Here is a 144,179-nt window from a genome sequence, read left to right as displayed (position 1 = left end):
TGAAGATTTCTGCTTTGCTGCTTTAGCTTACCCAGGAGTCCTTGTCCCAGGCAATGCACTTACATTATTTTTAGCATACACAGTAAAATTTCATTTTGTTTCTGAAACATCCAGTTCTCCCAGCCTTTGCTGCTGAGCTTTTGCTGAGGCCACACTGTTTCACAGGATTATAACTTCTGCAGTTTAGCAGAGTCAGATTCATCAAGTACCATGATGGGCAAAATTTCAGAGTCCAAAGGGAATTATGAAAATCTCAACTGAAAAAAGAAACTACAGTCAACATAGAGGTTCTTTTTTTCCCAGCATAAGCAAGCAAGATTTGAACTCAAACATTTAGGTTTTAGGGGCTGTAGAAGCCAGATTTACCACTAAGTCTGACAGTACATCACTATGACTATGGGAATAACTGAGTTACTATAAATCACACCTTGTACATATGTTATACTTCATGTATCATCTCATATATAAGAAGTTTTCTGTAGAAATCATGGGATTATGTGGTTAATAAGCCCTAGGAACAAAACACTTTTTTTTTTTTTCTGTCTAGTTTTAAAAGCCTGAAAATCACAGAACCTTGTGTATGTTAAATTAATGAAGGATTGAAGTATTAGAACAGTTACCAGGGCAATATATTTAGGTATAATTGTAAGAAATTAAAAAGCATGGATATTCAGCATATAATGAGGAAGAAAAACACACACAAAAAAGCTGAAGGAAATGCTGACTGTGCAAACTTCAATTAGTAGAATGGTGGAAGAAAAGTATAAAACCCACTGAAAACTGGTACTTTCATGGATATATACTCCCCCAAGGGTACTACTTCTGAGACAGAAGCTAGAATGTACCATCCAAGGTCAGCTTAATGAAGGTGAGAGTATATGAATAGCTAACCAGACCTATAACTTCTGTAGCTTTATACTTTTATATGACTTTTTCTCAATAGTTGAATTTTATTAAAATTAAAATCATACTTTATCTTCATAAGTTTGAGAATTTGTTCCAGTTTTCTTTTTTCTTTTTATGCCCATAGGTTTTACACTTCAAGCAGTTTTTCTAGCTAACCAAGTGAATGCAAAACCTAGATAACTTTTAAAAGCATTTAAATACTGCTAATTTATTGTACGGGGTGTTTCAAAAAGATAGAACCAATATGTTACAATTACACAAAAATTTAGAAACAGTTTAATGAGTTACCAAGTTTTAGCAACCTTTTTATAAATGGTCTGTGTTCCCTCTACCTGCTGTATGGACAACATCAAGACAATAGTTGATAGTTTGTGGTTGCAAAGATACGGTGATTTCAAACTGGGTCCATCTTTTTGAAACACCCTATAGTTACATTAGTAGCACCATAAGGGATGGGGTACCAGGTTTGGTTTTTTCCTTCCTTTGAAAAAACAGCCCATCTCTCACTTCTGAATCCCCCTGGGACAGTCCCTCCTGGGCAGTGGTGTCAAGGAAGGGATTCCTCTCTCCACACCCTTTGCTTTCCTAGCAAAGATTCGACTTCATGTCCTAGTGGCTAGACACTTACCTTGGACAGGAAAGTCACAAGCCTGCTCCAGAGCTATATATATTTTTTCAATAATCATTCTTAAAATGCATAAAATTCATGAAAATAAAGGGAGCAGAAGACCCTTGCCATACATGCAATCCCTTGCCCTAGGCTGTGGAGCCAGATTTGGTTTATGGTGTATGTTTGAGGTATGGAGGACCCCCCCAACCTTGCGGCACTCAGGTAAGGACGCAATGAAGCACAGGTCCCCACTGTGAGGGCAAAGCCACCAACCAGCTCTGCCCTTAGCTGAGCCAAGCACCTGGACATCTGTTTTTTGCCAGCAGAGCTGAACCAATCCACCTTCCACCACCGAGTGGTGATGGATGCCAGCACCTCTGGCTCCCCTCTCTGGAGCAATACCCTCCTGTGGGATCAGGTCCTGCAGCACAGCCCCTGCAGCCGTGGTCTGGATGCAGGGCACCTGTTATCTCATCCCGTTTAGGAATTTTGATAAATCTCAAAAGCCATCTGGTGGTATCTTTAGATGTCTAAATAGCCTATTAATCTGATCAGTGAATAAGGACAGCTTACTCTCTGTATGAGTAATGTAAAAGAATGGTGTCTATTAGCATATTAAGCATTATTGAGTGTTTCTTGTCCTAACATATGAAATGCCCAAAAGAAATACCTGTCGGGCACAGGTTCACCCACCCAACTCCAGCTACTTCTGGCCTTCTCCTGGAAAGACACAAGGAAAAGACCAGCCTTTCGATGTCAAACACAAATTCTGCTGGAGCGGGAAAATTTTCAGGTAAGTCACTGAGGTTCTGTGAAAACTGAGTAAAGAAATGTAACAGCAAATCCTACAATAATATGTTTAATGATCTTGTTTCTCAGGCTATTCATAGACAACGTCATTAAAAACTCCAGCTCTAGGCTCTGTTCCCTCAGCCCTCTCCTGGAGGCTCTCCCCTGCTTTCTGATTCCTGTGTGAGGAGCACATATTTTGTTTGAGGATAGTGCTGACACAGTGGCACCTACCAGCTGTCCAAATGCTGGCATGGGCAGCTGGGCAAGCCAACAGCCCTCGAGCTCTGCAGCTCCAGCTGGGGGTCTGGCACGGATGGAGATGCAGGGTGACTAACATCAGTTTAAAGGAGAAAAAGTTCTTCTGAATTGATTCCGTGTTGTTTTCAATCACGAGCAGCATTTGCCTTGTTTTTTCCTTTCTCTTCCCTATCTCTTTTAAGGCACATCCTACTCTCACTGTCATCATGGCCCCTACTCAGGTCCAGCATAGTTTACAGGAAGACTTAAACTTTCAGTTCATCAGTAGTTAAAAATCTTAAACACCCAATCAGAAAATCACACAAAGGCTGGAAGCTTTGGAAGTTGTTGGCAGAATGTTGTGCTGATAAAATGGCAGATGCCCACACAGCTGCTCTCTTACTCCCCCTCCTCAGCAGGACACAGAGAGAAATAAGATGGAAAAGTTCATGGTTTGAGATAAAGACAGTTTAATAAGAAAATTGAAAGCCGTATGTGGAAGAAAAACAAAAAAGAGGAATTTGTTCCCTGCTTCCCATTAGCAGACAAGTGTCCAGCCACTCCCTGGGAAGCAGGGCCTCGGTATGTATAGCAATTGATTGGGAAGACAAAGATCATAACCATGATGTCTGGCTGTTCTATAAACCACGAACCCTGGTTCTATAACCATGAATCCTAGCTGTTCTATAAACAAGGCTACTATAGACAAACATATTCCTACAACTAATCCAGTTTCACAAGTGGCTGCTCTTCCAGCACCAGTTAATTCCTTTGTAATTTAGGCAATAAAGAAGAGCTAGCTCCATAGCTGAGATTTACATATCCTGTGTCATGGACACACAGAAGTTGAAAAAGATCTTTTATTAGTCTGTGGGATAGTGGTTCTTCCTGGCTCATGCAGTACAGTCACAGAATCACACAGAATCACAGAATCGACTGGGTTGGAAAAGACCTCAGAGATCATCGAGTCCAACCCTTGGTCCAACTCTAGTCCATTTATTAGATCATGGCACTAAGTGCCATGTCCAATCTGAGTTTAAAGACCTCCGTGGACGGCGAGTCCACCACCTCCCTGGGCAGGCCATTCCAATGCCTGACCACTCTCTCTGTAAAGAATTTCTTTCTAATATCCAGCCTAAATTTCCCCTGGCAGAGTTTAAGCCCATGCCCCCTTGTCCTATTGCTGACTGCCTGGGAGAAGTAAACCGTAAATTGTAAACTATACTGGACCTGAGTAGGGGCCATGATGACAGTGAGAGTAGGATGTGCCTTAAAAGAGATAGGGAAGAGAAAGGAAAAAACAAGGCAAATGCTGCTCGTGATTGAAAACAACATGGAATCAATTCAGAAGAACTTTTTCTCCTTTAAACTGATGTTAGTCACTCTGCATCTCCAAAATATAGATGGATTGTTTTGACCATCATTTCTTTATGCAGAAACTATTAAGAGACGATAATACCTTCAGTTTGAAAAGGATTTCCGATTGGAGAAATGATACTGAATGTCTTTTAAACTCTACAGACCATCACTGATTCATTTTTGTGCTCTGGAAGGATGAACACCTGCAGAGCTGGATGAGCTGTAAAGGCAACCAGATGCTGTGCTTTGGTCATAGCCACCTTGCTGGCCAAGGACTCGGGAGCACTACCTCTGCTCTGCGTGCTGACAGGTGGCTTTACACTGGAAAGCTACAGACACAACAAAATCCAGCACCTTTCCCTGGAAAGGGGGTGAGAAAAATTCTCCCCTCAGGTGTAGTAAGCACTCAAGGCTTTGGTCTAAATATAAATTTAGCAAAGAGTGGATGCATTTTCTAAATAGAAAAGCCTGGCTGATGCCAGATAGAATACCAGCAACAAGGAAAAAAGGCTGAACAGGGAGCAGGCCTGAAAACCTTGGCAAGCAAGGCATGTTTTCACCTCAGCACAGCATGCCCAGGTCCCACTGTAGCCACCAGAGAGGCACTTCTGAAAGCCATTCAGACCTTACGTGGGCTGATTTCCCTTCTGGGTTTGCCATCACCCTTCATCAATGGCAGAAAAGATCTGGCAGGGCTGCAGCACTGCCCATGGAGTCTGTCTCACTCCAGCACCTAATTTTAAGGTGTGACGAGTCAGAGCCAGTCCTCTGAGCAATTTTTTTCTTATGCTTAAATTATAGCTGCTCTCCTTTGAACTTGGTTAATACTGGGCTCTGCAATGAGCAAAGACATTACATGTAGATGGACAGAGGAAAAGCAGTAGCTCAAATTGAGGGCACTGCACTGAGGGCACGCTACATTGCTACGACATTCGCACACTGGAAGCTATTCATTGAAAGTCTTCTTAATCATTTATCTTTTGTGGCCCTCTCAAAGCTTAATAAATGTTCATTCACTGCCTGGTAATAACTGACAAAGTCCTGGATACTGGAACAAAGCATTCAGTCCTATTTAGTCATATTCTAGAAAGCTATTTATGTCTAATTTTCTTTTTTTATTAGTATTATTAGCACTGCCCGATTAAGAAGCATGATAATAATTTAAAAACTAAAGAAGCAGTAAATATGTCTGGGTGCAAAATTTATTAGTGAGAGGCTGCTGCCTGATGTGACAGAGATTGGTGTAATTCCTAATTTTTCACACAAAACCTTGGTTCCAATAGGGAATTGTTGAAAGTGTTGATAAATCTTTCCTATGATATATTTAAAGGCTCCTGGAGAACACTGCAAGACATAAATCACAGAAGGTGGCATCTTTAACTAGGAAATAAAAAGTATATGAAAATATCACATAGATTTAGAGGGTGTTTGACAACAAGGACCTATGAGTGATCTTTTTTACTGATAAGAGCTCTGAACAGGGAACAACAAATACTAGAAGTCCATATTGTGACCCTGCATCACTAAGGAAACACCCTGTAACCAAAACTTGAATTATGACTACCTCCAACTGAGAAAAATGACAGAATTTTGCCCACAGTGTATATCAACATCCACTTTGCTCAATCGTAAAAGAATCTGGAGGACAAAGCAAAAAGTGGTTTGGAGGAATGGGATCAGACTGACCCATTCAGAGAGCTTATTCTGTTCTAAGCAAGGGAGAAATCTTACACTTCTGTGAACAGAAGAAAACAAAGCAAATGAAAACAAAGCCAGGGATGTGATGGCTAGTAAGCTCCAAGCTCAAGCTGTATAAATAAATAATAAGAAGCTGCAGTTTGCCACTACTGGCGAGTAGTGCCCATACTAATTTTGGATGTGCAGGGTGCGAATTACCTAATCTAGAATTTCCTGTCCTGCCAGTAAAACGCAGATTTGACTTAGCGCTCATTAACTCTCAGAATGAGCAGTGCTCATGTTGTAAATTGGGATGTAGCAGCACAGGATTAAGGCATCTAAAGGTGAATATCTAAAGCGTCCCTGGCTTTTCAGGTCCTGTTGTTAAATGCTGAAGCTCTGCAGGTCTTCCCTGACATAGCTCCTCCCGGGGCACGGGGCTGTTTGGAGAGGAAGACACAGGACAGCATCTTCCCACCATCGCTCAGTCTGCATGCGTGGCCAGGACTGGTGTGGTTACAGTCGGTGAGCAGGCAAAACCTATCAAGCAAGACAGTCATTTTTACTCCTTAAAGAGATGCAGGGCAGCTTTCTCTGGCTTGGATCATGCACAGCTGAATTTCCAGTTTCTTAAAGTTCACTGAGTTCTGCTGGAGTGTTTCCATACTAGAGGAGTAATTTCATGAACGCTTTTGCTATATGGGCTATTCAAGAAGTTTAGAAATTCATTTGAAACATTAAGCTTTTGGTTCTTAAAGTTTGTTTTCAGGTCTGATACTTCCTATGTTAAGGAAGATATTCCATACTGGCAGGAACATCAGAAAGCATTTTCTGGAAGAAGAGTTGTCTGGAAGAACTTACTCTTTTCGTTCAATGGTCCCATGTTGTTGCTTAACGCCAGCCAGCAGGTCAGCCCCTTGTAGCCACTCACTTACCTCCCCCCATGCCCTGCTCCCTGTTGGATGGGGGAGAGAATTGGAAGGGTAAAGTGAGAAAACAGTTTAATAGGTAAAGCAAAAGCTGTGTGCACAAGCAGTGCAAAATAAGGAATGAATTCACCACTTCCCATGGGCAGGCAGGTGTTCAGCCATCTCCAGGAAAGTCGGGCTCCATCACACGTAACAGTTACTTGGGAAGACAAATGCCACCACTCCAAATGTCCCCCGCTTCATTCTTCTTCCCCCAGGTTTATATACTGAGTATGATGTGGAATATCCCTTTGGTCAGTTGGGGCCAGCTGTCCCAGCTGTATCCCCTCCCAACTCTTCATGTGCCTCCAGTCTCCTCACTGGTGGGGTGGTGTGAGGAGCAGAAAAGGCCTTGATGCTGTGCAAGCCCTGCTCAGCAACAGCTAAAACATCCCTGTGTTATCCACACTGATTTGGTCACAAATCCAAAACACAGCATCATATGAGCTTTTATGAAGAAAATTAACTCTACCCCAGCCAACCCAGCACATCCCATAAGCATTAGACTAAGCCTAAATTTTCTGTCAGGAAAGTTCTTATCTGAGAAATATGTGTATCCTGATACATATATTACATTCCAGATCCTACAATAAAGGGTGAAGTTTGCCCTTGTCTGTGAACAAAGCTGTATTCCAGGCAAATTTCACATTATTGCAGTTTTGAAAGGGTCAAATCCCTGCTTTTCTACTGCCATGCATTCAATTAACTGGCTTTTGTGGTTTGAAATCAAATTCTTGACATGGACTGGTGAAAAACTGTGTGAGTGTGGATTCCCCTGGATGGGAAAAGCTAATAAATCCCATATTTTTAGCAAGGCAGTCCAGATTTTTACCACATAGTCCTTTAATAATGCCAGGGAAGGTTATTGGTCCATTAAGTCAGTGGAGCTGTATCTTCAGTTCTGTTTTCTTTGTTTGGTTTAAATGGTGTAACCAACACTTCTTCTTTTTAAAATAAACACAGACCTTTTTATTAGCACCAAGTTTCTAGCTGGGGGAGAGGATGAGGGAAAGTTAAACTGAGTTTGCTTCATTAGAATGTTGTATGCATAATTACTGAGATTATACAGCTGTTACTATCTGCAGGTGTTAAATGCTGGGCAAGATTTTTGTGTCACTACTAGGGAAATTTTAGAAAGAAAAATGTTGGTAGGAACACTGTGCACTTCTAATTAGTTTAGGTAAGCTTCCATTTCTGATTATTTTGGTCTATGTATGGGTTCACATGTTTGTAAAACTGAGTGTCACACAACCAAAATACTTCTTGTACTGTGATGCAGTGATCACAGTAGGAGAGCAAGGGATATTAATTCCCTCAATCTGCCCCTGAACAATGCATGACCTTTCTCTGCTGCTCTACACCCTTTGTAAAAAAGACTTCTAAACTATCACCTCAAGAGACTGTGACCTGGTTTGACTTCTCAGCATCCACAAGGCAGGGCACACTCCAGCAGAAGGCTCAGCGGGGGCCTTCTATTCACATTTGCTATTAGCCTCTGCGATGCAGAAACCGAGCCCGACACGATCGGATGGTCTGCCTGTACGTCCATTTTTCCTTAGCAACTTCTGAACAAGCTGGGCAATTTCCACCAGACCGAGGAAGTAGTAGTCACAGGTGTATTTTGCAGGTATTTCATCAGACAGGTGGTAAAGAAAATGAGAGAAATCCTATTAATGATCCCACAGTGGAATGGCAAGAAGAGTTCAGCCATTATTTTTTTTACATTTGGTAGCTTTGCCTTGATTTTCTCGGTCTCTTTCACACCCGTAGCTTTAAAAAACCATATTGTGCATATTCTTGCACAAAGCTGCTTCATGAACACTGTCATTCACTTTTCCAAGCCTCTCAAAGGCCATTTGTCTACCTATCCATTCATTTTGGTTCTGCTAAAAGCCACTCATTAAATTATGCTGTATGGCCTCCCCTGCGAGGCCAATCTCGGGATTTCCCTCTCTGCCTGGTGTTTGTAAGCCCCCCTGTAACTCCAGGTCGGATGCTGATGACCACTGCTGTCTGAGGAACACCATCACTCCTGCCTTCTGCCCTTTGCCAAACACCCCTGAGATGGAGCCCTTGCCTTCCCCAGGATGGTTCTCCTTAATGCTGGCCAGAAAACAAACTCTTTTCTTAATCAAAATGTAAATAAATGAAAAGGGGTTATGGGTATTTCCATGGATATGTTTGACTTCCAGACAAAACATGAGATTTTCCATGAAAGCTTGGCTGCGAGTATTGCTGTGTTTCATGGCAGCGCTGATCCAGATGTTTCTGCTTCTGCTATGGTTTGAGCACAAGCTAAGATCCATCCGACAAGGCAGCCCAGAGCCCCATGTGAAGAAGTCTTCACACCCTGGCTGTGTGGTCATTTTTTAGAACCTGCCTTTTGATAGCAAGAAGCTGCATTTTGCTGTGAGAATGAGGCATTTTTCATGAAATAGTATGATTTAGCACAGCACAAGCTTTCCATCAATAACAGCTTAGAGATATATATATATATATTTTTTTTTTTTACACCAATTTCTTAGTTCCAAAACGTGTCCCTTGAGTCATTTTGATGGAAAGGCATGAGGATGCACAGAAGCCCCAGGCAAACATTGACAGCTTCCAGCCTAACCCACTAACAGACCCCCACTAAACGCAGCACTTCAGAACAGTTTGACCCAGCACCTCATGCTTTATCAAGTAGCTTGAAAGGGTTTTTTTAAGAGGCAGTAGTGGCCTCATTTGACTGTAATTTGATTACACTGTGGGTGAGATTCCTCCATCCGGCACTTAAAAGTGAGTTAGCGGTGCGGGTAGTGCCACTGCCAGCCAGGGCCACTTGAGGTGCCTTCAGGTGCCACTCTCGAAGGACCTGGGTGTTCTACTGGTGTCCTGTCTGCCAGTGAAGGTATCTCAGATACCTGTACTGAGAGGCCTGAATGAAGTCCTTGATCTTTACTGAGTGGAAGAGGGTTTGGACACCTGGTTCACAGCCAGGTGTCCACTTGTACACAGCTAACTAGAGACTGCTAAACTTTGGAACTGAAGTCCATGCTATGCCTTTAGTCAAATGCTATTTAGACATGATCTGATGACATTGCTAATGCCTGTGTTTGCGTTGCTTGATTTTGGGTGATGCTGGGGCCACAGTGCCCCATAGCAAATCACAGGCTGGCTGCTCTGGGGAGACGAACTTTTCCCAGCACTGCTGGAGGAGCACACACCGCACCGCACCAGTGTGATGTGCAGATGCTGAGCTTCCCCTCTCCTCTTACTCCTGCTCTGTATCATGCCTAACTTACACCCCCTGACACTGATAAATTCCTCTCAAAAACAGGGTGATCGTTCTGGGGGCTGATCTATTCGCTCTGGTGTATTTTAGTCACAGCAAAAGCTGAGGAATAGAATATGTCTTCTCTAATGCTGCCAGACAAGCATTTTGCATTTGATGAGGGGGAATTTATAATGGCTCTGGGCTGAGTCGAGAGCCAGCAAGTGTGGCAATCTGATTTCAGGCAGGGGAAGACTCAGGTAATGAAAGAGTGCCTTGTCGCTCCAGAGCTTCATGAAAATACCTATATACTTTCCAACAAGAAGACCTTTGAGGTGGCTCATGCAGGATGCTGATGGTTACCCTGACTCCAGCTCTTCACTCCCACACGCAGCTGGCAGTGGTCCCGCTATCACAAGAGGCATTTGAGGGGGGAGTCACTCCAGATCCCGAGCCCACCTGGGACATCACCCTGATCCTCCTTCCAACACCTCAACAAGAGATGGCCCCAGCCTGCCATTCAGCTTTGCTTCCTTCCCCTTCGGCAGTACCTCACAGGCATCTCCTCCCTGGCCCCAAAATGATCCACCTCGAATATTTTCTTTTACAAACTCTTCTCGCTCCCATTGAAGTTAATGGGCTCACTGAATGAGTTAGAGGGAAGTAGCTCCTATAGCAGGAGCCCAGCCCCGCAGGTGAACATGGGCTCTACGGGGTTTGGGTACCTGACCACTCTTTTGCTTAAACCAATTGTTTTTATATTGAGGCTTCAGGAACAACAGAAAAAATAGCAATGCGTTAAGCCCACCCCTTGTGTGTTTTGCATATCTCCATCTTCCTCACAGGTTCTTCTCTCATTGCTGTTTCACAGTGTCAGAAATCAGGTTTATTGTCAGGACATGCCGAGTGGATGAGGCCCAATTTGAAGAGGAGACTGTAGTGGCTCCATAAGGGTTAAGAGGAAATCACCCATGAGGTTCCTTAAGGCAGTCTCAGGGCTATCTTAGCAATGGCCTTCAGTCTGAATACACTTGCTTTTGGACATGAGCAACACTCAGACTTTCCCATCATGAGCTCTTTAGAGGAATAAAAAAGCGCCTAGTGAATGCACAGGGTGCTGGTGAGACCTCATACAGCACAGCACCCCACTTCTGATCACCCCCTTCACAATGAGGAACAGGAAAAGCCCAGACCCTGTGTGGGGCTGCCAGGAGGGCCAGTGATGGGGAGCATCCTGACAAGCAGAGAGCCTGGGTTGTTTATCCTGCAGAGGAGAGATGGAGGGGGATGCGATTGCTTTCTTAGAAACGTCTGCCGGAGGGCAGAAGAGCTCCTCACCCTAAAAGACAATGCTGGCACAAAGCTAAATGTCTATGAATAATTCAGTCTGGAAAGTCAATCGGATCAAGAGGGGGATTTGGCAACAGATTTCCCATAGGACAATAGGGGAAATAGTATAGGCTTCTTCTCAGCCAGAGCCAGCTGTGGTTATGAAAGCACAAGTGTGTCAGTGGGGTGAGCAGACGAGTGAGGTTAGGCCAGCAGGAAAAGCCAGGATTATGGAATGGAAAAAAATAAACAAGTTTTCAGGTGGAGAAGCCCTTCTTCGGCGGATTTTGTAGCTCCAGGAGTGCTCTGCACACCAAGGGGCTGAGATAAGCAGGATAGTGCGCAGCTTTGCCCTTTCCCACTCTGTGCTGCGTGCCCCTACCAGTCTCAGCATGTTACAGGCTAATGATACCCTAGCAGTAAAGTGATTATAATACTCTTCTCTTCACACATGCTCTCTCACCTGGTTTAAAATGTAAAATCACCAAGGATTAAATTTGCAGCTATACAATTGTGGACGTTTCTGATGTCCCACGTTGAACACACACTTTACCCCGTTTATATCTCCACCACTAGGCCAGCAAGACCCTTGACTACCCATTGTCTCCTGTGTGCAGTGCAGCATTTCTGCTCGCTTGTCACTCTGGTGTCTCCGCTTCTTTATCGTAGTATCTGCATATCTCTGCAGTGATATTCGGCTGCATGCCAGGCACAGCTCTCACTAAGTACAGAAGCTCTGTTATACCGCATGGAAAACAAAGCCCCTCTATAGCCTTTCTCCAAACTGAAAAGTATCCCTGAAAATCTCTGAAAGAGAATAAGGATGTAACTTGCTTCTAGTCTCAAATTGCTCACAGCTAATCTATGCACAGAGAGAAAAAGCGTTCAGCTCCTCTGATATTTAATGTGAATTTCATATCTATATAAACACAAAACAAACCTATGTATTGAATAAATAAAGTGTGGGCAGGACTAGTCATGATTTAATCCCACAAAATTATGTCATGATTAAATCACTAAATTATTAGTCATGATTGAATCCTACTAAACTCTGTAGCGCAGGAACACTACTGAGACCAGCTAAAGCTTACCTTCTCCACCCTCAGATGTGCCTGTCCATTCCTGTTGCCCACCTAAAGCTGCGTGCCGGGTATGGTGGTGCAGGGCCAAGGGGCTGCTACAGGCACAGCTCCTGCAGTAACGTGCTCCTCCAGGTTTACAGCAAACTTCTGTCTCCTGACACCCTTATAAAAATAAACCGCTCTCACTCTTACTCTCAAACGGAATTGTTCTTCTAAGGTGGTATATTTCATTTTTAAGTAATAGCCTGCGGTGGCTTTTTCCAAGGGCCCTTTACTGCCTGGGACTGGTTTTATTTGGTGGGTGAACAGTGACATCTGCTGGGAAAGTCCCCAGAAGGAGGACTGCGCACTCAGGGTGCCCTGCACCCTTGCACCCCTGTACCCCTGCATCCTTCCCTCCCCTCCTCTCTCCTGCCAGCAGGGGCAGATCAGGCTCTTCCATCGCCCCCAGGGCTCATTACCTCCATGTCATTCATCCTGGATAGGTACAATTAAGCCTATATAATAATTACTTGTCGGACTGTGTCAACGAGCAATTGATAAAACTCACAAGAACTGTACTTATTTTTTTAATTTTTTTTTTTTCAAGTGCCAAAGGTTGCATGTGTGTGTGGAGCATGGGATTGTGACACACAGTGACTGAGCGATTGGAGCTGCCATCTGTGTGTCTCACTGAATATTTCAGTTCTTCATCTCTCTCTCCCAAACAGTGCTCCTCTGATGTCCCCGGTGGCTTTCCTTTTATTATCTTATATTTACAATAGGTCTTATTTGAAAGTGAAACGCCCTGGCAGAATTGCCAGCAGTGACTGGTGGCAAGGGCTGTGTTACTCCAGGCATTGGGATGCCTCTTCAATTGGAGTGCAGCACATGTCTGATGTCCCACATAAATAGCACAAAGTTACTCTGATCAGCCTCTCTTTAAAATTCCCACCGGCACCACCCTCCTCCCTGCCCCCCCCCAAAAAAAAAGAGCTTTATGTTAGGAAAAATACAATCTATTACTTCAAGAGAAGCACTGGGCCTGCAATGTGGCAAACAGTGCACTTTCTTGCTTTCTTTGAGGCATTAGCGATACACTTCTCCAAAATATTATTATGAAGTTAAAATGTGTAAGTGAAGGATGCAGACACCATATAGGACCTTCATTATGCTCAGTGGCCCTCTGACTGTATGGTGGTGGTTAGGTGATTTTGCAAGTGCTCTGTCTCCCCAGCACCAGGCACCAGAGGTATGCCTTGAACGTATCATTTCACTCTCTGGCTCGGTTTTCCCATGTTATTGATAACACAAGAGCTATTGTAACTTAAGCATACCAGCTCATGCTAATAAATACGTACCTTTGAAAAAGAAAATGCTTATGGCCTGAGCCTAAGCCCAATGCACAGAAATACGATGGTGCAAGAAGCACTCACGTTCAATGACAAGAAAAGGAAAATGCAGCACACCTGAACACATTGGGTACCAGTGGCTAAGCCTGAATTTGCCCTTGGCTCAAGCTGTCTTGGTCCTACCACAGAGCCCACATTGCCCAGCCCTTCCTCTCCAGAGGTCCCCCCACTCCCTGTACTCGCACCTCAGGGCTCAGATTCCCCCATCACAACCCCAGCAGGGATTTCCAGTCTGGAGCACCAACACCTCTGTCTCTCCTCCCTGAGAGCCCTGCTAAAATCACCCTGCTAAAATACTTCCAGGAATCATGTTTCTTTCCCTCTTCTGCTTGTGCCTGCTGCCCAAAGAAACACTGTCCAAAATAAATACACTGTTAAGAGAAGAGAAGGCCTTACCAAGTCCATAACTCAGCAAGTAATTTATATACTTCCCTCTGCAAAATCAAATAATGCCTTACAAAACTCAGGGTGTGAAGCTGGAGCTGTTCGCCAGACCATAAATCATGAGAGCAGAAGAGGAAATAATGGCACATTGTGTGCATGTACCACACGGGCCATTGCCACCCTGCAGCTCCCTCCCACACCTGAGCACGCTTATCCTCAGCACCCAGGACAAAGATGGATGGCATTCCCTGGTCCCCAGGGGTTGAAGTGAGTGGCAGATGATTCCTGATACCAAGGAGGAAGAAGCAGGCAATCCCCCATGGGCTTCCCACCACAGGACTCAGGCAGCATGCCGCTACCTCACCTGGAGGAACACAGCCTTTCCCAGAATGCATATAGGTAATGTATCTCAAATTACACTCTATCCCAGTGCTGCTGTCCATCTCCTTCCCACGCTGTTTGGGTTCATTGCATATGGTGTTGCTCATGAGGTGCAGGCTCTCGTCTTGCGGAGGATACAGGCACAAATATAATTAAGAGTTTTCTGGGGGTGATAGCTCTGATTGACTCTTCCCATTGTAGCCCCCAAGTCTTGTGACTTGAAGATATGATAACATAAGGCAACCTACCTTCTTGGTCTGTTTATGAAAATCCAAGCTAAAGAAAGACCCAGAGATGTCTCAAGAAGCTGAGAAATATCCTCAGAGAAGCTACTGAAAAAGGTCTGCAGCAAGGTAAACACCACAAGGTGGGGTGAAATGTTCAAACCTAGCAAAAAGCAGATGGGAAGCAAGTGAGGAACCTTGGGAGAGGCAGAGAGATGGAGGGGAGAGGAAGACCTTGAATGCATTGGGGAAGAGAAAGACTGTGAAGAAATACTGAAATAGGGGACAGTCTAAAGGATCATTTTTTATTTTCTTAACTTGACAGGTGGCTTTTCACCTGAAATTACATGTGAAACTATAATTTTTAGCTGCTAAAAAATAATTTTAAAAGATCTGGCTTTCTGTTTGTGATTTGGAGAAGGAAATCAAAGATTCCAAATGAATCAAAGTAAAATGTTGCAAAAGATTTTTTGTAAAAAGACTTGATTTTCATATTACTCCTCTGTGACTCTTCCCACATAGCTGAGCACATCCATATGAATCACCAGTTTACTGAGAAGAGTAAACACGCAGCTCACTGAGAGGGAAAGCTGAGGCAGCCGGAGCCACAGCCTTGCTTGTTCTACACCACAGAGCTCAAGCTGCCATGGAGGGTATCAAGAAACCCTTCCACACCCATGCGGGAGGAGAAAATCTGATCAGGACTCACAAGCAAAAGACACCTGAATGAAGTGGTTAAGAAAGAACCTGTAAATATATGTTTTTGCACAGGCAGGCTAACTTCTCTTGCTGTGAAGCAATCACCATGCCTCTGCTAGGCAAAAGCTGCAGTGTAAAGCGAGCAAAATGATTACTAAAGAGCCCTGCACCAAGGAAGCTGAGTAGCTGAGCCCCAAAGAACTGTGTATGCATGAGTTTGGGTATGCGTTCAAATTTAGCATACTGGTGATAGCACTACTGCCAAGCAATCAAAATCTTGAAGTTAGCACCAAAAAAATGAGGTTCAAAAAACAGCCCAGGGAGTCTTTTTGCTCTTTGTGTCATTACTATATATACCTTCTTCGTGCTTTCAAGTTTTTCCCACCAGCTAGGCAGGGTCAACTCTCTTTTACACTGGAATGAGAGATATTCTGGTGTTTCCTTTCATTCTAGTGGCTTTATAAAGATTAAGCACTGTAAGCTGGTGACCAGAGAGTAAGAAATGGTGGGCTTTAGTTCTTTTTAGAGCAGGAATAACTTCACCAAAGGACTGAAGAGAAACAGAAGCAATGAACATTCTTTGCTGATTGCAGGCAAGAAGAAAACCCAAAGAAACATCATGAGGAAAGCAAAGTGGAACGGTAAAGTGCTGCTTTTCTGAAACATGATGTGAAATAAGGACTAAATGTTTCTCCTGTCATAATTAGCAGCTCTTGAAGAGAAACCTCTGGCCAGCCTCTCCAGGCTGTGGTGTGAAAGGAGTGAACTCTAAGGATTTACATGAGGCAGCTGTGCTATCTGTAGAATCCCTATTATGTCTACCTTTCAATACAGCTTGGTCATGTTCTATTTTATGTTCTGCTTCAGCATGTTTGAAGTCCAGAAACTGGGAACAGAAGTATATATGCTGGGATTGTAACAGGCTCACTCTTTACTGTAAATTTCAGAGCTACTCTATTGCTGATAAGCACTCAGGAGACTGCCTGGTTGAAGTGAAAGCTCAAAGCTTTTTTTCAAATTTGTGAGCATTATCTCTACTCACACTGAGACTCCTTACCCATCGTTCACCATACTAATACCTTGTCCCTTGAGTATTGTCCCTAATAGTAGTTTGACGTGAGTCCCGCCAGTGACACCTTCATTGCTCCCAAGGGGTTGCATTCTCCCAGATCACCATGATAAATAATGCAAAACAAGCCTTGAAAGTACTAAAAGAAAGGCTTCCCAGCACACCCAGCTACCACAGACACAGCACAGGCATGGTGCTTCTGCGATCTTCACAGCTACCAGCACCTTAGCATTGCCTCTCTCCATGTACTACACTCAGCACTACGGCCTTCTGAAATACAGGGATTTTATCTTTCCCACCAGGAGAGGTTTGGTAATGAGCTGCAGTCTTACAGTGACTTACTCCCACGGCAACAACTGCTGTTAGAAATGGTAACCCTCACCTGAGCAGACTGGATAAATGGAAACAAGGTAGGTAATGGCAAGGCACAGAGTCAAGCCTGGCTTGTGCACTAACAAGCTCATTTTCTCCCTCTCCTCTCTCCTGCAGCCTCCTTTCATAAGGGAACAGTCTGGCAGGGATGGCTTTCTTCTCTTCTTCAAAGTCAAGTTCTTCTGTTGTTGACATCCAAGCTGCTTTTTTTCCCCCTTAAACTATGAGGCCAATGTGCACAGAAAGTACTAAAGGAGGTGGCAAACACTCTGTTTTCTTCACCTAACTTCAGAAGAAACAGCAGGCACAAAGAGCTCTGTTGGTGTCAGCATCTAAGAGCTGATAACCTTCTGGGAGGGGAAAGGAAGGGAAAAAAACTCATTAAGGGTCATTCTGTTTGAATTTGACAGGTACAGGAAAGTGTCATTGATCTCTCCGCTACTATCAAGCACACACTCCAAACTCTCCCCAATGAACTGTGTAGATTCTTTCTTGAAATGAAATAATAAATACTTATGCATTTGTTTTGATTCTAGGAACTTCTAAGAAGACCAAATATTTTTATTTTAAAAAAACAACCAGGAGTAGGCAGGCTTTCATTTTCCTTAGGCCAGTAGGATGGCATGGGTTCACCAAAGGACCAGAAAGAAGCAGGAGCATCAAGCAGTCCCCTCTGATCATATTTCTGCATCTTGTTTCTTCTGTCTCCAAGTAGTTCAGCTGGTGGATTCAACTTCCAGCGCTCACAAGCAGATGGTACTTAGGTGGGGAAACATTCCTGTTGTAACAGCCTCTATGCTTTTCAACAGCTTTCATAATATGTGATACAGAGTGACACAGAGCTGCATGAGGAAAAAGACTACCAAGCTAAAGGCAAAAGCATATGTGTAAGTGTGAGTTGTGGCTATCTGTACATAATGAAACAACATGGGGGTGTTATCTTTTCTTCCACTCCCACTCAGGTGTCCAAGCGCAGCTTTATATGATATGTCTGGAGGTTCCCATGGCTTTCTGACCCTGGAACCATAGCTAGGTATAATTAATACATATCCTTGCCACAGGCGGGACAGGAGAGAGAATCAACTGGCAGGTATTCTTAAAAAATAAGATATTTGAAGTGCTTTTGCACTCAAGTAATGAAATTTAAACTCACAATAACTAGAAATAAATAGGTTAAGAGTTTGCCTCTTATTAGTAGTGAGTGATCCCTTCTACAGTGAAATGTAAAAAAATCAAAATGCAAGAAGATTACATTTTGAGTTCACTATCAATGTGATAGAAATGAAAAATTCAGTCTATTAATTATATCATGCTTCTGGTGGACAAGGCAATTACTTCATCTTAATTAAGCAATTTCTGTGTCTTTGACTAGAGCTATTTTTGGGATAAGTCCTTTTTAAAACTGTTAACCATTCACTGACAGTAGAAAGATGGTTTCTATTTCAGTAACAATCTCTCATCAGCAAAACAATGAGGAGGAATTGAATTATATTTGCTCATTTCAATGCCATAAAATAAATGCAGAAGAAAACATTTTAACAAAATTAACAACTTGGAATAAATTATGGTAAGTTTTCCTTCAGGAAATCCCATGAAGTCCAAAGTGAGTGTTAGATTACATGCTTGCGTAACACCATCTATTGATTCAAGACTTGAAAGAGACTCCTATAGATCTTACATCTTGTGATGGGAATAAAGGTCAACTTTGAGTAGTATGTAACCAAAATATGTCACCTCTCTTTCTATTTTTCACCAACAGTCCAGTAACAAGAGTTAGCTTGTTACGTTTATTCTTGTTTGGGTGTATAACTCACTGCAAGATCCATGACTTATCAGTTTTGCAACTAATGCAACTAATATGTCTCTTTTAATGACTGCACAGATACTTTTACAGTGTACTTCAAGATATATTGCTTTTGTCAATCACAAAAGTGTTGCTTTAAAAATCTAAAAAAAAAATCCCTTAAGATCTTTTAAAAATATATTTGCATTGCTATAGTTAGAGCCTGGTCTTTCCTTGAAGGTGTATTTTTAACACCAGAAACCATGTCAACCAACTAATGACACAAGGTTCAGCTATCCCTGCTGGGTCTAAATGCTAAAACTTCTTGACTAACACAAGCAGCATGTTTTTAAAACATTTTTTATATGCATTTAGACAATCCTGAAGAAAAAGCATATCACTAAAGCAACAAATAGTACTAGGAAATTCAGCAATGTTATAAATCATAATTTGTTCTGGAGTCATGCTCCCCTAAGCTCCAGTTCTTCAAATGTGGGAATCAAGCTAAGCACGAAACGGGTTCATGGGTTTAGCTCCAGTAAAAACATGAGGCTGAGGAGCATTACTAATAAATGTACAAATTGCTAGCTCCTTCCATGCTAAGATGATGCATTACCACAAGTATAAAACAGAGAATATATATGAGATCACAATGGCAAGGAAAGTGCAACTGTTCTACTTGTGCTTTGTCATTCTAAATGATAATAATATCAGAGTGACAACAATATGTTAGAAAGCAGTGCAGCTTTTTCAGGCCTGAATTCCTTTTTCCACTTCAAGGTCTAGTCATTCAGCATATTACCTACCAGAAAGTGCTAATGAGAACTGTATTTGCCATCAATTAAAAGAAGATGAAAAAGGATATTGCATTTAAGATTCACAGTGCAAAGATTTACCCCTCTCTTGACTTCATACAGCAGTGGATCACTTATTTAAGGATAACTAGTTTCGATCTAGTTTTGCAAACTCCTAGAATAGTTGTTATTCAAGATGCATGTAACATGTTCTGAAAATTGTTCTGTTTTAATTAAAAGAAGAAATTCCACCAAGGCTATAAAACTAGTCATCCTGAAAAACCGTATCTCCGAAGCTTTGGCTCACTGAACCAAAATGACTCTGTTATATTCACAAACTTCGTTTCCTCATCCGTTAAGGTAAGAGAAATAATTTATTTAAATTGTCAAATTATTTGAAAACACTAAAGTTCTGTTGGGAAAAAGGAATTTTCACATATCTCTTGCACACTGAATTGAGCTAATTGGAATGATAAAATGGTTGCATTCAAGTGGGAAGGACCCACTGTGAGCTCTCATAAGTGCTGCTGGGGTGCAGCTGTGACATTTTGGACATCCCACAAGAAGAGACAATACTCAGATCCACAGCACCCATCAGTTTTGGGGAGGAAACTGAGAAATACCTTCTTGCTGCTGTCCCTGTTTACTGGTATTCACAGCCTTGTGACTCCCAAGGAGCCACTGAAATGTAGGTCAGGGCAGTTGTCAGTCCTTGGGGAAGTCTCCAGCACACATGGGAGAAACCCTGTGGACAGACAGCACTGTGCTGCACCCCTGAGCAGCAGCCCTGGAGGCCCTGATGACATATGAAATTGCAGGCCTGGTGTTTCATGACTGCAAGCTAAAACCCTGAGGGTACCTCTGGTCTCAAATGAACCAGTTCTCCCATTTAGCCCTGGCCTCTGATGATCTTCCATGCTAGATAAAATTACTAGGAAAAGGTTCTTACCCAGAGGGTGGTGGAGCACTGGAACAGGCTCCCCAGGGAGGTGTCACGGCCCTAAGTCTGTCACTGTTCAAGAAGAGAATGGACAACACCCTCAGACACATGGTGTGAATTTTGGGGTTGTGCTATGCAGAGACAGGAGTTGGATTTGATGATTCTTGTGGGTCCCTTCCAACTCAGGACATTCTGTGATTCTATAAATGTTGGTTTCCTCCTGGCTTTGAGTGACAGCATGCTCTAGGAGCAGCTCCTGACGGGCAGTTTGGAGGGTGGTTGCACCACCTTTGCATCTGCCCACCCACTGGCACCTTCACGCGCTCCTTGAGGCTTTGATGCCACAGCCCTGTGCATCCTCAATTTCCTGCCACAGCAGATTAGAGCAGAGCCTTCAGATTGTTTTGGAGATTGGAAGTTCAAAAAGTCACGTAGCAGCAGCCGCATTGTCACAATAGCAATAATAGCAATAGCAGCAACAACAGTCACAGAGCCAGAGGGCAGCACATGGTGCCCAGCTGTGCTATGGGGTGGCCTCCAGCCAGCCCTGAGCCATCTGAACTGGACTGTTTTTTAAAGCCCTGCCATGGGGGCAACCTGCCCTAGATCACATAGTGGTTGCCTACGAGTTTGTCTGCACTAGTAAAATGCGCCAGGCCAGGGGCTATGCTCTGATGCTGGGGCCAAAAGGCAGAGCCCAGCTCTCTCCTGATGGCAAACACCTCTCCTCTCAAAAACAGGGTGGCTGCATCCAGACTGCCTGGCAGGAAGGGTCCTTGGCATGTGCTGCTCTCCTCATGGTGCCCAGAGTTTGCAGCTGGTAGTCGGTACTGGCCAAAACCATGCGGGTAGCTGGGCTAACCCAGCCAAGCAGTGCTCAAACAGGGCAGTGCTCAAACCTATGCCCTGCCCCCTGTGAGTGCGGATATACCCAAGATGCCCAGCTAACAGGCAGCTCCTGCAGTGCTTCCTTGCCTGATATGTGCCAGGGAGCCAGTGTCCCACTTTATAAAACTCAAAAGCTGTGAGGGAGAAAGGCAGGGCTGCCTCAGGACTACTAACCAGAAACCTGAGCTTGTCAGCTGGTGGGAAACCAGGCAGATTTCCACCAGAGTTAGGTTTTCCAACAGCTTAATGATCCAGGAATTGCAAGCACTTGGCATGGCTAAAAATATACATTCAAAATAGCCAGGCATTTCCTATGCCTCTCCATACACCTGTATGTTTCACTGGAGGGAGTGCTCCAGAGGGGAATACAATAGGAAAGGAAATAACCTGATGACTTTGTAGGAAGAAAAATAAGTTGACCTTGAAGATCCAGAGGGGCAAGGGAAGCAGTGAAGAAAGTTCTCCAGATATCTTGAATCAACAACCAAAGAAAGAAGAGCTGCTGCACTGCTCTTGATGTAAAATCTGGCAGCCTGTTGCCATATCAACACAGTGCAGCAGGCTTAGAGGAAACAGCTTGAGCCATGAGCACAGGAGAAAGGCATAGTCATTTTTTTATTATTATTATTTTTCCAAGTGAATGTGCTGCTTGTGAAAAGTAGTGTGAATGACAGCTCTAGAAGCTGTAAGGCTCTACAGCTCTTTTCCAGTACCTGGCATTGGCAGCAGTGAGACGTGTAACCCAACCCAGTGAATGCTGGTGAATAAGCAGACCCCTGAACTGGAGCCCATATGCTATGATAAGTCTTAAACCTAACAGCAGTGAGGTTAAAAAATGTTGGAGAAAAAGGTCTGAGAGCAAACATGATCTCTGTGGGTCTTCAAAGCAGTACATCCCAACACGTGGGAGTAACAGAACTGAACCCAAATTTTCCAAGAGCTGTTACATACATCCCAAGACACTCAAAGGGAAAACTGCTGTTACACACATTACCCTAGAAAAGGGGTTTTATGTTGTCCTGAAAGAATCTCCAAATACCCAAGGCAGGAATTACGTCTCCATGTCTCTACTGTAATCACATACCTGGGAAAAAAACAAAACAACAACAACAACAAAACAACAAAAACAAACAAAACCACAAATAAGTGTTTTTAAAGACAAACAGAATCGTTTAAAAATAAATAAACAGCCATGAGGTAGAAGTGATCTTAGTCCATATGCCGCTGTTACTACCAGCTGCAGGTGTTCAGGTAGTTCCCATATCCTTCCTCCATGGGAAAGATGTCACAAACTAGGACACCAGCAGCTCTTATGTCCTACCAGAATATAAAAATGTTCTCTTAGCATCAGTCATTTCACCTCTACTAGTCAGTGGTGAGTAGCTGTCAAACCAGCTAGTATTGTTTTTTTGGTTTTTTTTCTTCCCTTAGCCACAACGAGAGACCCTCACATGGAGCCTGCCTCTAAGCTTTGCTATGGCTGGGAGATCCCCGCCTGTGCATGTCAAATGATAATCAGCTCTGTGATGTGTCCATTAAATATTCTGGATTCAAATAACTTTTTTTTTTTAATTTTAATCAGAAACGCTTCACTGAGGAATGCCTGGCCAGCTGAAGGAAAGAAGCACATGGACCACTGCTGTCTGTTGTCCAGTCACTCTAAGCTCCTCCATTATTTCTTCCATTTTAAAAACCCAAGTGTGCTGTGTTTTTCTTTTCCCACTCTTCAGTCTTACGTATGACATCAGTCAACAATATGCAGGGAAATTATTTTTCAAGTGATGTGGTGTATACTCACACCTTTATAATCCCATGATAAGTGACACCAAATCATTGTTTCACGAACAGGGTAAGCGCAAGAAGGAGCAGGGACTCAAATAGTCTCAGCTTCCCATGACTTTCAAAATTCCTAAAGTGTGACTCACATTACCCAATGGCTTACCAGAAGAGAAAACTGGAACAAAACTGGAGCAAAACTGCTTTCTAAGTATGCAACAGCAGCTTTATGTAGCACTTCAGTTAGGGAGCGAGAAAAGCTGTTATTTAGGTAGTGATGAAAGGTTTTGTCTGGTCTCAAGAATTAACTCCAGAAGTATCCACCAAATCCTACCTCTTCTGTTGAAAGTTGGCATGTTTTGACCACCAGACCCACCCATCTCCCGGTCGAGCTGAAGCAGAGCATTTGTCACTTCTAACATGGCTTCAAAAGGCAACAGTGATGGGACAAGTTCTGTACTGGGAGAAAGCGGTTTTACAATATGGAAAAAAGAGCTCTTCCAACACAGGGTGGTTATTTAATTATAGCACTTTAATAGAGATACTTCATCTTTAATAAACAAAGGATGTGCACCTAATTGCATCATTTGGAATATCAACTACCTGTGCAGTGCAAAATTATTGCTCTCAATTGCTTAATTAAAATACAGCTCAGCTCATACGTATGTGGTTTGTCTTCTCTCCAGTGCATGGACCTGCTCTCTGAAAACTCAGATAAATATGCACAGGAGATACGACTAAATTTCCCCATGCCTTTCACAGAGCAAAATTGCCAAACAAGCTGTATTTTCATCAGCCGATATAGGTACATGAATACACTGGCCTCTCTTCAATGCCAAGTGAAGTCTCTAAGAGCTTTCTGTTGAATTTGGTGAGCTCCACGTTGAGTCACCCTCTCCTCTGTCAGTAACCACATCTCTAAACCAGGAATAGTAAGAAAGCTTTACTTACCTTTATAAAGCAGAATATCTTTAAGCTATGACAAAACATATCACTATATTTATCTATTGCTGATGATTCAATTTACCATTGCCGATCAGGGAGGCTGAGGCACAGAGGCTCAATGAGTTACCAGAGCTTACCTAGAGCTTTAGTTTCTAATCAGTGATGTGGGCTCCAGAGGTGAGGAACCAGCATATCAGCCTGAACCACAGCCCAGCGCCCAAGCCAGCAGACCCACCAGTTCAATGCAGGCTCCACGGTGATTGTTGGCCCCAGGAACATGGCTATGAAAACTGGGAGTCACTGTGCTGGTGGAGCATATGGACCTGTAGGTCCATGTGTCAAAAGAACTTAACTCTAAGAGGGATATTTTTGGGTTTTTTTGAAAAAAAAAAAAATAATCTATTTACCCCACTGGAAAACAAAACAAAACAAAACACAACACAACAACAACAACAAAAACCATTAACAACAACAGAAACAAACAAACAAAAACGAACAACCAACCCACAGGTTATTTCAATAAGTTATTATCTGAAGTCAGGTTTTCAGCAGACGAATTTTGTTTTTCTCTCAAACAACTCAACTTCTTCTTTCTTTTGACAACAGAGCAAGGGATGATGTGTGTTATGCTATTTAGAATCTACACATGGCCAAAAAGCACATGTATTTTGACCAGCCATCTGCCACTTACAAGTATTGATAATAGTTCATTTCCCTCACATACTATTTTTGGATTGCCTTCCCCACTCCATCACCAAACAACAGACTGATCGACAAACAGGCTTTTCACTGGAAAGTCAGATTAAAAAACATTTCATCAAGGTCTGTGTAGTCTAAAACTCCAAAGAGAGCTTGGGGTTGCCATGCTAAGTTCTCAGGCTATCTGTCAGCCAGGGCAAACAATAGACCAAAGTTAGGGAGAAGAACAGCAACTTCTGAAATCAGCAAGCAAAGAGTTATCTCTGACACCCAAAAGAAAACATTAATACACTGCCTGATCCTTATCCCCAAAAGCATTTGAACCCCTCACTTTCGTCAGTATTCCCAGCCAAGATATTTCTGCTGAAATTATGCATATAACCCACGTCAGCCTTTTCCCATGAAAAAACAGGGAGGAAAAAGGACTTTTCTCAGTTCTGTTTAGCAAATAGACAAGTGACTTTTCTTCTAATCTATTTAGTTTTAAGTCTCTCTCTTATTGACACACCACTTAACACAAAGAATGAAATCTTTATTGGAAGAAAGGTTCAAAACACGTTTGTACAGACCCAAGGTTCGTACTTCAAGACAAAGGCAGAGGCAGACTCACCTCCCTTCACTCACCTCCCTCTCTTCTTCCCTCACCCAAAAGCACAACTGAGGGATGATTTATCCAGTGATAATCTTCTGGTTCTCACCAAAAGAATGAGTAAGCATGATGATTTTGAATGATGTAAATGAAGCAGAACACAGATTTTAAAACAGAGAAATGCCCCAGCTGCTCAGGGGTGCAAGACAGTAATTGGGTAAGTCTGTTCTTGCCTTTTCCTGGCTCTTTTTTGCATGAGAACTGATGTGGCAGACATGTTGTGGGAAGACCCAAAGGCTGGAGTGACTTGGTTTGCAGAAATGTCTTTTCTGAGAATCCCCCCGGGGCTTGGATAGGAGCGGAAGCCCAATTAGCTCAACAGGCTCCCCACGCTTATACCTAATCCTAAATTAGCTCCAGGCCATCCCAGGATGTTACAGGCAGGTACAGACAAACCTGGACCTGTTCCACCTGCTGGGGTTCTGGGACAGGAGCATGGTATGGATGGGAGCTGGCTCAGAGACACTGGTTCACCTCATTAACCCAGAGCCAAACCCGAGGTCTGCTCCAAAAACACTTGGCTTCTCTCTGTACTGACACAGGTTTACAGCTTCCAGAGCTAAGCCCATAAAACCATTTGGTGAGCAACACTTTGCAGATAGACAAACTCGGGTTTCCGGCAGTTCAGGAATCTCTTTGTTGTCTTCTGTCTCATACTGCAGGTGCCTAGAAACTGAGGTGAGGTTTTGAGCAACGCCTAAATTGTGAAGATAGCCCTGGAAAATCACCTGCTGAGTAAGAGCCGTGCAGCACAAGTGGCATTTTATACAGGTGTATGTAGAGAATGGAGATTTTAAAGCAAGTCCAAGAGGGCAACCATTTTCATCCTGTTACTGCTCAAGTGTGGGACTACTGAGCATTTTCTACAACATTATCTGAGCAGAGGCCAGGATCCACCAAGATTAATACAGCTTGTTTCTTGGCTTTTCTGAACCACGGCTTAAAGAAATAAATAGGAATAGATTGGACAAAGTTGGCTAAGTGCCCAACACAAGCCCATCATCACTGGGGGAACAGTAGCATCCATCAATACGAGAGGCTACAGGCTTTTTCTGCCAAGGGTTTTATTATATCACTCCTGATTTATGGGGGTCAGGCTTGGCAGGTGTCTGAGTCTGCAGCTCCATCTCTTGGCAAACATCAGGTAACAAACACACTGCAAATCTCTTCGTACTTCATGCAGAGATGCATGATAAATACTTTCCAGTGCAAAATACTCCTCATTTCCTTAGCAATAATGGAGAGACATAACTCTCACCTAAAATAGAAGAGGGAATTCTCTCATGTACATCCTTCACTGTTTGTTATGTTATCAAATGTTGCCCTGGAAACAGAGTCCCCAAGTCAGAAACCAGCAATTCAGAGAGAAGTAACTGAGTTTTTTCAAATGTTTTTAAAAAAACATAATTTCATTTTTTAATCTTCTACTATGTTTTGGTCATGGGAATTGCTTAAGTAATTCCCAGATAAGCATTTGTATTGTAAAAAATAAGTTTGGAATGTTCTTCTTTTCTTATCAGCCAGTTTGCCCCTGTGGTGGCTGATGTAATCATGAAATACACAGCTACGCTGTTCTCCTTGTTTGTAGGTCAGTATGTCCAATGAAAAAGAAAAGCTCACAAATTATCAATCAATTATTATTATTTACTGCACCATGGCCTTCTGCAGCCTGTAAGATTAATGAGCTGCTCGGTGTCTGTGCTTCCGAGTGAACCTTACTGATTCATCCTAGTTGATGAAGTGGTTTTGCCATAAGTACAGACTAGTCAAGCCAAAGATTTTCAGACCCACTAATAAATCATGGTAATGCCTTGATCTGACCTGGATTTAAAGTATTTTAAAAATGGACAATACTAAAAAGTACAAGTGCCAGTAACAAGTACAGAAAAGCTAAGGCTCTGGGAATCATAGAATCATAGAATCGTTTCTGTTGTAATCGTTTCTGTTGTAAGAGATCCTCAGGATCACTGAGTCCAACCATAACCTAACCTAACTCTAACACCAGCCCATGTCCCTAAGAACCTCGTCCAACCGCCTTTAAACACCTCCAGGGATGGTGACTCCACCACTTCCCTGTTCCAATGCCTGACAACTCTTTCCATGAAGAATTTTTTCCTAATATCCTATTTGAACCTCCTCTGATACAACTTGAGGCCACTTCCTCTTGTTCTATCACTTGCTACTTGGGAGAAGAGACCAACCCCCTCCTTTCAGGTACTTGTAGACAGGTCTCCTCTCAGCCTCCCTTTCTTCAGGCTAAACAGTCCCAGTTCCTTCAGCTGCTTCTCACCACACTTGTGCTCCAGACCCCTCACCAGCTTTGTTGCTCTTCTCTGAACATTCTCCAGCACCTCAATGTCTTTCTTGCAGTGAGGGGCCTAAAACTGAACACAGGATTCACGGTGGGGCCTCACCAGCACTGAGTACAGTGGCACAATCACTTCTTTAGTTCTGCTGACCATACTATTCCTGATACAAGCCAGGATGCTCTTGGGCTTTTTGGCCACCTGGGCACACCGCTGGCTCATGTTCAGCCAGCTGTCAATCAACAACCCCAGGTCCTTTTCTGCCAGGCAGCTTTCCAGCTACTCTTCCCTGAGCCTGTAGCATTGCCTGGGGTTGTTGTGACCCAAGTGCAGGACCTGGCACTTTGCCTTGTTGAACCTCAGACAATTGGCCTCAGGCCAGCAACCCAGATAGCCCAGATCCCCCTCTATGGCCTTCTTACCCTCCAGCAGATCAACACTCCCACCCAATTTGGTGTCATCTGCAAACTTACTAAGGGTGCACTCGATCCCCTCATCCAGATAACTGGTAAAGAGATTGAACAGAACTGGCCCCAATACTGAGCCCTGGGGAACACCACTCGTGATCGGCCACCAACTGGATTTCACTCCATTCACCACAACTCTTCGGGCCCAGCCATCCTGCCAGTTCTTAATCCATCGAAGAGTACACCCATCCTGGCCATGGAGAGGAATAAAATGCAGATACAAAACAGTCCTGAGCAGTCAAGTGACAAAAGATTTTTTGCTGAGAAAGTTTGAAAATGAATAAAGAAACAGGACAGTGGAAATGGTGGAAGGTAAAAACTTCTAAATAAACCAAGAGAGGAGCTTGGATGAGAAACCAGCAAAGAAAGATGACATCACAGATGAATGCAGTGTTTTCAAACAGAAGATGATGCCTTCTGAGAGGAAAAATATGAACTGCATCTTCTGGCTTCTAAATTTAACTGTCAAGAGTCACAAAAACACTTGAGTGTCACTGTAGGCATTTTGTCAGAGAGGTCTTGCAGTGATTAAAAAAAAAGGAAGGAAAAAGAAGGCAACAGAGAAGTGATACTGAAAATACTTTTTATTACCTCAACTTAGTGCATCGTGATTCATTCTGGACACCCTGAGAAGCAGAAATGAAATGAGTTCAGAAATGACAATAAAAATAATTAGAGGCATGAAAAGCTTCTAGAAGAATAGTAAAATCAAACCTGTTCACTTCAGACAATGGAAAAGATAAAGGTGTTCAAAATAATGAATGACACCAAAGAAAGTGAGTTCTGTTCATCATTTCCCATCATACACAAGCACGAGGGCATCTGCTGAAAATGAAAGGCAAAAGGTGACATGCAACCTTTTCCCACATCATATGACTCCCTGGTGCAGTTCCTTCCCACCAGAGGCAACTGAGGCCAGGAGTTCCATGAATTAAGAGGGAATGAAAACATGCATGTTAAAAAAATAATGTGTTAAGTGCTAAAAATAAAGCTATCATTTGATTATAATGGAGCTTATCTTCCATCATAGGCTGCAGGACATAAAGCAGTCTTTGGTGGTGGGTGAGAGCAAACATTCTCCCCTCAAGGGAGATGCTAAATGTGGCCACAAGGAGACGAAAAGAGACAGAGCTTGCAAGAGCACAAAAAGGAAAAACAGTCTCAGAGTTCAGCTCAGTTCCTAAGCAGTCAGACTTCCAGAGAGCAAAGCTGCCATTTGGAAATTAGCAGGGGAAAACAGAGAGAAGCTCTGAGCACAGTGCTTTTCAGGAGACATTATTAAACTGACACAAGCCATTGAGATAAATTTTCACCCTCTGTGCAAAGCAGAAGAGCCGAGAGTAACCTGGGAAGCACTGAAGGCAGCAGGAGACAGCAGTTGCCAGAGTGAAAATGGCAGATGGTGTCTCTGCTCTGAGAGCAGAGCAAAGATGCCCCATATTTATCTAACCAGTCTCACTTTCACCCCTGTATGATCACACATGGTAATTCATACTCAATTTATTGCTTTTATTCACAGTTTTCCTGTGTTGTTGCTATAATTGAAACACAACAGAAGAACAGATACATTAATTTCATTTTTTCTTAGCGGTTTGGCTAAAATATAATATTTTTTGGCTTTTTTTGAAGATAAGAAATGGAAAAATAGAACCAGCTCTGGCATATACACCATATTCCACTTGTTTCAGCATTCTCTGTATTAAAAATTTCAGTAAGGCCCACCGTGCTGCTCTTGGGGATTTCATGAACAAGCAGGGATGCCTTACAAGTTTTGGAGATGCCAAGCAGGAGTCCCTCTCTCTCCAATGACCATTGAGGGATGCAAGGCAGGCCGAACACCTAACCTAGGAGCACAGGTTTGTGGCCAAAAAGAGATGTTATAAAAGACAGACAAGTTTTCAGTATTTCAGAAATGTTCCACCTTCTTCCTTGTTTTGGTATGATTTAGAGACATTCTGTTACTTCCAAAGTAGCACGGGTTCTGAAGCCTGCTATGACTTGAATTTAAAGTATGAGAGAGATTCCTTTGTGCGTGTGGATGGCAGTTTCCAGCCAGTCATTTCCCCGCTTACAGCATTGCTTCTGCTCCACAGTTCTTATTTTTGTGCTATATTAACTCCACTTTTCTCACCTGCTCTTCTTCTGTGGTCTCAACCCCAGCTAGCCTGGTTGATTATACAGTCACTCTGCTTGCAGTTAAGCATGACATAGGTTTTTACACAAGTATTTTTTTTCTTAGGTAGCATTTTTCAAGAGCCCATGTGAAAAGATTAACTTGATGCCTCTATCCATGCATTATTTGTGTTTCTTTTTACTTAGCAACTTGAAATTTCATTGCATATAAAAATATTCATTGTTACGTAGTTTTGTTTTCCCTTAGAGACTTGTAAATCATTACCTGCTACAAGCTCTTGTTTCTATAAAGGACAAACCACTGTTGTGAGCACCATGCACCCTCTCCGAGATTTTCTCTATTTCTACTTAAGAGTTCACTCGCTGAGCACAGCCAAAGGGAAGAGCCAGGCAGACCAGCAGGGAAAAACAGCCCAGCAGGGCCTGGGAAGAATTTCACACATCTCTCTCCTTTAGTCCCTCAACACATATTGACAGAAACAAATACAGCTGAGGACACCATCAACCTGATCTGCTCTTTGATTCTTACTAGAGATTATTAACCAGCTGAAATACTTATTCACAGACCTGTCACAATCTGGTTCTGTGTCTGCATTGAGACTTCTCAAATGGATCAGAGATAGATAGAAGGATTTCAGTGAAAAATCTGTAAAGTCTTTAAGCAGTTTGGAGCATATAAAACTTTTCTAACAGATGACAAAAGTCAATGAAAGAGAAAGAACAAGCTTGTCTGTATGGTCATCTTCAGCTCAAGCTTCTCCGCTGACGCCAGCAGGATACAGTGTAAATTTAAAGCAAAAAAAATGAAACAAGATGAGTTTGATATCTTCAGCCTCTGCAATGACTTCAGCTGGAATTGCAAAGGTGCTCTCATAGCACCCAGTTTTGCACCCCTGCTGCCTGTAACCAGATACTGTTCTTTCCTGGGTGTTTTGAAGTTCAGCTGAGGTGGGCAGCTTGAGTTAAAAACTTAATCCAAGGAAGACTAAAGCAACTGTGGCATACCATAAGCACATGTGTGAATCCTGAAAGAAAAAGCATAAGATCCCTTCCATCACTGCTCATCCTTAGGCTGGCCCTGCAGGCACCTCACCTGAAGTCTGGGAGGTAGCCTTGCATATATACAGGTAACACAGAGGGAGAAAAAAAAAAAATCTTCCCTACCTGTGCCTTTACAAGTTCCAGCTCCTCTGGCTGGACACCTTTGCATTGGTGTAAATAAATGCAGCTCAGCACTTAGGGGACTACTGATCTTGGGAACTAAGACTTCAGTGAAACCCATCTCATTTGAAGGAAAATAAACTGATTTGCCAAGCCAACTTGACTTGACTTTTCTGAAACAGAAAAACAGACCAGCTAAGCCAGAATGTAAATTTACAAAGTGAAGCCAGAATGTAAATTTACAAAGTGATTTGGAGAAACTAAAAAGTACTTTTGAAAACCAGAAGGAAAAGAAGAAGAGGGAAAATTATAATGTATCAATTAGAGTGGAACGTGAGTCATCTGTGCTAATGCAGGATTCTTTTTATTTTGATTTTCCAGGAGAGTCTTCAAAAATATTGAAACTGCCTCAGACTGGCAGCAAGAATTACAACAACAATAATATGTCATATTTCAAATAGGCAAGAGAAAAGCCAGGTCTTTCAGTTTTTATTCACTGTCTGAATAGTTCATATCTATCAAAATGGGATCATATCTTCATTGCATTTTTGAAAGTCAGCAACCAGTAGAGTCCTGCAACAGTGCTTTAGGCTCATAAAAAAGCCTCACAGGAGTAAAAAATGTGCTTGCATTTTGTCAAGAAAAGGAAAGAGAAAAAGGAAAGGGAAAAAGGAAAGAGAAAAAAGAAAAAGAAAAACAAAAAGAAAAAGAAAAAGAAAAAGAAAAAGAAAAAGAAAAAGAAAAAGAAAAAGAAAAAGAAAAAGAAAAAGAGAAAAAGAGAAAGAGAAAGAGAAAAAGAAAAAGAAAAAGAAAAAGAAAAAGAAAAAGAAAAAGAAAAAGAAAAAGAAAAAGAAAAAGAAGAAAAAGAAAAAGAAAAAAGGCTCGAGCTTCCCAGCAGGGCTGCAGCCAGCCTAGCTGTGGGGCCAGATGCACTGCTGGATGCACTGCTGGCTCAGAACTTGGAGGGAGACAAAGTGGGCCTGGCACCTTTCACCCGGAGCTTTCAGCTGGCCCCTTGGCACCACGTGTGCTCCTTCACTTCGCTGAGCCCTTCAGACCCACCACAGCAAGCCAGCCCCAGCAAAATTTCAAAGCCACTGGGCTGAAACAGGAGCCCTGTGGCTCTGAGGGGGCAGCAGCAGCCCAGGAACATGGCGGGAAAGGGGAGAAACCACCGTGTCAGCACCCTCAGCACCCCCATGTCGGAGAGGGAGACAGCGAGTTCGCTGCAGACAGACTTAATCCTCGACAGCCATGGGGAGAGCAGCAAAGAGAAAACTGAGGAGGAAACAGCAGGGATTTCCCTTCAGCAACAGTGATATTTTAAGTGTGTAAAGATACAAATTATTTTTGGATTGTACGTGCAGTTAGCGGGAGCTGGGAATTATTCATTATGGAGGAGTTCAGAAGAGGCTATAAGCGCTTTGGGAGGATTCCAAACTGAGTATAAACAAAGTAAATCTCTGGTCAGCTGTGAGAGGGAAGCTGCAGTAATTTCTTTTAGCTGAAAAAGGTTTTTATGAGCTTGTGGGCTTCCTGGGACCTTTGCTTACCGCAACCACCATCATTGCAGCAGTGTTCAAAGCACCTGCTGTCTTCACCTCCTGCTTCTCTCCACATAGCGTATGACACAGGCACTTTTATTTTCAGTGCTCACGATTATTTTGCCTGGGAAACTCAGTTCAAGGGGACTTAAAGCCTCTTTTGTGTGGCTCTCAGCCCAAAATAAGTACAAATAATATAAAAATACATCAAGCTATCAGAAAGGCCTCCACCATTTCTACTTATACTTTCTGAGGATCTGAGGCACCACAGGCTCAAATGTGCTTGCTCGTTTGGTGGGACAGCCCAGCCCCACAGTCAGGACCCAGCTGGTGACCATCAGCAAACAAAGGAAAGAAAAATGACAGGCTCAAAGAGAGGAATCCAGAGTGGGGGCCCCAAAACATCCAGTTATTGCCTATTACACTGCAAAGACGTCCAGCAGACACCACCAGCAGGAACCCTGCCCAGATGTGTTAAGCAATTCCCTACTGATACGGATTGCATCAGCTCTCCGGATACAGCTAAATCACGCCAGCAATTTTTGCTGTCCTTGGAACTCTTTAAAATACACAGTAAAAGCTTTTAGGGTTTTTTGGTTTGGTTTGGGTTTTTGTTGTTTGGTTTTTTTTTTAACCATTGTTAAAAATCAGATTGCCCCATATGTTTTAGATTTTCAGTTCGTTTGCTGGCATGGAGGATACCTTTGGGCAAGGTTTTTGTTTCCTTAAACTTAACTCAGCTGTACTACCCGTACAGAGGAAGAGTTTTCAAAAATAAAGTACAGATAAGTCCAGTAGTAAGTATGGACTACAGTTTCTCTGCCATTTATATGGTGTCTTTCATCATTACAGCACAGCCTTTTTATTTTCAATGTGCTCTGTCTTCAGTTTATGCACCGGTTTCCCATTTCTTTAGCCACCCTCAACCTCTAAATTATAGTTAGGCAGCAGCTAAGCTGGAAGACTCCTCTGACCACCCCTGCTCACCCACATTGCTTCAAATAATTTCCTGTGTAGAAAATTCTCTCCCAGTCGGAGGGTGGCTTCCCTCCAGCAGCAGCTCATGCAAAGGGATTTTGTGAAGGGTCAGAGCATCCTTTCCTCCTCTCTATGAAATCCTAGCTGGATCATGCCATTGGGCATCAGAAAAAAGAGAGTAGGGTTGAAACGGCCCCCATCTCAGGCTGCCTTTCTGCCTGCGAGAGGAGGCAGCCCCATGCGCAGAGGGCGGCGGGTTGGAGAGACTGAAGGAGGCAGGTGCTGGCAGCCGGGTCTTGCAGGCATGCCAAGGGCTTGGCCATGTCCAGCTGCCACCCTCCGTGTTAACTCTTGCTCCCATGGAGGGGATTGGAAAATCAAACCCTGGAGAAGAGCCGGCAATAACAGGGCTGTCTAAAAGGCCACCTGGGAAAAATGGGGTGGTCTCCCACCTCAGGTCCCTGCCTGTGACCCACGCTCCCTCCCCACTATCCCTTTGCCCCCATATCCTCCCCAGGTCTGCTGGAGGATCCTGTTTTACAGATCTTGCTCATCCATGAGCAGTCTTACCGATGTCCACAGCCCCTCCAGCCCCATAAAGGTCTCCTCAAAGTGATCACCACATGCCTTTTTGCCCAGAGCAGCACTTGCATGGCTGTGGGATGCTTCAGGCTGAGCACCAGCCGAAACAGAAGAGCACTGATGCCATCCAAGCACCATGTAAGAAGACACCTGATTCAGATGTGGATGGGCATCAACATCATCTGCAGGGTTTGAGGGAGGCAGAGAGTAGATGAGGACCAGGAGCTGGAGTGGGAAGAGGCAAATACCAGGAGGGCAAAATGGGGGACATACAGGTTTGGAGGCTGGCAAGACCATGAGGACAAATGCAGGTAGGAGGAGTAGAAAGGGAAAACTGGAGCTGGTTGACTAGTGAGAGCATGAAAGAGGACTGGAATCCAGCAAGGCAATAGGAAGAGAGCTGTTTAAATAAAACATGGTACAAGGAGCACAGAAGTCTGTGGAGAATCAGGAAAGCAGAGAAATGTGAGCATGTGGCATCAGGGGAGAGCAAGAGGTGCAAAGCAGCATGCAAAGAAAAAGTAGAAAGATAAAAGCAAAATTTTCTGTGCTTTGGAGCTCAGAGGCCCTGAGGTCCTCTTTTTTCTTCTTTTCTCTCCAGAAATGCCTACAAAAGTTTCTGACAAAGTGCCCCAGCTCTCCTGAAAGCCTCAGCCACCCTGCACAGGGCAGCTGCTCTATGCCACCTTCTCCATTGCGTACCTGGCACTGGTCCTGCAGGGTAACTCGCATTTTTGTCCTGCTGTCCACAGGCATCAACAATATGCTAAAGCCACGTGTTTTCTTTGCTTTTTAGAGAGCCAGGCTCCCAATCTTGATTCTATCTGCCACAGCACATAGCATCACGTAACCTCTGCACAGAGAGTATGCATTAGGAGACACAATCTGCCAAGGACTCTGCTCCACTGACAAAATTTACTTATTTTTAAGTGAAGAGATTTCAAATTAAATATTTGGAGTCAGTGAAACAAACAAACAAACACAAATGTGTTCCTCTTAAATTCAAGCAGGTTGAAGGAAAACATCTTCATTTTCTTTTTGTGGAGGAAAAAACAAAAGCATCACACTTCCAGAGTGATACAGTCACACTTAGCAGAAGTAAAAGCAAAATCTGCCAATGGACAATTTAATTTTCTTGAAATAGCATTTTCCCTTACAAATGAATAAACTTACTTCATGTTTTAGCTCAATCTTTCTATTGTCAATTCATAAAGTGCAGTAATGCTCTTCATACATCTCTGAAATGTTATGAAAATAAAGCCATGTGAAGCCCTCAGTTGCTATAGTAATTAGCATCATAGGAAAGGGCCAATGAGGAACAAAGGACATTGTCTGCAAAACAGGCTTTTAGTCATGCATGAACTGTATATTAACCTTAAGACCTACATAAAATGAGGAGGAGGAAAAAAACATACTGAGGCAAAAATCCTGCAAGAATAAATATGTTGTGTGCTGATATAATCAAAGGCTCCATGGCTTACACAAGCACCTTCTTTCTGACATTTCCTGGAAGATTTTTAGGTGACTTGGCAACCAGAAGGATGTTTTTATTAGTTAATGGGTTTTGTGTCAAACTCTGTTTGATTTGCCTTAAATGCATAATTCAGTTTCTTGCCTGGATACCTGAGGAAATTATGAATTTGTAAGTTCTTTTCTTCCACTACACTTGGTACCTCATAAATATACCTAAACTTTAATATATATATATTTAAAAATACTTAGGATAAAATCCTTCAATTTCTGTTCCAACCTTTGTCCACAATCTATGTTTTTGCTCTGGAAGACTTTCTTTTTATCAGCCTTTTGTTGCACTTTGTCTTCAATACAAAAGAAGCGCTTCCTAATCACAAGACATGACAGGGCTTGCTACGTTTTGAAACAGCAGTATGCTTGGGTGCTTAAGAGCATTTGGCTTTGTGCTTCACATTGAACCAACAACGCACCCAGGTGAGCTGCTATTGGACAAGGACTTAATCCCTGTCACGTTTAATCACTACATTAAAAGATTTAAAGACTAACGTTAAAGGCCTTTCAGTTTAGGCACCATAGACTTAAGTGACGGAGTTGGGAAAAGCCACTTGGTTTATCCAGGCAAAACCTGTTTTAAATCTTTGAGAAGAAAAGCCAAGAGAGCTGAGAAGGGAACTCCTTCTTTGCAGCTCCCCCTCCCTGTGGCTCAGACATCCACCCCAATGCCCTCGGACGTCCTGCGAGTGTCATGTACAAGGTGTTACTTGCAGCATTTACTTAAATAGCTGCAATAAATGGTTATCTCTGGCCCAGTTCTGTTCTGCTTGATGCCAACAGAAAAGCTATTAGGTAAGAGTTAAATGCACTGAAAAATCCCATCCGTGCTCAGTCCGTAACTCTCTGCAGTGAGGACGACTCATCCATCCCCCAGTGCAGAAGACATGAGGGGGTCGTTTTACATTCCCTCAAGAATTTGACCCCCAAGTGTAAAACCTACTGCTTGAATCCCACATTGTTTTGGGATGTGATTGCTAGCAGCAGTAGCCAGGGCTGTTTCTGCCTGTCCAGTTGGCTAAGGTGTTAGAAGCCTCGCTTGGAGGTGTGGACTTTGCTACAATTCCCCAAGTGCTGTTTCTCTGTGCTTAACTTGGCTCTCAGGCAGCTGAGAAATGAGAACGGTGGAAGGTAGCACATCCAGGTTTGTCCCCTGGGGCCACACTACTCTCATGTTGCATAAACTCTGTTGGCTTCCAAATTCAATTCTCCGGTCCAAATCCAGTACCTCACTTTGATCTGTCAAATTGCTTATGACTGTAGTCCTCTACATCTCAAAAAAAAACCCACTTATCCTCATTTTCAGCCTAGTAATTCATCAGCCGGAAGACTGGTGCTACACACGAATTATGGGACAAATGCAATGCCTTCTGCACTGTGTCCCACAGTCTCAATTCCTCCATGCCCAGATGAGGGGACTGACAGAGCCCACCACGCATTCCTCCTTGAGGTTCTTACAAGTTCTCTTCCAGTGACGAGCAGGGTAGGCAGTGGGGAAGAAGTGATGCATACTGTCTCTCTCTCTCACATGCTGTCAAGGTGGGGGTACCACAGCTCAGAGGCATCCTCATGGTTGCCCAGATAGAAGCCTCATGTCTCAGAGGATATACCATTCCAAGTCCCCTTCACTGACAAAGACTGAGTTTAATCAACTTCAGAGGATGCTTTGAGGATAATTAGCTGTTTAACTAGACCATTTCCAGAGTGTTGTTGAGAAGACAAGAGAGCTTGAGGGGTATTTTAGGCCAGTGGATTATTTTATTGCATTTGCCCCATAGTTCATGTGTAGCACCAGAGTCTTCCGGCTGATGAATTACTAGGCTGAAAATGAGGATAAGTGGGCTTTTTTTGAGACGTAGAGGACTACAGTCATTTTAGTTCATACTTGCTTACATAATGTGCTAGTTAACTTTGCTGCTCAATTTATATCTGTGTTAAGCATAAGTGTATCTGGTGATGGTACACAGATGCATCAAATAAAAGAAAAAAGTAATAAAAATAATCAGTATATTGATTTTAACCATATTCCTACAATATAAATGGAAGCTGAAATTCCAGCTGAGATGGACACCCGAGACATCCTTGATTGAGTAGGGAGAAAATACAACATGATAAGACCATTGTAAGGAACTCTGCTGAGGACACAAGATTTTTTAAAATTGTATTCATGAATTCCTATATGAAAATCAGGTTTCACAATTTAAATCATGAGACACTTGAAAGTGAATTTGGGTCTACAACAAGTTTTCCACGCGTTACAATCCTTCTTCTTGCAAAGAACAGTACAAAGGTCTGAACTTGCAAAACCTGCCTCATATGACCCTTCCTGTGAACAACGGGGCCTGTCTAGAGCTTCTTGCATTACATTCCCAAGTGGGTAAGAAATCAGCATTGTGATCGCAGTGCATACAGTACCTCTATAATTGCTTTATCTACAAATAAAATTTCTACTTCCACAGATAAACCTACAGTAATCATCGCCTTTTCCAGCTACCAGAACCTGGCTCAAACTTCCAGGGAACAACTCTGTTTCAGTAATGAGCTTCTGCCAGCACCCGTGGAGCAAAGGCATCCCTTCCTGACGCTTTCCCTGCAGCCCTTTTAGCTATGCTGTCTTGATTGAAAACATTTTCACAGCCATAAAGCAAACAATATCACACCTCTTTTCAAATGTCGCATCTTCCTCATATGGTTAAAAAAAAAAAAAAAGTAAAAAGTAAAACATCAGACTACACAGTGATAACCACTGATGTAGAATCTACATCATATAAGGGTTTTATCAGTAAAGCCATTCCTTAGGAATGCTCACCTTGATTCACAATGACTCTGTATAAACAATTAGAAATTTATCCAATTTATCCCCAATATGTGGAGTAATTCAAACCATGCAACTTTTGTTTTCAATTAAAAATAATCCACTGTTTTTTTCCCTACCAGTTCTTTACCAGGGTAAAAAAAAAAAAAAAAGTTATAGGTATATGATATCCCAATACAGACAGGTTTTAATGCTCCAAAACTACCTTTTCAAATGTTAGCCTTTATCATACACTTGCCTTGCTTTTTCATGCATCAACATGCACATGCACACACAGAAATAAATACAAACAGAAAAGCTAAGGAAAATAAAATGTTTTTATTTTCTAGCCCAACCACTGCTAGCAACAGGCACTTGAAAATGAGGCAAATCATGATCTCTGTACACAAGAGAATTATTTGCTTGAGTAGGTCAAGGAAGACTTGGCCTAGGGTATTTTTTAATGTCAATGTAACTTAAAAGACTTTGCAGTTCAAATATTCCATCATTCGCATGACTTGCATATAGTCTGTGGCTTAAACAGCATGGAAAGTCGGCTTCTCTTATGCTAACTAATTTTTTTTTGTTTAATTTAAGGGAGTGGAAACTGAAATATGAGCACAAAGGAGCCATCAAGGGGTGTCACTCTGTGAGGTGGCCTCTCCAGTTTTCCCTCACCATGAAGACGGGTGTCTGTGGAAGAAAGATGAGGGTTGCATGCCCTCTTTGTCTGTGATGGGACAGCATGAGAGGTGGTTTCTTCTTCTAAGGAAGGTTCAGTGCAAAGTATCGAGCTGTTGTTCGTTATGTAATCCTTATCCGAATATTTGCATATTGTTCACAGTAAGACTGTGGATCAGATCTTCACTTTGTGTAAAACTTCAGAGCTCATATCTAGTCCTGAGAGTTTTGACACTACTTTAGATACTATTTTCAACTACTCTCAGTTCATGATTTTATAGATTTGGCATCACTTTATTCTGGAAAAAGAAAAAAGATTCAGGTGTGATAGCTACTGTTTTGGCTGATTGTCTTAATTAGTAATTAAGCGTATGATGCACTTATGACACACTGTATGAAAGTATTATTTCCAGCATTACAAGCATTATGGCATTAGAAATCACTCTACAGCTTAATTCCAGTTCATAAATGATTACAAGCACTTATTATGCTATATAACTCTTAGCTAAGGATCCTACATGCTTATGACTAAGCTTTTGAGAAGCCTGGAGTCCTGGCAGAGCAATCAACCACAGTATTCACTCTCAGGGCAAAGATTTTCTTGTGTAAATCTTGCTTTCAGGTTCAGTAGGAGTGTTTTTATAGAGAAGGAAAAAAAAAAAAAGGCAGAGAGGGGCTACTTGCTGCACTTAGGAACTCATTTGTTTAATTGAACGGTGCAGAGCATATCATTATCTGTAAGCATGGAATTAACCAAAATTATAAGATGAAAATGGAATGATGTTCCTCCTGGAGTCAATCTGAGAAACAGCAGCATGGATACTATACGGAAAGATAAACCCCCATTTTACACAATGCATCTTATAACATTCCCCCTCATTCTGAGGGACAGACCCTTCAGCAATTTCCAGCTGTTCACTCCAAGCTGGAGAGGGTTATTTGTGCCTTGAAGGAAAAGTTCCCATTCCAACCCGATAGTTTGCGCTGATGATTGAGTCTCACAGATGCAATTCTTAATGACTTTGGCTCCAACAGCACACAAATTTAAAATTTACTGTACCTTTTCACCTCTTTTATGGTCATTGCAGATAAGAAGTCCTCAATAGCAGACAAGCATCCAGTCTTGCTCATACAGTAAGAAAACCGACCGACTACACCATGATGTACGCTGTTGCAGAATCTACATTATACAAGGGTCTTACCCTTGAAGTTATGCCTTATGAGCGCTCATCCACCTTTACAATGCCTTTATGTCTGCAATGACATTAATTTTGATCAATTTAGAAGTATGTGATGATGGCATTAATTTTCAATATCCTCTCTAGAACGGCAAGGATACCAAGTGAGGTACTTCTTTAATCAGATGTCACTTGTGGAAAAACATATAGGTGATAACCCGCTGCTTTCTTTTGCAAACGTGGTGTCAGTTCAACCTTTCAGGGTTGCAGAATAATCCCTGGGAAAGAATCACATCTGCTCTGTGATTTTTATTTTTCTTTTAATATTTCTTTCCCTAATTGCAAGGTTGTCAGCGAGCTTGTAGGCTTACAAGGAAAACCTGACAAGAAGTCACAATTAACATTTATTGTATTTGTTTGAATCTGATTCGCACGTACATGAAGAGTGCTATATTTCTTTTTCAATGTCTCTAAACAGTGTGAAGTAGCTGGTTTTTATTTTTAAGTGCCTGTAATAAAGGATCACTGTAGGTTAGTAAAGAAACTAGTTCAAAGGAGCTTGTCCGGTCTTTAGCAATAAAATAATTTGCTCACGAGCTTGGTCTTTCCCATATAACTGAAGTAAAATCAGTATTTCACAGTTCATACAGATTAAACACCAGCCTAGAAAATCAGCACCAAGAGCAATACACTGTTTCATACCTGAGCAGACTTTCTGCGAGACTAGAAAATGAAGATCCTGTTTTAAAAGGTACTTATTTTTAGTTCAAATGAGTTCTGCATCCAGACAGCCCCAGTCATCATATTTGAAAAAGAAAAGCAATGGGAACAAGGAGCTCTGAAGCACCTTGATAAAACTCCAAGGTTTATTTCCATCCCAAGGGCCAAACCTTTCAGTAATTATTCAGGCAAAACTTCCATGTATTTCACCTGGATTTTCCTCTGTCATGTAGGATTTCACTTTCTCAGTGAAAATATGTATATTTCTCCAGCTTGTCAGACAGACAGTATTTTTTTTCTAATATCACAAACTGTAAAATTAAGAAAGCAAAACTGAAGGCAAAAGCACAAATGCAAAGAAGACCCTTTACTTTGTATTTATGTTTGGGCAGCGGTGGATTGACATGTATGGGATAGATGTTCAATGATTTTTCTGGACAAAGCACTTACTGAATGCATTTGCTGAGTACATAATACCAGTTCAAAGTATATTTCAGCTCTGAGGTCAAGAGGTGTGATATGGGCACACACCAGTGTCACATGCATGTCAACTGCATCCTCCAGCAGACATCTGTATGGCATCTCCCAATCCTACACTTGTGTGGTGAGCTCAGCACTGGGGGCAGTGGTTGTCTCAGGAGACAAGCTATAGTCCTTTAACATCTGGGTTGAGACACAATTCATCATCACTTTGGTAATAAATGAACATTTTAATCCCCTTCTCCCCAGCTACGCTCTTCAATGGTCAATGCTTCCCACATCCTTTCCTGCCCCCTCCTCTGACGCTCCTTGGAAGTGAGGCAGGGAGCAAGACCCAAACACGGGAATTAAATTTCCACCTGATACTGAAACAGGTGATTCACTGGGACAAGGCATGAGAGGCAGCTTAAACTCTCCCTCTTCTCCTCCATCCCCTCTTACTTCTGTGTCTTCCTGCAAGGGGTAGCCAGCCAACCATATGGTGTTCATATACGGACAAAAAAATGCTGTGACTTGTACATTCTACCTTTTGGGTAAGGACATACAACAAAGTAGGTCCCACTAGCTACAGGAGGTTGATCCTGGTGTAGCTGTCTCTGCAGCAGCAAGAGCTACAGTAAAATGAGTATTGCTGCTGAAAGCAGGGGAGCCAGGCTTCTCTTCTAACATCTTCTAGAACCTGAGCCAAGAGAGGTTGGAGCTATGGCTGATGCTTTTTCTTCTCAAGCTAAATAAGATTTCATCCTCAAGCAGACACCCCTCGGGAGTGCCTTTCTTTTCAAATTAAAACCTCCCCAGACAACAGTTTTACTAATGCAGCTGAATAAAAATACTGAGTGTGGAAAGCTGCATATTGTATGCTAATTACTTGAGCCTTCAACTTTTTAATTATGTCATGACGACCTCTTAAAAATCATTTACTGACTGGAAAAAATATGGATAGCTGGTTGGACCTGATTTCACCAAGGTGCCACTGCAGTGCTAATAACCAAACCATACTTTGTATTTGAGGAATGAGCTGTTTAAATAGGAAAGTAATGACAACATTAAAATGCCAAATTAAAAAAAAAATTGTAAATTGAATTTGTCACCCTGCAGCATAACCCAAGGGTAAAGTGAGTTTCTGACATGACACAAGTTTCTCTTGGAAAAATAGAGTGTCTCTTCTCAAAAGCAATATTACCAATTGGGCACTGTGCCGTCCCTTGTTTTAGAAAAACACATGCTGTGTTTGTGCTGGGATTGCTTGTCATTTGTTTTTTTTTTTTAGCCATGGCAGGTTGATAAATGCAGATGCCTGCACCCTTCCAAGCATTATTAAGCATGTCACATTAATTGCACAAAGTCATTTTGCTCTGCTCAGCAAGTCAGAGTTCTATATATATCTTGGAAAAATAATGTAGGCATGTGGTCAGAAAAACAGCTGTCAGTCAGGCTCCTCTTTTACAACCGAAACAGCAGTTAACCAAAACCTGCACAGCTATGTGATCCAAGGCAGTTTCAGCTGCGCTGCGTGCTGCAGAACAGACCAACATGTCCCCATGAAATCTCTGAGTAAACAAAAGCATTGCTCCTAAGCATCTTTCACAACTACAGCAACTGCTTGAGGCTTCTTTCTGAAACCAGACACCACATCAGGAACCAGGGCCAGGCTGTGAATGTAGAAAAGTGTGTGATACAGCACAGCAGAGAGCAAAAAGGCAGAAAAAAAGGGCTGAAAATCCCTGCAATGCTGGCATCCTCCAAGCACAGAACCGGAAAGAAGGCAGAATGGCAAAAAAAACAAGAAAATAAAAGAGCATTTCCAGTTTATCTTCAGAGGCGACCAAAGGAAATATTGTGGAGACCTGCAGTGAAGCACAAACCCCTCATCCCAAGGGGAAGAACAGAGATGTCTATACTCTGCTCCCTCGGGATAATTGGATGAGGTAAGTGCAAGGCTGGCAGAAAGATGGTACACAAGACTTGGAGACTAAAGGGTGTGCATAAGTTGCTTCTCCTTTCACCCTATTTCTTTCCAGAGGGTCCTGTGCCAGGCAAAGCATTTATGGAAATAAGACTCTGCAGACAGGCTCATTTCAGCAAAATACAGCAGGAAATCTCCCTCAGCTTGCAAGGAGGAACTGAAACACACACACTCAATCAAGATCAGTCTTTGAGTTAGAAGTGGGACCTGCTTCAAGATAACATGAATCTCTACATCACACCTTAACCAAGAGACCAGTTTGTCTATTCGTGTGGGGAAAGGAGAGAAAAAATGTGCTTTTCAGGACTCAGAAGCATGCACAGCCCTTCAGAAATGCCCACAGAAAAGTTCAGTCCTTCAGGTTAAAATGAAGAACTAGAGGTAAGTAGCTCAGGTCCTAGAATGAAATATTGAAAACCAATCCCAATATTATCTTTGCTGACCACTTATCACCTTTTATTTCTCCAGAAGGGTGATATAAGTTAATTGGAGGCATACCAACAAATGTCAAGTTTAGTCAAGGAATGAAACAAACTTTTCTGAGTACAGTTTGCATTTTGCTTCTGTATTTTTCAAACTAATGTTTCTGTCTTGTGAATAAAAAGAGCAGTAATTTGGTAGAGTTTAAACATTCTCCTTGCTATTCCTTTACATCAAACCAATAACAAAAGCTAAGACTGGTTTCAGACACTAAAAATCAAAACTGGCAAAAAAAAAATCATACCTGTATAAAGACATGTGGGAGGTGAGGAGAAAAGTGAAGTGCCTGCTTCCTTTTTTCTACTTGTTTCACCGAGAGTTTTACCACTGCTCTCAGAAATCTGAGGGTCATGTTTACTGCAAGTAGTAAAGGATGGAGTGACCAGAAGGGACTGGAGAGGTTTTAAGATTTTGGGCACACGTTATTAACCACTTTAAACTAATTAACTCCTCACCATAATGCATCATGGCAGGAAAAAGAGGAGAAAAAGTTAGAAGCAATGCCTGCTTCAGTTGTGATTTGCCTTCTCCTACATCCAGGGCTTAAGCTCAAAACATCTTGCTTGCCTGCCAAGGCCTGGGCATGCAGTCTCCACCAGAGTGTCTCAGCTTTATCTCCTGCTTAAGATGTGGGTTACACTGCAGTGAGCCAACTGACTTGCAGTCCACTACAGACAGCCTTAAGAGCTCAGGTCTCTCCATCTCCATTGAAAATGACACCTGAGTCAAGAATGCTATAACCACCTCCAAACTTCTACCAGGAAAAAGAGAAACAGATGAGAGAAGCATCATCATCAGCCAGTCACTACAGGGATTCTTCATCTCCCAGCTGCCCAGACTAAGCTCTAACTCAGAACTTCAGTAGTTCATCATATTGCTGACTATCTTTCTCTCTTCCTTATCTTTTTATCTGCAAAGGGAGGCATAAAGGCTTCAGCTATCAACAAGCTGGAGCATTTGGCGTGGCTCCAAAAGGCTCGTAACACTTCAGTGTACTCCTTCTGTCTAAAGAGGATTGACTAAGGTAGATTGTTCACAAAAAGATGCCTATTATCTAAGGGGTTACACTTACAGAGCTTCACAATCTAATTTTCACTCACATAATTATTTGAAATCAACACCAAAAAAAAAAAAAGGTATTATCAAGTTGTTCGTATTGGGGTTTTCACATGAAATGAGAACAGGACACATGCAGCATTCTGTGTTTACGAAGATATTTCCAGAGGAAACTATTTTCTACAAAGCTCTGAAGTGAGACATCAACATCTACTGAAATTAATATGCAGCAGCCTTGGTTCACAATGGCATTTGTCCAGTATCACAAGTAAATGGTGAATGAGGCTTGGGATTCTATTTTTAACATCCTCTTCCTCCTGCTGAATTCTCTGTCCATTCTATGCAACTTGTGCATGAGGCAAGTTGTATCTATTCCCCTTCAGCAGTGGAAAAAAAAAAAAAAAAGACACTTGTTTCAAAATGTTTGGATACAAAGACTGGATTTTCAGCACAGCTTCTACTTAGTGACCAGGTTATTAGCTATGATTACTGATTTTTAATTTTTACTGAGGATTACTTCAGTCACATAATTGAAGCATCTCACTGGAGCCTGCTCTCTGGAGGGAATCAGTGCAAAATACAGTGCAACCACTTGTTCTCCTCAGCTGCAGTCCACACCCAGGCCCCAGAGCTGCAGCAAGGATTAGCGGGGAAGCAGGGAGGGCGTGGTGGCTTTTGCACTGGGAATTCCAATCAGATTTCTCCAAATTTGGAGTCTGCTCAGCTGGGCAGATCCAGTTGCTTTCCAGCAGCTGGCTACACTAATGCAAAGTAGCTGAAAGCACTCAAGGCAGCAAAAGCATTTCTGTACCCTACTATCTGAGCACTTCAGAATATGTAACATACTTAAAGGAGGCAGGAAAATATAATTATCGCCTTTGCAACAGAAACAACTTGGGCACACCAATGTCCAAGCTACTTCCATGTAAAAAACAGTTGCAAGCACATGATATAAAACCTAAAAGTGATTTAGTACTTCCCCAAAAAATAGGAATTTATGCCTGGCAGAATCAAAGTGAAATCTATCACACAGTTTGGTCATCCTTGCACCACTGCTATACAGCAATTTGCTTTGGGTATATTCTTTATCTTATACTTGGCATGTCCACAGCCAATGTGATTCACCCCACACCTCCTCAAAACAGAAGGAAGGCTGAGTCTTTTCACACCTGTGTCTCCTTCCCATGCCTCTGCATCCAGCCAGTGCAGTACATAAAGCCCAAAATCCACATCAGCTGGATTCATCCTGCACTTTTCTTCCATCGGCTATCATCTGCCTTTTCCTCACAATTGCATTGGTTTCTTCAGAAGAAAACCTGTGACATATCTAAGCGATATTACCTCAGAGCAGTGATGGACCATAAGCTGCCAGTTACTAACCAGGGATGAGATATCAGGATTGCAATCAATAATGCCATTGGAAAAAAAACAAACAAACAAACAACAACAACACCAAAACCCAAAAACAAAACAAAACAAACAAACAAACAAAACAAACACAAACCAAAACACAGTTGATGTTCTGCAACGGCAAAGAAAATAAACTCCAAACCAAGTGTCAGCTACTATTTGGAAAGAAAGAGGGTAAAAGGACCATCATCATATAAATCTATGGTGTTCCTTGGATATTTTGAGCAGTCCTGGCCCTTCCTGCTATAAGGATGCAAGATGACCAAATGAACTGATGAAAGTTCATGCAATGATTGACAGGGATATACACTAGGAAGGGCTTTAGAAGCACCATCTAAGCATGCAGGGATAAAATTGTGAAGGACAAAGCTAGGCTTTGAAACTGGTGAGGGATGTGAAGGACAATAGGATCATCGTCAAGTACATCAGCAGCAAAAGGAGGACTAAGGAAATTGTTGCATTGCTGCTTAATGGGGCAGGGCACCTAGTGGCACAGAAACGATTAGGTCAGTGTCATCGCTACAGTCAAGGTGCGATCTTGGAGCTCCCAGATCCCTATGGGTAGTAGCAAATCTTAGGGGAGAAAGGTGCTTCTTATAGAAGAGGAGGATGAAGTTATGGGCTACTTAGATAAACTGGATCTATGTAAGCTTATGGGATCAGATGGGAAGCAACCAAGTACACTGAGAGCTGGCCAGTGTAATTGTGAGGCCCTCTTCTGTCATCTCTGAGTAATAGTGGTGTTCATGGGAGGTCCCCAAGGGCTGGAGGCAAGGAGGATCTGGGGAACTGAGGGCCGATCAGCTTCACCTGAAACTCTGGGAGGTTATTTCCAGACTTAGTAGGAGCAAGAAGGTGACTGGGAACAGCCAGCATGGATTTACTAAAAGCAAGTTATGCCTGAGCAGCTCTGTAATGAGAAGATTGGCTCTGTAGGCGAGGGGAGAGCAGAAAATGTTGCTTACTTGGACTTCACATGTTTCTCCATGGCATTCTTATAGTCAAGCAGGAGATAAGGACTGGACATGTGAGCTCTGCAACAGAGCAAGGGAAAAGCAGCAAGACAGAGCATCTTCCAGATCCAGTTTTCTCAATATTATTATTTCTGAGGTAACATGAAAGCTCATGACACAATCAGCTTTGTCCTCAATCTGAAATTTTAATACATCAAAGTTGGCAGATTTCGCTACTGTGCAGGAGAGAGCCTCCAGATGCAGAAGTCTGTGTTCATTCCACTGAATATTTTTAGATGAATACTGATGTCCATCTGAGCACAACAATGTACCCTGCTTTCACACCACACTAAAGTACAAGAATACTTCATTCAGTGTTAATATTTCAATTATACATCTGCCCACCATATTCTTTGTGAGTACCAGGGCTCTCTGCACTGATTTGTAATGATGTAGTTTAAGTCCACCAGCTATTACCCTGTAACATACACATTATGTCTCCCAAAATTGTGCTAAAAACTCTGATGTATCCATGTCATGTTAAAGATCTTAAACACACATTTTCTGGCCCAGAACAAATACCTGTCTTCAGTATCATGCTTTTGAGAGTTTATGTTTATTGTTTTAGTGGCTTATTCTAACATTTAAGAACTTCTCATGCTTCTAGAGTACCCTCAAAAAAAAAAAAGGAAAAAAGTATATTCTCTGCCAGCATAGAACAAGCTCTATTTAATTCCCTTTAGTAAAGTATAATGTAAAAAAAATTCAGATGTTTTCCTTTTTTTCTTTCTACTTCCTCCTTCTTCCCCTTTCTACGCTTGCTGATTTTTAATGCCTAAAAAAATTCAACACCCCAAAAAGTCCTATTATGCACATGCTGGCCAACTTTGAAATTATTTGACCAACCTGCTTTCAACATTGACCTGTCAAAATGCGAATTTTACTTGTGTTTTTGAAATCCTCCCAAAAAGCATACCTGCAATGCGTTTGATCTGGGTGAAGGTAGCAGAGGGAAAGGAATGACCTGAGAGGCAATGGAAAAATTATTTGTAGGGGCAGAGGAGCGAGCCTGGCAGCAGGCAGAGCTGTGCAGGACCAGAGGGTTTCTTGCCCACCCTTAGGGCTCCATTCTTGGGCCTCGCTGCTCCCTGACCCTCCCAGCCCTGCCAGCCAGTTCTACCCTCAGCGTCCCCCCAGAGATGGGGTCTTTTATTTATTTAGATGCATATGCTACAAGCAAAAATCAGTGATTTACGAGTGAAAGCATTGATGGTGTGAATAACATCAGGCTTTTGGTGACCTAAATTTACATTGTGGTGGCTACCTGCCCACCTGCCTGCCACTGTAGGCTGATGGTGAGGCTGTCCCTGCATCTTCCCGCCAGCCAGCCACCCAGTCCTTGCTCTCCCCGGCCTCTCTGCAGGGCCCAACATGACTGGGGCAGCCAAGCCAGGTGCTGCCTTGTCTTCGTGTTTGGCCAGCGGTGGCAGCAGCACATGGCTGCAGCACAGGTTCCCCTCCAGAGGTCACCGGCCATTCCCCTTCCAGCGTGCCCTCCCGCTGGCTGGCCCTGGCACCCCTCCCAGGTTGAACTGGATATACACCAGGCAGGCTGCCATGGGGCCCGCCAGACAGTCCCGTTGCTGCAGCGGGGTCTGACGGTGATGGGCCTCAGAGGGGGCATCGCTGAGAGGTGAGGAGGTGGCGGCGATAGCCCCGTGCTGTGCTGCCAGCCTGGGCTGCCTGCGTGCCATGGAAGACATGAGGAAATGGCCTCAAGTTGCACCAGGGGAGGTTTAGATTGGTTATTAGGAAAAATTTATTAGCAGAAAGGGTTGTTGGTCATTGGAACAGGTTGCCAAGGGAAGCGGTAGAGTCACCATCCCTGGAGGTGTTTAAGAGACACATAGACAAGGTTCTTAGGGACACGGTTTAGTGCCAGACTTAGGTTATGGTTGAACTCGATGATCTTGAGAGTCTCTTCCAACCAAAACGATTCTATGATTCTGTGTATGCCCATGTGTACATCTCATACGTGTCCTCATGTGTATGTCGCTCTGTGCACGTGGATATGTACGTGTGCACGCGCATGTATATGTGTGCCCCCGCGCGCGCCGCCAACGGCCGCAGTTCTCCCCACCCCACCCCCGCCCGCGGATCGCCCCCGGGGTGGGGGTGAAGCTGCGCATGCGCAACTCCGAGCTCCGCCCCGCTCGGCGCTTCACAACCCCGCGCGCCAGGCTGACTGCCTTTCTATGGGGAAGGAGCCCCCGCGCCATCGCCCGGTTTGCCCTCTTCCAACATGGCGGCCGCCACCTCACGCCTGCAGGCACGCAGGCGCTGCCTCGGCTCCCTTGCGCCGGGCGCGGCGAGTGAAAAAGGCAGGAAGGAACTGGCCGGGGAACTCTATGGTTTCGCGCGGTTGGTAGCGTGGCGCAGCCGCCTTGTCCGCCCGCCCGCCCCTGCCCGCGTTGCACGCCGGGACACAGTGGGTCCTCCTTCCTGCCCCCCCACGCCCCATCCCCGGCTGCCGCGAGTCCTCCGAGCTTGCGCCGCGCCGATATCCGTGTTGCTTCCCAAGATGGTGGCGCGGGGCTCGGGCTGAGAGCGAAGCGAGTCCGTGAGAGGAGGCGCACCCGTGGACCCGGCCCGCCCTCCCGCTGCTGCGCGCCGCCGGCCTCGCCAGGCCGCTCGCCTCTCCCCGCCCCGCCAGGCCGCGGTCCCGTCTCCTTCGCCCCGGGGCCCCGACGGCTCCACCGGCAGCAGCCGCGGCGGCGGCGCCTCCTCGCCTGTGGCCCGGCCCCGAGCGCAGCGCGGCCCCCGCATGAGCCCGGGCGGCGGCGGCGGGAGTGACCGGGAACAGCAGGCCGCAGCGCCCAGGTCGGTAGGCGCTGCGCAGCGCCCGGCCCGGGGAAGGGCTGGGAGGGGGGATGGCGCCCGTCTCACGTCGGCACTGGAGGGGAGGGGGCCGGGAGGCGGCCTTGCCGTCTTCATTTTGCCGGGGAGATCCCCCACATCGGATGGGGAAGGCGGGAGGCGCCGGCGGCAGGGGTGCGTGGCCCCGGTGGCTCTCTCCCTCCTCCACATGGGTGCGGGGCCGCCCCGTCCCTCCACAGAAGCGGGAAGGCCGGGCGAACGGGTGGCTCCGGGCTTCACCCCGTCTCCCCCGGGGAGACCGGCCTTGCTGGGCGACCTCGGGTGAACCCCAGCCTGCCTCTGCCTCAGTTTCTCGGCTCGGCCGAGCGGCGCAGTGGTGGTGCCTGATCCGTGGGGTTGCTGTGGGCATGGGGCATCTCGGTGCTGTCAGCATGGCCGGCTGGGACACCTGGGGGGCTACGGGGAGGTGAAATGGTGTGTAACTGGCGTGCAAGGCCTGCTTAACAAAGTAGATATGTTAACTTGCTCGTGTTAGCTTCTGTGCACTCTGAAGAGTTGGATCTGCTTACCTGCGAACAGGCTGCTCTGCTGATAAACGTGATCTGTCACTCCTGACTGTGGGACTTGCTGGGTTTCAGTTTTGAACTGTGCCTGCAGTATTTCAGTTAAAGGAACTTCATGGGTTGTTATGGTTCACAGTCGATTTGTAAGTCGGATGTCTAAGATGATGTGAAACGGTCATTTAGAAATTACTTCTGCTTAGGAAAGAAAATATGTTCCACAACTCTCCTTTTAAGTGGCAAGAACCTGTAATCTGTAGACTTGTAGTTGTGCGCTTTTTTTTTTTCCAGTTAATGGTAATACTTGCTTATGTTTCCATCTGTGTAAGCGATGTTCTAATTCTGAGGCAAATGCCTGTGTCTTGCACATCACTTCAGGGATAGTCGCTCTGTGTCCATATGGAAACTTCCCTGCCTCAGCAGGACTTTTTGCAAACCTGAGGCTCTGTGAGAATCAGCATATTGGATTAGTTTTACCATGCCTCTTGCATGTCTACCAAAAAGTTCCTCAGTGGGAAATTGTACCTGGTTTCCTAAGGAAGTAAGACCTACTGTGATTATGCTGTCAGTTTGTCAGTTTCTCTCTCTCTTTTTTTTTTTTTTTTTTTTGGTTTTGGTTTGATTTGGTTTTTTGTTTTGAAATGGAGAGGTTTAAAAGATAAGATTAAGTTCCTAAATTCATGCAAATAGCATCCAGTTACAGAGATTCCCTGCTAAGAGAGAAGCTACACTCTTAAGTTTAACTGCATTGTTAGACATCTATGCCTGGCTGGGAGAATAATGGAGATGAAAGGTAAGAATGAAAACTGCTGGAAAATGGGCTTTACATTTTTCACAAACTGCTTGTTAGGGGTGGTGGTGTTAAATACTCTGTGCCTTTTCATCTTGGAAACAGTTAAGCGCAGAGTTTGACAGTATTTTCAAATTAATGAGTGTGTTGAATTGAAAATACATGCATTACTAAATTGTTATGGATATTTGATAATTTTCCTCACATACATTTGTGTCTTAAAACAGATGCAGTTTGCAGTGCTTATGACTTGTCTTTGTAACAGTAATGTTCTGTCAATTTAATATAGATGAATCTTGGAAAAAAAGCTAGACCACTACTTAGGTTTACAGGACCAAAATATGCCTTTAACTGAAATTATTGCAGTGCAATATTACAGATAGTTCATCTCTCTCTTATGAATACCTTTCATTCCACTCTAAATGTTTGCTATTCAAGGTAGCATCTTTCATACCAGAGTTAACAAGTTCATTTTCTGTTTACCAGAGTTATTTGCTATTTCTGTTTACAGGAATATCCTGAGTATCTCCCAAGAATTTAGAAATAAAGTACCAAGCTAAATGGCAAAATAAATTTATTTGTTTGGGGTTTTCTTGGAGTATAACTGTGTGACTGTTTAAAAGAAAAAAGTGACTGAAGGAAAGGCAGCCTTGAAAAAGTGAAGGTGTTTAACTTTTTCACAGCACTGAGTTTCAAAGTCTAGATCTCTCAGTCCAGGTCATCTTCAGAACTCTAACATTGTGTGGGTTTGATCCTTTTTTTAAAAGCAAACAAGACTTTTAGTCCTTTTTTAATTACTGCCACTGCTTAAAGACGTATGCAAATGATGATTCTTTTGTGAATGGAATTTAAAACTGTGTGCATTTGTTAAATACATCTAGGGATGTTCTCAGCTTACTAGAATCTTTGTTAGATAGAGCACCTTGAGTTTGACCCTGTTATAGTCAACTTGAGTAAATGAAACAGGTTCTCTTTATTTTTGTTGAACTTCACTTTTTGTAGGATAAAACCCGCTTGCTTTGGAAACGTGAAATTACATGTGTTTGCAGTGTAAAATCATGCTTGTTTCATTATGAGTATGTGCTTCTTTGACATGTTCTTTACTAATTCTCTATGAATTCACAGGTTCTACTTAATCAAATACATAATTGGAGGGAAAAATATATTTGAGTCAGGTTTTAATAGTCATAAACATGTTTAATTGTGAACATGTTTAAGCATATAACATTTTCTATAAACAATAATTAATGTAGTACATGATATGAGATTTATTGTGGAACAAATTTAGTGTTTGTTTTTGTAAATATGTATCATCTTAGTTTTTGCTTTGTGGGAAAGGTTTTTTTTTTACTTTTTTTTTTTTTTTTCCTCTGCTGCTTTTGGTTTCAGTTTACTTAGTGAATGTCCAGAGATAATTCATCTTTTTTTAAATGCAGGAAATGTTTTTCTTCCTCCCCGCTCTTGAAGGTAAAAGTCACTAATTCTTAAAAATAAAACATGCAATTGAGGGAGAAGAGGAAAGAATTCCTAGAGTACGGAGGCATATATCTCATTTCCAGTCTCAGTCTTCTCAATCTTCATTTCTTGTACTGTGCGCCAGGCCTTTGCTTCACTTTGGTTAATGAATTGATATTGATTTTTAAACAAAGGAGGTATGTTTAACACTTTTTCTGAAGTTTGTAGTATATTTAAGGTAGTTACAAGTTTTATAGAGAAGCAATGTTGAAAGGTTTTCTGTCATTAATCAAATCCTGATTTGTACATGGAAGGACAAGGGTAATCCACTTGCCATCAGGGTCTGTAACAAATAATTCAGAATATGATATTTAATTTACTAAAAAAAAAAAAAAAAAAAAAGCCAAAAAAACAACCTAACTCCTCCTTTGTATGTTCCCCCTTCTACCAGGGGTGTGCTGTAAGCTTTGCTAAATAATTGGTTCCCAGAGACAACAACAGTGAGCAAATTGCAAGTCTGAAGTGACTTTTGTCACCTTAAATACTTTGACCTTTAACATTTACTGCATTAGCTTCCTGTGTTTACAGTGCCTGACAGCCTCATAAGACTGTATTGCCCAGGACTAAAACTTTGGAAAAATGCTAGTTCATATGAATGTGTGTAATGTATGTGGTTGGCTAGCAGAACGTCAGCAAATACAGTGTAAATGCAATATTTTGTAAAGAAGCATCACCTCGGTACCTCTACCAGCTGGTAACACATTTCTTTGGGAAAATAACTTCATAGTAGAAAAATTTAAAAGACAAAATCAAGTAGTGTTGAGATCCGGGATTCATGCTTGGCAATATAATGTGTGGCCAAATAGCTCTTTAACTGGCTGGGTTTGCGTAGTTCCACCTTCTTGGGGCTAGGAGTGACAGAACTTACCGATTGCAAAATTACGTTATGAACGAAATATTACCATAGTGTTCTGTCTCACAAATACTCTGAATGACTCTCTTGAAGGAAGCGTTAACTACTACTTATTTTTAATAGGTTGAGCCTGGTTCCCTGTTTTATGCAAACTGCTGAATGGAGGAAGGGAGTGGAAGTCAATCTTTACCGATCCTCTTCCCATTACCATCTTGCATGGTTCTTTACCCATGTTTTACAGAGTGGTGAAGAATTAGGAGAAGCTGCAGTTGTTCAGCTGAGTGGAACTAAATGGGTGGCTTCCCTCTGGACCCTCATTTCACTGTCTTAGGTGAGAGGGATGACCTGCTTCTTTTGAAGCAACTTGTATTTCCTTAGAACAGAGGTATATGTGTTTTTAGAGAAGCTTCTAGTTAGTGAAGCAGAGGTTTGGACTGCGTTTTTTTGTTTGTTTTTTTTTTGAGGATATTCACAATATGTAACTGTTCAAGACTTCATCAAAAACGATTAGCATTTACATCCATCCAAATAGCTTTAAAAACATGCACTGTGTTCACTTACTTTACTTTTGAGAATAATGCTTTTCATATGTAGTATGTCAACAGTGGGACTGTGCCAGAGGTGAATTACAGTGGTGATGTTTTAGCACAAACTTGAACTGGTGTACCAATTGGCTACTTGATGTGTTCAGTCCTTTTATGACAGTTTCAAAGCTGCGGCCTAAGTAACTAACAGATAGTGTGTCTCAAAAATTGTAAGGTATCTCAGTTTGAAATCCAATGGAAGTTGGGTTTTAGTGGGCCTTGCTTCAACCGGTGGAATGACAAGCAGAAAATCATGGAGCATGTGTTCAGGGTTGGTCATTGTTGCATAATTGTCTGGCAGTGATTAGTCTCCATGGTTTACTTTTCACCTGGTGTCCTGTGAAGACTGTGGCAGGACTCCTGCTGTCTTGACTGAGCTTGAGTAAGAGGTGAAACTAGTTCTTCATCTCCCCTTTGTAGATGAGACCACACTCTTACTCCCTTTGGCAGCCCCCTTTTTGGACTTGTTGATACTTCATTGATATTCACCAAAGAAACTGGTAAAATCAGGAAATTGGAATAAGAAAGAAACACCCTATCTCCCTTACCTTTGGGAGCTGTGTGCAGGGGAGGCACCAGAGCTATCTGTAACACGTTGCCAAGTGGTGCTGAGAGATGCCGGGCTTGTCCAGGCAGTCAGGCTCTGGCACTACTTGTGTGCTCCTGCTCTGGTGTGCTTTGTGGGAGCCAGGCTGGAGCAGCTGCAGTTCAGCAGGCTTGGGGTATTAGAGGGTGGTGGAGTGACCCCTCAAGGAGCTGAACTTATAAGATGGGCTGCAGGTCAAAATACTTCAGGAAATGCTATCATAGTTGTAGGTGAGTTCTTTTGCATTATAGTTAGTCATTGTGCTGGTTTGACTGAAAATAAGTTAATTTTCTTCATGCAGTTAGAAACCTTTCTTTTTCATAGTTAGCACGGTCATTATTTGGACTTAGTTTAAGAACAAAACGTCACACCCTGGGACTGAGTTCTAGTTTGAGAGCCAAGGGAGTTCTGAGTGCTCTGCCCACAGGTGTGAGGCATCGAGGAGGGGGAGCATGGATAGGGCAGAGCTTGACTGACATCCAGACTGATCAATAAGAGTATTCCATCCCATCAGCGTCATGCTTCGTATTTAAGGAGAGTTGGGATCTTCCGGTTGCTCTCTTGCTCTTGTGTGTTCGCCTTCACTTTTTTTGGTCAGAGACGGGGGAGTTTGGCCTTTTGTCATTTTGCAGAGGCCTCTGGGTCTTTCTGCCTTTTTTTCTCTTTTGTCTCTCTGGGATTGGCTATTTGGGACCAGGTGCTGCTGCCTGGGATTGGCTGCTCAGTGTGGACAGAGTTGGACAGAGTTTATGAGGAGTTGCATTGAATATCTTTTATATTATATTTCTATTTTATGTATTTATTTAATAGTAGTGTATTAATATTATGTTACTTTATTAAACTGTGTTTATCTCAATCCAAGTTTCTCCCTTCCCATTCAATTCTCTCCCCTATTCAGGGTGGGGGTGAGTGAGTGGCTATGGTGGTTGTAATTGCTAGCTTGGGTTAAACCACAACAGTCATGTGTTTGAGCTGATAAATGCTTAATGTGTTTTGATTTTACAGTACAATATTTTTTGTTTCCTTAAAAAGTATCAAAAACTTTTACAAAGCTAGATAATACTGAAGATGTCTATCACTACTTCAGAATTTCTATTTCCAGTATGATTTTTGTATCTTTCTTATTTGTATGGCCATATTTAGATAATGATTACTTTTTATTTCATAGGAAAATCTCATGTCCAAAGGCTTGGTGATGAGGTTGTGGTTTAATATGTATATATACACTATTTTATTTTTAGAAAGTCCAAAGTATGCTAGCCAGCTCTGGCTGCAGTAGCTGCAGCTAGATGTGTTTCAGCTGCTGTAGCAAAACTCTAGCCTATTGTGGACCATAGAAATACATACTTAGAGTTCACACAACCTGCAAGTCCCATGAGAGTTCAAGGCCACAGGAGCTCTTGTGAGTGTGTGTCACTCCTGTGAAATACTGGAATGTCTTGGTTGCAAAGGTTGAGCACTTTACATTGTAAGGTGGTGATAAAAACTCCATTTGCATGATTCCTATGACCTGAATATCTTATTGAAAGAAGGATGTTTGTGAATATTTGGTTGTTTGGGTTTTGTGTTTCTTTGGCTAGTATTGTTGTATTAAGAATGATAGTTGTGGAAGAGAATTATTCTTATTTGAACTTACATATTTGAAATTGTGTGAGAGAATCTGTAACACTGGGTAAAATACCTACCATTTTCCTTAGGGTAGTACGCTCAGAATTTTTTTGTGCCCGATCTCATGAGAGTTACTGAAAAATAAAAAGGGGAAAACATCATTTAAGCACCTGATAGAAGCGACTTCATGGTGTCTTTCATCAGGCCAAACATGGGAGTTTCAAAGTATTTTTCCTAATTTATAGTTAAAGTGTTTTGCAGTTCTGTACAATTTGCTACCATTTGCTTAATTCAGTAGCTTACCATCTTTGTTAATAGAATTCAGTGTGCCTTCCAATCTCTCTTATTGAAAATCTATGACATTTATGAAAAAGCAGCTCTTTTGGCTCTGGTCATGTGACAGAAAAGATTTCTTCATGTTGAGTGGAACCAATAGTGTTAGCTGTGCTTTTAGTCACATTTGCATCTTTTTTTTAGGCAGGTGTGGCTTCATTATAATTAATAAGTATACTATAGATGAATGTTGAAGCATGTCTGACGTAATGAAATTATTTTCATTCCTTTTAGGGAAGCACAGCAGATTCCATGTTTCATTTTGTTGTTGTTCGTGTAGCCTTTGCACATTCGTGGTGGTTTTGTTTGTTTGTTGTTTGTTTGGTTTTTTGTTTGTTTTGTTTTGTTTTTTAGGAGACTGCTGAATTCTTCTGCCTTGGTGGGGGAGATAGAGGAAGGAGAGCTGGAAATCCGGGTGGTTCAGTTTTGTGCTGTTAGTTATTTGCTCTTCTGCTGCTAGCTGTGTGTTAGTAAGCAAAACCTCTGTCTCCATCTCCTCTACTCTGGATTTGTTCCTTCTGTAAATTGTATTGTCTTAAACTACATAGCTTCCATTATGTTGGGAACCTTTGTTTTCTTTTCTCTTGTTGCTGGACAACGATCGTAAGATCCCTAATAGTTGTATTTGTGATACTTTTCCGTGTTGTACTTTGTGCTCTGCTTGTATCTTTGTGTGCTGAAAATTGGTGCTTTTGTATCTTAGAGGAGAGTGAATTTTATATAGACTGTCATTGGTCTGTGTGTGTACATAAATATATACATTGGAGCATATGCTGGAAGTTCTGTGATACAAGGTGTGAAAATATCAGTCACATTTGTCAGAATACTTTTAACTGTGTTTGCCTAGTGGTGTAATTGTGAATGAAGAATTATTCTTCAGTAGAATATAAGATAGATATTCTGGATTTCTGCTGTTGGTATGGTGTGGAAGTACCACCTCCAAACAGGAAAATCATCAGTTACTGTCTCATACTGTTCATTTAAATATATTCTTTTATTTTTTCCTTCTGAAGGCTAGTGAAGTTTTATTGACACAATTGTGTAACATTAACTTATTCATCTAAATTGTACATAAATCCACATAATTATCATAATTGTTTGTTAAAAATAGCAGTTTTGTTTTATGAAACAGGTGGGGTGCCCTATTTAACTTTTTAATTTAAATATTAAAAATTGTGTGCAAACAGTGCTGTAGAGCTTTACTGGCACAACTGTGTCAGTCTAGGATCACTCCTTTTCATATCCCTGACACAGAATTTGCCCTTTGGTACTGGATGGGTTCTCTGTTGTTTGACGTCTTTAAGACAAACCTGAAACTACTCTTCAGGTAACCACATCAGGACTTCCTTCGCAGAACTCCAGTCTAGATCGGAGATCAATCTAAATCAGCTGCATTGGATTTGTTGGTTCCTAATAAAGTTTTAGAACCAATAAATTAAGTATTAAATCTTCATGGTACTGAAAATGTGGTACTCCATGCCAAACGAGGAACTTTCTGGAAAGTAGATAGATTTCTTCAATTGTATGCCTGTTTTTGTCACTTTTTCCCCTGAAATTGGTTGGGATTTTAGGTGTGTGTGTGAAAATGTTTGGAGTATGTTTTATACTAAGTATTTTCAGTTGTGTTTTTTGTTTTGTTTTGTTGGGTTTTTTTGTGTGTGTGTGTTTGGTTTGTTTTTTTAAATGGAAAGTATGATTTAGTTTGGGAAGTCATACGATTTAGTTTTAGGTAGTCCTGCAAGGAGCAGGGAGTCAGACTTCATGATCCTTATGAGTCCCTTCCAACTTGAGGTGTTCCATGATTCTCTTACATGATTCTAACTATATATTTCCTCTAGTTGCAGGCTTGTGACTAATTGAATAGCCATTCTTGCATGTTATTGTTTTGAAGTTGAATTGAGCTTTAGATCAGTATGGAGCATAGTGCAAAAACTGAAACATAATGTTTTGCATTATAGGTACAAGAACTGTAGAAGTCCATTTTAGAATTTGAAAGAACAAGTTTCTGCAGCTCTGGAAAGACATGGTATGTTTATGTTTTCACTTACATTGTGTGTATGTTAATAATTATAATAACAAATATTTTTGTTCCATGATTTTAGTTGAAAGTTTAAAATAAATTCAGGAAGAAACATACACATTCATTTTTCCCATATTTTTTCAACTGTTGTGTCTGTTACTTAGGCATAGGTCTCTAGAAAACTGAGTTATTGGATTTTTCATGGAGAAAATAAATACTGAGGATACGACATTCATTAATTCCCTTTTAATTCATTTTACAAGCTCATCATTGTGCTGCTGCTGTCCATCTACGGGGTGTTTCAAAAAGATGGACCCAACATGTTACAATTACACAATTTTACAAATGGTGTAATAAGTTATCGAGTTTTAGTGACCTTTTTATAAATGCTCTGTGTTCCCTCCACTTGCTGTGCCCTCAGTAAGAGTTTCATTCATGGGCAGTTTGTGGTTGCAGAGATACAGTGATTTCAAATTGGCTCTGTCTTTTTGAAACACCCTGTATTTCTCCATGGATTGGATAAGAATTGGTGCTGTTCTTGAAAGTGTGTGTGTTGGTGTGTTTTGATTTGTTTTTTTTTGGTTGGTTTGTTTTTGTTTTTTTCCTTGCTGCTGAGCATATGTGTAGTGAGACTTGAACAGTTTTTAGGCATGAATTTAAAAATAAGTTCAGAACTACTAGAATTACTTACACAAACATCAGTGTAAGTCTGATTTGCAAATTGGGATGTTAGGACATGCAGAAATGTAACCTTCATTAGCAGTGTTAACATGAGCCCGTAATACATAGTATCTCTTTTTGTCTAGGCTGTTAAATATCCAGCCAGCTTAAAAATATGTACATGGAACCTCTACTTGTAGTTATTTTAATTTCCATTTTCTGACTTTATTCTGGTATAGTCCTGTGGACTACCTGGTAGTATGGAATAACTGCACCACTCAGTAGTGTCTCTTAAATTCTGTAGTTCTGCAATTTGGTACATAGAGAATTTTGAAATTTTTGCATTGCTGCATCGAGAAAAACAAGTATTATATTCATTTTTCTGCTATATTAAATAGATCTGTTCATGTACATATAAAATTGTAGGTAGTGTCTTCAACAACTGCTTCTTAGCTATGGGTGTACTTTTTTAACAACTTAAAATGTAGAGAGCTCAGTAACTGCTGATACAAGATTTATACACCATGTGTTTATGTCTAGATTTTTCTTTTGAAGATACTTAACGTGAGAACATAAGTTTTGAAACGTCAGCCTTGCAGAAGGTTATTTGGTGTCTTTTTTTTCTTTTGTAAGTTGTATTTTGTAGGAAGCTATAGATAAGAGCTAAAATTATTAATTCTATGATGGAACTTTAAATATAGTGTGTGTTAATTAAAAACTGTAAATCTTTTAAAAAGCTATAATGTTACATTATCACAATCCAGATGTTCCTGAGAAAATTGTATAGATTGGTCCTTTACTATAGCAGGCATCTGGCAGGTAGTGTATATTCATTTTTGCACCCACAGCACCACTGGGACCACCCACCTGCTTCTTGCTCTCCAGTTTTGATACCAGTTGTGTGTATGATGGCTGTTCTTCAAACCTAAGCAGTTACTTCTTTATCGCTGTTATTTCTGCTGGCTGCTTTTTTCTGAATGTTTAATTGCTTGCCACTGTATGTATGCATAGAGTCTTTGGAATGGTATGTGCTTCATAAATTGATGAAGAATTTCCCTCTAATCCCCTACGACTAGTGAGTTATGAGTACTAATGGAACATCAGAAAAGCTGAATGTACTGAATTGCACAATTGCAGGATTTTTTGGTCTTAATATGATCTATATGTAAACAAACATACTGTTGACACTGAAAAACATTTTGAACAGAAAGGTACTTTACATAGAAGGCTTCATGAAAGATGGATGGCAGAAGAAAGCAAAATAACAAAGCAAAAGCAAAAGGATGGAATAAAAGTTTAAATATTGAAGTTGAAGTGAAGCTGTAAAACTTACCTGTTTGGAAAATAACCTGATACCTAGCCAGTAAAAGGAGAGCTACTGAAAGAAATTTGAACAGATGATTGGATTTCACCTCCTGATGTAGAAAGGGGCTTTCCTTTCCAGGAACCCTTCATTTTATGAGTCAAGTCTGTTGTTCTAGCTGTAATACTGGGAGCATGTGTGTGTTTGCTTATCAGTTGTGACTGCTGTAATGACTTCAGTTTGGCATTTTCCAGGATAGAACCCAATTCTTTTGGTCTTCTAACTGTGTAATTTTGTACTTGTTGTTATTAGTTGAACAGTTTGGTTTACCAGGCAACGGAATGAAATTTGTATAGATGTATTTACTTCTGGCTTTGTATTTTTGCAGCTCCATTAGGTTTTGTGTAATCAGGTTTTTTATTAGTGGCTGTTTTATTTTCCTTATGATCATTGATAAACCGACCTGTGATTAGTCGTATGAAAAAAACTTCTAGAATCTTCAGTCATCTCCTGCTTTCTGTGTTGGAAGCAGCATGCAGGCAACAAAAGCAATTGATATTTCCAAACTTATAAAAAAATTAAGTCTCAAACATTACTATTAAGCTATTACTTTTTTTTTTTCTCCTGCTAGTGACAGTTAAGATTGACCATAGGGATCTGATGAATATTCTACAATTTCCTGCAGGACACTTGAATCAACCTCAAGTTATAAAAGACCAGCTTTCGTATTAGTTGCCAGTTCTTTTTTGAAAGTATTATGTTAGCTAGCTAGGGCAGTTCTGAGGCCACCTTTTACTGTATAGATGGTCACTGTCCATTTCGTCATGGTAGTCATTCTGGAATTGTATCAAATCCATTCTCGGAGGATTCAGAGGGGTTCTTCAGAAGACACACGAGAGCTGTCTTTAGAGATATCTTCTTGAGAGAGCTGGTTATTTTTAATTAAGCAACTCAAATTCCAGCAATGGAAGGAAAGGAAGATCATGGTACTACTTTGTAAAGGTGAATCATCCCTGTTTTCATTAGATCATCTTTGCCCATAGAGGTGGTAGATGCCCCATCCCTGGAGACATCCCAGGCCAGGCTGGATGGGGCTCTGAGGAACCTGATGTAGTTGAAGATGTCCCTGCTCATTGCAGGGGCTTGTACTAGATGAGCTTTGAAGGTCCCTTCACACCCAAACTATTATATGATCTGTCAAAAAGAAGCTTAAAAAAAAAAAAAAAAACACACACAAAGATTACTCAAGCAGATACATAAATTTTTTTTGTAAAGGAAACTTCTTACAAATGCCACCTTCCAGAGTACCCATCCATCAGTAAGGTCAATAAGAAGTCATAGGTTTAATAAGAGAACTGTTCCTCCTCTCAGGCATCTTTGTAGACCTCAGGTACTGGGTGTCAGCAGTCAGATTGCAGTGCTGTCACAGAAAGTGAACATCAAATAACACAGGGAAGGTAATAGGTGTGGGAAATCCATGTGAGCAAGAATGTTCAATGACGTGATTTGTAGCTGGAACATTTTTCGCTTTATTTTTGATTGCTGACAAATAGGTACATATGTTCTCCATGATGTGGAGTTAAGTTCTGGATGCCAGTTGTCTGAGGTTCAAGGAGGCCATGTGCTGGGTCCTGCACTTGGGTCACAACGACCCCAGGCAGTGCTGCAGGCTCAGGAAGAGTGGCTGGAAAGCTGCCCAGTGGAAAAGGACCTGGGGGTGTTGATTGACAGCTGGCTGAACATGAGCCAGCAGTGTGCCCAGGTGGCCAAGAAGGCCAACAGCATCCTGGCTTGTATCAGGAATAGTGTGGCCAGCGGGACTAGAGAAGTGATCGTCCCCCTGTACTCAGCACTGGTGAGGCCCCACCTTGAATTCTGTGTTCAGTTTTGGGCCCCTCACTACAAGAAAGACATTGAGGTGCTGGAGAGAGCACAGAAGGGCAATGAAGGGCCTGGAGCACAAGTATAATGAGGAGCGGTTGAGGGAACTGGGGCTGTTCAGCCTGGAGAAAAGGAGGCTGAGGGGAGACCTGATCGCTCTCTGCACCTGCCTGAAAGGAGGTTGTAGCATGGAGGGGGTTGGTCTCTTCTCCCAAGTACCAAGTGATAGGACGAGAGGAAACAACCTCAAGTTGCACCAGAGGAGGTTTAGATTGGATATTAGGGAAAAATTCTTAATGGAAAGGGTTGTCAGGCATTGGAACAGGCTGCCCGGGGAAGTGGTGGAGTCGCCATCCCTGGAGCTGTTTAAAATACGTGTAGATGAGGTTTTTAGGGACATGGTTTAGTGACAGTGTTGGGCTAATGGCTGATCTCGATGATGTCTTCGAAACAAAATGATTCTCTTCTTGGTTCATGTTTGTGATAGCACACTTTCAAGGTTACATGAAATCTGCAAAGAGAAGATCTCAGACTATGCAACAAAGTTGCTTTTAGCCTCTTTTGATGCATCTGAACTTGATTTCGGACTTGTGCTCTCTCCTTTATTATTTTTTCTTCCTCTTTTTGAGTTGATGGGAGCATTGTTTTCAGAAAATCTGCACCTTTTTCACCTTGGAGAAACGGGTGTTGTCTCCAGCCACTGCCTAGACATATTATTTATCCCGTTCCCTCTCAATCAGAGCTACTCCATGTCACACAAGGTTCTTCAGATACATGATTTGAGTTGTTGTCTTCCATATTGCATCTACCTCTTGTAAATAGTCACTAGGCAGATATAGATGTGTCTGTACTGGAGCCGCCCCAGTTCTAAAGAGCCTTGCAGCCATCTCAGGTTTCTCAGACATGCTTCACAGGCACAAACTGCATGTGATCCCTTCATCTGCTCTGTGTGCCTGTGAAAGCCTAAACTGTAAGTCATGCAAATGACAGTGAAGACCAGGGAAATCTGTTTGAGCTATAGGAGTAAATATCTGCTCTGTGACTGCTGTTCCTACCTAAATTGCATCCAGAACTCTTTTTTTTAATGTGAAGCAATTTCTGTGACAGAAAAGCAGTTGGCTTAGCTCAGTTTCCTATTTCCATAATACCCTTTTCCAATATGTTGATCTGTTCATCAGTGTGGTTTCCTTTTCCTGATCAAATAGTGTCCTTTGACTCTCTTACCAGTTATTTTTCTGCCTTATTTAGATGTAGTAATCAAAATGTCCATTGTTCAAACTAAATTCGGAATAAGGGATCTTTGATGGCAGTGTCCTTCACCACCCACCCCGTGTTTCAACATGCTGGACTCTTTGCCAGCAGACAGTACTCTGCTGATGCATGAATGAGTAAGGTTTTAGAAAAACGAATTCTTTCATCTGTGCTAGGGAATCCTTGCCAATCATATTCTGTCCCACAGGACGGGTGGCAAGGATAGGTGGGAAAGGTAGGACAAGGAGATAGGAGGGAAAATTATTCATTAAGATTTCTTACGTCTGGATTGTTTAAAAGTAGCCCGAGATTTTTAGACCCCAATACAGTAATCTAGTTTTAAGGTATCTAGTAACAAATTAGGAGTGCTGCAAGTACCTGATTCAAAGCTCTGATCCCCACTAAGTTCAATTTGTAGAGACAAATTCAACTGCAAAGCTCGGGTGAGTTAATTTCGGTGTGGTGGGACTCATGCCAGTTCTGATACTGCCTCTCTTTACAGAGCTGCTGTAGATACTATGTTTGGTGGTATGGTAAAGCTAACATAGTTGTATCTGTCAAGCCGAGGCACAAACTTGTTTTGGCTATGATTGTGGAGTTTTCACCTCAGTGAATATTCTTTAACATTCCAAAATCTGATGGTTTTTGAATCCAGCACCAACACTTTGTGTGTTCATTCACTGTTGACAATCCTGTTCATGACTTCTCCCATAGGAAAGAAACAGGCTCAGAAAAACCCTCTTTTACTAAAATTGCTGTCAGCCTATTGTTATAGTATGCTTCCATTTGAATGGAGGACTTCTGCAATTAGCTTTTGCCATGGTCTGAGTAATATAGGACACAAGTCTGGGTAGGGAGTGATTAGGCGCACTCCAGAATGTGAACTGGTACTTCAGCAGTCAGAACACAGATTTCCTAACCAACGAGGCATTAGAGATTACATCACTGTCCTCTTTGACCAGCATACTAAAGGTTACTTGGGCAAAGAGCTAGAAAGGGTTTTAGTTTCTAAATGCATTTTTACAGAGCCATTTCACCTCATTTCAGAAAGCAGCAAGAATTTAGATTTAATTTTAGAAGATAACACTTCCTTAGAGTAGGCATCTGTTTCTTTAAAGCTAAGGCTTGCCTGAAAGTGGACACTGAAAGGTCTTAGTCAGAATGCCACAAGGAGTGTTTAAGGCTTCTTAATTTTGCATCAGCATCATGTTTTTTGTTGTTTGCTTTTCTGTACAGCTAATGTTCAGCAAACAATTTGAAAATCTTTACCCTGTTTGTCATTTAATGTTGACAAGTGAGGAACCTTTGCAACTGACTTTTTTTCATTATACTGTGTTCCTGGCATTGACTCAGTTAAACTTTGACAATTTACACCTGTAAAACATAGGTATTAGAGAATCTCTGTCCTATTTCAGAGGCTTTTGATAGCCTCCTTCATTTTTATCAATGTCAACTGCAATTGTGCTTAGATAAGACTCAAATATTACTGTTTAAAATAATTAAATGGCACTTTTCCTACTTCAAAGAACATACTAAATAAAACTAATAAACATTATTCTGAAACTAGTACAAATCTTGTTCCATTGCAGAGTTCGTAGTAGAATGGCAAAAATCAGCAGCTTTTCTCACAAAGTTTAGAGAATCATGGGCCTTACTTACTGATCAGTGATTTGATACCCTTGACAAGTCAACAGATACAAATTAGTATTGAGAATGCTTGATTGGTTATCAAACTTAAGACCTTACTGAAAGACTCTTGTAAGAGCTTGGACTGAAGCACAAAAGCTTTCTTTACCAAAGCATTTAAAGCTGTCTGATGCCCTCTCTTAGTATTTGCACCATCTGGTTATGACTGTGGGTGTTTGCAGAGAGCTGTGGGTGTGCCCTCAATAGCTCGCCAGCCTCGGTGCTCCTTGCTTCTGTGAGGCTTCTGCTGCATGGCAACCTGCAAATGTGGGGTTTCATCTTGGTAAGAGCCACAGGAATAAACTCCTCAGGTACTCCAGAGAGGTCTGTCTTCATAGCTACTGGCTGTTTAGAGACAGTAAGATAACTTTTTATTTACTAAATACAGTAATAGCATTTCAATTTTAATCAATACTTTATATTAACAAAAAGTGAATAATGCTGTTTGTGATCTGACTCTCCATGAGACACCTTTTTCCTTTATGGTCTTTGTCCAATGCACCTAGGAGCTCGGGTGAGAAAGAGAATGGGCTGAACTGAGTGGTGAGGGTTATGTTTGGAAATACTTTATCAGTTAACTTTAGTTTAGAGTAGATAGTAGCAGTAGGTAAGAGACTAACTGGTTCCTTTTCAGCCATGGAAGTAATCAGCTGGGGTGGTCCCAGGGCGCTCTGGGCTCGAGTATTGCAGAGTGATCATTGGCTGCCACCTGCGTGGCAAAGTAAAGGACCAACCCTTCAATTTATACCAGTGGAGCCAGATCACAGGAAACAATTGACAGGTAAAATACCCTTTTGAAAATTTAAGGGAGAAGAGAGAGTACATGTGATAGAAATGAGCCTAAAAGATTGGCCACATACAGCAAAGATTACTCCTTTGAAACTTTTACATAGCTTTAGCTTACTTCCTTTTGGGGAAAGGAACACAACAAAGCACAAGTTACCTGTTGCTCCTGTGGAAACACAGAATCTCATTAGGAACCAGTATTAATTGAGTTGTAGCAGGGAAACAACTAATGAAATTTTACTGTAGTTAGAACTTGCAGTTCATAGTTAGCACGTGCTTCCAGATCTTTGAATGCTTGTTATCTTGATGTTGGATGCTTTCTGCTGGTCCAAAAGATGGGGTTTGATTTTGTTGGTTTTTAGAGAGACTGAAAATAATTTGATGAATTTTCAGGTTTACCAGTTGAGTGTACTGTAGTGGCTTACTGTAGAAGTCTTAGAATGCCGTTCAAAAATGAACTAATTTTTGTGCAGATAAAACAGTACTCAACATCAAAATTTTTCTTCTGTCTAATATTTTTTATTTACTGAACTGGCTAAAAATAATTTGTAAGGGCTTTAACTAAATTATTTTTCTTATTTAGAGTTGTTAAGCTTATGCTTAGCCCAGTGTGATACAGGACTGGTGTGACAACTTGTTTTTAATCAGTGACTCAAAATCGTGATCACCCTGATGTCACCGAATGGCCACAGCTTGTAAAAGGTAAGCATAAAGCATATTGTGTTGTTTCTCAGGATCAGTTTTAGTATAATGTGGGGTTTTTTTAAGTATTTAACTTGTATGTCTTGAAGTTAGCTTTGTAAATAGTATTAAAGTATAGTGTTTGTTTAAGATAAGTCAGCTGGCAAAGTTGACTTACCCTTTTGCTTAGGGTGGTTTCAAAGCTCACTTAGCTTGTCCCTGCCTGCCTTTTAAAATTCAAGCACTCTGGTGCTCCATGGTATTTGTCTTAAGAGCAATACTGTAACTTGAAAATCTCTAGTGGTTTTTACTATCATACCGAAATTCTGTATAATTTGTTTGTATAGTTATTTAAGCAATTTTTTCAATTTCTTAAAAAGTATTTGATCAGGAGGCTTGATGATGTTAAAATTTGTAGGCTTGCATACCTTTACTTTTCTGTCCTAGGGAGGTACAGTGGAGGTAAAAGGAGTGGCTTGTAGAATGGAGAAGTTGCTCCCTGTGTTATTGGAAGTGAGCCACCATTTCAATTTGCTAGCTCATACTGCAGTATTCAGATTAGTTGGTGTCTTGTGATCAGTATCTACAGTCTAATTCAAAGCTGAAAGTTGTAAGAGCATTTACTCTGAGATTTTCTCTGAACAGAACTCTTGTTTCAGATTTTAAAGCATCTTGACATACTATATAGTTGTTTTTCAGTACTGTTGCCTGTGCAGAGGAATAACAAGGTATCTTGTTTGTAAACAATTGAGTATTGCAAGATAAATAGCTTCTCCACAAACAACTACAATTCCTGTAATTAGATTGATCTTCCATGTTGTTTTAGCGAGTACTGAAAGCTCATTTTATTTGTTGCTTACATTGTCATTTGAAACCTTTTAAAATCAGGTTCATAAGTGCTTTAATAGTTCTGCAAATCACAGTTTTGGTAGGTCTGCTTATGTTATCGAAAACAATAAGCTGAAGGAATTTGATCCCTGTTTTCTTTAGAACCACTTAACTTAGAGGACCAAACCTTTTTTTGACACATCTAGATTTTATTTTTTCTGAACTTCCCTGAAACTTTGTCTTATGTTGTTTGTCTTGTAGAATAAACGTTTTTGCACAATACCGTATACTGAACTGCACCGTCTGTTAAAAGCCCAGATAAAACTCATATAAATGATAAAGATAGCTATCAGTATATCCAACATATTTTCCTATGTTTACATGTCTGTGCTGCAAATCAACTTTTTTACATGCTATGTTTAGGTACTAAGCTGCAATTTTTCTCTAATTTTTCATGCTGCTGTGTATTTTAAAGGCTCACAGTGATTTATACTCTCGATGGTTTTTGTTTTAACACCACTATCTCACTTATATTTTCATAGCAACTTAAAGCACTACTCTTACCCAAAGCTTCATTGTGTTATATTTCCTATGACTAAAACAAAGATAGCAACTGGCTCAAACTTCCAGGCTCTTTGCTTTCAGTTTCTGAAGTTCTAGATGTAAATAGAGAAGCTAGTCTGTATGAATATAAACACTCTTCTTTCCACTGCCCCTCATGTTGTATGGCTTCTAGCACTTACCTGCTTAGGTGAATTTGAAAAAAAAAAAAAAAAAGTTGTTTTCTCTGTGCTAAGTATTTAGGGATTCGTTTTGGTCACTGGAATTGAAGGGAAATTACGTTTTGGTTTGGTTTGCTGTTGAGCATTATTTTTGTCAGCACTTGTCAGTCATGAACTTTAATCAGTAAGGGAAACATCATTTGATGGGAATAAATAGAGACCAAATTTTGAGATCGGGTGTTTTTTGTTATTTTCCAGGTAAGAGAGTGTTTGCATTTTAAACATGAGGATAAAGTTAGTTGGATAGTAAATTCAGAATTTTGTCCATAGTGTCAGTTGAATTTTATAACTTAGTGAAATATAAACAAATAATTTCCTGTGTTCTGCATTGTCTGTCACTGCGTAGTATCCAGCTAACCTAGGAATTTGTCTGCCAGAAATGCTTTATAGGCACTGGGGCTGTTAGTATAGTACAGTTTGTTAAAATCCAGAAAGTTGCTAAGACCTGGTATATCAGTAAAGGAGCTAAGATTTTTGCAGAGAATTCAGAGACCAGTCCAGGCTTTAATAAGAGGGACCATCCGGTAAGGTAGCACAATGAATCATAGGAAAAATTAAATGTTTCAGATTCCAGGTGGAGATTTTCAATAGTGTTTAGAGTAGTGCAGGTAGTCATATAACAAATAGAGAAAAACAGAAATTCCATTCCTGTGAACAAAGATTTTCTCAATATAGCTATGGCAAAGCCTGCTTAGCTGTGCTAACTGAAGACCTGTAGGCAGCTCTGAAACCTACAAAGTGAGTTCTATTTACGACATTTTTGTTTATGTAAGCTACGTTTTACTGTAATGGCTGTGCTGTATTTCCATTGCTCACACAGTACATCCAGCATGGCAGTTGTGGTCAGCTGTACCAAAATCTTTACCCAAGGGAAGGCTGGATAAGGCTCTTCAGGATATGATTTCAAGGCAGCTTAAGGTGATTGAAGTTGAAACTGCTGCCTTGTCTCCTGGCTCACCTCGCTACAAACTCTCACCTGGCTACAAATTTACTGGGTAGGAGGAGGTCCCGAAGGAGGGAAAAAATAATCTGTTTGGTTTGTTTTAAAATAAGAAAGCCAAATGCTAACTTCTTGGATCAGTGCTGGCATAGGGAAGAAGATGGGAATAAGGAGAAGCTAAACAGCTGTAATTTAGCCTACTTAATTACTCTGCAGTTTAAGTCAGGGGGGTTGGCAAGCTGAACATGGGTGCTGCTTGTGTGTTCAAAAATGCCAGGCAATAACATCTAAGTCTGAATATGACTGGAAGGAAGAAACGGCTGCCTTTTAACACTTCTGCTCTGTGAGATTATGTCCATAATTCAAGTAGAGAGATACAGTAAATTTGTTTTGAGATTCTGTTGACACCTGCTTCTGAGCTGCTGATTCTTAAGAGTCCAATTGCACAGAGAATCTCTCTGTAATAGTTGATCACTGGTGAAGTTTTGAGTATATGTTTTGGTTACAGAAGTGGTTTTGAAGAATTAGTCAAGAACTGGTGCACTGTGCAACCTGAATAGTGAAGGACTGCCAGCAGAACGCTGCTCTGATGGCTGCTGTTGCATAAGCTGTGGGGAAAAAGTGCTGTCCTCCTGAGAGAAATTGGGCTTAATTCTATTGTCAACTTTTATACTATCAACTTTCTTCTAGAGTTTGGTCAAATTAAATGTGCAAGTCCGTAAAAGTTGATGCTTCTAGTGGCAATAACCCATTGTCATCACTTTCCGCCATTCCTAACTCTTCATGTTGTAATGACTTAAAATAACAAACAATGCTTAAGATTTTGTGTCTGTGTTTGCAGATCACCAGGAGAACCTCACTCTGAAAACATTGAAACTAGCCGAATGTAAGTAAATAAGTGGAAGAGTTTAGTATATCTTATTTAAAAATGCTTTGAACATATGTGACAGTTTCTCTCACACCTGCTTAAAAAAAGAAAGACAACAAAAGCTGAGTAGAGCTGTGGAATTGCCTTAGAAAATTTCGAGTTAGTATTTTGCTATGGAAAAATAATTTTAACCCTCTGTAGAAACTGTGGTGACTTGTGGGTTTTTTAAGGGTGAATGGATTGAAGGAAAAGTTCAGAGGTTTAGTTTAATGTGAACCAGTAGAGACTAGCACAATACAGTGTCAGAAGTCTTCAGGCCTATATTCAAACTTGACGGTTGTAATTTCTTCCTGCTATTCACTAACATCTTGCATGGGTTTGAAGACACTGCAGTACTAAGGCACAATACCTACTTTTATGTGTTGTGGCAGATGGATTTCTGAACTAAGAAATAATAATAAAAAGGTCTGACTTGATTTGGTAAATTTATATACTAGTTACTTTTAGAAAGAGACAACTAGCTTTCCTTCTGTAAGCAGTGTTCATATAGCATCTTGCTCACCATTCTGGACCTTCTTTTGGTCTGTCTTCATTAGCCTAGAAGCCAAGATTAACTAGAAGCAAGACTGTGATGGGTTGAAATGTTCATTTCAATTTCAAATTCAGAAGGGTTGCAAGAAAGAGGAAACTGCTTTAAAAGAAAAGAAAAGAAAAAAAAAAAAGGAGAAGAGTTATTTGAGGCTTTATTCTTCTGTGAGTTAGCAAATAAGAATTCTTTTATAGCTATGCAAACCATCCCGTCATAGAACTCAAGCCGGGAAACCCACAAACACTGCTTTTCTGGCTTTACTGCACAAGTTCCAAAATAATAGAGGGAGCGTAGCCCAGTGGTTGGGATACTGTTCAAGGCTTCAAAAGACCTGGGTTCATTTCTCTTCTGCCACTAACTTCTCTGACCTTAAACTGTCTCCTCCATACCCCCCAGGTGCCATAGCTTTTTACGCAGTATGGGCTGAATGCCAGTTTCTGAATGTTTGCAGGCTGGGGACATGGTGTGAATTGCTCAAGGACTTTTCTCTAGCTGCCCAGCTTGGGGAGGAGTGGAGCTGAGGTGAGCTCCTCCGCATTGGGCTTTGTACCTAACCTTAAAAGTGATCGAGAGGGAAGCAAGTAACACTTTTCCAATGTGTTTTTAGTAATTCACTGCGGTGAAGTCTTTTCTTGCACTAGAAGGAGCATTTCTCCTGGGATGGCAAATTTGCTTTTCCCTCTCTGGTGCCATCTGTTCCAGAAGTGCTGTCTGGCTGCTTGCTTAGGAGTGTGGGTTGCAGGGATCCAGACCTGAGAGGTTGCTGGCTGTCGCTACGTGGACACGTATTAGAGGCTGCAGGGCGAAAAACCTGCTATAGTCTCTTTTGCTTCAGTACCAGCCCCTGCTGTGCTGTGTTTTACTGTTCCTGCAGCAAGTTGAGTTGTGTTCTTTGTTTCCTTGGCCTACCCAAATGGGGGAATTGGGCTGTAGGCTGACTGTCATCCACTCTGGATGTTGTCATTTGGACTGCTGCTTTTTACACATTGTAAGGCATAAGATGTGTCAGAAACAAGGATCATGACTGGTGTGAAACAAAGACTCTATAAGGACCTATAACAAATCAGAAGGAAAAGGCAATACAACTATTTTTCCTTCTAGCAGTCTGACAATTCTTTTTTTTGTGTGTGTGTTTTATCATCCTTAAAACTGAACCTGAAGAAATAATCTACAGTAGCAAGCTTTCTGTGTGAAAACTGAATATTTTTTTCTGGTGCTGAATGATGATCAGAGTTGCCCTGACTTATGTAGATATGGGGTATCTGTCTAAAATAGATGTCAGTCAAGCTGTAGAAATTCACGTATTTGTTTGAGTACTAGTTACACAATATTAAGGCATGGTATACTTACAAAACTACATTTTTTTAAAACTGTATCAGAATGTGGTGTATACATCCGCTATTACAGAGGATTTCTGCAATCCTGCTGCATAGTTGTCCTTGCCACATAGGATGGAATGGCAGGCTGAGTAATACAGTGTGACCTGCAAGCCTACTATGTAGCTGCAATAGTTACTATGTTATTTACATGCCTATAATTCATTGGTAAATGCAGGTAAATATGTTTTTCACATGTGTGAATTAAATAAAAAGAAAATCTGCTGGCTCTTTCAGACTCTTATGCAGTAAATTCTTCCATGGATAAGTCTTGCTTATCCCAGGCTTTTCAAATTCTGATTCCATGCATAATGAACATATCGGTGCCTGCTCAGAGTTAGGAGTCTTTTCTTTAGCATTCATTCAAGTATTTGAATTCTTAAAATCAGTATCTTCTGTCTGCTTCTGTCACAGATCTGCATTAATTATCAGCTTTGATTAGTATAACTTTCTTAAAACCTCTCTAGCACTAAATTACCGGATTTTTAATTGTTTAATGATAGGTTGACTTCAGTTAATGTATTTTCACTCTCTGTTGTTACTTATCAAGGCAAAGGTTTGGATTATTTGATGTGATGGTTTTCTGTGTATTCATCTTTCCTTCTTTCTGTTTTTGAGGGTGGGATACTTTGTAATTTTGAAATTTCTCTCTCTCGTTTTAAGGTAGTTGAGCAGCCTCCCCATTTAAAGGCTTGTTACAGTTGTGTTTGATGCATAATCATCTCACACTGGTGTAGCTTTGATAGCTGGTTTGTTTCTATTGAAAGAATGACAAAATAAAAATTCTGCAGCAGCCTCAAAATATGCTAGAAAACCAAATTACAGCCATTGCGAACATATGTAATAACTGTATTAGTGTTTCATGATGCATACTTTCAGATGCCATCCTAGTGCCTTCTAGACATAGAATTCCTTAAATTAGTTTCCTCAGACCTGAAAACACATCTGATTCCAGATTTTACATTAGAAAATATAACTGAAGCAAATGTATCACAGACCTTGACTCCATGGAGCTTGGAGAATGCTGTAAATTTAACAGTTAAAAAGAAAGCGTAAAGAGGAGATATTTCTCTATGGAGATATCTAATCCACAAATGTTAGGCTGTTCCTAAACTGGAAACTCAGGTGTTTAAGTCTTACAATCCAGGTTGTCTGCACTTAGTTTATGCATGATCATGGTCATCCCTCCAGGACAGTGTCAGGCAGAATGAAGGCATAGTAAAAAAATGATACCATGGAAACAGTGCTATGGTGTTTTTAGTAACCTGAAAACAGCTGTGTGATTGTCCCATTCCTGCACTTGGCTTCTTCAAGTTGTGCAAGGAGAGTACGAGGTTGATGATCATTTAGGTCTCTTCTCTGCCAGTCGGTCTTACATGCTTCAATGGTCGGTCCTCTTCTTATATCAGTATTTTCATCTGAAATAATTTCACTTGTACCATGCTTCTACTGAAACACTCCAGTGGTCCAGAAGTAGAGAATCAGAATTGGTGTCTCCGTGTTACTGTCTGTGTCTTTTGATATCTCACTGCAGTGCCAATATTAATCTCCTTTATTTGGTCAGGCTGCTGATCAGAATAGTGTATAAATTTCATACTTGACAAATTTCATCTTGTTCAGGAGAGTACAATGTGAAGTTTAATTGTACTTGCTTGAGTGCCAGGACTTCTTTAATCAAAAGAAAACAACATGGATGGCACTAAAGAATATGTATTTTGCTTACTGAGTTTGATAAAATATTAATTATTTGTTTTGAACTGGATATAAAAGACAGACTGAAGGATTCCTGCCAGTATGTGAAGTTAATGTCATTTCATGTCTTTCCAATAAGGACAAAGTTGGTCTCATTGTGGCCTTATAACCGGTCTGGAGTAGGACTCCAGATAATTTAAAACAAAATTTGGAGAACTCTTGAGCTGTTTTGTGTGGTTAAACTTGATTACTCTGTGGAAGTTTAACACCTGATAACAGTTGTGTAGTTTTTTCTTTCAACAAATTTGTTATCCTTAATATTTTAAAGAGAGTAAGATTTTTGTAAGTTTATAGTCACTCCTGAACTTAGTAATAAATCAATTCCAACAGTAATTCAGGTTACTTTTTCTTCGTAATTAAATGAATTTATGGGCTTTTTTATGAAGGCTGTATTTCTCCCTGCCTTTTCAAAAGATGCTGCTTCTGGAAACGTGAGCATAGTATTTAAAATACAGGTATGCCTGCAGTCATTACCATTTACATATGTTGATTGCTTACAATAATTGCCTAATAATTGTTTACTCATAATCGGTTATTTAATGGCTTCAGGCCTGTAATGTTTTGGAAGGGGGGGAATTGGGGATTTTTCCTGAAATTCCTTGGGTCGAAAAGCCAGGGTATAATTGATGCATTGTTTGTCTCTCAGTTTTTTGGTTAACTGAATGTTGGAGGGGTTGCAAAAGTGACAGGGCACTGCATGCCTTCTTAGGAAGGACAGATAGGAACCAGGGTACGAAACCAGTTGGTCTATGGAATGATGTTATCTCTGTAGAGTCCTGGAGCTAACAACCTGAAGAGGAAAGGGCTGTAACAAAGGGTGCTTTTCTAATAGGACTGTAGCAAGGTAATTGGTCTATGAGACAAGATTAAGAGATACGTGCTGACTGTGTTCTTGAACCCCCTCCTCTCTGGCTGTCTTTCTGCATTGCTCCATAAAGCCAGGACAACTTTTCTCAGGTTCGCCCTTCCTGAGGAAGTGCCACGTCTGGCTTTGTCAGCACATGATGTTCCCGGAGGCACAGTGGATCTAGAATACATGGTAGGGAGGGAAGTCCCTTGGCTGAAGCCAGTGTAGTCTGAGGAGGTTCACAGTCTGCACCCCAGCTACTGGAGCCTGCCACACTGGAAAGAGCAAGGTCAGAAAATGCAAAGTCCATGTGTATTTGCAGCTGTACATGTGCTGGGGCACCGGGGGCTGAGGTGGGCAAAAGGTGTTACAGCCCTGCTGGAACAGAAGGCTCAGCTTCAGCTCTGAGTGGAACATCTGGCAGCTCGGTGTGCAGACCACTTCTAGAGGGTCTGTGCGTGCAGTGTTTTTACTGGACGGTTGTCAGGTTGTCTTCTCTAGTGCTGCTGTTCTTACTCTAACTAAACAGAAGCAGGAAACCAACACGCAAGGTTTGAAACTGAAACTCTCAGAAAGCAGTATTGAATTTCATAAAGGTGGCCCTCCATAATCCACACCTTTTTTTAACAGTTTTTGGTCTGTTTGTCATTTTATTTCCACAGCATAGTATAATTGTTGCTTTATGTTCCTGTCTGTTAAGGCATATGCTGGAAGTTGTTTTGCGATTAGTACTAAAAAAAATAAAATCCCTGTTTTTTGTTTCCTATCCAAAATAAAGACATAATTTTTCCTCTTGCTTCCATGCATATTAATACTTTTTTGTTTGATTTTGGTTTTGCATTAAGAAAACAGCCTATGAATATTTTACACTTCTGAATGTCTAACGGTGCTGTTAAAACAGACCACTTTAAACTTCTACTTGCTAAAACAGGCCATGTTGGAGCAATGTGAGACTTCTGTGTGGAATTAATATAAAAGTTGTGGTGTTCCAAGCAGAAGCCATTCAGAAATACATAATTTCATACCGATATTTCTAGACAAGTATGAACACTTCATACAAATTTCTAAAATGTAGGTAAACTTAAAGCAAAAATGATGCATTTATGCAGATATTTTTAACTTCATGCAAGTTTTGAAACTTTGAAGATTTTTTGCTGTGAAGAATTGAATGTTTCAGATTTTTCTAAAATTCCTTAAGTGGATTGGATTTCCTCTGTTGCACAAGCTTCCTTTATGTAGCATTTCTCTGTAGTTTAAGATATTTGGTAAATGCAAGTTAGATGCTCTTACATAGGGACTTTGGACCATGCATTCAGTCCCTTGTTTCATATGTGGTTTAGACATTCAAAAGTTACTTTACAACCCAAAATGCAGCCCAGTGCACCTTGGTTTAAGTATCTAGAAAGGTAGAGGCTCAGCAGTGGACATTTCTCGTGATACTGCACAGTTTCGGCAGCATTTTAATTAAAAATGCAGAGTCCTTATTATCTGTTGGACCTTGGGAAGGAAGATTATATCTATTTTAGGTGCATCTCCCCGCCCCCAGCCACCACTGAAGTAGTAAGTCTCAGTTGAGGAGGTTATACAAGGTGTGCTGTGTGGGAAGTTACCCCTAAGGGTTAAGGATAGGCCTGTGATATGGCTGTGAAATATTTACAACTGCAAACACAGCAGTGCAGTTTCATGTTCAGATGTGCAACAACAGTGTGAGTCTTTGCAAACATATATGCAAGACAATCACTGCAACCTTAGGTACACTAGAACCATAGAATCATGGAATTATTTGAGATGGAAGGGACCTTGAAGATCATCTAGTTCTGACCCCCCTGCCACAGGCAGGGACACCTTCCACCAGACCAGGTTGCTCAGAGCCCCATCCAGCCTGGCCTTGAACACTTCCAGGGATGGGGCACCCACAGCTTCTCAGGGCAGCCTGTCCCAGTGCCTCACCACCCTACTAGAAGGTGTCTGTCTGCTAATGAATGGTAGATTAGTCATTGAGTATTTAAGGGACCAGTTACTCTTTACTAGGTCCCTGTATAGGAACTTAAGGGGAGCTGCAGTCTTCACTGTGTGGTATGAGCTGAGAATTAGAGGGGTGTTTTGTGTTACCTTGCTTGATGAACCAGTTTTAATGCCTCAGAGTTATAACTTATCTACAAAGTGAATGAGCAGAGGAATGTAGAAAGAGACAAAGTTTTCACCTCTGGAGAATGGAGAAGGTATGCTTCACTTTTTTCTGAATAATACAGAAATGTGGGCTTTTGGCACTGGACAGTGACAGTAATCTCTCAAGTACCCCAGTGCAGATGTGGTATGGAATATATTTGTTCTGTAAAATCACACCTTGGTTTACTTGGAAATGTGTTCTCTGTAAGTGCTTTCATGGATGGACTTCAGTAAGCGTAACTCTTGTGGAAGGCTTGGGAAATTCTGTTATACTTTCTTAGGTCTGTATCCTCACTTTAAGTTGCCACCTTTTTTATTTAGTTAACTAATTTATTTGAGGCGATACAAAAGTCTGCGGAATAGCTGCCAGAGAGGTGAAGGGAAATTCTAATACAGTGGTATTCCAGTACTGTTGTACATTGCATTGTTTGCTTCCTTAGTTGATAAAAAAAAAAAAATCTGATTTTCAGTTGAACCTTCTATCTCTGATAGAATTTCACAGAACTTGAATCAGTGAGTCTGTAGCTGTGAGTCACAATAAAAATGTTTGTACAAACAACATTATTGTAGGCATGGCACAGTTTGAGAAGTAATTGTTAGTTAAAATAGGAAGCAAATAAAACTTGAGTCCCTCAGAAGTTAACTGTTAGAGACAAGTCTTAGCTTAGTGTTGTCTCCTGGCACCTCAGATATGACCTGATAAAAGTGGAGTGTTGTTTAATATGATAAGATGTGTTGTTAATATATCATGCTTATACATTTAAACAACTTTATTGAAACTAGGTGTTACGTAAGCCAGAAAGATGTGCATGCCTCCTTAAGACTAAGAATTTCTCCAGTTTGAAAACATAAGTTTGTTCTTCTTAGGGAGTTGGTCAGCTTTTCACAATATCAGCTTTTCATTATATATTTAATCTGAATAACAACTTCAGCTGTTTTAAGTAAATAAGTAAATACACGCACACCCCTAATATTTATACATTTAGAATAGCTGTGAGAAATAATCCATATAACATTCATAGTTGTATTACATAAGTCAGAAAATTATGGCAAAAAACTTGTGATCTACACATAGACTGTAACAGAAAAATAAGGTGGAAGGAAAATGGAATGAGGAATAAAGTTAAACTGATAATGTGTATATGAAATAACAGCCATTTTGTATGCACTGTAGAAAACATTAGGGAGGGAGGAAAATTAAAGGATCGTTAAGTTTCAACTTCAGTTGGAAAGAGTTTTCATGAAGATAATGCATAGGAGAGACTGCAAGCTGAGTAAATCAAGATGAGTAAATAAGGAGCGTGTGGTGAGACAGGTGACCATAGCTCAGGTATAAAAATTCAATGTTAACAAATAAAGGCTTTCACAATATGTACTTAGCTGCTTGCAAATCACAATATTTCACACTTTAAAACTGAAGGTCTGGAATGATTGAAAGTCAATGATCAAAGCATGAAATCTTGGCGTTCAGAAATAGATGTCTATGAAATCATATACTCATCTAAGCTGGGGTTTTTTTAAAGCCTCTCTACTAAAAGATGAAGTATGAAAGACAAGATCAAGAAAACCTCATATTTTTATACATATGTGGAGAGAGGCAGGTTTTCCTAAGTCTATGTATAAAAATTTGAGAGGTTAGAACTCTTTCCTTGGATCAAAATACAGCTATTTTCTGTTTATACAGTAGTGGTTTTGATGATATTACTGCACAGCTTTTTAAAATTTATGGTCTTCCACCTCTATCTCAAGGTGCCAAGGAAACCTTTCTTTTCAATTTTTTTTGTCTTGGAATGCACTGGGGCATTTGGAAGGTTGGGTAGATGTTGAGCTCATCTTTTCTTTGTGAGAAATATTTTCTTCCCTAGGACCATGAGATTTAGAAGGGTGAAAAGGAAGGAGCAAAGGTGTTATTGCTGAATAATATATACTCCAATAGTTACTTTCAGAACTTGAGGATTTTTTCCCTTCTGAAGCAGCTGTGTTGAAACTCTGATGCTAAAGCAGTCAGTATTAACAGATAGGCGCAGCAAGTGCTGCATGTTACCCAATGGCTCTAGCTTTTCAGTTCTTGAGTACTTGTTCTGTGCAGAATCTATGCATGCATCAACACTGGAATAGGCAACTTTAAGTTAGTATCATAATTTCTGATTAAAATCTTGCTTCCTGTGGTATAATTTTTATAGTACTGCATCGCTAAAGTTAGGTTAAAAGCCTGCATGTTACACCTAATCAAAATGTTTTAAATCTTTCATAGTTTGTTTGTGGTTAATAACTTGTTTTCTCAAGTGAAGGTTTGGGGGTTTCTTTCAAAATGTGGTCACAGTGCTCTTGGTGCTGCATGCAGCTTCTGTCCCAATTACATGCATTTTTCTAGCAACTTCTTTATCATTTGCATGTTTCTGTAATAGTCTGTGACTTTTTTAGTTGGCCAGTTAAATTTTGTGGTGTGTGTATATATAGTACTGAGCACATTGACTTGTATAGCAATACAGTTGTAATTCTTCAAAATGCGTACTTTGATATGTGTAATTGCAGGAGAAAGGGGGGGATTTGGCAAATAGCTGTTTTACAGAACCGTGTACCGTATTAAGCTAAGGAGAAATATATTCAGCTGTGAGCTCAACTTAAATCCTGGTTTTGTCAGAAGTTTAATTAACCAAGGAATATTTTTCCTGTGGATTTAAATAGACTAAATATCTGATAACTCGGTCACCTGGAATCTTGTTAAAAATAGTTTAGATTTTTAAAGGTTCTATATCCTACTGGTGTAGTATTGATAATATTACTAAATACATGCCTGGACCATTTGGATTTCATACCTTTTCCCTCTATCAGTGGCAACTATACCTCAGTACTATACATCGGACTCAGTCACCTGTATGAGATCCAGTTCTTTTTCACTTCACTTGCAGCCTTGCTTTGCATATAAATTGCTCTATTTTTCAGTGACAATGGAGATTGTTCAGAACTGAACAAGATTGTACTCACTATAATACTAGAATGTAAAGCTGAAAACTGTACATAAAGAGGATTTACCTTTCACTTACATAGGACCCACAAAAAACGTGTGTTAAATAGATTTGCATTTATCAAGATGAAAATACTGTATTTAAAAAAAAAATCTCCTGATATGTCCTCTCTGACACAGAAATCTTGTGTTTCAGTGCCTGACTAATCTCTGCCTTGCTGATGCTTTTGAATGAGCTTTGTATGTGAAAGCTCTACTAATCCTTGTACTTACTGTTTGAATGTTTGCTACAGGAAGCGAGCAGCTGCAAAGCATCTAATAGAGCGCTACTACCACCAGTTAACTGAGGGCTGTGGAAATGAAGCCTGCACGAATGAATTTTGTGCTTCCTGTCCAACTTTTCTCCGTATGGATAACAATGCAGCAGCCATTAAGGCCCTCGAGCTTTACAAGATTAATGCAAAACTCTGTGATCCTCATCCCTCGAAGAAAGGAACGAGCTCAGCTTACCTAGAAAACAATTCCAAAGGTGCCCATAACAATTCCTGCACTGACAGAAAAATGAACAAGAAGGAACTGCAAGGCCCAAGAGATGACTTTAAAGGTAAGATGTTATTTTAGAATTTGCCTAAAATAAAACACTTAATATGCATGACTATAAGGCTACAGAATTCAATGTGGTGGTGTTCTGCTGACTTCTTAAGTAAAATACAATACTGGGCTATCAAATACTTTACTATGGATTCTGAAAAATGGCTGGGTTGATGCTGAACATTGATTCAAAATCTGTATATCTACCACATCTCTGTTAAAATCCATGTGCATTTGTTGTGTTCTGAGATTACTGGGTTTGCAAATACGGAGAGGTTTTTTTAAGTGCTGTTGTACAGCTGCTTTAGTTTTGCTAGTTTCATAACTCTTCTGTAGTTAATGAGTTAGAATCTGGAATTAAAGTATAACTTTTATATGTTAAGAAACTTAACAGGTGAACAAAAAATGATACAGTGGATAACAGGCAATATATCTAAAAGAAGTTTAAGCAAAGTGATTTCTAAGACAGTATACGAAAATTAAATACTGTTCTCTATGTCTTTTTTAACTTCTGTTTAGCTTTTCAAACTCTCTAGAGTAGTAAATACATACTGGAAGAATAATTTTTGTTGTTGTGAAAACCTGTGGTGCAAGCAGAAATCACAAGCTAAATGAAATTCAAGCCATTAACCTTTGAGCAGATGTTTTTAAGTATCGTTGCAGTAAGTGGTATAAACAGAGTTCAGATTCATTCAGTTTAGCTAAAGAAGGGGAAACTATTTACAGCAAAGAATTCAAAAACCCTACAGAATCAGCAGTAAAACATAGTACTGTGTTACAAGGGGCCTAAGGTGCTCCAGTCAATACCTGCATAAGTTTGTTCTTTGTCTGGTGGAAGGATAAATTTGTCCCCAAATTATTTATGATCTGAGTAAGCAGAGATGAAAACAGCAGGAAGGGGAAAGGAGAGTCAGTATAGTGCTAGATGGGCAAGAGGCACATTAGATCTTTTTTGTGATTTGTTTCTTGATTTTGTGTATTTTTAACGGAGGTGTACAGGTACAGGATTTTCCTCTTTCTCTCCAACCCCACTGTCCTTTCTCCCCAGGACAGGTATGTAAGAGGCTTCTCAATGTATCTCAGAGACTGTCTGTTTAAAGCAGTGACTCAGACTCATTTGTTGTGGCATCAGAAGCATTGACCTGTCTTTGTAGCTGCATGGACAGAGAGCATGATGTGTTCTTAAAGCCCATCTGAGACTCTTAGTTATCTTTGGAATTGGATGATGTCTAAGGAATATAGTGCTCTGAAATTTTTTTAAGGTCCATCTGTAGCAACTGGGAAAACTGCAATTAAGTTTGAGAAAGTCAAGGAAAAGGATGTGCAACTTGCTTTTATACTTGATATAGGATTGAAAAGTTCTAAATAAATTGAAAGAAATGTCCTCCAGAAAGAATTATTTAAATTACTTTTCTGCAGTGCTAAGACTACTACCTTTGGGGAGAAAAAAAAATTTGTCTGAAGGCCATGGTCAGCATCTCAGTAATATCTTGGATGGGAGTCCTAAAAGAGGAAGGAAATAGAGAAATTGCAAATACGTAAAAAGCATGGGTTACAAATGTAGTCATATGTAGAGGGAGCCATTTCAAAATTAGTGTTTTAATTACCTGGAAAACTGTTTTCAGCTTTGATCACCAAAACATTAAACTGGGAACAGGAAAGGTCATGGGCGGGCAGTGAGCACACAATCGTAACAAAGCTTCCCTAAGAGAAAATGAAAAGTGAATTCATAATTTGGGTAATTATGGAGAGTGGTGTTGGCAATTTCTCGATCAGATGCAGTCTTTCTGACAGTCCAGAATCACTGCTAAAGTTTAAGAGGAGGGGGCATGTAAAAGCTCACATATCAGACACAAGTCAGCTAAAATTGCCTTGAGTTGGAAGGCTTCACCTATGTTTATTTTCCTCCAGCTGTTCTCTCTGCTATGAAGTAAAAATGTTGCAGACCCTTATGACAGCTCAGTTAGTGGGTGGTCACAGGATATGACTTAAAGCTGTTAGGAAACTGCTAATGGTAATACTAAAAATTTTCACTGGAAGTAGCATATAAGTTCCTTAAATACTACAAACCTTTAAAAGAATGACTAGGAAATTCCTGTTGTAAGTATGGAAATCTGAAATGTGTTATATTGTTAAATTGTTCACTCTTACTGATAATTTTTATGCTATGAATAAGCTCTGTAGTCCAGCATCAGTGAACTTCAGGCTGTGGTCCTCATTTTGAGGAGCTGCGTGGCATGGAACAGCATCTGTATCAGCAGCTAAATTTCTTTTAGGCAAGTTTGTTTCCTGAGGAGGCACTGCAGCAATTAAGAATAGGAGATGTTGCACTAAGCTTGAATCTCTTCGTGGTGTTTTCAACGCTGTTTTTCCAACAGGACAGATTTTAGTTTTGAAGCTTTTTCACTGCCTTCAGATTGGCTGGAAGTCAGTCTCGGTAGCATGACATAAGCTTAATCTTGTGTTAAATGTGCTCTGAGAATAGCTTTGGGGCTCTGTGAAAATCAATAGGTTGTCTGTCTTTGCATCATTTATTTTTTATTTGTAATTTAATGACTGCTTGGAATGAATGTTAGCGTAGGCAATAGTGTTTCAAAACACTTTAACATATAACTGTATTTATTAAAATTACACACTTCTTTCGGCCAGAAGTAGTTGTTCTAGCATGGCTGGTGAATAAAGTGCTGTGATGCGTTTTTTTTTTTTGCTTTTTTAGATCTGTAGAGATGCTAGTAAACAGATTCAGTCTTAGTTTTAAACTGTGTGTCAGTTCAGAAGAATCTGCTCGAACTAGAACATCTTTTCAGGGTCGGATCATGTGGTAATACTACTCTAAATCATCACCTGATGTGAAAGTACCTTTGGGTTCTGTTTGAGAAGTAGTGTAGAGCTATAAATATTTTCTTATTCCCTTTTATAAAGAAGATTTCAAATAACAAATGAACCACCAAATGACTTGTTTTCATATCAAAGGTTTGGAGGGGGGCACAGAGAGGTATTTGGAGCCCATGCAGGTGATGTGTGTAAATCAGCTTGCTCCTCTGAATAGCATATTGATGAGTATACTCAAATTGTTTATCCCAGTCAGGCCTAATGTACAAAGAAATAACTCACGTGCTCAATTGTGTGTGTAACTTAGAAACATTATTGTGTTTTTTGGGGGAGGGTTTTCAGGCATATGTTTAGTATAAAAACAGTTGCAGAGACCATTAAAAATAGAAACAAAAATTTTATATTCAATTAATATACAACAAAACAAATTACTGAATCTTTTCTTCAAGATGTGTTTTTAAGGGAGAGTGTGTGAAGTAGTCCATATGCATATGCTATGTTTGAAAAAATAAGTTGATACACTTTAGTTTGTGCATAGTTTAATGATTTATGCATTAACTGCAGATTTACCAGAAGACTGTATTCTCACACAGTCTTATTAATTAAGCCTTTTAAAGTTTAAACATTTTACTGATTGATTTAGTTGCTGCTCTTTAGATGTTATAATACTGTTAACTACCAAATGTAGTTAATTGGCTAAAGATTGGTTTTACTATTGAGTGTGTTCTCTGATCAACATCCATCGATATCCATGAATAAAGTATTTTACAAAATCATGGTGAGTGAAATCATGATTCTTCATGCTAATGAAATTATAAAGTATCTGTCTTGAATTTATCCAGCACAGACACTTTTTTCCACTGTTAATTATGATACAATACAGAGATTTCTTGAGTAGGGTGAATCAGAAGTATTCTCTTTTTAATGGTTATCTGAATTAAATTCATACTCTATCTTTTTTATAGATGTGACTTTTCTAACAGAGGACAAGATATATGAAATTCTTGAACTATGTCGAGAGAAAGAGGATTATTCCCCTTTAATCCGGGTGATTGGGAGAGTATTTTCTAGTGCTGAAGCATTGGTACAGAGTTTCCGAAAAGCCAAGCAGCACACCAAGGAGGAGCTCAAGTCTCTTCAAGGGAAGGATGAAGACAAAGATGAAGATGAAAAGGAAAAAGCTGCCTGCTCAGCTGCTGCTATGGAAGAAGATTCAGGTGCATCATCGTCTTCATCATCAAGAATAGGTGATAACACACAGGGAGATAATAACCTCCAAAAACTAGGCCCAGATGAAGTCTCTGTAGATATTGAAGCAGTCAGACGGGTCTATGATAGATTACTTTCTAATGAAAAAATAGAAACTGCCTTTTTAAATGCACTTGTGTACTTGTCACCTAATGTGGAATGTGACTTGACTTACCATAATGTGTACTCTCGGGATCCTAACTATCTGAATTTGTTTATTATTGTTATGGAGAACGGCAATCTTCATAGCCCAGAATACCTGGAAATGGCTCTACCGTTGTTTTGCAAAGCAATGAGCAAACTACCCCTTGCAGCTCAAGCAAAACTGGTCAGATTGTGGTCTAAGTACAGAGCAGACCAAATTCGGAGAATGATGGAAACATTTCAGCAGCTTATTACTTACAAAGTCATAAGCAATGAGTTCAATAGTCGTAACCTAGTGAATGATGATGATGCTGTTGTTGCTGCTTCAAAGTGCTTGAAAATGGTTTACTATGCAAATGTAGTGGGAGGGGATGTGGATACAGATCATAATGAAGAGGAAGATGAAGAACCCATCCCAGAATCAAGTGAACTAACTCTTCAAGAGCTGCTGGGTGAGGAAAGAAGAAATAAAAAAGGTCCTCGAGTGGACCCACTGGAAACTGAACTTGGTGTTAAAACTATAGATTGCAGAAAACCACTTATCCCTTTTGAAGAATTTATTAATGAACCACTGAATGATGTTCTAGAAATGGACAAAGACTACACTTTCTTCAAAGTAGAAACAGAAAATAAATTCTCTTTTATGACCTGTCCTTTCATTTTGAATGCTGTTACCAAGAACCTAGGATTGTATTACGACAATAGGATCCGGATGTACAGTGAAAGACGCATAACTGTGCTCTACAGCTTAGTTCAAGGACAGCAGCTCAACCCGTATTTGCGGCTTAAAGTGAGACGTGATCACATCATAGATGATGCTCTCGTCCGGGTAAGTCATGCAGCAACATGGAACATAGGTTTGTGGTTTTTACTAGTGCAAACCATGTGGGCTTTGACTAACTGAAAAGGACTGTGTGTGAGTGCAGTGTCTTATGTATTAGATTTCCTCTAGAAGGAAACTCAAATAGCTTTACCACCAAAACCCAATTCTGAGCGTGCTGCTGAAGATTTGGGTGTTCAGCAGAACCACTTCTACTTGGAGTGGTTGCAGACTTAAATGTTTTGAAGTGCCAAATAGTCCTTATTCCCCATTTACAGATTCTGTGTTGTTATAGCTTTAATGGTAAGAGTGACCAACTTCTGTTGCAGTACTTTGTCCTGTGGACTGTCTTGCGTCATCTTCTGATAGTAAAGCTTTTCAGGTGGAAGTTGGAATTAAAACCATTCAGTTGTGTACTCTTCTCGTGGACTTCTGAACTTCTAGATATAAAGTATGCAGAGTGACTACATGATAAGTAGAACTTATTGCTTCTCTAAGCACTGTTGCAATGTGGTGCAAATACTGATATGACTGAGAAAGGAGAAGACAGACCTCTTAGTACCTGAAATCTGTGAGAGCAGCTTGTTTCTGAATGTGCTGGCTTCTTAAAGTAAAACTTTAAGTCATTTGTTCACGCTTTTGAAAGGTGGGAGTTGTACAGGATACAAATTATAAAGGCTACTTCACAGTAAACTTTTTCCCATAAATTTAAAGCTTGTTGCTGAAGAACCACACAGGTATTTGGAGATGCTCTAGGGAAAGTACCTGGTTTTGCCTCTTAGCCAACCTCTTACTTCTGGTTAAATTTGGTTACTGTAGCTGCTACTGAAGGTCAGTCGTAAATGAGCTTCTGCCTTGATTTTTCTGTGTACCTATGAATTTCCAGATGGATTAGCTGCTTTATGGGAATTGCTGATATTACTACAATTTATCAGGGAAAACACTTGTCTCTGGTATCAATGGGAAAAATAAAATTGCAATGTAGAGATGGCTTCTGTCTATAAACCAAATTTTATATTAAGCAAATGAAGATTAAAGCCTGCTTCTTGTAATTTCACTACCCATCAGGCTTACAGTTGTATCCAGTGATGTTTTGTCATGTTAATGTAATGGAGTTTATTTCTTTGGCTGTTCAGTTTGGGGATACATAAATGCTGGAAAAAAGGGAGGGATAGTACTATCTCCTTAGGAAGGGAGGGGCTAAAAGAGGTTAAGAGCTAGTTTTAGGAACATGTTAATTTTAATGCCAATTCCAGCAGAGAGGAAAATCCATAAATATGAGAAAGGCACTCTTTCACATATTGCTTGTTGTGGAAAGAAGTTGAAATCTCTGAGGACCAAAAAAAAAAGTTTAGTATTGCTTAGAAAGCCCATGGACAGCATCAAGTTGGTGCAGCTGCTACATCACAACAGGGCCACAGCAGTCACTGCTGTGCATGCTCTTGGTCTGTTGGAAATTTAGGTAATTTAAATCAGATTAAGCTCAAACATACTAATTTAAATTATGATGCGCTTGAAGCAGGCCTTGCACAGCATAGCAGTCCACAAGTACATGTTGAGCAGTTGCCGTGGATCCTCTTAGGGCAGTTAATTTAAGGTGTCAGAATATGCTGAATTATGGTGATCTATCAAAGCCCCAAAGGAGAGTAAGAATTTTAAACTGTTTGTTCTGGGCCAGAAAATAAAGGAAAAATATAAAACTGTTCTAAAGTAGCCCGAGCTGAACTGTAGTGTTCATCAATGAGACAAAGTACAGCCCAGGCATTTCTTGAAAGTGCAAAATAGATTATATTCAGTAAAATGGGGATGAATGAATGCTTGCCATGTTAGCTGGATGAAGGGAGCTGTATGCAGCACTTCCAACAGATGAAACAAGGTAGCTGTTTTGAGATGGTGTGGACTTAAAGAAAATTGTGTTGATAAATATATGTAGGGGGTACAGAAGTCACCTTTTAAATATTGATGTGGTTTAACTGAAGATATGAAGTATCACTGCTCAAATAAGAGGTTTTTAAATATTCCTGAGGAAGTGTTATGATTTTAGAAAGGAGCAAATAGAACAATACAATGTCCTTGTTTAATATGGTGTGCCTATATTTCTCTTTTTCATTTGTTTCTTCTCATTTTAATATCAAAAAGGATGCAATAGAAGTATATTTTAAGAGTTCAGAGTCTCTTCAAGAGAGAGATATATAAAGAGATTATAAAGTCCCCTGAATGGTAAAAAAGATGATGGAGAGGACGTGAAAGATGGTGTGGAGAAGTTGAATGGGAAATACTGTTTTTCTCAACTGTTAGCACCCAGTTATGTTATCAGGAAGCAGGCTTAACATAAGCAAAAGGACATTTTTTTTTTTTATCCACTGTGTACTTAAAGTTACAGATGTCTTTACCCAGAACTTGTAGTTCTTTGTGAAAGAAAGATCCATCAAAAGGTAAAAGGCATTACAGGCATTTTGTTGTGACCCACACACAAACATCAGGAAGTCCTGAAGCTGCAAGTCTGCTGGTAGCTGGAAAAGTATTGTGGGGAAGATACTGTTCCACACTGTCATCTTGCCATTTCTTCAGCATGTGCCTGATCTGTTGAAGAATTGTGGACTGTTATTAAAAGGTACTTCTCATAACTGGTTGGGAAGTGATTTCAGTAATTTTCACAATTTGTTTCCACTTCCTACTTGGTGTGAAATAGATCTGGAGGAAGATATTCAGTCTTATGTCCTAATCCTTAAAGTAGCTTGCTCTGTCTCCGATCGTAGTCAAAGATGGGTACCATGTGCTTCTGTAGCCCATCAGTTTTAGGTGCAGTATTGAGCTTTTTTGGAAGGGTCTCGCTGAAAACGGTCAGATGTTGCCAAGATAATAGTCTACAGTAGTAAAAGCATATTCTTAGATCTGTTCAGTGGTAAAATGTTTCCAAACATGCTTAAATTACAGGTAAGTAATTAGGATCACTGATATCCTTACCCTTGAATTGCATTTTTTACTTCTGGGGTTTGAACACTTGTTTGAATTGTAAGTAATAACATACTCATGTCACTAGACCTGTGTCTTTACAGAACAACCAGTGCAGACTTTTTTGACTATATATGGAATGACTCTAACTTCCTGATAAAAACATTTTTTCAGAAATACTGATTAAAATGAGGTTCTGATGATCTTATTCATATTTTCCTTATTGATGTTGGCTGTTTTGCAAGCAAATATTTTTACTAGCCTTCATGATTTCTATTTGCAAATGGACTAAGTACTGGTCTTTGTCTGCTAGTAAGCTGAGATAATTAAGTTATCACCAAGCTGTTTTTCTCTTATCAATATTTAGTATTTAAACTTGTAGAGTTAAACTTCTCACTTTTTGGGACTACATTAAAACAAATCTGGGCACCGGTAAGTGATTTTTTTATTATTACTGTAGGATTTTTCTTACTGAGCATTTGAAGCAATACCTTTTAAATATCTTTGAAGCAATAACTTGTGTAAAGTTGCTTATTAAGGGAATCGTTCACCCTGGAATGCATCTATGCAAAGATTTTATTTACCAATTCATTTTTCAATTTCTTTGAATGTATCAAACTTGCATCAGAAACTTATTTTTCATGTTTTTAATCGAAATAGACTTAATGAAACACGTTTTCTTTGTATTAATGCTGAATGCATACTTATTTCTATGTATGTTAGTTTGAAAAGTCACCAGGAGGTGGGGTGGTATGTTGGAATTGAAGTGCTAGTCCCCACTTTTTATTAAGGAACCCTTACATTTGGGAGTTGGTAGCTCAGTTTGTAGTTCCTGAAAGCAGTTAACGTGCTTTTTTTTGTGTCTGTCGGGTTTAAGAGGTTAACTGTCCTTCTGCTGAGTCATGTTATGTGGATGTGGTAGTAATGAAACTAATTTATCGTTAAATCCATTCTTCTGCCTTTTTATTTCCCTTTCATCCCCTTCCTCTGAGTTTACTCTTCTTCCACTCTGCCCATGCCCCAGGTGGTACGTGTGGATTTATTCTCAGGGAGCAGTAATTTAAAGTGTATGAGTTATGACATGTGAGTTCTGCAAGTGAGGCTGTGGTGGACTCCTTCAGCAAGAGTCTGGCTGGTGCTTGCTCACAAATTAGAAAGCCACTTTGGCAAATTTCACATTGAGTGTAGACAACTGGCCAGCCACAAGCCTCTCCTGCTTCAAAATGACTCTGCTAAATATAGTGATGAACTAAAACAGTTACATGACAACTGAAGCCAGTAGGCAGTTTTTCTCATAGTGTATTAGCAACAAGGTACAAAAGGAGCTTTAAGGTTGTTTTAGACTAAATCCATGTTTAATAATATGTGTGTTGAGTTGAAATTCATGGCACTAGTGTGCGCCTTGGTTGCGTGCAGAATGTCTGATACATGCAAGCTCAGCTGGCAGGCGTATGCATGAACCATAAAGCACAGCTTGAGAGTGCTGCTGAGTCACTTTTTAAGTATTAACTCACATGCCATTTTGCAGAAAATGTAGTGACTGACTTAAGTCATGATGTGTCGCTGGTAGTTGTTTGTGTCATTTTTGCCTTCTAGCATAGAAGGTATTCCTGCCACTGCCTTAAAGAGGACTTTGTTTCATTGTTAGAACTAGAGGGGTTTTTTGATCGCTGAACTGAATAGAGGTTAATTAGTTCAGTTACTATCAATTTTGAGATGGTAAACTCTGGTGTTACATTAAGCTTAAAAGTTGTCATATTTCTCTCACTTAGTGGAAGATTCCTGTCTCTGAGAAAAGAACTGTGTTGTTATGTAAGCAAATTAAATCATACAATCTCTTATGCTATGCCACAATATTATGTTTCAGCCAGCAAAATATAGATATTCTTTATAACATTGTCTCAGCTTTCAGCTTTTCAATTCATAGATACTCAGTTTTTGATGCTGCTGCTGCTTCAGAGGTGCCACACATGCTTTCTGGGAAGTCCCTGGAAAATGTAATGACAACTTTGTCTGCTTGGCCACTGAGATAATTTTACCTTCTAGCTTCCAGCAGCATCTGTGACGTGACTAAGGCAGCTCTATTACAAAAAAAAAAGGAAAAGAAAAAAAAATAAAAACAAACAAAAAAAGAAACCAACAACACTTCTAAACTGAAGTTCATATTTCCTTTCTGTAGAAACAATGCTACATGCTGCAGCTCTGCTAAAATTCAGTGCCTCTCTACTATCATGACTAATGCTGTGTTTTCCACCGAGTTCCAGTTTTCTTGTGAAGCATCAGTGTTGAGAGATGCGAATGGTCAAAGGAGCAGCTAAATCTGAAACCTTCAGTTGAGCAGCTTAGCAACATTGTCCTGGCTACAGAATCTACTTCAAGGAACATCAGGCTTTGGCTCAAAATACTGGTTCTTTGGTAATCTCTGTCTGACTCCTTCACAGACATCCAGTGCACTGTTCCAATCGCCCAGCTGGCATTGCTCAACTAAGAGTGTTTCCTTCCCCCTCTTTTAATACTGCATATCTGTTACATCACTCATTGCAGCATTGTTCTCAGCCAAAAAGAAATACTTTGAATTTTTTTTTTAATTGCTCTATATGTATAAATGTGAGCACTCTCCTTTGTATAAGTGTAAAAGCTCTCATGTCATAGAAATACACTATGACAAAGGGTTGCTGTCCCAAAAGAAATGCAGAGGCAATACTTGCTTTCTCAGAATGCATCAAAATTCATAAAACTTGTAGAAACTTGGTAAACATTACAAAGCCAACCAAGTCATGACTGGGGAGAAAAAAGAAAAGCATTATTAGTGCCAGTTTTAAGTAGAAGGGATTTGAATAGGAGAACTTCTGTCTGACCAGCACATATATATAACCTGTACTTACAGTCTTAAAATAAATGCTACTTCTCTGTTTTTAAAAAGTCTTGGTTATATCCAGCACATGGCTTAAGGTCCATTGTCCTCCTATTCAGGAACAAATTTTTTTTTTACATATCTGTAAGACACATAATTTTAATATTTACATGGAAGACAAGATGCAAAACTACACTTATGGGAAGCATCTGATGAGAATACCAGTGGGGAACTGCAACAGGTTTTTGCTGTGGAAGTATTGTTGATAAAATACAGTGAATTTCAAAGAAGAAATGCTGTTTGATCTCTTTAGGTGCAAAAATAGTTAGTTGCAAATGATACGGAAAGGATACCAGATGCTTTATGTAGTACATGATTAAGTTTTACAGTTAATCTTGTAATTTAATATATATATCTCAGTCAGCTAATCTGGCATGCCCTCATTATTGGGATCTTCATGGCCTGTCTCCATTTTTCTGACTGAGCTTTACATGCTATAGAGTTACACTCCTCTTCCTGATACTAGTTTTCAATCCTAGTTAGTGCAATACTTTCTCCACGTGCTCCTTTTGTATGAGGAGCTTCAAAGTGTTCAGACCTGTTCTGCTGGGCCCCTGAGCTCTGTCACCCGTCTGCCCTTGCTGTCCTTGGAACAGGCCTGCCTGACTTGGCAGCTCCCAGAAGAAAGTGACTCTTTATGAGTTGATGGTGTCTTTACTGCTACCTTTATCCTCTCTGTTCTGGACCTGTTTTCCCATACAATTCTGTAGTAAAATTTTGGGACATAAAGCATGTGTTGACATGTGTGTGGATAAGGTAAGGTTGATAAATGGTTCACCATGTTAAGGACATCTGCTGGGAAGTACAGATTGCCTCTAATCTGGGCTAGTGCAAAGCTCACCAGTAATGTGGACTTGGTAGAGGAATGTGCAGGTCCATCTGTGCCTTACTTTCCTGCTGTTGAGTTTTCTTTGCCATGCAGGCATGTTTAATAGCTGCAAGACATTCTTGGATAACTTTTGATTTACTGAAGGGATACATTTTTGTTGGAAGAAAGTGAAAGACCTGTAATGGCCTCTATGTGGACACGAAACCCTTTCCTATGAAAAGTCACAACTTCTATTTGACATTAACTGAATTTTCACTTTTGTTGAAGCAGAGCAGTAGATCTGTTGAAAGGCACTGAAGAAATTCAAGGAAGAGATTTCTGAGACTTGTTCATTAGGGTCAAGAGAAAAGGGATTGATTTTGCTGTAATATTGGTGTCTTTCTTTCTGTGGGTTGTGGGGGTGTGTTTTTGTTTGGGGCTTTGTTTGTTTTGTGTTTTGTTTTGGGATTGTTGTTTGTTTTGTTTTCCTTCCCCAGCTCTTGGTCTGTGAGATGCAACTACTTGTCAAAAGCTTGTCTTCTGCCTTTCGTTGTAAATTATCACATAAAGGTTCTGAAAACGTATCTGTATAATCCCTTCACAAAACTGTTTGTTGTCAGACATGTAGATCATATTGCAGTCTCTTTTCATTGTCAGATGAATTTAATTACCCTGGTAATACATCTTGTTTTCATGCTGTTTTCTGTTAATTTTGTGCAACACAATGCTAACTTATTTTAAATAATTGCTTGAAAGAATAGAAATGGAAAAGGCTAACAGACTTAACTGGCCAACAGATCAGATCCTGCAGTAAGTTTCTTGCTGCATTAATCCCCAAGTTCTAATAAGAGCTTAGAGTGATTTAGCATTACTATTGGTTTGTGATATTTTACTGTTGTGAATATACTTGCTTTCTTCTTAGGTTTGGAGAGTAGGTTTGATTTCATTATTTAATACTCATTTGACTCTTCAAGTAAACAGTTTTACTGATGAAATACTTTTATCTGTTCACTCAATAGCTAGAGATGATTGCCATGGAAAATCCTGCAGACTTGAAGAAGCAATTGTATGTTGAATTTGAAGGAGAGCAAGGGGTAGATGAAGGAGGTGTTTCCAAAGAATTTTTTCAACTGGTTGTGGAAGAAATCTTCAATCCAGATATTGGTACGTGTTCTAATAATTTACTAATTTATCAGATTTTTCCCATGAAAGGTTGGACCAGATGATCTTTCAATGTCCCTTCCAACCTGGGCTGTTCTGTGTTTATGCAGTGCCTTTGTACATCTGCTGCTGCTTCTCTCTGAAGTTCTCCAGGTTTCTTGGTGGTCGCAAGAGTACTTGACCCATTGATGCTCACTCATCAGTCATCCTCATAAGGAGGAATGATGAAAGAAGTAACTGTATAGTTAGTGAAAGCCTGTTTAGATATAAATCAGTAGTATAGGGTTTCTTTGCAGGGTTTCTTTGTTTGTTCTCTCACCTTTCTCCTCACTTTGCTTTGTGACTAGCTTCTAGAATTAGTAATCAAACCAAAGAGGAAGAGCTTCTGCAGTAAAACCAGAGTAGGACTATGGTGAGTTTTTGAGTTATTTCCTGCCCTTTCTCCAGCTTAAAAAAATCTGATAGTCTCAGTTCTTCTAATGATTTCATGGAAAAGGGGTTACAGATCTGAAGTGTGGCAGTAATGTCAAATTGGGTTGGAGTTACTTAATAACTAGGAGTAATTTGATACATTGGAGCCAAAGTTTTATATTTGTGTTTTAACAGTCACATTTCTATCTTACTGCTTTTTCCCTTGCTCCCTGCACCAGTCTTTTATGCTTCCATCTCACAAATGCAAGAACATGCTGCTTTTAGTATGCAGCTTGTTTCCTCTGAAAAGATTAAAATGTTTTTAAATGTTAAAACTTTGTGTTAGAACAGAAATGAGACTGACCAGGTTTCTATACTAATTTCATCATTTATGTGAAATGTGACGTCACATGGTAGCTCTTGTAATGGCTGCTGTTAAAAAGCTCAACAGCTTATGGCCATTAGTTAATTTGGGTTCACTGAACTGTTTTAAGAAAGACAGCTGTTTCTCTTGGTTTTGTGGCTTAGAAAATTGATTAAGAAACTCAGAAATTCATTTTGACTGGGTTAAAGGAGAAGGGCCTGGAACTAGTAAAAGAATTTGGCACATGCCTTTCACTGTACACAAGCCAGTTTTTGTAGCAAGTGTACAGATCCTCAGACAAGTTTTGCTCACTCTGGAAACTGCTATGAACTTGGAGAGACTTGATATCTGAATTAGCAAGGTTACTTGGAATAAATTGGAGTATGGCAAAATAAGGAAGTCTTAGTACTTTAACTGACAAAGTTGTATTTCCAATGTGAAATACATTTTTGACCTGAGTTTATCTAAACAGAAGTTGTGTGGGGTGCCTACATTGAAATACCCTTGTTTCGTATTTGAAGTCAGATTCAGCTGAGATTCAGACAGTGTATGTATGGTCCCTGTGTGTGAAGATGGGTAATGGATTAGATGTGCGTGCATGTTTTAAATGATACTTCTCTATTCAAAATATAAAAACATATGTACACTTTTTGTTTTCATATCAGCTTTGAAAAAAATAGCATTTATTTGCTTTTGCAATAAATGTGTAAAAGCAGAAAATTTAGCTTGCTTTCACAGTCTTATTTTGCACCTATTAATATGCACTGCAGTAGAACAGTTTACACACCATATAAACCAAGTGCGGCTTTTGTTGATTTGTAAACACTTTATTTACCAGAGAAAATGAATGAAATCTTTAAACTGTAATTTAAAATGTCTGTCCTCTGATAGGTTTGTGTGAAGTGATGTTTATTGCTGTAATAGTTTCTTTGCCATTACATTTCAGTTGTTTTCATATTAAACTACCTTAAAGCTTTACTCAAAGGAGGCAATAACTCAGACAAAATATTAGATTTATGCCCAATAGTCACCATGGTAAAAGGGAAGAAGGAATAACTTCATATAATATTCCTAGCAACACTACACAATTGTTTTCCCTTATTGCAGCTTCCAGTTTCTTCTATTGTTTTATTATTATCTTAATGTACTATAGTCTTAATTTTGGTCAGTAAATAAAACATTGTGTTTCCAGATATGGATCTGGGTAAACTGTAAGTCCTTCATTATTGGGTGTGTGTTGGAGTTGTTTGTTTTGACTGTTCAGCCCTTCCTTCATATTGCAGAAAGTACAACACATTGCTTTTATTGTGCTAATAACCCAGAGGTTACTTCAGTCAATTAAGAAAATGGAATGCAGGCTTCTATTTAACATTTCTCCTAAATATCCTTGCGTTTCTCATCCATTTCTGATTTCTAGTTGCCTTACCCGATATGTTAGTCTGTTATTTGCTGCTCTCCTGGTAGCTGAGCCTGTCCTCATACCTTACTGAGATAAATAATCTTTAATTCTGTGGAATAGCCAGCGTCACTGAGTTTACAGTTCATTTCCTTACATTGAATGAGAATTCAAGCTACATCTCTTGGCTTAAGGTGATGTTTTCAGTCTTAGGTGTCATTTTGTGGCTCTGTTCATGTGGCTTTGTAATGAATTTGTACATCTTCATAGGTTGTAAACAAGCTTATCTTAAAAGATCTGATAAGATAAATCCTTGTGGCAAATGTAGTTCATGTTCTTGACCACGTGCACGTGACTTCTGGTGTGTTGGAAGGAAGGAGCCTGGGCAGTTCTCCTGAGGTTCTGCCAGCAAATCATGAAACTTAGCTGTACCAGCAACAGGTCACTGGGACTACACTTGTCCAGGGTGGTTTCTCTCACTCCTCTTAAGTCTGTGGGGTTTGCATTTATCTTCCTTCGGTATCTGGTCAGGAAACAATGGATTTTACTGTGGGGCTCATTTAATTACTTTATAGCCTGTACAAAAACTCTTGGTTTCGTAAGCATGAGCTAATCTAGTGGCTTGCTACAGCCAAAAGGGCAAGGGATTCTTTGTTTTTCTTTGTATGGTCCTGTCTCTTCCCTCCAGGCCCTGGCATGTGCCAGTTCAGCTGTTTGAAACCTTCTGTGAAGGTGCTCAGCTTGTGGGCTTGGCAGGATCACCTGAAATAGTGAGCTGAACCAGAGGAAAGAACAGAGGAACAAAGCAAAACCACTCCCTTTCAACAGTGAGAAGCTGTTAAAACTGCATCCCTCCTGTGAAACGACAGTCCGTTGTTATAATACAGTTTCCCCTCCACTTAAGATAGATGTGATAGCTGCAGCTTTGTGGAGTACCTTTAAACAAGCAAAAGAAAAAAATCTGTTAGGCATCTGCCTCCAAGATCATACGTGATGGTTAATCCCTGCTCCATCATCATAGCTTTCAGTTCTGTAATAGAGCTGCATGTAGTACTGTTCTAGTGCTGGAACTGGCCTGGAAAAGCCTTTGAGGAAAGGCTGTCACTTTATAGTCATTGGAGCTCTTCAGGATTATTTCATCCACATGGGGTTTGTGTTCTTTTCTTGCACTGTTTTATTTATCAAAGTTACAATCTATGTTGATGAAGTGCTGCTGGCTCATCAGTAATGGATGGGGAGGAATGGTTGTGTATGTACAGCTTCAGTGGGCAGGGCAGGATGGTGTATCACAGGTCTCCTGTGGGCTTTTAATGGTAATGTGAGTAACAGTATTTTGAGCAGCTCCAAGTACATTAAGGTAAGTAGCTTCTCTGTGCCATTAAATTTAGTATAATGTTAAGTTAAACACATTACAGAGGCGTTCTAATACAAATAGGTTTATAAAGGTATGTCTTACATGTCGTTTTTATTCAAATGTAACCATAGTTGTTCAACATTTTTTACAGGGATGTTCACATACGATGAATCTACAAAACTGTTTTGGTTTAATCCGTCCTCTTTTGAAACTGAGGGTCAGTTTACACTGATTGGCATAGTACTGGGTCTGGCTATTTACAATAACTGTATACTGGATGTACATTTTCCCATGGTTGTCTACAGGAAGCTGATGGGCAAAAAAGGAACTTTCCGTGATCTGGCGGACTCTCATCCTGTAAGTTCATTATGTTCTTTGAGTTTATTAATGTATTTTCCATGTAGTGACTTAATCTGGATTTAAATTAAACACAAGATCACTGTCAGAAGTGGAAGTGAAGTAACCAGTGAATTGTGTGAAAAGTCTGTATTTGTGAAAATAAATTCATAAGCAATAAAAGCTCTTACTGCATCTGGTTTGGAGGAGGTGGAATTGTCAAGTCAACAAATAGAGCTGGGTATCAATAAACCTGTGTTCTGTTATTTTTTTTTTCCACATACTGCCTAAATTGCTTACTATCTCACTAAGTACTATTAAGCACAAACTGTTATTAATAGTATCTTCCCAAAGAGAGAGATTTCTAAAATTAGACTATTTATTTCTATAAAAAATGTGAAAGTAACAGTAGACGTGCAGAAGTGTGGTGTTTATATTGGGTTTTGTCTAAAGCAAGAGACAGATGAGGCAGCGTGTGAATATCCCTGCAGTCTGGGTATAGCAGGGAGAAGGGCTGCTTGCTCTGGATGCCGAAAGTAAATAACAGTTTCAAAAGAGTTAAAAGAGGAAGAGATGATCAGTGGCTCTTAAGCTACAGGTCTGACCATTGCATTTAGTAAGATTGCTGGGTACTGATAGGCTCTTGTTAGGGAGTTACCATTCATTGCCCTGTTTCTTTTTTATCTTAATATCTCCTGATGGTTGTTTTTACAAACACTGAGCTTAATATGCCTTTGTTTGGACTGTTATGGGAGATCTTAGGTGACTTGTGTCATAGAAAGTAACAACCCATTTCATATCTTCTGGTGTTACTCAGTGAAATCTGTTGAAACTTATTTACAACAGGCATGTATTTCTTATTCTGTTAGGTTCTTTACCAGAGTTTGAGAGACTTACTAGAGTATGAAGGAAGCGTGGAAGATGATATGATGATAACGTTTCAAATATCTCATACGGATCTCTTTGGCAATCCAATGATGCATGATTTAAAGGAAAACGGTGATAAAATTCCTATTACGAATGAAAATAGGAAGGTACGCTCAAATAATTCTTTTTAATCTATAATTTTTAGATACTTTATGCAGAATTATGTAGTACTCTTTATAGAGTTTTTTCTCAAGTTTAAAAGCCTTGCTGTAGCACAATGTAGTTGTAAGCAGAAAAGCCTTCACAATTAAGGCAAGCATCAATACATGCATACATAGTTTCTGGCTGTGGTGTTTGACCTGTTTGAGAAATATTTGAGGCTTGTTCTTTATTATTGCTGAGTAGAAACAGTAAAAAGATAACCTGTGTAGAATTACAGAATTAAATGTATTTTTAGGGTCTTATATTTTGGGGAGATACTTCAAGTGGCATGTGTGAAGTACTAACTGTTTTTGGGGGATTGTTTCCCTACAGGAATTTGTCAATCTGTATGCTGACTATATACTCAATAAATCAGTAGAAAAGCAGTTCAAGGCCTTTCGGAGAGGATTCCACATGGTGACCAATGAATCTCCTTTGAAATATTTATTTAGACCAGAGGAAATTGAATTACTTATTTGTGGAAGTAGGGTAAGAATCCTGAATGTACACCAGAAAGTGGAGCTTTTTTGAGCCTAAGTATATAATTAGTGGTCATTTTTACACATGTCATCTTCTTACAGAATTTAGATTTTCAAGCACTAGAAGAAACTACAGAATATGATGGTGGCTATACAAGAGACTCTCTTATTATTAGGTAATTTTTATTCTGATTTCTGAAAGATTAAAAGCACTTTACATGCCTGTTTCTTCATAGTGAATTTAATATTGTAAGTTTTATTATTTTTGTAGTCCTGGAGATGCAAGTGTCCTTTATATATAATTTTGCTTTACTCAAGTGCTGTCATTAGAAAAGTGCAGATAGCATAAGCATTGTCTTTAGCTTCCAGTGAGCTCTGGTAAAGCTTAAAAGGGATTTTTCCCTAGTTTTTTTTCTTTCTCTTATACCAAATAGTTAAATAATCCCCAGGATAAACAGGGATGTTTTAATAAACTACCACTGCTCTGCTGCTGTGGTTTTTTTTAAAAAAAAAAAAAAACAAAACAAACAAAAAACAAACAAAAACCCCCAAAACAAAAACAAATACAACAAAACAACAACAATAATAAAGACAAACGCTGAGCTGCATGTGTAGAACTTTCTTCTTTAATGAGAAATGAAGTGGGTTTAATGTTTTTACCTTCTTGTCCCTTTCAACTAGAGAACTCTGAAGTCAAGGGTCAGAGAAATGTGCATCTTCAGTCTGCTAGACTTTGCCAAGTACTTAACTAGTGCCTGCTGGGGTAGAAAACCTTTGACAGCAGCTACGTTTGTTTACTATGGTGCTTAAGAAGGTGGGAGAAATGGATGGTGTAGTGGAACCAGTACAATTCTTTAGGAGATAGGAATAATAAAGGAAGAATATTTGCAGATCAATTATCAAACTGACATTTAAAAAAAAATTAAACTGCAAGTGTTTTGGTGATATTTCTGATTCTCATTGATCGGTGAATACATTGTCGGTTTTGGTTTACAAATGCAATTTGTACATTTGATGTTAAGATTGATTAGAATTACTAAACCTTCAAAATTCAATTACTTTTGAACGTCTCATTTATACCCCAGAAAGTTCTCAGTTTGTTTACTTTTTGATTTCTTCCTTGGTAGGGAATTCTGGGAAATAGTCCATTCATTTACAGATGAACAGAAAAGACTATTCTTACAGTTTACAACAGGCACAGACAGAGCCCCTGTGGGAGGACTTGGAAAGTTAAAGATGATCATAGCCAAAAATGGCCCAGATACAGAGAGGTAAAAAAAAAGAATCACATTTTGCTTGTTTGTTTATAAATGGAAGCAAGTTCTGTGCTTTTAATTTAATAACGTAGTTAAATCTGCATCATTATTTTGGATTTGTGAAATAGCAATGTATTTCTTTGCATGTACAGAATGTTCCCAGATCTGAATTCTGTTTTTTCTTCTTGTTTTGTTTTGTTTTCCCCGCAGGTTACCTACATCTCACACATGCTTTAATGTACTTTTGCTTCCGGAGTACTCAAGCAAAGAAAAGCTTAAAGAAAGATTATTGAAGGCCATCACATATGCCAAAGGATTTGGCATGCTGTAATAAATATAACAAAAGGGATTAAAAAAATGATGGTGATGATGTCCCTGTCCAAAAAGGCCATAAGATAGTGAGCTACAGTAGTCACCTGTGTTTGTGCCTCCCTTCTTTACTGGGGACATTGGGCTGGAACAGCAGATTTCAGCTGCTTATATGAACAAAATCTTTATTTTTTCTTTTAGCGTGAAAGTGTTACATATTCTTTCACTTGTATGTACAGAGAGGTTTTCCTGAATATTTATTTTAAGGGTTAAATCACTTTTGCTTGTGTTTATTACTGCTTGAAGTTGAGCCTTTTTGAGTATTTACAAGAAAACAAACTGTACTCTCCCAAGGAAAATATTGCCATCATTTGTAGACCATGTAACCTTCAAGTATGTGCTATATTTTTGTCCCTGTATCTAATCAAATCAAGAACTGTACTTTTTGAAGAGTTTGCTTTTGAAACTTGAAGTCTTGGAAAACAGTGTGATGCAATTACTGCTGTTCTAGCCCCCAAAGAGTTTCTGTGCAAAATCTTAAGAATCAATAAAGATGGAAGGGAGAACTTGGAATGTTAAATTGCAGCCTTGAGAACTTTACTTTAGTCACAGCACAACAATTAAAATTCATTTCACTATGTGTTGTCTTCACATGTCTTGTAATAAACTGTGTTTTTAATTAGGAAACATTTCTTAGCATATGAAAGGGTAGAAATTTTAATTACTTTTTTTTTTTAAAAGAGACGTTTACTGGGGAAAGTGCATTTTCAACTGAACAGCTTTAGAGTAGGGAGTGAAGTGTTTGGAAAAAAGATAGGAAGTTTTTGCTATATTATAAACAAAGCATGTGGAAGTGCACTTAAAATGAAGTTTTGCTCTTAATTGCCTATTATGTTGACATTTTAAATAGACAATCCAAAGTCTTCCCTACATGTTATGTCATCACCATTTATTGAATGAATTGTCATTCCTACTTATCAAGGCACATGATCAGTGTTGCAACATAATCTTAAAGGGATGGCTACTGTATTTTAATCTCATCTAACAATAAGCAAAATTGAACAATATTAAACGTAAGGCCTACTTCATGTTGTACACTTCCAACCATTAAATAAACTGTTAGAAAGTAAGTACTAAGGTTATGTTCATCTACTACATAAAGTATTCAGTAGGTTTTTAATTTAACTCTACAAATCATATCAGAAATAAATCCTTTACCTTTCGTAGTCTGTGTTTAATGTTAATTTCTCCTGTTGCAATATCTGATAAAGGGATTATGCGTTTTTAAGTGAAGACATCACTGGCATATCTCTTTTGCAATGCAAGCTGCAGCGGATGTGCAGAGCTGAGCTTGTGCCTTGACAATTGCTCTAACTGACTGCTACCGATCAGACCCATGACTGTGCGGAATTGGCATTAAAAGGCGTAGTTTTGAAATCATTGGAGGAAGAAAAGATGTCTTTCAGGACTATTTTAATAAATTCTTTCTAGTAATAGAAGCAGACAACTGTTATGTAACTACGATGCTGAATAAACCAGTGACCTTTTTTCACCATGGTTCAGTGAAAAAGAAAACAAGTGACTTCCTTACTTTGATCAATTGGATATTAAATTATTTGATAAGAAAACATTGTAGCACAGCATCATTTGAGGGTTACAGGTACGTAAAACTCTGCAGAAGTGAACTGTAGTGATGTGGGATCCAGCGATGTTCCCCTCTTAAATCCAAGCTGAGGCAAGACAGCCTGGACATGACACTTGCTGGGGAGGGAGAGGTGCTGGCTGTATTCTGGTCTTTGATCTCCAGATGGCGCTTAGGGCACGATGTCTTCTGGAACCTTCACCTTGCTGCATGTCCTTGAAGAGGACAACACAAGATACCCTACCTCTGTCAGGCGGTTCACAGCGACGTTTGCTGATACCTTCAGGTTTGGGGCATCTTTTACTGTAGGTGGTGAGAACGAGATTTGCCAAGTGCCTTGAGGTGTTTCCTCACAAGTGCGACCCACATCGTGTACATACTATGGCAGTAGTCTAATGCTGTTAAGCTGTATCCCCATAATTTGATTTTATTCTGATGTAGCTATGGATGGTGGTTGTGTCCAGCTGACTAGCGTGTAAGGTTTGTGTTGGGGTTTTTTTATATAGGTCCAAAAGCTGGGCAGACAGCGTAATTGGATAGCGATGCAAAGTTCTCTAGCTGAAATGCTGACATTGTAAATCTGCTTTTTCTGTTTTCCTTTAGCATTAAGATTAAAATAATACATAATTGTATTGGCCTTTAAAAGCATAAGTTGTTTTTCAAGGAATCATTTTCAGGTAAGATACAAGTACTTCATGTTTGATAGATTTCCCATTTAAATATAACTGCCTCCACTGTATTGAAACCATATCTCCCTAGCGGTGTTACAAATGTGCTATTTGTCTAGCAGCAGTAGATAAGGTTTAAAATAAATCTTGATGTCTTGTATCTGCAGGCTGTTCTCCTGCCCTACGCAAGTTCCAGTCAGTCTTCTGTTGTTTGAAAGATTTGTCAAAGTGGAGAAAATGCCATTTTAAGTTATTTTCTTTTCTGGGCTCCAGGAACACCTGGAATGTTTTTTGCCCTCACTTACTCTTTCATCAGTTTTGCAAATTTTACATGCCTGAAGCTTACCTCAGAAACCTAGGTGCACTTATATGTCACTGAAATATCTCTCAAGTGAGACAGATGACTCCTAAGGTTACGGTCTGATGCCAGTGTACTGGTGCTCTCTCCTTGAGGGGTCCTTAATATGTTAACAAGAAAATACTTGGAGCATCTCAGCATTTTGCTTGTTGCCACAAAGATTTCAGGAACAGCCATCAGGAGTGAGCATGGTCCAGTTAACTAAGGGTTAGTGTTTCGTGAATTCTGACCAGGCTTCTCCTCTGTTTGGTAGCAGTAGCCTGAGAGGGGACTGTGGCAGCCACAGAAACTCTCCATCCTGTGCTTTGAGGAAAGCTGCTGCTGGAATGGGCTGGTGATGAGCCTGGAGCTGCAAGCAGCTCTGTGTTGGTCAATCCATACTTCTCATCCAACAGTGGTCTTCACTGCTGGAGCAGGAGCTTCAAACCACATCTTGTACCATGCAGGTGTGAGGTACCTGCCGGGCCGAGCCTCCAGGTCACCCTGGACTGACCCTGCACTCGCCTCAAGTTTCTGCTCTGGAGCAGGAAGTGGGACACAGGTTTCCGTGCTGCTGAGGTTCAGCAGGAGGACAACCCTCAGAATACCAGCTTTAAGGTGCTGCCCTGGCGCTGTTGTAGCCGCTTAGCTGAAGGTAAATTTTTAATCTCACCAGAGGATTAGAAATTTCCTGGTTGTCCCAAGAATTTTCAGGACAAAGATAATTCAGTCAGGCTGAATGTTTGAGCTGTGCCTTATTTATTATGCAGAACAGCTCCAGAGTTTCAGCCTGCAAGATTAAGCAGGACCTTCTTCCAAGTTCAGTGATGCAATACCAGGTCTTTCCTGACAAGAGCTTAGTTTTTTATGGTTACTCTCAGAATCACAAGGGTTGGTGATAAGTCACCTACAGTTCCCATTTGTACTTATACACAACTTTAATTAGACTTTGAGAATTACTCAAGTGATTGAACTTGTTGTCACAAGATTCATAAGACCATCAGGGACTTGAAATTAATTATGTTAAGAAATTCAGTTTTATGCCATATCATAGATGTGACACTGCTTTGGAAGTAAGAGTTGGTTCTGGCATTTGCCATTAGACAAGTTGCTTCTTATCCAGATTAATTCACGTGGTAATCCCATGAAATAATAGCTTGTAGTTTTCCACAGTGCTCCACCTAAAGATGTCTTTAGCTGTTGGTTTTTATTATTTTTCATTAAAAAAATTTAAAAGGGTGTCTTGCTGCTGGATTTCTCTAAGCTCTAATTTTTAAAAGGTGACCTCAGCTGTTTGTGCAGCTGTAAGGTTTCTGTTTTCATGACTTTGCCATCACCAGGTTACCCAGTGAGGTGCTGACCTGCAGCCGGAGGGCTTTCCTGCCACTGCGCTGGTGTCCTGGTGTACCACCTTGTCACCGAACCTGGGGATCTCCCTCCTTCTGTTCGCCCAGAAGTTTCCACTGCGTCTTTGGTTGAGTTTCTGGTAAGTGGCATCACGACCAAGCCCCCGATAGGGGCAGCTCTTCCACTGCAACTGCAGAGCAGGTGGGACTGCCCAGCTTGTTGAAAGCTGCTGTGACAGAATCCCTGGGGAGCAGAAAAAGCAACTTTTCCTTGCTGTGTCCATGGATTGTGCCTCCTGCAAGCTTTGCTCTCTGAAGAGCAGAACATGGGGTATGGTGGGTGTTGGTTTGGGATCCCACATTCTTGAATGGAAGAATTTTGTAGGTGTAAGATTGAAGGTAGAAAAGGATCTTTGAAAGCCACAACCATTTTTTTGTTTCCCCCTCAGAAAAATGTAGTAATTCTTTCACTTGGGTGTCAATTCCCATTTTTCTGAAACCTACTGTATGAAACGTTGATCCTTTTTTTGCAATGGCTGGTTTATGGGATGGGAGCAGGGCTTGGCTGGAGAACTCACATTGGCTGGCAGGGCAAGTGCAACAGTGAGATGGGAGAGGAGGAGAGGAAGGGCCTGGGTTGACAGAAAAACAGTGACTAGGGGAGAAGAGAAGCAGTTGGAAAATGAGTTCTGATTGAGAAAGAGACAAAGTTGAAAGTGTGTTTTGGTTTTATTTTTCTTTTAACTGAAAGGAGGGTTGTAAAGGATCTTGGGAAGACAAGGGATGGCAGGAAGATGGTTTTGATTGCAGACGTGCTGCTTTGCCATACACAAGCGTGATTTTGTTCTGCAGTTCATCCAGAGAGCAGTCCTGATAAATAATTGAAGTCTACCTTGTACACTGGTGTTCATAGATGTCTGATGCTCAATAGATGCCCTCCTTTGGAGTTTCTAGGTGGGGAAGTTTCTAAGAGATGAGGACATTGGTGATACATGTAGAAGGCAGGAATCATTATTCTGTTTCAGGATAATGGCATTAGGAAGTGCTGCGTTAACTCCCTGGGTAGGTCAGTGCATAGATTTGAGACTTAAAATGAAACTAGGGCTGTCTCTGAAAGTTGAACAGTGATTGCTGGGGTGGGACTCCTGCCTTGGGAAGAACAGGCAGCACAGCTGAACTGCAAACAGCTGTGCAGGCAGGGGTGCCGCTGCTCACGCGGGCTTGGTTGGTGACTGGTACCGAGCAACATCAAGTGAAGGTAAAACTGCAGCAGCTTGAAGATTTGTGACTGAACTGTTGTCCCATATAAAACTGACATGAAGCCTTTCTTCTTAATGTCACCAGAAGCTCCGGTGTCTGTTTCTGCTGTGCCAGTGGGTTCATGTACAGAGAAAAAACCTGAAATCTGTCTTCCCACTACATCGTTTCGCTTCCAGATCTGTACAGTGCAGCAGTGCGAGCAACAATGCTCACATGTAACTGTCTTTAAATTGACAACTAGTTGAATATTCCTGTTCTAAGTCTTCCGCAGTTGTACATCATGTGCTGCTACACGTGATTGAATTATTTCCTGTTGCAAGCACTCAGTGTTTGAGGAGCAGAGGGTAAAGATCAGGTGAACTAACATGATATGGTCTAGGTTTTTTTTATTATTTCCTAATGTAATGGATTTTAATGTTTTTTAAAAGGGATGGGGGAACAGCACTTCAACGTTTCCTAGATGAAAGCACACTTTTCTAAAGAATAATCTCACTTGTACTATGTACACCAATTTTTTTTTTTTTTAAATCAAGCATTATCTGTGCATGAGGAAACTTATGAACTTTGTAGTACACCACCCAACACTGATACTTTATTTTTAAAGAGCAACACACGCTTCTCTGTGATCATCCGATAAGGGTGGTTCTTCGGCCAATTTCTTTGAAACCTCTCTGGAGGGGGGTGGGTCTTGTATTCCCAAATTAAATTCTGCAAGTGGATATCCTTTCTATCGAAGCCCCTATCCAGCTGCTTTGGATTAGGGCTGCAGCCGCTGTGCTCTGCCCTTGCCAGACTGCGTTTTTGGCCCTGACTGTAGCACCCAGCCCAGGCAGGAGCATCGCTGCTGCACCAGGAGTTGTTCCGGAGGGTTGTCCTCGGGGAATTTTGAAGGTGGTTGTGCTCCAGACCTGCAGCTTCCTGGCCAAGCGCTTCAATCATCCAAGCCAGCTTCCTTGCTGGCTTTGCTTTAGGAGAAGAGAGACCTTCTTGGTGTCTCAGCCCGGGGAAGGTTTTGCTGGATCTGGGACTCTGTTTCTGGGACTACCTGCTGCTGCTGTGGCCACCTTCAGAGGATGGTTTTAGTGCCTTCTCACTCTTTTGTGCTTTTGGCTTCTGAAGGGACAGCAGGTGGCCTGCAGCCACTGCTGTCAGCTGCCGTGTCCCACTGCTGGCCAGCAGTTGCAATGGGGGAAGCTGGAGGTGCAGAAGCACTGGTGATGTTGCCTCTGAGCCTCACTGCTGCAGGGCTGGGGGTTATAAAAATGGGCTGTTTCAGCAGTTTCTTCCCCAACATCTGCAAGGTGGGAGCCTCCAGCAGCCATATTCTGCTGTTTCTCACCTTTCTTCTTGCAGTCTCCCATCCTAGAGGTGGTTATAGCTGGTGGAATCTCCCACTGGCTGACAGCAGCATTAGTTGGTCTCATCACCTCTCTGCAATTATGTGAAGCCCTGTAGGTCTGAAACTCGTACGTAGTAGGTAGCTCTGCTGTGCTGCACAACACTCCTCCCACCCTCAGCACCAGCGATGTCTGGGGAGGGGGACCATGCTCTGCTGGAGACATCCCTGTTGCTGGTTCTGGCCACCAAAGTTTTACTGTAAATCCACTGTAGAAAACCAATCAATAGGAAGTGGGTTCTCCATCTGCTTTCTTCTGCGTCTCTTCTGTTAACAGCCTCTCTTCCCCAGTGGCAGCAAGCTGAGCTCCCCGGGACTTCTCCCTCACCTGGGATGGGTCTGTTGCTCCTGCACTCGGCTGCAGTTCCAAGCTGCTGCTGGCTGCCCCACGGTGCTGTGTGGCTCTTTCGTCGCTCCTCCTTCCTCATCACACTCATCCTCCTTTGGCTGCCAGAGCTGGCGGCCGGTGCAGTTAGGTTGTGGCAGGTTTGAAACCTTTTCAAAGCGGTCGGCATTGAAACCCTGAACTGAGAGTGTTTTGTTTGGGGCAGCTCCTCTGTCAATCTACCCGGTAGCTGGGAGCTTCACCCTTTCTGTCAGCGCTCAGGTCTGAGCCACGCATGGAGGAACCTGGCCCTGGCTGACGGGATAAATGAGCTGTGGTGGCAACTGCTGTGTTTGGAAAGGCATGAGGTGCTTTCCTAGAAATCCTCTGCAGATTTTTGTTGCTAGACAGAAGTTTTTTTCCCTAACCTTCATGCCAGTGTAGTCGGAGGTAACTGTGTTATTGCAAGGAGATGAGGCATTGGGTTGGCAGTAGTCACAATCCATTAAAAAAAAACCTAGATCATTTTCTTCACCGTGATGTGCCCAAAATCGCTGCTCTTGAGAGTCTTCCTTGTGCCTGAGCACTGTGCCAAGTACCCATGAACAAGCAGCCCTGAGGACTTGCTATAAATGACTTAAATCTGCAAATAATTTGAAAATAGAGGGAATCCACTGAAGCTTGGTTTGGATGAATTATCAGCACTGTTCTGCAAGTAAAATACACTTCAGTGAGGGACTGGCAATTGATTTTCCTAAAAACAGTAGATCTTTGCAGCACAACTGGTTTGATTCATCAGCCCTGGAGGCAAGCTGTGCCAGGAAAAAAAGAAAAAATCCTTATGTGCTTCTGTATCTTCTTCCCTGGAGAAGCAGGTAGTGCCTGTGAGCTTTTGCTGTGCCTCAGGTGTAGTGACTGCTGTGGGGTGGCTCCTCTTCCAGGGTGACAGAAAAATAACTGTTAAGAACAGAATGTTGTGGTGTCTTTTTCTTGAAACTGCCAGAAATGACACGTCAAAGCAGACAAAAAGCTGAGAAATTGACAGCTATTCATCAAACTGCCCATCAGTCTGCAATACAGTTGTGCTTTCCCAATTTTCCACGTTAATGTTCTGCTGTTGCTCTGTTAAAGAAATACTGATACCAGCCATGACAAACATTAAGAAAAATTGAATAGGAAACCATAAGCAAATTTCTTTCATGTTTCTGCACTTCTGTGTTTAGTAACCAACCCCTAATTTACCTGCACAAGTAAGACAGGCCTCTGCTAGAGCTGGACGGGGTCCTCCTTGGCCTCTTGGGAGGACAAGTCTTTGGTGTAGCAGCTGTAGCCATTGATGCTGCGTCCTGTGCTCTCCATGCAGCAGCTGAGGAGAAGCAGTAAAGCTGATGAATCACAGAATCATGTAGGTGGGGAAAGGCCATTAGGATCATCGAGTAAGAGGAAAAATCTCTGTGAAAACTGCTGCTGTTTCTGGAGTAAAGCTAATGTTTGTATTCATCCTTGAAGCTGAGGATACCCTGCTGTCCTGCTCTCGTGGTTATAGAATCTCATTTTACTTAAATAATGCGACTCTTCCCTTCCCTCCTTGCTCAACTCTTGGGGTGCAGAGCAGGGAGGATTGCAAACACAGAGCAGCAGAATTTTATTTTCCATAGTAAAGCTGCAAGGCCAGTTGGCAGCAGCAAGGCCCAGCCTTTGATTTGTGAGCTGCGAAGGGCTGCAAAATATGAATTTCAGAAACAAAAGGCCCAACTGTTTTTAGACCCAGGACTTGCATGTGTTTCCCTCCCCCTCCATCCAAGGCAGAATGGAAGGGAGCAGGGCTGCCCCATCCTGCTGCTAAGGACTCCCCAGGCAGCAGCATCCTTGGGCTTGGAGGGAGAGGGGAGTTCCCTCAGGAGAGCTGCCACAGCTGAAGTCTTGTGCTTTAGCTGCCTGTACAGTTGCCAGATCCATTTAGTGCATAATTCATTTTGCTCTCAGGGATACACAAAGGGATTTTATGAATGCTAAATTCTATAAACAAGGGGTCAATTCTTTCTGTCTGTTCCAGGATGGAAACATTAAGAGAAGAGCCCGGGGACTTTGAAGCCAAGCGAAGTACAAATGCTGTCATCTCGCAGATCTTCAAGATGAAGAGCAGCTCTCCTGTAGTCACCCTGAGCGTTATCTCGTTGGACAACCTGGCCTTGGTTTGGCCTGTGAAACCCTCTCCCATCAATGTGTCTTCCAATCAGCAACATAGAGACCAGTTCAGAGAAAGCACTAACGCTTTTGCAGAGGAAAGGAAAACGAATAGTTTGTTTCTTAATGTAAAGCAGAGCCCTCTCTGCTTGTAGGTTAATAAAACTGTAAAGCAGGTACCTGAGAGAAAATAATTAAAGGCAAGAGTTGTTCCTTCCCTGAGCTGTTTCTGCAGAAAGGGCTGCATAGCCAAGCTCCCCCCTTGGCTGCATGTGAGGGGTTTTCTGTACACACACACACACCCCCACTACTGTTTTGCTGTCACCACTATTTCTGTTGTCTTAGTTCATTGAATTTTCCAGAATGGAGCTTTCTACTGTTTAAAAAAAAAAAAAAAAATCAGTAAAATAATAGTAGGGAGTGAGTGGAAAAAGATGGGTGCTGCTATTGAGAGCACTTCAGAGAGTGGCAAGACCTGAATCGTTTGCTGTTATGGAGCAGGGCCTGTGATTTGAGGCCCCGTTGGTAGGTGATGTGTGCGTGCGAGTAGCAGAAATCTGCAGCCACTTTTATTTCTGCTGGACAAGGTGCCATCCCCACTGTGCTGCCCTGCATGGAGCTGGGAAAGGGGGAACAGGAGCAGGGGGGCAGCAGCAGGAGGAGCCCAGCACCCCCAGGGTGGTGCTTGGGCTCTTGTGCCCGTGTGGGATCTGCAAACACGGTGATGGTGTCAAAACTGGGCACGGGACCAAAGCAGTGTGCTGGCTGCTCTAGAATGAGGGGTGAACACCACCCCTGCCACTTGGTTTTCTGTCACTTCATCTCTCTGCTCCTGCTAATGATTTTTCTGGGCTGTGAAATATTGGCGTGATCAAAGTCTGTCACAAAATGCTAAAATCCAGAGGGATATGGATAAGAGAAAACACAGAGTTGCCTGAATGTTACTCAGAATATTTTAATGTACATGCTGTAGCCACATTAAAGAAGGGGAAACATCTTAAAGAGATGAAAGGTGTCAAAGATGTGGTTTCATCATGCCAAAAGCTGTATATTTCAAAGTGACTGAAGCCAACAGGATAAAAATAGCTCTTCTTCTGGCATATGAAAACCAGATCAAGAGGCATGAAAAAAAGAAGAGCAAATATGTATTTAACCGATACATTAGGCTGTTCTGATCCATCGGGTAATGAAGCAGTCTTGTGTTTGTGGAGTTTAAGAGGTATAAATAGTACTTCAAACAGTCCTATTTGTATATACCTGGTAGGCTGGAACAGCTGTAGAATGTTGGGTAGAGAGTTAGATATTTACAGAGAATGATGACTGATGCACAACACAACTGTAAGTATGATACCCCAACCAGATACAGTGCTTGCATAACACAACAGTGAACGTCAGCTCGCAGGTGAGTGCAGAACCTGCCTGTCACCAGGGCAGAGTTGCGATTTCAGCAGCCTGTGCCTGCACTGCCTGTGCCCACACTGCCGGTGCTTTCAGCAACCCACCCCTGCCACAAGGAGCCTCTTGTACATCCCACTTCTGTCTCAAGCCCATGAGGAAAATAAAGACAAGATGAAGACAACCAGAACTCCCACTCTAGACTAGATCTAACTAACTTTCCCAAGCCCTCATTTTAGTCAGTGCGAATCTTGATAATAGAGGTTTAAGCCCGACCTACAGTAGATATGTAAGTCTAGTTGAATTCTCAGCTGCTGATAACAGGAGTTTAGACATGGGCTATATGTGGACATCTATCACCTGGTGGTCCCTTTGCCAGTGTTTCTGGCAAAGTGTCACGAGGCAGGGGACAGCCGCTTGCCCAGAGAACGGTACTCACTCTGAGCAGTTGTGCTCAGTTTAGCAAATCAACCACCTTTTTTCATTTCATTACCATCTGGTTAAACCACCCTCTTCTCAGTGGGTTTTGCACCAGTTTTCCAGCAGGCCGTCTGTTCCCACATGCTGTGAGTGCTGAGGACAACTAAAGGCAGGGCACTGCCCCTGGCAATGCCCAACGCCACTGGAGGATTCTGCCTCCGTGCTGTGGCTGCTGAACAGCCTCTGCTACTCTGTACACTTCTGAAGTCAGTGAGGTACCAGAGGGTAAAAGTAACACTGGGCAAGCCACATAACAATACAGGAAAAAAAAAATGAAAGCTAATATCTTCCCAGTGGGAGAATATTGGAGAAATCCCCTCAGCAGGAGGGAGAGAAACTTGGAACAAAAGTGGAAGCAGCAGGGTGGAAGAGGCTTAGAGGGTGTGTAGGAGGCAAATCCTGAGGTTGCAAGGGTACAGAGCAAGAAACCTCCGTACCATTCTGCCCTGACTGTCACAGCAGACTGAGTGCACCAGACCTGCATATTCACCTCAGAGCCAGACTACTAGCAGAGACAACTGTTCTGCTGCACATAGAAAAGCAACCAGCATAAATGGCTCCTAGGAGCAGGACCTGTGCAAATGTGGCCTTCATTTGTGCTTAATAAAGGAAACATGGTAGTGTGACTGCTTTAGAGAAGAGCTGGCACTGGAGAAGGTTCAGATTGGATTTCAGGAAAAAATTATTCACAGAGAGGGTTGTGAAGCTGTGGAACAGGCTGCCCAAGGAAGTGGTGGAGTCACCATCCCTGGAGGCATTTAAAAGGCATATAATATAGATGAGGTTCTTACGGACATGGTTTAGTGCCAGAGTTAGGTTAACAGTTGGGCTCGATCTTGAGGGTCTCTTCCAACCAAAATGATTCTATGAAATAGCAAAAACAGGTGAAGTAGGCATCATTCAATGAAGTAAAGAGGAAGAAAACACAGGCCTGCCAGCATGGAAGACTTTGCAACTCAGGGCTTCATCTCCCTGCCCTGCAGAAACCCTGCTGGGGGCTACAAGCTGGTGGGCACAGGCTGTCTGTGCTTGCCAGCCTGTGCAGGACTCTCCAGGACAGAGAGTATTTTTTCACTTGGATTTCTACTCTGCCAGCCTCCCTCCAGGACTGCCCACTTGCTGAGAGGGAATTCACTCAAGACTCTCCATCTAGGAGCTGCATACAGCAGGCTCCCTCCTTTCTCTTCCCCAGTTCAGTGAGGCTGTGTTGCCACAAGTGCTTTCCACCAGTGAGCTTCACCTTCCAGGTGAGAGTTTTACCAGTGTGGATGGGGCCACACTAAAAAAATCAGAGATGGATGTCCTACTCTCTCCCCAGGCGAAGCAGTCGCAGAGCGGCAAAGGCTGTGGCAGATCGTGCCAGCAAGGACGTGAGAAAAAACTTCTTCTCAGTAAGGGTGACAGAGCACTGGAACAGGCTGCCCAGGGGGGTTGTGGAGTCTCCAACTCTGGAGACATTCAAAACCCACCTGGACATGTTCCTGTGTGACCTCACCTAGGTGTTCCTGCTCCAGCAGGGGGATTGGACTAGATGATCTTTTGAGGTCCCTTCCAATGCCAAACATACTGTGATACTGTGAAACTGTGAGTGAGCACCGTCACTCTGTCCGCATGGTCCTTTGCACAGAGCCCAGCTCATGAGGAAGACTCAGACTAAAGATGCAGGCTGGGCGCGTGCTGCTGCTGAGCTGTGGTCCAGCTGTTGGCCCAGATGCTTCACGGTGAAAGAACAAAAGTTTTGGAGAAGCTTGGATTTGCATCCACGCATTTAATCGGCTCCTAAGGTAGCAAGGTAGAGCATGTACCCTATAAACATTTTTTGAAGCCCTCAAAAAAATCTGATCTCTTCTACTTTAAGTACAAAGCCTTCTTAATGCAACATGCGTGGGACAAGACAGTGTATCAAGACTTACATGTACCATACATACTAGACGTTCTCAGCGTGACTTTTAAGAAACCCACTCCCAGTACAAAAAAGTACCCAAGTGCCAGACCAAAATCTCCCCCTAAGAAGGTTCCAATGTTCTATTTACAAGAAAATACCACTTCAGTTAAAAATACTAAAAACGATTCTCTTTAGTTCATATAAAAATAATCATGTCTATGTATGCACACACATATTTACATACATTTATGGCTTTCACATGCTTCGACCTTCTCCAAGAAGTGAGGAAATAGAAATGCTCCATTACTGCTTTTTCTCCTCCTCAGGTTTTTCAGCCTCTGCTTCTCCAACTGATAAAGTGCCACTACCGTATTTTTTCACTCGGGTTTCTACCCTGGCAAGTCTTTGCTTCACCTTTTGTTGAGATGAGGAGTATTCTGCCAAGAGCCGAGCAAACCTTGTCTGCAGCGTATCCAGAGCTGTTTCAAGCTTTTCTATTTTTTCTTCCAAGTCTTTTGGGTCAGCTCCTGCTTTTGCTGCTTCCTCATCTATTAAATTGTCTTTCATCAGAATTTGTCGCCCTTTCTCTTCCAGAGCCTTTTTGGCTTCTGGATATTCTGTGAGGGCTTCCATTAAATCATCTTTAGACAAGCAGAATAAATCAGAATAACCAATGCTCCTTATGTTGGCTGTCCTCCTGTTTCCAGATTTGCTACCTTTGATGTTTAGGATGCTGATTTCACCGAAGTAGCTGCCATCGCTTAGGACTACAAATTGGGTTATGCCATCATCTGCCACCACAGCCAATTTTCCCTCCTTAATAATGTACATTTCTCTCCCAATATCTCCCTTTTTGCAAATGTAGTCCCCAGGACTGAAGACCGTAGGTTTCAGTTTCAGCACCAGCTCAATGAGAAGTCCAGCTTCACAGTCCTGGAATATACGCACTTTCTTCAGTGTGTCCAAATGGACGTTGATAGCAATTTCAGCCTTCAGCTTGTCAGGCAGATTTTTGAGAACTTCCTTCTCATCCACTGTTTTCTTGTTGGTCCAGAGGTAATCAAACCACTTAATAACCCTGGCTTCCAAATCCTTAGTCACTTTTCGGAAATGCATGTACTGTTTAATGGAATCGACCTTGGCCTGGAACTCTGCCCTGGAGGCGTTCATGTTGGAAATCATGGAGCCCACGTTACCAACGATGGTAGCGAAGATCAGCACGCCCACCAGGAAGTCAATGACCACAAAGAGATACTCCTCATCTTTCACCGGAGGAGGCGTTTCTCCGATGGTCGTCAGCGTGAGCGTCGACCAGTACAGACTGTAAATGTACTTTCTAGACAGGCGCGCATACTCTGGAATGGAGGTGTTGGGGTAGACCCAAGAGTCGGTTCCAAATCCGATGACCTTCGAAATGGCAAAGTATATACAGGCGTTCCAGTGGATGATAATAAGAATGTACAAGACAAGATTTCCAATACGGAACATGTTTGGATAATTTGTCCTGGTTTCTGTACGATCAAAAAACTCAAACAGCCGAGAAATCCTCAGCAAGCGGTTAAATCGCAGCTCAGGGTAGTTCAAACCAAGCTTCAAATATGCCAGGTCAGTTGGCACAAGAGACAGCACATCCAGTTTGAACTGCAGCGTTTTGGTGTAATGATCTCGTAACTTCTTTTCATCCTGAACTAGCAAGCCTTGTTCAAGGAAGCCTTCAAAGAATAAAAATATGTATTTTACTTGTTAGAATAAAAATATCATCAACAATACTGAGTGACTTACATTGCAGATACCTGAGAACACTGAAATTTGTACTGTTATGCACACAGGTGTTGATACACTGAGTTCATTTAATAAAAAATATTCAGTTGCAAATTGAAATATTTCAATTAAGTTTCAAAGCTGATATATAATGATGTAGAGCAATGACTCTATGATTACCACAGTGCTCCCTGCCCCTTTCTGCTCTATTCTGGGAGAGCTGTACCTTTGTCTTTTAGATAACTTTAAGGGAAAAAAAAAGGGGGGGTGTGGAGGGGGGTATTCGAATGCCTCATTTTTCATGAATTGTTGACATGAGTCATACCTAAAGTTAAGCAAGTGTTAAACAATAGTGTATAAAATCAGAGTGGAATATTTTAAAATAAATACCAAGAATAAGTAGGTATAATGGATTGTTGGAAGCTTCTTCAAAACAACATAGATACCCTTGAGATAATGAAATCCATCTTTTTCTTCCCCCGAGCCGTGTTTCTCCACTTGTGACCAATGTGAAAGCTGACAGGATTTTCCTTTTCATTTGGGGACAATGGTTTGCACCTTTTGTGTGTTTCTCATGAGAGCTACTAAGCAGAATTTTGTACACTGCTATTTCTTCATTCAAACGACTTTGGAAAGTATAAGATTTTTTAAATTATGAGAAGACATAAGCTGCGGTAAAAGTCCTTAAACTGCATCTATGTGAGAGTTCTCACAGAAAGGTTGCCTGAGCAGCACAGCCACAGTGCTGTTTTGTAACTCGGAAAGCACAAGGTGTTGAAAATGTTCCAGAAGGAACAGCAAATGCACTGTAAAATGTTGCAATTGCAAGTGGAGATGTTCAACTGTCTGCCCACCAGGCCAGCCAGGAGCAGAAGTCCACTGAGGGAAAAACAAAACATTCCCTGTGTGTTGGGGATTATTGCATTTTGCTAAATCCTTTAGCAATCTACAAGCAGCAGCTTTCTCAGCAAAGCATCTGCTGACGAAGACCAAGCTGCATTTCTTTCTGCCCTACTCAGCACGGCTGTATTTCTGGAATACGTGTGTATCTGTACAGCTGCCTCATGTATATGTGTGTATCTGTCTTTGGGTATCTGCAAACTGCTGGGACCACAAGTGGCAGTAGTTCCTGTACCATTAATATGTTACCTCGTAGACACTTGCTGAAATTGCTGCTCAAATATGCCCTTATAAACAGAGATATGTGACTAAACGGGAAAGTTTCCCAGAGAGATGAATTTCTGACTCACAGTTATTAAAAATAACTTTGAAAACACCTTCCTCCAGAAGGGGGATAAAAGCCCCTCAGCTCTCCTTTTTGTCCTCTCAAAGAACTGGAGTCCTATAGTACAACCTTTTGAAAGCATCAAAACACAGGGGTGTTCTAAACACAACTGGGGTGCATCCAGCACAGCATTGCCAGCCGGGCGAGGGAGGTGATTGTCCCGCTCTGCTCTGCACTGGTGAGGCCTCACCTGGAGCACGGTGTGCAGCTCTGGGCAACACAGGATAAAAAGGATCTAAAGCTACTGGAGAGTGTCCAGAAGAGGGACATGAAGTTGGTGAAGGGTTTGGAGGGGAAGCTGTATGAGGGGCGGCTAAAGTCACTTGGTTTGTTCAGCCTGGAGAAGAGACTGAGGGGAGACCTCATGGGGCTACAGGTTCCTCACAAGGGGAGGAGGAGGGGCAGGCGCTGATCTTTTCTCTCTGGTGACCAGTGACAGAACCCAAGGGAATGGCAGGAAGATGTGCCAGGGGAGGTTCAGGTTGGACATTAGGAAAAGGTTCTTCCCCCAGAGGGTGGTGGAACACTGGAACAGGCTCCCCAGGGACATGTCACAGCCCCAAGCCTGACAGTGTTCAAGAAGAGACTGGACAACACCCTCAGACACATGGTGTGAACTGTGGGCTTGTCATATGCAGGAGTTGCACTTGATGATCCTTGTGGGTCCCTTCCAACTCAGGACATTCTGTGATTCTATGACCTGCTGCTAAGAGATGTGAATCATTCCTCTTCGCAGGACACAGTCACTAAATAGGTGAAACACAGTGAGAGAGGCCCTGCAGCCAGACCGGAATGCAGTACAGACAACCTGATGTGGATCATGGCAGTTGTGGGGCTGCCTAGAACACAGATCAAAGCCTGTCCATAGACAGTGGGGAGTCACACTCTTCCCCAAAGGCTTCTAGGACCTCTGTCCCCAGGCGAGATGGACCTTGCAGACTTAGAGGAAGAGGCAGCAGGCACAGCCAGAGCCAGGAGGGCTAGTTAAGAGAGCTGACAAAGATTTCAGCACCTAAAAGAAGTGACTCCCTTATTTTTAGTGCCTGAAACTGCAGCAGACATCTTCACTGAAGCATTCAGGAGGTCTCCGCAGCAAGTCTGCAGCTCCAGTCCAGGCCTGCAATGCCAGCCTTCTAACCACGTTGAACATCTGTAAAATCATTATCAGGACAGACCTGGAAATTTTATAACTTGCATTACCCTGGACATGCCCAATTTCTGGGCATTTTTTTTCTTTCCCATTACAATAACATATGTAACTGCAGAAGAGAAATTTAGTTACCACTGTTGAAATTTTAACTATATAAAGAAGATGAAGCCCCCTGCCCTGCCTCAAATACAGCAATCTTGATTTAGGCTGCTATCTGAAACAGACTTTCCTGTTGAACAAGGTACCTGCTACATTTAAGAATTTGGTTTGCCATGAGTTGTGCGCTTCCAAAAGTGACAGCATTTTTAGCTTCTGTCTTGTAATTATGTTTACAACTTGTCACAAGCCATAATTAATGTCAAGCTGTCAGCATGATTTAAAAAAGAAAAAAGAAAATTTAAAGATCAAAGATTTAAAAGAACTCTCATTTTCATGACCCTTTCAAGGGACTTTTTAGGGCTGTATCTGTACCAGTAAACAGAATAAGCCAGGAAATGTTCTCTGGCCTCGAGACCAGCCACCATGACAGGTTCTATTCACACGTAAGTTCTCCCAGCCCCCTTTGAAAATGACACCATGAACAACACCCAACCTCTGCTGTCCTTCCAGCTGTGCCCAGACACTGCCTGAGGGAGTGCTGGCTGCCGTAGACCGCAGTGCATGCAACCAAGTACATCAAAGACTATTCTAGCAATTTAATGGTATAGATCACTGTACGTCATTGCTTAGGCCTGTGTTACAACCTTGTTTCGCTTAAAACAGATATCCCTTTAAGGCTAGAATCTGTATCAGCTGGGCATGTGCAAATACAAAATCTTCTCAGCCTGTCTGAAGTACCAAAGCAGGGACAGGAAGCTGAAGAGAACCACTTCACACATGACGTGGCATGGTCCTCACAGATCCATCGGGTTCACACTTCCTTCAGGAAGGCAGGACCTAAGCAGAGGTGCCTGGGTTAATCCTGTACCACCACCCTCCTGGGTTAACCCAATAACCACTACCAAGCACTGGGAGACCCAGCCAGGACCTCGCAGAGGCTGCAGGAGATAGAGCTGATGGCAGCACTGCTGGTTCCAGGCAGGGGGCTGCAGACTGGAGGCTGGAGGTGGGGGCCAGGTCTTGCTCTCGACCAACTCAATAATCACTTCTGTGCTGCACACCTCAGCAAAGAAAATGCAGCACTTGAAGGGTGCCTTGGTTTCTTGCCCAATCTAATAAGCACAAGCAATATGTCATGCACAGAGTGATCATGACATGCAAAGTGCCTTATCCTCCCTTCTTCACACAGGCTGTTAGAGTGGTTATTCAGTCAGTGTCTGGCATGCCTATTAAGCAATGATAGACCTAAATTTAGAGACAATTGAAGTGCAGGTGTTGGGATGTCCAGTCTTAGAACAATCCAAGCTGGTCAGACACTTCGTCTTCCCAAAGCCTCCACATCTGGGCTTTGCTGGAGACAGGCTACTACACTGATCAGACCCCAGAGAGGAATTTGTTTCCAGCCTTTATAGATCCATGATGTATCTGAAAACACTGTGAAACCCCAGAAAGACTCACCTGTCCTGAATCTGACAAACATGTCAAGAACATAGATGATATCAGAGCCATAATCCAAGAACAGCCATAATTTAATATGGTCAACTTGTAGCTCATCAAAGCAGGCTCTAAAGAAACAAAGATATAATAATAATACTACTATTACTATTACTACTACTACTACTACTACTACTACTACTACTACTAATAATAATAATAATAATAATAATAATAATAATAGTAATAGTAATAATACACCAATTGCATAAGCAGAGTTCTTGCAATGTGTGTCCTAGCAGCATGTTAGTGCACACTACCAGCACTGAAAAATTAAGGGCAGCATAGCTTCATGCCTAGATATCTGCACAGTAGAGCTCTGTCTAAACAGACTCTAGGATCTTTTAGGTGTTTAGGCCAGGAGCAAAACCCAAACACACAGTTGCCACACAAGTGCACTTACAGAGGAATACACATATCCTACAATTAAACATGCATCGGATTTCATGTGTTACACATCTCCATTAAGATAATTTCCAAATAAAATATTTTTTTCTGAGTGGCAAGCCATCCTCACCTCTCCCTTTCATCTGACAGGGCTTAGGTGAGTCATTTCCACACCACTTCATTACTTTGACTCAAAATTATTTCCACATTTTACAAGGGAAAATAAATACTTGAGTAAAATCCTTCTACCCTTCAGGCATCTACAGATGCATGACATTAATTTAAGATGACCCAACACTGCCCATACCCTTCTGTTCTCTCCTGGTTGATGGGAAGCCCTGTCCCAGCAGCGGTTACAGAGGCTGTGGTGGCCACGGCCGATCCCTGTAGCTCGCCAGCAGGTGGCACGCAAAGGCCACCACCAGTTCTTACGGGGACACTCATTGCAAGTTACAACAAACTGGTTTTAGACAAGATAAAAAGAAACGTTGGCTGTCTACTCCCAGTAGTATGTTTATCATATATCCCTAAGGGTATATTACCTGTAAATTTTCTAGGTAAACCACCCAAAAAATACTGCAGGGAGATAAACGGGTGATTTACACACGAAACATGAGACTAAACACTAAAATTGAAACCTAACATTATTATTAACTTAAATCCATACCTGCACACTAGCATACACCAGTTATAGAATACAGGTGCTGCAATAATGGTCAGCCAGTTGTAGTAAATATTGCTTGAAGGATCTATCACAAAGATCTCTTTTTTCTTCCTGCAAAGTAAAATAGAAAGATTTACACTGGAAATTTAATGAAGTGACCTGCTGGATCTCCCTATTCTGGAGGCCGCTCATCTCATGAGGTCACAGCTGCCTAGGAAGATAAAGTATCCATGCAGGCAGCTCCAGATGAGATACCAAATATTATTTGCCTGACCCAACTTTGGAAAAAGTAAGAGTGAAAAGAAAAATAGAGACATTCACATTGCCCAGGCTCAAAACAACACCCCTTCTGCATTTGACCCCCACTGAAAATAAAGGAAAAACATTAAATGTTTCTTATTATCTTTCCAGCTAGAAGGCTATGGTCCACTGCTAGAGAAAGAGCCTTCATTTGCAGATTAATGTTAATGTTTTTGGAAAGTCCTATTACTGAAATAACTTTATGAGCACACATTTAAACAAGTAAAATACATAGGTATACAAATACATGTTCACACAAGTAAGACTGTGTGCACATACACATAGTGTGTGACTAGAACTAAAATATGTATTATTATATAAAAGCACATTTCACACACTCACAGTCCTGGCTCCCTAGGCCTCAGAACAGTGAGAGATACTAAATGAAGCATACAGGCCTGGAATCCAGAGAAGATGTAAAGAACAGCACGGCTAATGACACATGTGTCATGTGTAATGACACGTGTAATGACACTCTCAGAAGTGCCCTTCCCCAGCATGTGAAAGGTTGATGCCGTATAGCCAGCATTAGGCATGTTGTATGAAATCAGAGAAATTATGTATTAGTGGATTTGGAGGCCCATAGCTGCAGAAGTTATTTCAACACAGTGTGATCTGTGAACCACATAATAGCGTGGGGAGTGCATGACCAGGCAAGGCTTGGATAGGTATTTGTGCGACTCTTCGTAATCTCCAGGAATCTAAAAATATTAAAATGTTATGACAATTTATTTCATATTTGTGCATACTTCTGGCATTATCCTTGCTGTCAGCTGAACGTGAGATGACAATGTTACTAAAAGAAGCAGTTTTATTCTAAAAAGTGTTTGCCATCTTCACACAGTTAAGCTCAGGTTCTCACTACATGGCAATTGAAGCTGAAAGAAAATGCTTAGAAGAAAGGCTTTCAAATAAAACAAAGCTTTGATTAAGCAATTCAAGATCTTGAGATCAGGCAGATTCCATCTGGAAGCAATTCCTAACTACATGTCCCCATGCCTACAGAGCACATGCCACCACACACATATATATAAACTCGCAGTATATTACCCTCACATATTCCTTAACTGTGAAGTCAGCTCAAATGTTTTACCTTTTTATTGTTATTTTTTATGACTCGTAATACTAAATAGTACTATGTTTGGATCAGCTTTGGGGGAACAAAACAAGAGTAGGATCCATTTCTGTCAAAAGCATTCAAATGATCCCATTTTCTTGCAGAAATACAGCATCTCCTCATCAGCTGAAGCAAACTTTAGTGAACACCAGTATTGAACAGCACCACATTAAGTAAGCAAATATGACAGTCAGTGTAACAACGAAACTTATTAGTACATCTAGAAACTGTTTGTGACAGGTCTAAACACAGGTCTTAAAGATGCAACAAGTTTGCTGAGCAGTTGCACCTTTCCAAAGGGAAAAGCATATTAAAGATCTGACAGGCTAACATTCTGCAGTCTACAGAAAATAACTGTGGTGGAAGTGTAATGACGAAATGCCATACCATGCTTTGTAGTGTAGGAGGTGTGTCACAGGCACATATTCATTCTTTATACTTACTCTTCTTTTTTTTTATCATCTTTTTTGTCATCTTTCTTTTCCTCCTTCTTTTCCTCCTTCTTCTCCTCTTTCTTTTCCTCTTTTTTCTCCTCTTTAACCTCTTTCTTTTCTTCCTTTTTGCTGTACAACACAACGTAAGGCTTAGCAATATTACCAATATTCTAGTAGTTAAGGGAGCAGGTGGATGTCGAGGTACAGGAAACTGGACTAGACTCTAGACAGAGTAGGACAGGGATCCAACTGGTGACAATGGTTTACAGGCTGAGGCCTCTTGAACTGACACCACCACACTAACACATCAGGTAATCAGCTGGCTGATTCCATGCATTAGTCACTCTTACTTTCTTGACCTATTCTGACATCGGTGCACGAGGCAGATTTTAACCAAATGCTTCCAGTTTGTTTCATTCTTTAGAACTCAGGCATTTAAAAAGAAGTCTATCAAGTTATAACAGAACTTGAAATGGATTAACAACCTGTCAACATTCTTTGCATATCCAAAACCTCACAGTCACTGTCTGAAGCTTTTATGGTAATTAAACAAAATGAAACTTGATTTTCTCTCACAGTTCTTTAAAACCAACATGGCTCTAATTGGCTGATTACCTCTGGTTTCAACTATTGCCTTGGAGAAGAATCCTAGTCAATGTTTGAAAAAATGCAGCAACTTCAGAAAAGAGGTGTGTTTTATTTAACTACATAGTAGCCATTTTATAAATGCTTTATAGTCAATATGATTAAGCCAACCTATTTTAGACCTCTGCAGTAGAGATCCAGTGTATCTACAAGACAGTCCATATCTCCGAGATTACTTGTGCCCCAAGGGCATTTTTTTTCTTTCCATCAACTGTAAAGGAAGAATGGATTGCCCAGCTCAGATGCAGGTGTCCATGTGTGATCAGAGGAGCCATGCCCAAGTTGCTCTGCCTGTATTTGTTTGCCACTGTATTGAAAGGCTGAGCATTGAGCATGAAGTTCTATCCTTACTCACATCAATGGGAATTCTGCCTAGACTTAATGGAATCATGATTGTCTCCATGTTTATTAATTGCTTTTCATGTAATAAAGTAAAATATGGACCACTTAACAGAATTATGTCTTACCATTCCATAGTATCCAGCACAGACCCACACTGCAAGATTTAATTCCAGATATGGTTTTTCATACTGTTCAAGTATGTATATCCTTTAGCTCATTAGAATGTGATAAGCCAGATATAAAGATGGAACTAACTTCTCCCATTCTGAACTTTGTATGAACAGTCTTGAGCTATGTTAACTTATACAGATAGGCCTACACATCCTCTTCAAAAACTGCAGAAAGTTAACATCTTTCCTAAGATTCTGTCAAACTTAAGGCTAAATTTGCTACAGGGATTGGTCAAGAATCATGTAAGCTGAAGAGCTGCACTCATTTGCACAAGTAGAAAATTGAACAACTGAGATCTCCCTATTTTGTATTAGAATTTTTTTTTTTTTTTATTCCTTGAAGCAGGAAGTGTCCCCTTTGGTTAGACATAAAAGACTAAGTGATCCTGACACTACAGGGTATGTGGATAAGGCATATAGAAACATAATTCCCCATACATAAGATCCAGTTTGGATGAAAACTGGGACTCCTGCTCCCATGGAAGCTACATGTTGTCCTCTGAACTGCCAGGATTGGGTCTCGTTTTCCCTTGCACTAGTGTCAATAAAGGACAAATTAGTTCAATGAGAGCAACATCTCACAGCAAAGACAGAATACGTAATACCAGTTGAAAAAGTGCTGCTTACTGGATTTGAACCGACAGGTGAAAAGTTTAGTGAGCTCACTTGTGCTCTGCATGTATACTTGCTTGTATTACTTAGCTCAGAGAAAAATCTATGCTGTGAATAGCAGTCCTGTCTATGAATGTGCTTGTTACAGGAAGAAAAAAGCACTACAAGGCAGAAGACAACAGTCGCTGATTTTAAGACAGTAGTAGCTTTCACTTGTCAGCAACAAGCACCTCTTCCAATTCTCACCCTTAGGCATTTCCATAGTGATGTAGCATCACAATGTCATTTGGAAAAGCCCACATTCCTTTGCTAAAAAATGCTGAAATCCTACACTCTCCCATGTCCAAGGAAATACCTACCAAGTTGACCAACACTATCGAAACATTTCAAATTAGACACTGCAAGGGAGCATAACTGGAAAAGAACCTTTGGGTTGACTGATCTTCTATTTGTACAGGCATTTCAACTCAAATAAACAGTTTTTCATTTACCACGGCTGATTCTACATGGCAGTGGGAACTGCTGCTTAAGTATTTATTTCTCTGCCACAACTCCCCTGGACTTTTATTGCTTCTCTTCCAAATTCGCCTCAAAAACTCCTTCCTATCTAAGAAACATGTCAAGATGTCGCTGTGTATTACTATGCATTGTGCCTGACCTAAAGGCCAATTCACAGTTGTTATTTTTAAAGTAGCTCCTTGATACTTAAAAAGTCTGGCTTTCTTATCAGAAAGGAAGAACTATGAGTAAATGTAATTTTCAAAGAGCAGGGCCACTGTACATTTATGGATGTTGTTATGCAGGGAAAAGTAGGTTGATACAGAGAATCAATCAAAAAGTCTCAGTAGTGGTGAACTCTGGAAGAGAATACTTTGACAGTTCTAACTTCCTCCTATGTGTTATATTTCACACAGCATCTAATGCCAATACTTCTTTTTCTCTGGCCTGAGATCTGCCACAAACTCATCTGTCAACTACAAGGATCTTTCACATGTAAGATTCTTTAGTTTCTGTGGCCTCTGTTCATTGCTCTATTGTGGTAACTCCCTACTTATCGTACTCCCACCTACGTGTAGTCTGGCAGTGGAAGTCACTAAAGGGTAAAGGTTGGCCATAATCAAAGACTTCAAAGCATCACCTACAGTTCCGCATGGGCAGGCACTCTTAGGTCTTTAACATAATGAAAAACCCAAAGCTTAAAAAAGATCTGAATCTTTTATTCTTTATCAGTGCTATTGAGTAAACTGGAATCCAGTAACTAATAAAAAACTATGTTGGTGCCTCTTCTCTTTGACAGCAATACAGGGGCATCCATTCTGTGTTTCCAGCACACCGAAAGCAGCGTGCATCTTCAGACTCAGAAAACATGTCTTCATCAACCACTGTGAAAACACTGTCATAGTCTCTGAATGAGTCAGATATTTGCCTTTCTCATCCCTCAAGTACTTTGCAAATCAAGTATGTTTCAGACTGTCAGGCAGGTAGACAGACAAGTGTTGTCTTCATTTAAAAATCATGAAACATTGGAAGGATGAAAGTTTTGCCCAAGGTACATGAGTCATTGTCAGAAACAGTGTAAGCAAGCAGTATTTCCATCCTAATTGGTCCTTTGGGCCCTGACTAGCAGGCTCCAGGCTTTTAGCACTTTTATTATACCAGTCTAAATAAAATTCTGCACATTTCTGTCACTGTTCACTGCACATGGATTTTCCTTTTTCATAAAAGTTATGCAAACCAAACCAAAAATGTTCTTCAGGAACAGGAAGACTTCTTGTTCAGGTATTTGCACAAAGCTTTTGCATCATCATTTAAAAAGTACAATTTGAGCTCATCTGTGATGGAGATATTTGGAGGAAAAAAACAACAGTTTCCTTAAAGTATTTCCGACATAATAAAAAAATGTGTCTATTATTTTAAATATTTGGTTTCACCTGCAAAGCAATGAAAAAAAATCATCATCATGTGTGACAAGAGATCTGCTGCTGGATGCTACAGAGCTGACATGTCCTCAGATAACTGTGGTCTGAGACACGCAACAAATATTGGTGTTGGGTGATTTTAAATTTCAGGAGCTCTTCACCTTTTCAAGAGATTTCGCTTTGGTATAACAGTGTGAAATATCTTGGCAACTATATGAAATAGACTCCAAAGGACAGCTTCTGTCAGAGCTTCTGTTGCAATGCAAGCCTTTTTACATTACCTGTCACTCTCTCTACACCTACATCAACAATATCTGCTGAACTGAAACACATATTTAAAAAAGATGGTCAGTTTTCACTTTGACTGCACACACAAGTGTTTTCAAGGTACCCTGATCAGTATCCACTTCTCATTTGAAAACCAGAAATTTTTTGTGGCACTTGATTTGCAGAAGGGGACTAGCATGTTAAAAGAGGAAAATCACTATTAGAAAATTAATACACGAATCTCATTTAAAACCTGGAGAATTAATAAATCAATTGGCAACGCAGTAAAATCAGCCAGCTGAACTAGATGAGGTAGGGACTAAGTGCTTAATCAAATTCACTCTTTGTGAGGTAAGGATAACTTCAGACAAAAAGAAGTTCACAGGGAACATAAAGGATGCTTTTAATACTAAGAAAACTAGATCGTTCTTTATAATTAAACTATATTCTTAGGGGAGGCTTAGGAAGAGATAAGGAGTTTATACTACAAATGTTGCTAGGCGGGAAAGGGAAAAAGAGAAGGAGCTACTAGTTGAAAGGTGTTTTGAAGAGATCAGTACTTACTCTTCATTGGTGTTGTTGCTATAGTTGACATTAAACTTGGCCAAGGGCCAGTGACTGCAGCAAATTAAATAAAACACATTAAAGAGTGTATAAGGACTGTTGGTATTTCATACACGTGCTCACTGACATGACGGACCGAATTACTAGCTTCTCACATGTGCACCGATAAGATTAGGAAGGTCAACTTTGACTGCAGTGATAAGCCCCTTTGCGTAACTATTTCAAGGCACCAGTTTCTTTTTATCATGTGCTTGGCAAACACATTTGTGACCGCATCTGATGTCCGAAGCTGGTTCCCAGGCATCTTAGTGCACAGCAACGTGCATCTCGCTATTTTTAGCCCTGTACTCATTTGGCTACTATTTTAAGCTTTCTTCAGTCCTTTCAAGTCTTCTTCACAGATGCAGTGCCAAGGCTTTTGGATAAGTAACAAGCATTCCTACCATGGCTGCAGAATTGAACCTTCATGATAGAACTGGGAGTTACTGTCACATGGCAACAGTGTAAAACTGAGAAGGCAAGAATGGATATTTCCAAATTCACTTCTAATAGCCTTATATAGAGCTTTGTTGGCCCAAGATCAATGTTGTCCTCTCTAATTACATAGAATCGTCAGCTGCTACTGATCCAGACATCTGAAAAATCAGACACCAGTCTGGCTGATTCAACAAAATGTGCTTTTGAGATGAATATCTAAAGAGCAGATCAAGTGAAGACAATAAGGCTGTGCTGGCTCAAAACAAATCAAGGTAACCTGCGTCATGCACAGCCCTTCAAAGGTTTTTGCTTTAACCTGAATTACTAGTGGAGATTTTGAAACAAATCAGCTTATTACTTGCTTACCTACCAGTCTTTCACTATGAAAAAAAGAATGGTAGTCTATGCTTCAAAGCATAATTCCAAACAGAAAGTCAACTTCTGTCTTGGGACTTCATCTTCCTCTTTTAGTTGGGAGTTAAATTTCGAACACTATACATATATTCATAAAGTAATAATAATAATTCATCAACTCAAAAGACTGTAAACACATTGCTCTGTTGTTTTATTGGTAAAATTTTAAGATAAGACTGAACCTGCCTTCCATACCAAAGACTGAATACGTGCTCTTAAGTCAGCAGCCAAAAGATTTTCTCATTTCTGCATAAGAAGCCTTCTGTAAAGTTAGCAGCCAAACTCCTGAGCAGGTGTAACAAAGCAACGACACATTTTGCACAACTGCTTGTTTGGAGTTTCCTAACACAGATAATGTGCATAGCATGAATGTCCTGAAAAGCCACAACTAGCAGCATCCTCGATTCTCAAAATGGAAACTGCATTCGTCCTCAATGGAGTGGAGTTTAGCAACATCAAGTTGAAAGGGAGCAACATTCCAGCTCTGAAAAACCACTCTGCTTGAAACAGCATGACCAAAATCCTTATCTTCTTTGCCACAGTGCATTTGAGGGGGAAAGAGAAAGTTGCTGAAAGCCGTAATACTTCAGTTATGTGAAGATTCCTGGGCAGCATTAGACACTTTGCTAACCTCCCATGCTAAGTTCCTTACCCTCTTCTTAAAATAAAACTTACATCCTAATCACCAAGAAAATACCATAACCTCAGTCATCTTCCTTTCAGGAATAAACACATCTTCTTACCTGTTCACCCCCCCAGGCCGCTCACGGATACCCAAAAAGGAGCGGATGTTACTTTGCCTGCTGGACACCTCTATAAACTCTGGTCCTCGGATACGCTCTAGGAAAGAATCCGGTCTTTGGTCTTCATGGTGCAAACGTCTTGTGGCCCAGGACCTCACAGATACGACAAATCGTGATAGCCTGCATGGAATGGACATAGAATATTGACAGGAACAACCAACGACTTAAATCATTCTCACAAAAAGTAACCCAGGAGGATTTTTCTCGGCTTCTCCACCTGCTACAAAAATTAAACTTGATGGGTTAACTATGTGAACCCGATCGCTTCCCACAATTTCATACACTGGCTTTTGCAGTGGATCAGGAAAGTATCACACATCAGTTCCTAGTCCACTGTACCAGCACTGCAGCAGCAACAGAAGAATATTCTTGCCAAGAAGGGGCAAACAAAGTAGTTGGGGTTGACTTCCGACAATCTTCTGACATTGTGTGATAATGAGGGAATTCTGGACTGACAGAATTAAGAAATAAAAAATACTCACAACATCACACACTCAAGGGCTGGTAGACATAGTGGAAACAAAAGCTGAGTAGTTAGTGAGGGAGGATGGAATCTGAAATAAGGAATGATAAAAATTCAGCCACTTGCCCTGTGATTTTAAAAGGTCTGTTTGCACATTTATTAATTGCCTATCACGTATAAATCTGTCCACTGCATAGGAAGCACTATTTCCTCATCCTAAATATCTAGCAGAGCACTGAAATAAGCAGAAAATCATGACGATGTAATAATTTATCATGCTATCATTACGCATCTTTTTCTCTACCCACTAATTCACATTATGAATCCTTACAATGTTTTCTGACAAAGTTCAAATAGAAACCTGTTTCTGAAAAACTGAAAATAACAGAGACTGAAATCTACAAAAGTTATTATTACCCACACAATGTATTGTATTATTTCCTATCAGCAGTCTAGTTTGGACATAAGTGGTGTTAATTCAGGTTTCCCAAACTTGGCCTCGAAAACAGCATAATGAAATCCAAAACAATCCTTGACATCTTACAGAGACCTTAGGCTCCTCAAGGAAAACTCTTTACATTCTCTCTGCATCAGATATGCTCAGAATGCACAAAGAGTTTGATACGAACAATATAAATCTTATGGCAAAGCACATCTGCCTCATGATTGCAGTTCCCAAGGGCCTAACTACAACTCCTCATAGATCTTGCCCAGGTTCTCTTACCGTGAAATAAAGAGGACAAACAAGGCTGGAATAATATCACATATCAGAAGCTGGAAAAACATATTCCTAGTTCTTTAGCACTATACCAAGATAGCATCATATAACTCATCCACAATTTCAACAATTAAGAGAATTCAAAGCCTATCAAGAACACAAAAGAAAAGCAAAGCTCCACATGAAAGTCTGAGGTTATTTCCTAGATTCCTCATTCTGTTAAAAAAATGCTGCATAAAATTAAGCTACAAAATTTTTCTCTTTGCCTGAGCGGAACTCAGCTTTCCCATAAGGAGTGGCACAGAAAACGAATATGGATGTTTTTACTTACATTAGAAAATAAAGCATTTTGATGAGACCTGTCAATTAAGGAGCAAACAGATTTTACCAAACAAGACTGAGAGCCTCTGTATTTGAACAAAGAAATAGAATTTTCTGATTTCTGCCAAGCTATATTATTTTCACTTCTTTATCCTTTACATCTCAAAGTAAGCTACTCAGTGAAGTCCACCAGATGTTGTTTTAGGTCCTTGAGAATTTACATTCAAGAGGCATGTTATGATACCATAATATTTAAATTGCAAAGCATTCATGTTTCCATCACAGGTTTCCTTGTATATTCAGAGCATAAATAACTGTAGCTACACATATGTGTAACTCAAACTGTCCTGAAAAAGGGTAAAGAACAATATAAACAAGGATTAAAAAGGTAGTTCTCAATACTAGTTTATACATTCATGTGTATTATGTTTACACAAAACACACACCTATAAATGTTTTCCACCTAAAACCAACTTCTTGCAGACTTTATAATCTACATTCAGTGGTGTCACTATCCTACAACAAAACAGGGAAATGCACGTCTATTCTTCACTATCCACAAAGCTGAAGCATAAACAACACTCTTTAAATGACTCCAGTTTTATAATATTTTGTTTGCCCTTGAAATACACTACCCTAAAACTGAGTATGGACTGTATTGTGGGTAACAATGGTGTCTGAAGACAGAACTCTGTAGTCTCAGGTGGAAGTCTTTAAAGCAGACACAATACGTTTTTGAAGCTCCACTTCAGGTTTATTATAAGTCCCTGTGAAGTAAATGACTTAAGGAAATGGTTGCCTCAAATTTTGCTGACTAAGGTTCCCAATCCTTTCTAAACATAACCGGATTCTAAAAACTGAAACTTTTGCCCTCCCAGCACTAAAGTCCCTGTCTTCTCCCTTGCCAAAGCCACCTACCAACAAAGGAACCATCATTACATCTCATTTGACAGGAAATAAACATGCATCAGCTGTCAGCCAGAACCAAACACTTATCAATTTACTTTACAGTCTGACCTCACTTCATGCATTTCCTCAGCATTCAATATACTTTCAGATCAGATCAGGTAAAAATTGATTTTTTTTTTAATTCAGACTCCTTTGCGTGAGCTCCTTCAGTATCTCTGGTATTTCAACATTTTTATTAACAACAAGTAAGCAATGAGTTCAGAATTAAGATCAAAAGCACCTTCTGTTACTTTTTATAGACTTTCTTCAGCTGGACTCCATCCATTTTTTGGACAGTGATGGTTCTTCTTACTTTTCCTCCAAATTGCAATCGGTCTCTTTGAACAATTCAAACTTAACACTGGAAATGGTATTAGTTAGCATGTTACCTTGCCATTGCTCCCCTGCCTGTGAATGAGCTTGTCTGGGATTCAGATACATGTCTTCCCTCCACAGAAATGACTCTCTGCAGTTCTGAAGATGCATCCTCACACAATGAATGGGTTCTGCAAAAGCAAATTTATTTTTTTTAAGAATTCCAGACAGCCTCCAGCAGAATTCCACCCCCCTCAAATCTGTTTCTTTCCACCACTACATCAGGAAACAATGCAGCAAATTGTCCTTATTAATATGGCATAGGTTTGATAAACATAGAGCTAAGCCTATATTCCTACTTTTCTGCAGTCATCCAACACGAAATGAAGTCAGTGGCGGCTGTGCCACCCACCCCAGCAAGCTCAGAAGCTGATTCCTTACTGGGCAGTACCAGTTTGGTGTGCAGATACACACCTGTGGGAAGCATGTTTTCCACCATAACACCTCCTGTAAGGCAGCTTTCCTTCAATAAGGAGATCATCCCCAGGGGGGCTTTGAAGTGCCTGCCCACTGCTTTTTTCATTGCTGTTCTCCCAGACATGGGGTTTAACAGTCTGGAATTTCTACCAGATTTTACATTAGCTGGTCCAGAGCAGCACCACTGCCATTCTGACCAGCCTGCTACCGCCACCTGCATAACTATAGGCCTAATGCTGCTCTCGTTGTAAAGGAAACTTCACCTGCCACAGAGCAAAACAGGCAACAGCTCTTCAGGGCTGCCCTTGGCAGAGGTGAGGTGAGGCAGCTCAGGACTCTGCCACACGTGGAAAACACTGCAACAGTAATCATGAAACTTACTTCACTCGAACCTGGCCTTTACCAAGGCTCACTCTGGATTCTTCTATAAAACTCCAAGGGTTTTCTCTGTGTTTTTCATTCTTTAGTATTCACTTCTATAAGACTTTGTCACAGCCATTATGGATCACATTTTTCCCCTTTGTAATGCAAACAAGAACTCTCACATGACTCTGTTAATCTGTATTGCCAGGAAAACACTGACTATAATGATACTTGCAGTATCGTCCTAAGAACAGGCAACAACATTTTGAATGCCCACAAAAGGATAATTAGCAACTCAATTTTGTGTGCAGTCACAGCTGAGAAACTGCAAACAGAGAATTAAAACTTTATTATTTCTTCACAAAGAGCCATGCTGAGAAAGATAGGTCCCGCCAGTCCCAGAATTCTCAACTTGTTAACTGTTTACTTCTTCTCTTCTAATATGAACACACCAATACATGCTGCTTAGTATTGAAAATATTTTTATAACCTAGTTTATGTTGTGGGTGCTGAGAATATTGTGGATGCCAAAGTTAATGTGGCTTCTAGGGGAGAACGAACCAACTCAGGGAACAGAAATCCATTATGGATTTTCAGATACACAGAGCTCACATTCAGCTCAAGAAGTCTCCTGAGCTGGATGCTGGGAGAGTATTAGAGCAAACCATGTCACAGATACTTGCAGTTTACCCACTTATTTTTTTCTTTTTTTTTCTGGATCATCTGCCTACAGAACTTCTGGACAAAGGATACTGGACTGGTGTGTCTTTCAGACTGCAGGGCTATGGCTGTTTATAAAAGCTTTTATTCCTTTTTACAAAAAAAATATATATTTTGTATGATCTTAGACAGCAATAAATTCTAACATTCTAACTTCTGTTCTTACTTACCAATGATTACTATTTTTGAGTCCTGAAAATACACTTTTAAAAGAAGATAGCGGGAGTTTTTAGAAAATAATTTTAAGTGTCACAATTCAGTTATGAAAAAGAAAAGTATTTTGCAGAAACAGATAGTCTTTCATGGAGGCTTAAGCCAGCACCTTCTATTTCATATCTGGATGGATTAGAAGTTTGTGTTGAACCACTGACTCAGACGAGGAGTATCTCACTAAGTTGCAGTAACTCAACTGCTTTTAGTGACTGTACCTTATGTTGTTATATTTGCTCTAAATATAAGTAATTAAATATAAGGGTCACAAAATAAAGTAGTGAATAATAATAGAGAAAACCAAGTAAACATGGATTAAAATACTCTAGGTATCCTTCCAAGCAGAATTTAAAAAAGAAAAAATATTACCGTAGTGCATTCCTTATCAGTCTAAGAGAACTACCCAAAATGCACTGTTGACCTTCTTATTTCTTTTTTGTAAACTTTTTTTAGCCCCAGCCTCCTCTATTAACTGCCATTGCTGTGCTTGGGCATCTGCTGACTATAAATAAAAGGCTAAGAATGAGGAGCTCAGCTTTATTTTGTGTAAATGCCCAGGAAGGCAATGCAGAATGGTGCCAAGGCAGCTCAGTGAGCTCTAAACAAGCTAGATCAGGTGCCAAAAGCAATGCTGTCCCACCAGCTCCACTTCTCTGCACCATCATACTCGCTAAAAACATCCTCTGTTAGTGCTTCATGTGCGCGATCATCACCTCCACACTCCTCAGCAGTGTGGAAAGCTGCATTCCACTGTCCCCGCACAGGCTCACTGTATTTTGTGCATCTGTAACACTGAGAGTTTTACCAAGTGTCTGTCCAGGGGATGGCCTTTGGTGTCCAGGGCCAGAAGTACGTTGAGAAATGTTTTAATCTAGGTGAAAGAAAACATGACTTGATCTGAACACCTTCCAATCTGATCCAGAGTCCCATGAAACACATTAAAAACTTCAAATTATTTCAATTACTCCCTGGTCAGGCTCTTACCAGTAAGTGATCACACACACTCATTGAAAAAAAAATATTCCGTAGGGGAAAGAAAGGCAAAACTCTCAGACTCAACTGTTGGTATCAAATTGGGCGGATTATGGACTCAACCAGTGAAATTCTGAAGTCTACATTTTTATTTTGGTTGCTTGACTGTTCTTAAAAACCAACTTTCTGATTACTCTGCATGTGCATCAAGAATTTCTACAACTAGGTTTATGTTACAACTAAATATAAAAATTTGTAAATAAATTCAGGTTTGCCTTACAAAAAAGTTATAGCTATATCATGTGTAGACAACTCAGGAAAATCAAAATGATTTTGTGAAAACAGTTCTAAAGTGCTTGCATTTCACTTTTACAAATACGGCTTATGTATATCTGCAACAGGATCAGAATACAATACACAAAGGACTCCACCAGGCAACTCTTATGAAAGCATCTGTCCCATGTTACGCAGCAATCACAAATATATTCCACTTTAATTATTGTAACTCCCTGTTATAACTGTTATAAAACTGATGTACTCATTCCTGATTTCCCTCAACCCTGTTCAAGTAACACAGGAGACCTTATTCATTAGCTGACTTTGTACTGATGCAGAGGGACAGTTACAGATAGAGCTTTTGATGTTACACCTTCAACACATGCGGCATAGCTTCTATTTTATTTTTACAAACACAGACTCATTCCCATCTGGACTCCACAACCTTTTTTGATATCTGCAGCAAAACAGTAACCACTGCCATTACTATCCACAGGTGTTACGTGGTCTGAAACCAACACAAGAGAATACACCGAGTCCCAAGAAACAAAGAGCAGGTTACAAACCAGAAATACCAGCAGACGAGTGTGCCTCCTTAGGTTATGCTGAAAAATATTCTATTTCTATGGGGGTAGCATTCTCTCTCTAAGAGAAAACTCACTGACACTGAGGTTTCTGCTCCCTGCCTCTTCAGGCATGGCCAATTTATTCCCATGCTTTGAGATACCTAGTGGAGTAAGCTCTGGGAAAGATACTTAAATCTGTACCTGCTCTGTACGTCTCTCTTGCCCTGACTTAATTTGGCTCTAAATCTACACAAAGATCTTCAAGCAAACCCTAGAAGACCATTTTCACCTAAAACGCATGCAAATAATCCAGAATTTTCATTTAGTAGTAATTGAAGTTCTGATCAGTTAAACAGGAATTGATGAAGCCCTTTAAAGTAATTACTACGAGCCAGACTTCAAGGGTGGGATTTGGCTCCAGTTGACCTAAATTAGGGTATCTAATATAAGCTGAGTATCTCAAATTTCCATTATAGTCAACTGCCATATTAGAGCTTGGTTCAGTTGCTTCAGCACAGGAGTCTAGCACGATTGGGAATACCTCAAAATACTTTATCTGACCTGTCCAGAGCACACAGGTCTTAGCTCACATCCACTAGCCACAGCTAAATGCTTCAGATGTTCTATGGTATCTCAAATAGCTTCAGGTGACTATTTTAGGCAACTAAATATCTCGCATTATCAACAGAGCCAAATGAGCCTGAAGAGCTATTTGATTTCAGGGTAAAGTGAACAGCTCCTGGGCACCACTGAGCATTAGCACTGACCACATCTCCACTGATGACAGCATGAACATACAGACACTGAAATCCACATGTCTACAAGGCTCAGCTGAAACCTACTTCCAATATTTAGTGAGCCAGACAGTGTCTATAAGACAATGTGCTGCCTGTCGTATTTGAGCTGCTTCAATACAGAGGCTCGGATTTTTAAAATGAGGACTCATTTGTTATTTTTTGTTTTGTTGATTTTTGTTTTAACAAAATGGACCAACTTTACAGCACACTACACTAGAAGAACATGGGCACATGAATCACCTACTCCTGCGTAACTGAGAATGACAGTTTAAAGATCACCTGCAGCTTTCTGTTAACTGTTTCAGTGAATGCTTTTCCTTGGTGATATGGCATTTCACAACAGAAAACCACTTAAGCACATCCTTAGCATTAAGCATAAATTTAACACCTACTGACTTTAATGAGAACTAAGTAATGTACTTAATTGCTTCATTGAACTATAGCCAACAGGAGCTGGAGGAACATAGAGACAAAGGAGAAATGCTGCTACTGCAGGAAAGCTGCTTTTTTTTTCTAATGCCTATAATTGTATATTTTGCTACTAGACAAAGAAGGGCTAAAATTTTGGATGGGATCTATCTTTTTGTACATATTCTAAAACAAATCTGAACTAAAAATATGTGTATCAAAATTCTCTGAGTGGCATTACAAAGGTATGGTATATACTTACTAGCAGCCACTTCAGTTATCAAAAAACCTTAAATATGAGATCTCTTCTACTGAGTGAGATTGTATCTTTTTACTCATCTATGGACTCCTGTAATTAATGCTGATAATAGCAAACTTCATTTTAAATAAATGGTTCATCAAGACCATCATCATCATGATAAAGAGCAATTCGTATTTCAGTCTATCTATCATAAGCAAGTCACTGTCTCTGAAACTGCAGATGGCTGCAGTGATTTAATTCTACATTTAAATCTTTATAACCACACTCCCACACCCCTGTCACTAATTCCATTCTATGAGCTGCGAATCACTGATATCCTCTACAAAAAGGACATTGGAAAAAAAGGAAAGGAAGAGGCTCATTTTGATCTGTGCTTTCCCTGTTTCTGAGATACCACTGTAAATGGAGATGAAGGGACACGGCTCTTGCATATCTCCCTATGGAGACCATGGGGTAGTATAATAAAGTCAAGCAAGCCAGACTGTGCAGAATAAAAGCAGCTCCATTTTCTTTAGTGCAGGTACACCTACATGGCAGAAGGTATCAGGTAAGCAAAGCAGAAAAAAAAAATAAAGGACCAATTCCAACAGAATAGGGATCACGGGACCATATCCATCCTAGACACTAGGGGCATGCAATCCCAAATTATCCTAATGCAGGCAGTCCTACCAGCCCTGCAGAATTTTAGGTGCTCTAGTCCGGGCACACATCTAAACAGCAAGAGACAGTGTGACAAGGTCCACATAGCGGAAGTGCTTGACCATAACAAGCCAGAAGCAGAACACTTTTTCCAGTCTGTACAGGTGCTGTGGATCATCAGACACTTTCCTGCAGGCGCAGCAGGGTTTGCCCAGGCTAGAGAAATGACTGGTACTGTGTAAAATTAAAGCGCAAGCTCACTGGCACATTTTAAACACCCACTTTAAAACCATCAAAACAGAAAAAGGTGAATGCAAAGAAAACATTACAGGTCCACAGTACAGTGAGAGGCTCTGAAAAGACAGTACAGAAATGTGGATATTTTTTATACACTACAGATGTTTGCTATGACAGGAACTAGGTGATTTGCAGAGGCTACTTTTAAAAACATGTCCTGAGGCTTTTCACTGCATGGCACTAGGAGGATCCCTTTTTCTCCAAATCTCACAGACTGGGGAAGCACAGTCCCTGCTGTCTGCTTGGTGACCTCAGAAAGAGGTTTCCCCTTAATGAGTTGGTGTAATTTCCACTGATGTGAAAATGGCATTTATTCCTGAATTAATACAGATTTTGGTTCCAAAACTGCAAGCCATGACAACCCTTCTTTTGCTGTCGCTTTTATACTTTGGATATACCTCGTTAAGTCAGTAAAGTGCACTGGATCAACAAAATCAAGGTATAAAACTCCCATACTGCAGAGCTAAGAGGAATGTCACAAATTACGCAGCAATCTGTCCTCTAGACTGCAATGAAAGGAATATATTACCTGATATAGCCATTTTCAATCCTTTCAATATCTTCATCGGTAGTTCTGATAGACAGTCTGTGTATACCAGGGTAGGAGTGCTGGGTGTTGATTTTTGCCATTTTGCTTCACATATCAACATCTAAATGACAGCTGAAATGGGAAAAACACATTTTGTAAAGGCTGCAAAATGAATGTGTTCAGTACTTGAAAAGAGTGATTTCTTAAAACAATGGAACAGCAAAAAGCAAATTCAACCATTGAAAGAATAGCCAATTATATTTCCACACACGATACCTGTTTATTTATTTGCACTGGATGGAAAAATGTCCTACTAAAAGTGTAACAAAGACAATTCATTTTGACCAAAGAAAAGGGTTACATGAAACGAAATTCTTTTTAGTCTCCGGGCTATCTGAATCCCTACGCTGCCATACCTATTATCTATAGTGAAATTGCATTTAAAATCTCATTAAAAGATTACAGTTAGAAAGCCAACCAAAAAACATTAGGTAATACATGTGCTAGGATAACACATTCCACTTTCAGTTGATCTCCTTGTGCTAATTTTATCTATTTTATGATGAAGTTTTTTATTCTGAAAATGCATATTAACCAAGTAGATAATTATTGAAATGTGTCCCTCAGCTGAATATATGCTGTGCATTAATTCTGTATTATCTAAACTCTGCACTAAACACATAGTAGGTTTTTTCCCATCTATTTCCAGATGTCGTTTTTGTTATAACGCCTCAAGACAAGCTCTACTAAGATACTTAGCAGCCCAGCTCTTACAAGATTCAGGAAATTCCTAAATTCCTTTCCAGATTTGGTCTTCAATGCCTTAGCAACATTAGTAAGTGAAATTCATATCACACCTAACCCTGCTAAACAAGTTTTAAGACTCAAGAAAAATGTCTCTAAAAATGAAGGACTGAAAGACTCTCAGTGAAAATTCTGAATTTTGAAATTTTTTCTAAGCTTTGAAACTCCATTCAAGAACCTTTTTTTGTTTGAGATACACCTAGAATAAAATTCTCTTGCGATCATTCAACTACCTCAGTCCACCTACTGTCCCTTTTTCATCTGTAATCCTCTGTTTCATTGACCATGTAACATTCAGCTTTAACAGCAAATGAAATACAGATCTTCTAGAAACTAACATCATTCTTCCCTGAATTACTCCTGAAGCAAAGCTCACAATCCATATTTAGGTCTGTGTAACATATCCAGTTTCTTAAAAAAACACATACTTGATTTGCCCTCCACTTAACTCCTAGAGAATTAAAGAGAATCATATACAACTTTTAAAATTATTTAATATATTTCAAAATATAAAATAGATTACCTTAATTTTTGCACCCAGATACAATAAAATAATGAAGATAGTCCTAGGGCATAATTTAACAGTGGAAAATCTGTTTAGTATTTCCCATTTCTAATTTTACCTCAGTGCAAGTCAATCGATGGATAACTGTGTCTCATCTTAAAACTGAGTCCTGTTAATTTAAGCTTTAATGGGGAAAAAATGGGCATTTCTATGACACATTGATATATTTAAAAAAAAAAAAAAAAGAGGAGTCTTTTCAATCCACTCTCAGATTTGAATGTTAACTCAAGAATTAATTCCTAAAGTGCTGATAATTTATGCTAAAAACATGAGTACATATAAAAATGCTAACTGGAACAGTCTCACAAAAGGAATAGATTTTGTCTGTCCAAAAAAATCTACCAAATTATTTATATGTTTCTGTTACTGTATATCCATTATAAATATCAATGAATAAGATTTCTTTTAGAAAGTATTCAGCCTTTGAGAGACAAACATTTTTATTATTAAACTGACCATCCAAATGAATAGATTTCAGAATAGGTATGATGCCAAAAATATCTCATTTCCTAGAAAATTGTTCATAAATAATTTTTTTGTTATAATTACTGCTTCCGTTACATACTTTGTTACACAGAATTAGATGACATGCAATAGCACTTTGTTGATTAGTGCGTTTATTTTGACGTAATGGGTAGTATTAAGGTAACTCACATTTCTCACATATCAATTTGAACATAACTCAAGGTAAAAAGAAAACGTTTTTTTCCTTCTGTTATTAATGATTTCTTCAAAGTTCAGCTTACCAAAATCTGAAGAAGTAGCCTACTATTTACTCTCTGCCTCGCTACCCAGGTACCAAGACTTCACTTACAATGGAAGGCTACAAGACCAAGATATCCAAGGTGTCACGGCCACATCTTCAAAAACAGAGCAGCATGTGTCCTGCTGACAAATTGTTATGCACATCCATAAAGTAAGGCACAGTAGAAAATTGCTTTTTCCTACTAATAGTTGCTCTTGCTACCTATTTCATTTCCACTGCTTTGAGTCTCACAAAACATAACTTTTAAGAGTAAGTTGGTAAGTAAGCTGCTTGGATTTTACTGCTCCATATAGTCTCTCCTTTAAAGCTCAGCCAAATAATTTTGGGTTTGGTTTTCTTGTTTGTTGTTTGTTTGGGGTTTGTTTGTTTGTTTTTAAACAGAACTCTCTACCACATTGCAAAAGGGAGAGGTAAATTGTTACTCTTCCACCGAACAGCATCATGTATTCCCCATGTATGCCCATTAAACTTCCAGTTTATTCTACTTAAAGGTTTTAAAAAGCTGATGGTGGGACAAACAGAATTATTCATAAGATAAGTAAAAAACATGAACTTTTTTTTCTAAGGATGTATTTTCAACAGAAAGTTAGTACTGAGTTAAGATCTTGATCAGCTCTGCCACCTAACACAACAAGAGCCCTGTCACTGGTTCTGGTGATTCACGATCAGAATGCTATCCATCCATCTACAGCAGTTCTTAAACAAGGGTCACCTGCTTTATAATCTCCAACAAAACAAATAACTCTTTTAAAACAACAGAAGTATGAGATAATAAAAACCTTCTGAAATCTAGGAATTATGTATATAATTTGCTACCAACAACATGTAGTATCTCACTGAAAGGATGTGTTGTTTTTGAACCTGAAGAGTAGTGAACAACACCTTTCTGTATTTCAAACGCTAAAGGTGGATTTCCAGACCTGTCATTTCTTCATCAGTTCCTGAAAGCTTGGTTAAAAAACATTAAGTACATTATATCATTAAACTTGAAGCTGAAATAGCTTCTCCAGATGTTAGTAATCTCCTGGAATTAGATACTACTGGTCTGCAATTAGACTTAACTATTAGGTACTGCAATTAGATATTCATAATCTCCTGGAATGGTTTGAGTATGCCAGTGGAGCACTGAACACAGGTAACAGCTGTATACCTTATTTAGACTTCCAAAAGCTATGCCACTAAAGAAGCAAAACAAATCATAGGGTATGAAACCAAACACTATTTTGGATTAAAAACCACCTTCTTAGCAGACAGAAAGCAAGAACAGAACTAAATGGTCACCTTCACCACTGCAAAAGCTTAAGAACAATATTCCTCAGGGTTCCATAAGAAAACCTCTCACTAATGATGCTGATGAAAAGGAGCAGTGAGACAAGAAGATCTTAGGATGGCAAAAAGTACTATGGGCAGGAGAAACAAAAGAGGAATGCCAGGAGCTTCAGGGTGATCCCCATCAACTCAAATAATTTCTCAATTTGATGGCTAGTGATGGGTAACGTAGACAAATGGAAATATATGAACACTGGTGAAAAGCATGTAAACTACTACTTTATATGCTTCCAAGGAGGGATGTATGTATCGCAAGTGTTAATGACACAAAGAACATTAAAACTGCTCCATGAAACAGCAGTGCAGACTTATCTAGAACACTATTAGTTCTTCTCTTTAACAGAAAGATACTGCAGAAGAAAAGCATGGCAAGAATGATCAAGGACATAGAAAAAGGAAACAAAGAAAAACAAGGCTTGTTTACCCTAGAGAGGCAAAGAATACGAAGCTATAAAATAAAAATATGTAGGCAAAATTGGAGCTCATTTCAGAGCTCTTACAATGATTCCAGCTTTAAAATCCAAATTCAATATATAGTGTGGTCAGAACTTTTATTCTGCACTAAACTGGAGGAAAGGAGGAGGGGAAAATTCCACAGAAATACAACGCTACCATTAAGCAATGAAATACATGGATATATTTTTGGAAGGAAGTAGGGAGAATGGATGGAGCTTCATTATTAAATTGTGCCGTGCAGCTGTGGTAAAGAAAGACAATACAGGAGTGGTAGAAATAAATGGTGCAGTAATTTGGCTACAGTGCAGGTGGTGAAACCTGAAGCAATGTGGTTTGGCCCCGCATGAAGCACATAAACTTCTGACAAATCACTCGCTATCTGATAAAGGAGAAATATTTGTTCCTTCTAAGCCTCCAAGGTTCCAAATGATCTATGTTTAATGGTCTAGGGAGGAGATCAGCATTTCAAGACTGGATCCAAAACCTGGCAAGCAACTAAGGAGCAGCTTAAAACAAGCACGGTGCTATCAGGAGTCACTCATCAGGAAAATGTCGCAGAGGCCTAAGACTGTGCAAACACCATTTGCAGAACCTCAGACAGACAGCTCCAGCTGCCTGGGGTCTGCAATCCTAAAACTGCCACTAAAAGCTCGTGTTTACAAGACAGTTTTAAGAACTGAGTTAGGGCTCAGCTTTGTATTTAAAAACACAGTTGTGTTGAGTGGTGGGTTGGCCTTGGCTGGCTGCCAGATGCCCACCCAGCTGCCAAGGGGAGGAAGTGTGAAGAGAAAGCTCACTGTCTGAGATAAGGTCAGGAAGATGACTTACCAATTATCATCACTGGCAAAACAGACTCAAATTGGGGAAAACTGATTCATTGCCAATTAAAATACAGAGTTGGACAGCAAGAAACAACAAAAACATCCCATCCCTCTCCTTTTTTCCCCAGATTCAACCTCACTCCTACATTCCCAACCCTTTACTTCCTCCACCCTGCCCAGCAGTGCAGGGGCTGGAGAATGGGGGGTTGTGGACACTCCATAATCATAGAATCATTTTGGTTGGAAGAGACCCTCAAGATCACTGAGTCCAGCCATTAACACAACCCTGTCACTAAACAATGTCCCTAAGAACCTCATCTATGCGTCTTTTAAACACTTCCACGGATGGTGACTCAGCCACTTCCTTGGGCAGCCTGTTCTAATGCCCGACAACACTTTACGTGAAGAATTTTTTCCTAATATCCAATCTAAACCTCCCCTGGTGCAACTTGAGGCCATTTCCTCTCAACCTATCACTTGCTGCATGGGAGAAGAGACCAACCCCCTCCATGCATCACTTCAGGTAGTTGTAGGCAGCAATAAGGTCTCCCCTCAGCCTCCTTTTCTCCAGGCTAAACAGCCCCAGTTCCCTCAGCTGCTCCTCATCAGACTTGTGCTCCAGACCTCTCACCTCTGTTGTTCCTTCCCCCTCACACCATTCCCCTGCTCCAGTGTGGGTCCACTCCACGGGCTGCGGTCCTTCCCAATAAACCTGCCCCAGCGTGGGCCCTCCAAGGGCCATGTTTTCTGTCAGGAAAACCTGTTCCTGCATGTGCTCCTCTCCACTGGCTGCAGTTTCCTTCAGGAAATATCTAATTGCTCCACCATGTGGTCCTCCACAGTGGACATTTGCTCCAGCATGGTGCTTTCCATGGGCTGCAGGGCAATTTCTGCTCTGGCACCTGGAAGAACACCTCCCCTCCTTGTTTTCTGACCTCGGTGCCTACAGAGCTGTTCCTCACACTTTTTTTTCCCTCCTCACACACTGTACGTGCAGCATTTTACTCTTTCTCAAACACATTTTCCCCAAGGTGTGACCATCGTGGCTGAGGGGCTCAGCCATGTCCCATGGTGGGTCGGCTGGAGCCGGCTGGGACCGGCCATGTCCAGCTAGGGCAGCCACAGTCACTCCTCACAGCGGCCCCTGCGCCCGAGGCAAGGAGGTATCTGCCT

The 144,179-nt window shown here is 40.8% G+C and overlaps 2 protein-coding genes across 5 annotated transcripts; one reads left to right on the top strand and one right to left on the bottom strand.

Annotated features, from left to right (window-relative positions):
• The first annotated feature begins 50,105 nt into the window (after positions 1–50,105).
• Positions 50,106–102,385, top strand: UBE3A (ubiquitin protein ligase E3A). Of its 3 annotated transcripts, XM_082074127.1 has the most exons (14): positions 50,106–50,500; positions 59,285–59,352; positions 66,762–66,908; positions 67,497–67,615; positions 70,986–71,030; positions 81,007–81,317; positions 85,102–86,357; positions 94,045–94,189; positions 97,863–98,068; positions 98,917–99,081; positions 99,449–99,604; positions 99,697–99,770; positions 100,722–100,865; positions 101,061–102,385. In XM_082074127.1, exons 4-14 carry the CDS (start codon positions 67,596–67,598, stop codon positions 101,179–101,181), a joined length of 2,643 nt encoding a protein of 880 aa, XP_081930253.1. In that variant the 5' UTR covers positions 50,106–50,500; positions 59,285–59,352; positions 66,762–66,908; positions 67,497–67,595; the 3' UTR covers positions 101,182–102,385. The 3 variants fall into 3 exon arrangements, with proteins under 3 accessions (XP_081930253.1, XP_081930252.1, XP_081930254.1); XM_082074126.1 differs by lacking the exon at positions 66,762–66,908; XM_082074128.1 differs by lacking the exons at positions 66,762–66,908; positions 67,497–67,615; positions 70,986–71,030.
• An 11,571-nt stretch (positions 102,386–113,956) lies between these two features.
• CNGA3 (cyclic nucleotide gated channel subunit alpha 3) lies at positions 113,957–138,366 on the bottom strand (the record flags this gene model as incomplete). Of its 2 annotated transcripts, XM_082056483.1 has the most annotated exons (8): positions 113,957–115,792; positions 119,834–119,940; positions 120,924–121,031; positions 122,781–122,900; positions 127,291–127,344; positions 128,925–129,104; positions 131,824–131,940; positions 138,266–138,366. In XM_082056483.1, 8 exons carry the CDS (start codon positions 138,364–138,366, stop codon positions 114,384–114,386), a joined length of 2,196 nt encoding a protein of 731 aa, XP_081912609.1. In that variant the 3' UTR covers positions 113,957–114,383. The 2 variants fall into 2 exon arrangements, with proteins under 2 accessions (XP_081912609.1, XP_081912610.1); XM_082056484.1 differs by lacking the exons at positions 122,781–122,900; positions 127,291–127,344.
• Positions 138,367–144,179: the final 5,813 nt, after the last annotated feature.

The sequence above is a fragment of the Streptopelia decaocto genome (genome assembly GCF_964273445.1).
Source record: "Streptopelia decaocto genome assembly, chromosome: 1".
Classification (NCBI taxonomy): Eukaryota; Metazoa; Chordata; class Aves; order Columbiformes; family Columbidae; genus Streptopelia; species Streptopelia decaocto.
The sequence above is the reverse complement of the archived record's forward strand: the minus strand, read 5'-3'. Positions and strand labels throughout refer to the sequence as shown.

What these genes read in the sequence shown, in the direction of transcription:
- UBE3A (XM_082074126.1), top strand. Translation starts at nt 67,596, where the DNA reads ATGGCCACAGCTTGTAAAAG. An exon ending in TAGATGATGCTCTCGTCCGG is followed by an intron (nt 86,358 to 94,044) that starts GTAAGTCATGCA and finishes TTCACTCAATAG; the next exon opens with CTAGAGATGATTGCCATGGA. An exon ending in TACTTATTTGTGGAAGTAGG is followed by an intron (nt 99,605 to 99,696) that starts GTAAGAATCCTG and finishes ATCTTCTTACAG; the next exon opens with AATTTAGATTTTCAAGCACT.